The sequence below is a fragment of the Ahaetulla prasina genome, chromosome 1, assembly GCF_028640845.1.
Source record: "Ahaetulla prasina isolate Xishuangbanna chromosome 1, ASM2864084v1, whole genome shotgun sequence".
NCBI lineage: Eukaryota > Metazoa > Chordata > Lepidosauria > Squamata > Colubridae > Ahaetulla > Ahaetulla prasina.
The window spans coordinates 190587030-190731208 of record NC_080539.1 but is presented as its reverse complement, the minus strand read 5'-3'; positions in this window follow the sequence as shown (position 1 = coordinate 190731208).

Below are 144179 nucleotides of genomic sequence, written 5' to 3'. Positions count from 1 at the left end.
GCTTCATCCCTCTGGTATGCACGGACTGTTAGCTGTGAGTGTTTTCAGCCCGCCTTCTAGCCTTTGCATACACATTAAGTTTCCCCACCAATTTAGGTTTCGTTTCTACAGATAAGTTTTGTTTCAGCCCAAACTGGCCAAACTCCCCCCTCCCTCCCCTCCATTTAATGACAGCCGAAGCAGCTAGACCCCAGCAGCTAGACCCCAATCAGGAATACATTACCCACTACCATGTGCCTATCACTAAAATACAGCAATAAAACAATAAAACAATTAACTGGCAGTAGTAAAACAACAAATGTAGCATGCGGAGGCTGACACCCATGCTTCAGAGCCACTTTTGATGGGAGTTCTGAGAAGCTAGCACACTTCTTGAACTGGATCTGGTCCTACCTCAATCACTACAGAGGCCAGTACCAGTCTGACCAAGAGATGATTTCGGCCATCGCTGACAACATGAAGCGGCCAAGTGGGTGGCATGATGAGGGGGCTCCTGAGCTTGGAGACACTGATGCATTTCTGCAGCTACTGAGAACCTGATTTGAAGACATGTCCCAGGGGCAAGAGGCAGAGGCTGAGATCAGAGACCTCAAGAAAAAGGGTCATTCCACTAAGGAACTAGTGTAGGAATTCCAAACAGCAGGAAAACTGAGAGACTGGCCAGAATGCCTCCTGGTCCACAACTTCAAGGAGGTCCTAGACCAGGACCTCTGGCAGGCTTGCACCTTCCAAGGGGTCCCCAAGTGCATAAAGGAGTGGTACCAGATGGCGGTGGCCATGGACCTTGAGATTCACCCGCACCAAAAAGCCACGCCAGACAAAAAGCCTAAGTGAACCTTGGGTTGCTGAACCAGTGTGAGGCACCCAGAAAAACAAAAGCCAAACCCAACGGCACCCATAGGTGCTTCAGGTGCAGCCGACCAGGCCACTGAGCATCAGAGTGGTTGGTCTCGGCACCAGTTCACCAGGTCCGGACTCCAGTGGGACCCAAGGTGAAGAGGACCCCACGCAAGCCAGTGGACAAGGGGAGATTTGCCTGGCAAGTCATTGAGTTTCCTCCTACCTCTGCCAAAGTGGAGGAAACTCTGGCTTCAGAAGCCCCACCAGCCACCACGAGTGACAGTAGTGAGAGCAGCGAAGATGACCCAATGGTAAGTGAGGCCATCCGCCCATTCACCATAAGATCATAGATAATGATGCCCAGGATGGGAGCCCAAGGGGACATAGACACTGGGTCCACCAGATGCCTCATCAACCTCCCCACGGTCCAGAAGCTAAGTATAAGCACAACGCCCCTGGCATGCCCCTTAGGCTTTGAACAAGTCAATGGGACATTGATAGGAGGGAGCCCCTGCCACCTTAGTCACCGAGCCAGTAACACTTGAAATGGGTCACCACTGGGAGCTCCTCCGCTTTGTGGTGGCCCCAAGAATGACAGAGTCAGTCATCCTGGGCCTCACCTGGCTGGACATCTGGGGTCCGGTCATCACGTAGGAGGATGGTTATAGAAAGTTAAAGATAGGAGTGGGACCGTTGCCACCCCACAGTGGTGAAATTCAAAAATTTTCCCTACCGGTTCTATGGACTTAGTAGGCATGGCTTGGTGGGCATGTGACTGGGTGGGTATGGCTTGGTGGGCATGTGACTGGGAAAACCAACTATCACACTTTACACAAAAATAACATAAAAGCTACACAACTGACTCACACACAATGCAAAAGCAGCTGGACTTCACACAAAATGGCCCCTGCAAAAGCAGTAGTAATAGGTAGTAAAAAAATGCTTTAAAAAGTAATAAAAAGGTTCTGATGATCGCGTGGCAGAGCTGATTGTCATAGGAACTTTAAAAAAAAATTAAAGCATTTTTTTACTACTTATTGCCTGAGACATGGCATAGGGCCGGGTTACTTACGGGACCGTCTACTGCTACCGAATACCTCTCACCGGCCCGTGCGCTCTCACAGAGAGGGACTCCTCAGGGTGCCGTCAGCTAGGCAGTGTCGTCTGGCGACGCCCAGGGGAAGGGCCTTCTCTGTGGGGGCTCCCACCCTCTGGAACGAACTCCCCCCAGGACTCCGTCAACTTCCAGACCTCCGAACCTTCCGTCGCGAGCTTAAAACACACCTATTTATCTGCGCGGGACTGGACTAGTTTTTAAATTTTATAGGGGTTTTAATTGGTTTTAATATTTATACTATTTTTAATAATTTGGCTTTTTGAATAAGTTTCTTAATGGTTTTCTTAATTTGTATATATATGTTTTTTATTTGCCTGTGAACCGCCCTGAGTCCTTCGGGAGATAGGGCGGTATACAAATACGAATAATAAATAAAAATAATAAATAAGACAATCAGCTGTGCCATGCGATTGTTGGAACTTTTTTTTTTACTTTTTAAAGTATTTTTTTACTACCGATTTGGACAAACCAGTAGCATTTTTACTACTGGTTTGGGAGAACCGGCCTGAACTGGTAGCATTTCATCCCTGCTGCCCCGCCTTAGTGACACAGCCCTGGCACCTGAAAAAAGGAAGGAACACCTGGAGTGAAATAACTTAAGGAAAGGCTGTGGGGAATTAGTCTTTGCCAGGAACAAATGTTTGTTTTGGCTTACACTCCCCCAGCTTTGACTCATGCCTCTTGGCTTGGCTTGGCTTGAAGTCTGCTTTTCACTCTTTCTTGGCTTGGCTATGAGAACTGTCTTTTGTCTTGGACTTTGCTCTTGTCTTGTGGACTGCTGTTTGCCTTTTCCTTTGCTTTGCCTTTAGAACTGCCTTTTTCCTTATACCTGTCAAGGTTGAACCACTTTTTCATCATTCATTAGACAATAGGTACAGTATAAAAATAACCCTATGGTATAGAATGTTTAAAAAAACACCATTTTGCATGAATTTTTAAGCATTTTTAAACCATTATGTTTTATTAATCTAGTCTGTTTTCTTTGATCAATAGACCTAATAAATAAGTAAATGTTTGTATGAGCTTTTGTGTGGATCTATTATAATTTTACATTGTTGTTTTGTAGCACTTCTTTCTTGTCTTAGAGACAGGAGGAAATCAAGCCACCTTAAAATTTATTTTCCAGAATGGCTCTGTGGTGTTATCCATAAGTGTTAATGTGCAATGTACTAAGGGCTATGATTCAGCTGAAATTCTATCCATCATCATCTACCACATGAAAAGTCTCCTGTAGTTGGCTTGCACAATGCTCTGATTGCTCAAATGTATGTCATTTTTTCTTTTCTTTTTCTTTTTTCTATTGGCTGAATTTCTTAGTCTTTAAATTTTATTTATTTATTTATTTTATTTGTCACAACAATATATATAAGCATCACACAAAAAGATTATATAGTATATAAACATATATATGAGGGAATATTAGGAGGTATAAGCATATATATATTTATAAGAAGAAAAACGAAAAACAATAGGACAGGAACGGTAGGCATGTTTGTGCTCTTATGCACGCCTTGATTGATGAATTGATGATTGATTGATTGATGAAGGTGAAGGTTCGTTCTCTGAGCTTGTGGGTTGTTGTCTGAATATTTTGTTGCCAGGCTGGTAACATCTTCAGCTGAGTTTAGGGGATGTCAGTGTCAATATTCTTCTGTTTATAAGGGCTTCAGGTGTGGGTGTGTGAGGGTCTTGTGATAGGGAGATTACATCAAGTCAGGGTTGCTGGAAATTGAACTGCTGGTGGGGGGGGAGTTGAATGGATTGATTGAGGGTCAGTGCTGTCTGTGCTTGGCTATGCGGTTGATTTGGATTCTGAGGGGTCGTAGACTGGTTGTAGGTCAAGGTATCTGTTGATGGAATTGCTTATGGAATGCCAGGCTTTTATGAACTCACGAGCATGGTGGGTGGTAGCGGAGCTGATGATTTTTGTGTTGCTCCAATTGAACTGGTGTTGTTTGGTGTCAGTATGAGTAGAGATTAAAGATTTGGGATCATGGCATTTGACTGACAGCCTGTGTGTGTGGATCCTGGTTTTTAATTGACATGATGTTGTCCCACATAGAATTGGTTGCAATGGTTACAGTTGAGTTTGTAGATTACATTGTTCTTTCATCTTTCTGTATCTTGTTTTTAGTTCTGGATAGTTCCAGGCGGAGTGTGGCTGTGGGTTTGTGGGCTATTGCTATTGCTAGGGGTTGGGGGATTCTGGCTGTCATTTCTAATACCCCTTTTGTTTATGGTAAGGTTAGTTTTTGCATGGTGGTTGGCTGTGTGGTATGGTGTGATTTGGGTGCTGTGTGTTGGAATATTAAGTTTTTTGGATAACCATTATGGAGAAAGCAGCTGTTTATCTTCCACTTTTCTTAGTGTTGTGGTGCAGCAGTGTGTCCTGGCCCTTCTGAACAGAGTATGGACACATTTTCTTTTGTGTGCAATGGGGTGGTTTCTTGTGAAACTGAGGATCTAGTCCATGTACATGGATTTCCATTTCTCCATTGTCTAGTCTCCTTATGTCAACTTTGAGGAATGGGGGTCTGTTGTCTGTTTCCTCTTTGCATGTGAATTTGATCGCAGGGAATACAGTATGTTATTTAGTAGGTGGTGTGTTTTTTCAATTTGGGAATGTTTTTTTTTTCATAAAAAAGTTTTATTTTTACAATCATGTCGAACAACTCATTCAATGTACAGTTATATACAATTAGTCGGGCCTGCCCAGTCACCACCCCACTTTTTAACACTCTTCCCTCTTCTACCTTCTTTTACTTTCCAGACCTTCCTCTCCTTCTCTTATCTACATCCTCTCCTCCCTCCACCCTACACCTTCCTTCTCCCTCTTCTACCCCTCTTCCTTCCTCTTCTCCTCTTTCCTACCTCCTACTCTCTCTTTTCTCCCTCCCCACCATTCTAAAATGGCAACTGGGCAGACCCGACCCTACATTAATTATATTTATACATCTTCAATAATCCCTGTACATTAACCATCACTCCATCTCTAGCCTCAACCCCCCAATTCCCCTCCCCCTTACACCCCACCCCCCACCCAGACTTCCCAGAACAAAATGCAGGGTATCAAAACTAACAATCATAATCTAAAATAATTCCTAAATTATAATCTCTAGTCTCTCCACACTTAATCACACTCTCAATTCCCCTCTCCTTCAGAAATATATCTAATACAAAATATTTCCTAAATTTACTCATATGCTATTCGATATTTTTTTATCTGATACTTATTTTGAATATAATCAATCCACATTTTCCATTCTAAAATATATTTTTCTTGTGTATAGTCTTTCAAGTAAGCAGAGATTTTTGCCATTTCTGCCAGATTTGATACATTAAGTGTCCATTCTTCAATTGTAGGTAATTCTTCTTTCTTCCAATATTGAGCAATCAAAAGTCTTGCGGCTGTTATTAAGTTCAAAATCAATTTAGTCTCTATAGCTGTACAATCCATAATTATTCCTAGTAAAAAGAACTGCGGGGTAAACTTAATCTTCTTTTTCAAAATATTCTGCATGATCCACCATACTTTAATCCAAAATGCTTTAACTTTTTTACAAGTCCACCATATATGGTAATAAGTGGCATCTTCACAATCGCATCTCCAACATTTAGTCTGTACATTAGGATACATACATGACAATTTTTTGGGGTCTAAATGCCATCTATTAAAAATCTTATAAAAATTTTCTCTCATATTTTGCGCTTGTGTAAATTTAACATTCCTCACCCAAATTCTTTCCCAAGTTTCCAACATTATTGGTTGCTGAAAATTTTGTGCCCACTTAATCATACAATCCTTAACCAATTCAGTCTCTGAGTCTATTTCTACTAATACATTATACAACCTCTTAATATGCTGTTGACCTTGATCTCTCATTTGTTTTAACAAATTATCCTCAATTTGCTTAACACCTATTTTTTGATCTAATTTCCATCTAACTTGTAATTGTCCATATTGGAACCATGTATAATTTTTCCCTTCTTCCCCCATCTTAATTTGGGAATGTCTGATGATGACGAAGGTGTCTTCAATGTAGCATGTCCAGAATTTTGGTTGGGTGGTGGGTAGAGCTATGGATTCAATTGCATGACTGCTTCTGCTATCAGACTGCTTCAGCTATTAAGCTGATTCGCAAGCTTCTTGCCCCCAGCAGCATTTGGGGCTAGGTTTAGCAGAACAGCAATCTGCTGCTTGGTGTCTCTCCTTCCCACATTTGAAGCATACTGTGGATCTTGGTTTGGGTGCTGGCCTACCTTTGGCTTCTTTTAGGAAATCTTGGTAAATCTTTATGAGCAGGAGGGGAAGATTTGCTCCAGCTGCAGTTGCCATGGTGCCAGTCTCTGGCCAGGTCTATTTCTACCTCGTCTGCCAACACATACCAACAGGTCTCAAAGGGCCCTTTGGCAGATGTAGGTGTAATAGACATCATCATTAAGCCCATCCTTGAAACATTCCATCAGGATTTCTTCAGACTAGGTGGCCAGATGGCAGGCCATATTACAGAACTCCTGAATGTATTCTGCCACCGATAGCTACCCCTGAGTAATGGTCTTCATTTGGGTTCTAGCCTTGCATTTGGCTAAGGGGGCCACAAACCACCAATGGTGTCATAAACTGGTCATAGTTCCCGTAGTTGGGGGGCATTGCTGTTTTGACAAAGCTCCCCAACTATTCTGCTGCAACTCCTTCCAGGGCCATGGTAACACATCTCACTCTGGCAGTCTTAGATTCCAATTAGTCCCCATACTCCTGTATGTAATTCCATAGTTGGGCTAAGAAGAATCTCAAAGCTTTGGAATCCCCCTGTAATTTACTCCCAGTGGAGGAACTTTAGAAATTCGGCACCTTTGGGGAATGCCCCCCCGCCCTGCTGGGGGACCAGAGCCACCGCAGCGGTTGCTGGCTGAGCGGCTGCAGCCAGAACTTCCCCTTGAGGAACAATGGAGACCACCACCACAGCTGTGGAAGTGGAAGCTTCACCTGCTGCCTGGCTGGACTCTCCATGAAGTTACTGGACAGACATCTAGGCAAGCATTTCCCAGGCTCTCCAATTCTTGATTGCCTCTTAAAGCAAATACAATGCATGGCTCAGCATGAAGTCTTGGTCAGGTTCAGGCAGGGGGGATGTCACCACACTCGCTTTCTCACCCCTCTGCTCTATGGGATACTTGATGCTCTCTGGTGAAAGTCACCTCCGGTGGGTGCCCCACAGTGTCCTCCAGCCATCCTATGCTTACCAACCATCTGGTTCAGGCCGGTTCCTCTTCAAGTTTCAGATACTCCAACCACTCCACTTCATCTTGACCCTGGCACGGCTGAGAGGGGTTGGTCCCATGGCTCTGGACTCCTCCTGGTCGCTCCATGGGTAAACATTGGGTGCTCAGCCCCAACTGTAGACTAGGGTCTCTGGTTTGGCTGATAAAGTAGATCTTGCTTAATGTCTGCCTCCATTCAAAACCTAAGAAAGAAAACCCCCAATTCCATTGGTTTAGAGAAGAGTTTGAATTGATAGCAGTGAAAGCAAAGCAAGATCTGAACCAAAGCATGTGAAAGTTACACATTGAAAGTCAATCCAAATCCCACCCACCATGGTCCAGTACTGAGAGTCCAATCAATGTCCAATATGATGTTATGGGAAAGCTACTCTGCAGGTATTTCTTGCATCTGGAGTATAAGGACATTGGCCTTGAAGAAGTATAAACAACTCCACTTGGCAGTGCCATAATTCATGAGTGAAAAATTCCCTTCCAATTCTCATGGGACTACTTTACACCAGCTTGCTTCCCCAACCCAAATGCCTAAGTCCTCCTCTTTCTATGGCAGACAAGAGCAAGTAAACTTCAGAAAACCATGCTGGAGATCTGGCTGACAGAACTCCTAGAACAGTTTGATTCCCAAAAGTAATATTTTATTGAATACACTAATTGAAAGAGAAGAAGTGAAACCTGCTCTGGATTTCCCATGCAAAATCCTGCGTTGTTAAACTTTTTCTTCCCTTGGCCATCCCCGTCAGTTCATTTTGTTGTCCAATTAAATCTGCTTCTTTTATTATGGGAACAGTCTGGATCATGCAAGCACCTGCATTGTATGATCTTGGGCTGGCAGCAGAGTCTTACTATCTGCAGATGGAGTCTTGGAGTTCCTTTCCCTCCCCAGCATTCCAACCACCCCCCTCCTGATTGTTGTCAAGCTGACAGCAAAAAAGCAACTACTTCATGAAAGAACGAATTGTGCTTGACAGTGGGTTGAATAGTTGACCTGGTGTCTGAGTTTCCTCTGCAGGATTTTAGCTAGTTTATATGTTGGTTTTCCAGATTGGATATAAAGGGATGCCATTCTTGTGTATTTTGGGGAGTCCATAGAACCTGGGTGGGGAGGTGTCTTGTGGTTGCATGTAACTCTAGTGGTGTTAGCTGTTTTTCTTTTTCCATTTTTCTTAGGGTGTCTTTTATTTTGTTTTCTAGCTGTTGTGTTGGATCATTGTCATTGTGGCTTATTTGGTAGGTGTTGGGTCGATGAGACTCTGTCGATTTTAGGGGAATTAATGCCATATGTGTGGAGAAGAATGTATTCCTCATGAAAGACATGCTGGCACACCTAGCCAAGGGGAAGATGTTCACCAAGCTAGATCTACGAAAGGCATACTATGGGGCGTGAATCAAGGAACGAGATGAGTGGAAAACTGCCTTCAATTATCCCTTAAGGAGCTTCCAATTCAAAGTAGCGCCCTTCAGTTTACAATGAGTCCCTGCAGTCTTTATGCAACTGATAAATGAGGTGCTACATGAGCACCCATATAAAGGAGTCCTTGTGTATCTGATTGACATTCTTATTTTCATTGACACCCTAAAGGAGCATGTTAAATTGGTGTGCCAGGTGTTGAAAAAACTCCTCACGACCAAACTATATGCCAAACTATCAAAGTGCACATTCCATAAGACTAGCTTGTGGTATCTGGGCTAACGAGTGTCAAGCGAGGGTGTAGAAATGGACCCAACTAAAGTTAAAGCATTCTTAGACTGGCAACCCCCTCACACATGAAAACAGCTTCAGAGCTTCTTGGGATTTACTAACTTCTATAGGCAATTCATTCCCTCCTTTGTTGAAATTGCCCTGTTCATCACCAAGCTGTTAATGACTGGGGGAGGTCCTCAGCAACCACGGTTGAGCCAACCCGTAAATTGGACTCTAGAATGCCAGTGGGCATTTGAGGAGCTGAAAAAGCTATTTGCCAAAGAGCCAATCCTCAGACACCCTAATCCAGAACAGCCCTTCATAGTCCAAGACGAAGCCAGTGATGTGGCCATCACAGCAGTTCTCCTTCAGAGGAACACTGACGCATATACGTCCAAAAAATTGACAGAGACTGAAAGAAGATGGGCAGTGTGGAAGAAAGAAGCCTATGTGATCTGATGGGCCCTACTGACCTGGAAACATTTTCCTGAGGGCAGCTACATGCCATTCGAAGTGTTGACTGATCATAAGAACCTAGAGGCACTCAAGACCCCTGAAAACCCTGCCCAAAGCAAGTTCATTGAGTGCAGTATTTCAAACAGTTCAATTTCAAGCTAAAATACATCCCTGGTGGAAAAAAAATCTCATGACAGATGCCCTGTCATATAAACCACAGTACAATAGTAAATGTGAAGAAATGGTCCATGCTATGATCCCCCCTCCCAACCTGACTCGCAAGTCACAATCAGGGACAGGCTAAATGATGAAGAACTGCAGACCAGGGGGGATGACTAAGGGATGAACTGCCAGCCGACCTGTGATATAGAGACAACAAAGTAGCACTGACCCTGAAAGATGGACTCGTCTGAAAAGGTTCCAAATTGTATGTGCTCAATAACCTGTGACTCCAAGTACTCCAGAGGAGTCATTATTCCAAGCAGGCAGGGCTATTTGAAAACACTGCATCTGGCCAGAAAGCAATTTTGGTGGTCAAAATTGCCACCTCTGCAGTCATGAAGAAGAGGCCAGGGAAACCCCCAGGGTTGCTTCATCAAATGGCAGATCTGTCCCAACCCTGGGAAGAAATTGCCATGGACTTCATTGTCAAGCTCCCTGAGAGTGGGGGGAATATGGTCATTTGGACCATAATAGATTTATTCTCCAAGCAAACCCATTTCATAGGTTGCTCAGGGCTCCCTTCAGCAAAAAAGCTGGCCAAACTGTTCATAAGGCAGATGTATAGGTTGCATAGTGTTCCTGCAGGATCATCTCTGATAGAGAGGTCCAATTCACCACTGAGTTCTGAAGGGAGTTCATTAGGTCCATTGGGACTTCGCAGGGGTTCAGCCCAGTGTTTCATCTGAGTACCAATTTATGGGATAAAGAAGATCCTGGATTCTAAATTGCATAGGGGCCGGTTGCAGTACCTTGTGCAATGGAAGGGGTACCCACTCTTTGAAGCTACCCTGGTCAAGAGCTGGGATGTGAAGGCAGATAGGTTGGTCAAGCAATTTCAGGACAAGTACGCCTAGAAACCTAATGGGCCTCCAGGGGGAGGAAGAGGAGGTTAGACTGAACCTTAAGTAACCTTTTCTTTGCAGGAAGTCCTTTTCAATTAAGGGGAGCTGCCTGTCAACCCTGAAGCTGACCTGACCGAGGCCATTTTGAGGCTTCAGTGTTGCCACACTGGAGTTGAGGGATAGGGAGGGGGAATAGAGATAGCTGGGGTTTATAGCCAAAACAAAATACTTTCTCCTGGGAACCAAGGACATTCCCACAGGTGGTTTGAGAGAGGAGGATTGAAGCTATCAGGCAACCGATCGACACCTTGATTGGACCAAGTGACTGATTGTTGGGGAACGGGGAAAACATTTACTTTTAATTAATAAAACTGTTATTTGAAGCATTTGCCTGCCTTGGAATTCTATTTGCTATGGGTGCATTACTTGGAACCCTGACAAACAATGTAATTTACAACATTTACTAACCATTACAACCAATTCTATGTGGAACAAACATCATGTCAATTAAAAACCAGGATCCATGAATACCAGCTGTCAAATGCCATGATCCCAAATAGCACTTAGACTTATATACTTCATAGTGCTTTACAGCCCTCTCTAAGTGGTTTACAGAATCAGCATATCGTCCCCAACAATCTGGGTCCTCATTTTACCAACCTTGGAAGGATAGAAGGCTGAGTCAACCTTGAGCCTGGTGAGATTTGATCTGCCAAACTCTGGCAGCCAGTGATCAGCAGAAGTAGCCTGCAGTACTGCACTCTAACCACTGTGCCACTGCTGCTCATTATCCTTAATCCCTACCCATATTGATACCAAATAACACCAGTTCAATTGGAGCAACACAAAAACCATCAGCATGCTACCACCCACCATGCTCATGATTTTATCAAAGCCTGGCACTCCATAAGCAATTCCAGCAACAGGCATGTTGACCTACAACCAGTCTATGGTTGAATTCAAAACAACTGCATAGACAACCAGAGACAGCACTGACCCTCAACCAACCCATGCAAATCCCCCAACAGCAATTCATCTCGCAATGAACCTGACCTAATGTAACCTCCTTATCACATGACCCAGACAAGACTCACTGATGACTCACACCTGACCCATCACAAGACCCTCACTTGACACACCCACACTTGAAGCCCTTATCAACAGAACACTGACATCCCCATACTCTGCTGAAGATGCTAGCTAGCCTAGTAACAAAATGTTCGGAAACCAACCCACAAGTTCAGAGAACATACCTTACCCTTGAAGGGAATGGCAATGTAAGGGAATAGATATAGTGAAATATTAGAACAATGTAAGGGAATAGATATAGTGAAATATTAGAACAATGTAAGGGAATAGATATAGTGAATATTAGAACAATGTAAGGGAATAGATATACTGAAATATTAGAATTAGTAGAAACTTGCTAATGATATTTGATATCTTGTATACCTGCATGCTGTAAATATCTGTTTCCTATAACACTGACATATATATTATGCCCTTTTGTAGTTAGAACACAAATATGCCACATGGACTAACTTCCTGGATTGTTATTGAGGTCACACTGACTAAATTCCTGGATTGTTATCATCCTGAAAATATATGGCATCTTAAGAGTATCTGGAATGTATCAGAGCAATCTACATGCCTTTTGTGCTGTTGCCTTTGTGCTATTAATAGGGGACCAATTGACTAATTAAGAAGACAAAAGGAAAAGATAACACTACAGAAAGATGTAAATCTCGGAGTTAGATTACATGCATTGACTTTTACTATTTAGTGTCTAGATGTAAATTCAGAGTTAGATTACATTCACTGACTTTTACTATGTTTTACAATGTAGTAATTAAAATACCACGAAGACCTTTCTTGGGTATAAGAAAGGACACTGCTTTGTCTTATGCCTTGTAGAATTTTCCTCTCATGTCCTTTGTACATGTGTTTGGAACTTCTTACCCAGAACTTTAAATTTGATCAAAGAATAAAAGTCTGTTCTTTTGGTTTTCAAGCCTCCATTTAAGTCATTATTTTGGTTCATTTTTGGCTTAAGTGTATTGCCCAAACCTTACACCCTCATCGTACACCGGAGCTACAGATACTTGCCACTATTATGAGTTGAATAATTTGGTCCAATGATCACTACTGACAGCAAAAGATTGATATTTTCAGATTGCTTCATCCTGTACCTCAATCCTCTCAACACTGCCCTCATGAAGTGTCTGGAGGCAGAGAGATGCTGCCACTTCCAGAGTGAAGCACTTAAAGCTGTCTTCAGGCTGCCCCTGCTGCAGTTATATGATGAGATGCAGGCAATGGCAGGTGGACAGGTCCTCTGGAAACATGGCTGTTGCTGTGTTAGGGCCAGGGGATTGTGTGGAATTGCACTTCATATTGATATTAACTTGCCTCCAGCTGTCTTTCCACAACAATGTAGTCCTGCTGAGGGAAAAAGAAAAGTAAATTCAATTGATGTTTTGCTGTTTTTCAAGGCGATGACACATATCCGACATTCCACAAACGTACCAGCAATGAACACGATGACTTAACTCATATAGACTTCACAGAAGAAAATGTTGGAAAAGCTCTTCATAACATAAAACCATTGCTATCTATTGGACCTGATGGACTATGTGCCTACTTCTTAAAAAAACTTTCCACTAATATAGCAGAACCCCTAAGCATAATCTTTGATAAAGCTTTCACTACCAGTTCCCTTCCCAAACTTTGGTCACTGGCCACAGTCATCCCTATCTTCAAAAAAGGAGACCCCAGCTTAGTCGAAAATTACAGACTAATCTCTCTATGCTGCGTCACCTGCAAAGTCATGGAATCAATCATCAACCAATCCATTACCTCACACTTAGAAGCAAACAACCTACTCTTCAATAAACAATTTGGTTTCAGGAAAAAATTATCATGCAACTTACAACTTCTCCACTGTAAAAACATATGGACTACAAATCTCGATCAAGGCAAAACAATAGATGCAATCTACATAGACTTCTGCAAAGCTTTTGACTCAGTAGTACACGATAAACTTCTCCTAAAACTAAAATCCTACGGCATTTCAGGACCCCTTCACAAATGGATATCTGCTTTTCTGTCTAACAGACAACAAGTGGTCAAAATTGGCAATGCTCTATCAAGACTCATTTATTCATCTGCGCAGGACTGGCTTAGATTTTTTAAATTTAGAGGGGTTTTAAATCGATTTTAATATTTATATTTCTATTTTTAACAATTGGTATTATTAACTATTGGCATTAGAATAAGTCTTTTAATGATTATTTTAATTTGTATATTGATGTTTTTTATATGCCTGTAAACCGCCCTGAGTCCTTTGGGAGATAGGGCGGTATATAAGTTTAAATAATAAATAAATAATAAATAAATAAAATCCTGTTCCTGTCAAGAGTGGTGTTCCTCAAGGCAGCGTCCTTGGACCAACACTCTTCATACTATACATTAATGGTCTTTGTGACCATATCTCAAGTAATTGTGTTCTCTTTGCTGACGATGTCAAACTATTTAACACCACTGATAATACATCTATCATTCAAAAAGACCTTGATCATCTAACCGCTTGGTCTAAAACTTGGCAACTCCAAATCTCAACCAGCAAATGCTCAGTCTTACATATAGGAAAAAAGAACCCAAACACTAAGTACTCGCTTGATGGACATTACCTCACAGATGACCCCCATCCCGTTAAAGACCTTGGAGTTTTCATGTCAAACGATCTCAGTGCCAAAGCCCACTGCAAATACATAGCAAAAAAAGCTCTAAGAGTTGTAAACCTAATCTTGCGTAGCTTCTTTTCCAAAAACACTACACTACTAACCAGAGCATATAAAACATTTGCTAGACCAATTCTAGAATACAGCTCACCTGTTTGGAACCCTCACCATATCTCTGACATCAATACAATTGAACGTGTCCAGAAATATTTTACAAGAAGAGTTCTCCATTCCTCTGTAAACAACAAAATACCTTATCCCACTAGACTTGAAATCCTGGGCTTAGAAAACTTGGAACTCCGTCGCCTTCGACAAGACCTAAGTTTAACTCATAGAATCATCTATTGTAATGTCCTTCCTGTCAAAGACTACTTCAGCTTTAATTGCAATAATACAAGAGCAACCAATAGATTTAAACTTAATGTCAACCGCTTTAATCTAGATTGCAGAAAATATGACTTCTGTAACAGAATCATCAGTGCTTGGAATACTTTACCTGACTCTGTGGTCTCTTCTCATAATCCTAAAAGCTTTAACCAAAAACTTTCTACTATTGACCTCACCCCATTCCTAAGAGGACCATAAGGGGCGTGCATAAGCGCACAAACGTGCCTACCGTTCCTGTCCTATTGTTTTTCTTTTCTTCTTCCTATATATATATATATATATATGCTTATACCTTTATATACTATATAACCTTTCTGTATGATAGTTACATATATTGTTGTGACAAAATAAATAAATAAATAAAAATAAAAAAAATAAAAATAAAAAGTCTCCTGCATTTTTGGCATTTAATAAGTGGCTTGCCAGTCTGCCTAGTTTTAGCTGTTATTGTTTCATGACTTTCTAATGAAGTGTTCCCTTTCTCACTTTGTTGTATTTCCTTAGAATTTCTGAGGAGAGTTGCAACATTCTGTATTTCAATCCGCCAACTATGCTGTTTTGTTTCCTCTTCCCTGTGACCTTTACATGATTCCTCTTTATAAACCAGCCAGCATAACATTCCTTACTGACTGAGCATAGTCTTCACCGAGCCATAAGAGTTAGTTCAATTAACTGATTTGCCAAATAGAGAAAGACAACATGAATTGGATCACAAATCAACTAAGGTCCATTTGGGACAATAGTATGCCAAAGGCAGCAAATAATGTTTAATTCTCTGCCTCCACTGCCTCTATACAGAAAAGCTTTTGGTTTTGCACACTATACAGTTTATCCTCCAGCAGGCTGTTTTGGGGAAGGGGAAACCTCAACAATCTGTGGGGAGGGGTAAACCTCAGCAATCTGTGGCTCACTGTGAGCAGTTTGCAACATTCTTTGTAGCTAAAGTCACACCGATCTATCTATGTAGATTTATCTATGTAGACTGGAACTCATGGCAGAGTGCAGTGATATAACTTTGGCAATTATTGGTCCTGCTGCTTTGGATTCCTTTCAACATGTGGGTCTTCAAGAGATGAACGAGATATCTGGAGCTGTTTACACAGCTTTTGCCCCACTTGGCAAAAGTCATACCAATCTATCTTGATGTAAACTGGTACTCATGGCAGAATGCAGTGATGTAACTTTGGCAATTATTGGTCCTGCTGCTTTGGATTCGTTTCAACATGTGTATTCTGATCTAGGCTTCCTGAGTCAGTAAAACACACGAGTAGTCCCAAAAACCTCTTTTATTTCAACAGCTATGAATTCTGTTCATTCACAGATGAGTCCCAAATAGTTGTAAAGAATCCTTCAAGATAAGGCTGATAATCTCCCTTGACCTTTATCTCCCTTGACACACTGCCAAATACCTAATTGGCAAAGCCATACGGAGTCCAGAAGCAAACAGAGCTTCAGACTTTAAACTGAACAGAATTAACAACGTTGCTTCCTGCAAAGGCCCACGTGCCTTTGCTCCTCTTTTAAGTCTTATGGGAGGGGCCAATCATCTCCAAGCCCTACTCCCAAGTCATCCCTTTTGTTTTAACTGTTCTTGCCTTCTGGCAGCTCTGTTCCTATGCCTCACTGAAGTACGACTCTGGAGGCTCCAGAGGCAGCATGTACTTCCCAGGTGGTCCTTTCTCTGCCTCCGATGCAGAGCCCTTGTCTGAGCCTTCCCCAGAATCCAGGACTGGCCCATGTTCCTCCACAACCTCCTCAATGTCTGACTCTCCTGCCAGCTCCGCAAGCTGCCAGTGGACCACAACAGTGTGGATCTTCAAGAGATGAATGAGATATCTGGAGCTGTTTACACAGCTTTTGACCACTTGGCTGACTTATTTGGCCTAGGAACTATTGGCCTATTGTTGGAGGAAAAAAATAATATTTTCTTGGAAAGAAGAGTACTGTATTTTTCAAACTATAAGACGCTCCTGATGCACCTAGCTTTTGGGGAGGAAAACAAGAAAAAAATCTACTTCTGCCTCCCAGCAATTCACCTCCTTGCAGCAAACAGCAATCAGCCTGGTAAGCTTTAGCACAGTCTGATTTAGCAAAAGCAGATGATTGGCGGTTGGATCTGCTGCCGGAATACCACCTATCAGCTGTTCCAGGCTGTGGGGATCACCATCACCCATTGCTGCCATTGCTGCCCATGGCCGCTTTGCCTATCACCGCCTCTGCACAGCCCATTTTTTAAATTTGAATTTATATCCCGCCCTTCTCTGAAGACTCAGGGCGGCTTACACTGTGTTAAGCAATAGTCTTCATCCATTTGTATATTATATACAAAGTCAATTTATTGCCCCCAACAATCTGGGTCCTCATTTTACCTACCTTATAAAGGATGAGTTGACCTTAGGCCTGGTGGGACCTCGGGCCTGGTGGGACTTGAACTTTTTTGGCCTCTGCATGCCCCGTTTTCGGGCTCAGCATGTCCCATTTTTGGCCCATTCCAGGCAGCGGGGATAGGAGGCAGCAGTGATCCCCACTGCCTGGAATGGGGTGAAAATGAGATGCACAGAGGCCAAAAATGGGGCACACAGGCCAAAAATGGGGTGCACGGAGGCTGAAATGGGATGCGCGGAGGCTGAAAATAGGGCACATGGAGGTGGCAATAGATGGTAGTGGCAATGTGTGGTGATGGTGGCAATGGGCGGTGGCGATCCCTGCAGCCTGGAACAGCTGATAGGCGGTATTCTGGGAGGCCGATCCAACCACCAGTCAGCTGCTTGTGCTAAATCAGGCAATGCTGAAGCTGACCAGACTGTTTGCTATTTGCTGCAAGGAGGCAAATTGCTGGGAGGCAGAGGCCGAAGGGGGGGGGTCAGCAAGTAGGCGGGGCTTCGGCAACATTCACTGTATAAGATCCACAGATATTTCCACACACTTTGTGGGGGGGGGGAGAAGTGCATCTTATACACTGAAAAATAGGGTATATTCTGCTTAATATTTCTTTTTTCCAAGGAAATATTTTTTTACTACAATAAAATGGTCAACTTCATCTTGACCTAGAATTGCTTGTCTCTGGTATATGATTTTGAGATAAGAATAGAATAGAATAGAATGGAATGGAATTCCCATCCAGCTGCCAGGGGCTTGGAGCCTGCCAATTCCGCAGCAGCTGCCCAGGATGGGGGTCCCACCTGTGAGCCAAATCCCTCTCATATGGGCTTACTCTGCAGGCCAGGGATGGATGCATTGTCAATGGATGCCAGCCTCAATGTCGCCACCTATGCAGTTTCCGCAGCAAGCGGTCCAGCCGCAACTCCAAGCCACAATCCCACAGCAAGTGCCAGTGATCCCGCTGCAATGCCACCCCCCCCGATTCCAGCCAAGCTTCAATGGGACCCAGGGAAACTGGCATACTTCCTGAACCGTGTCTGGGCCCACATTGATCAGTATGGGAACCAATATCCCTCCAATTGAGAGTTAATCTCAGCCATTGCCGAAGGCATGAATGAGGGAGAAGCATCGGAGTGGATAGCCAAGCTTCGTGATGAGGGGGCCCTGGAGTAGAGGACATGGATGAGTTCGTCCAATTGATGAGAGTGAGGTTCAGCAACGTCGCCCAACAAGTGGAAGCAAAGTCCCAAATCACCACATTGAGGCAAGCTGGGAGGCCTGCCGGTTAGCTCAGGCTGGTAATAGCCTGTTATTAAGAACACCGAAGCCTGCAATTATTGCAGGTTCGAGCCCGGCCCAAGGTTGACTCAGCCTTCCATCCTTTATAAGGTAGGTAAAATGAGGACCCAGATTGTTGGGGGGGCAATAAGTTGACTTTGTAAAAAATATACAAATAGAATGAGACTATTGCCTTATACACTGTAAGCCGCCCTGAGTCTTCGGAGAAGGGCGGGGTATAAATGTAAACAAAAAAAAAAAAGAACTGGTGGAATTCTGGAGACTGGCTGGGAAGCTACGAGACTGGCCAAAATGACTGATTATTCACACCTTCAAGGAAGCCCTGGATCCAGACCTGAGGCAGTCCTGTAACATAAGGGGGACACTGACCTGAATACAAGCATGGTATGAAAATGCTGTGGCCCTGGATCTGGACCTCTACTCTCCCAAGAAGCCAGCTGCTAAAAAGCTGGCCAAGCGGCCCCTCGGGCACCAATTGCAGCCAAAGAAGCCCATGGAACTGCCACCCACGAAGCCCGGGACTATCAAGTGCTACTGGGGTGGTCAACAGGGCCATCGGGCATTAGAATGCTTGGCTCCCAGGGAGGGGGGAGGGGGGAGAGGCTGAGGGAGGGGTGGGAGAACTTGGAAAAACTTTGTAAAACTTTTTAATAAAAAAAAAAGAATGCTTGGCTCCAGCGCCCCTGCCCCAGACAAAGTCTCCTGCTCAGGGTGGACCTAAGAAAACCCCACAGAGACTGCCGAACAAGGAGCAGAGAACCCCATCCAGCCTGCGGGAGCGGAAGGGAGCCCAACCGGGGGTCTCCCCCCCTCTCTGGGGGAAAGCAGCAGTGAGGATTACCCAATGGTGAGTGGAACCATCCGCCCCTTTGCCCTCAAGATTACCTTAATGGCCCCAGAGACCAGAGACCAGAGCGAAGTGGAGGCAGTCATAGACACCAGCTGCACGCGATGCCTAATTAGTCCCCACATAGTCGAGCAGTTAGGCATATGCACTCACCCCCTACTACAGCCCATTTGCTTCAAACAGATAGACGGTTTGTTAATTGGCGGGGCCACCAGCAAGGTGTTTACCAAGCTGGATTTGAGGGAAGCCTACTACCATATAAGGATTAGGGAAGAGGATGAGTGGAAGACTGCATTCAACTGCTCACTTGGCAGCTTCCAGTTCAAGGTCATGCCATTTGGACTTTAAGGGCCCCCCGCAGTCTTCATGCAGTTTATTAACAAGATTCTGTATGAGCACCTATATAAGGGGGTTCTGGTCTACTTGAACGACATTCTCATATTCAGTGAAATTTTAGAAGAGCACATAAAGCTCGTCCATCAAGTGCTGAAGAAACTACTCACCTCCAAGCTCTATGCAAAGCTGTCAAAGTGTGAGTTTCACAAGACTTTGCTAGACTACTTAGGCTACCAAATTTCTAATGAAGGCATAGAGATGTACCCAGGCATCCATTTTGGATTGGCAACCCCCACGCACCCGAAGACAACTCCAAAGCTTCCTGGGGTTTGCCAACTTCTATAGGCAGTTCATTCCAGCTTTTGCGGAGATGATGCTACCCCTAACTGAACTGTTAGAAATGGGGTCCCCGCCAACAAAGCCAAAGCCGACACAGCCCATCGCCTGGATGATGGAGTGCCAGAAGGCTTCTGAAAATCTAAAGAGATTGTTCGCCCAAGAACCGATCCTGCAGCATCAAGACCCAGAATAGCAATTCATTATCCAAGCCGATGCCAGCGATGTGGCCGTGGCTGCTGTACTCCTGCTAAGGGACACCGAGTGTTCTGTTTCCCTTCCCCCAATACTCCCAGCAAAGAGTCCGTCAGAGGCCTTCCTTTTTTTTCCCTTTTATTTACATAGATACATGTCCTGGCCACGTCTACCCACGGGCCTGCCAAGTTTCTGGAGATAACGAGGAAATTATAGATAAGGCCAGAATTACTCACGAATATATTCTTCCCTCCATTGAAATAGTTAGCTCGCGCCAATTCATTAGCTCGCGCCAACTCATTACTTTGTCCAAGACAAAAAACCAGGAAGTCCCGCCTCCTATTTATAGTCTCTGCAGATGTCACTGCATGACAATTATGACTTGGCTTTGTCCCAACTCTTCCGCTGCTGCGCACGGCGATTACGTCTACGTGACCTTGCATCGCTCCAAAACTGTTCTTGGGGCGTTGCCAAATCAGAAGGAGGCTCCATGGAATCAGGCTGTGCCGGCCCCTCCCCCTCCCTTTGAGTGGGTGCCAGGGAGGGAAAGGGCTCAAGAGAAGCAGGGCTGGCCAGGTCTTCTCCCTCACTTTCTGAATCATCCGAGTCCAGGAGTCCGGGTCCAGGAACCTGGGTCACAACACCGAGGGACAATTGTTGCCCTGTGCCTACATATCCAAAAAACTACAGAGAGGTGATGGGCGATCTGGGAAAAGGAGGCTTATGTTGTTTGATGGGCGCTACTCTCTTGGAGACACTTCCTGGAAGGTGGCAAGGTGCCTTTCGAGGCCTGGACTGACCACAAAAACCTAGAGGCCCTAAAGACCCTCAGCAAGTCCACTGGGCTCAATACTTCAGGCACTACAAATTCGAGCTGAAATACATACTGGCAGGGAAAACCATATTGGCGGATGCGCTCTTGAGTAAACCTCAGTTTGATAGCCACTGAGAGGAGGTGGTCCTCACCATAATCCCCCCCCTCACAGTCGGCCTCCCAAGTCACCACCAGGAGCCGAACCAGGTGACCACCTGACCCCAGCTGAGATAGATGGACGGCCAAACTAAAGGCAGTGCTGCCCGCAGACTCCTGGATCAAAGACAACCAAGGCGCCCTCACCATGAGGAAGGGACTGGCATGGAAAGGATCCAAATTGTATGTATCAGCCAGCCTAAGACTTGAGGTACTCCAACGTAGCCACGACTCCAAACAGGCCAGCCATTTCGGATTCCTAAAAATTCTACACCTCACCAGGGGACAATTTTGGTGGCAAAAAATGAAAGCGGAGGTGGAAGACTATGTTAGGAGTTGTGCCATGTGCACAGCCATGAAAAACATACCCGGCCGGACTTCCGGTTGGCTCCGCTGGCAATGGCGGTGATCTTTTTGATCACCAACCTCTGGATCGTGTTGAATCGCTAGGACAGCGACAATCGGCTGCCCAGTGGTTTGTAATTCCCCCTCTTTGGGCGAAGAAGAGGAGGTGAGTGGCAGGGGCAGAGGTAGAGCTTCCCCAGAACCCCTGGATGATGCCAGTGGGTTCAAAGGGTTAAGCCCCCTCAGAACTCTGAAGCGCTCCAGATCCGAGGCTTTTTTCCTGCTTCGGCGGATATAATTGCCGCGACCAACGCTGGGACCGACTTTAGTTTATAGAAGAAAATAGATTTTGGCAGTTCGCCCAGCAGATGTGGCTTTTCAAATTGATAAAATTTATCGTGTGAATTCCAGGATAGCAAGACAAAGAAACCTTCCGAGAGACATTGTTATTTATTTCACTACTAGAACAGTGAGAAATGAGATTTTACAGCTTCTTTTAAAGGAGAAAAGATTCAAGCGGCTGGTCAAGAAATTTTAATACTAAAGGAAATTCCTCCAAAAATGCTGAGAGGCAGGAAGGAATTTGCTTTCTTGGTGAATGAACTTAAAAAATGTCAGATTGAGTACAGATGGGATATTCCAACTGGTATAATAGTTTATTATGAAGGAAAAGCACATCGTCTTAATACAGTTGGCAAACCATATACATGGTTTAGATCGAATAAAAGGAATTAGAATTAAAAATCAAGATTATAAATTAAGAGCGTTTGCAGATGACCTGGTTGTTACTTTATCTCAACCAATACATTCAGCTGTATATCTAAAGGAGACAATTGATCAGTATAGTAAGGGTTTAAAGTGAATCAACAGAAGACAAAAATGATAATTAAAAATATGAATATACACCAGAAAGAAGAACTAGAAAGAATAACTGGATATGAAGTAGTTAAAAAGGTTAAATACCTAGAAGCATATATTACAGCATCGAATGTAAAATTATATAAAAATAACTATGAGGTATTGTGGGGAAAAGTAATTAAAGAAATGGAGAATTGGAAGAAGTTACAATTATCACTGGTGGGAAGAGTGGCAGCTATAAAAATGAATGTTTTGCCTAGATTTTTATTTTTGTTTCAAATGATTCCAATATTGAAGAAAGATGCAAACTTACAGGGATGGCAAAAAGGGATTAGTAATTTTGTATGGAAGGGTAAAAAACCGAGAATAAAGTTAAAAATAATGCAAGACGTTAGGGAAAGAGGGGGTTTAAAAATGCCTAACTTGAAATTATATTATGATGCAGTTGCCTTATCTTTAATTTCTGATTGGATTAATTTAACAGAGGAAAGGGTTTTGAATATAGAAGGTTATGGTTTGTTATATGGCTGGCATGCATATGTATTATATTATAAGAAAATTGATAAGATATTTAAGAATAATATGGTTAGAAGTGCTTTGTTGAGAGTTTGGAAAAATATCAATATAAGTTAGATGGTAAGATACCAATATGGGCTATCCCCAGACATATGATAGAGAATATAAATATACTCCAAAAAGTGGACGTTATAAAGAGCTTTTGATTATGGAAAAGGGGGAATTACAATTAAAATCTAGAGAGAAATTGAGGGATGAAGGGAGAAATTATACATGATTTCAGTATGGACAATTGCAAACTAGATGGAAAATAGATCAGAAAATTGGTATTAGGCAAAGTGATGATAACTTGGTAAAACAAATAAAAGATCAAGGTCAACAGCATATAAAGAGATTATATAACGTATTGGTAGAAATTGATTCAGAAACGGAGTTGGTTAAAGACTGTATGGTAAGATGGGCACAAAATTTTCAACAACCTATAATGTTAGAAACGGGGAAAAATTTGGGTGAGGAATGTTAATTTTATGCAAGCACAAAATTTAAGAGAAAACTTTTATAAAATGTTTTATAGATAGTATTTAGATCCGAAAAAACTGTCGTTTATGTATCCAAATGTGAAAGCAAAATGTTGGAGATGTGATTGTGAGGATGCTACTTATTATCATATATGGTGGACTTGCAAAAAAGTTAAAGCTTTTTGGATTAAAATATGGTGGATTATGCAGAACATTTTGAAAAAAAAGATCAAGTTTGTTCCACAGTTCTTTTTATTAGGAGTAATTCCAGATTGCACTGTTATAGAGACAAAACTGATTTTGAACTTAATAACTGCTGCGAGACTATTGATTGCACAATATTGGAAGAAAGAAGACCTACCCACAATTGGAGAATGGACTAGTAAAGTATCAAATTTAACAGAAATGGCAAAAATTTCTGCCTATCTGAAAGACTATACACAAGAAAAATATATTTTGGAATGGAGAAAGTGGATTGATTATATTCAAAATAAGTATCAGATTAAAAAATACCAATTAGTTTTTGAGTGAAGTTAGGATTTGTTTTGTATTAGTATGTTTAAGAATGAAGGGAATTGATAGTGTGAAGGTGTGAAAGGATTGAGGATTATGTTTTATATTTTATTTTAGATTATGTTTGTTAGTTATTATACCCTGTATTCTGTTCTGGGAAGTCTCGGGGGGAGGGAAATGTGGGGGGATTATAAATTGATTGAATGCCATTGTACAGGAATAATTGTAGAATTGAATAAGTTGGAATGGTGTAAAGTTGGGGCTGCTCAGCAACCACTCCAGAAGGGAAAGGGCAGGGAGAGAGGAGTAGAAAGAAAGAAAGTAGGTAGGTAGGTACGTAGGAAAGAAGGGAAGGGGAAGAAAGGATAGGAGGAAAAGAAGGAAGAGAAGAGGGAGGGTTAGAAAGGATGGAAGTGAGAAGTGGGAAGGAGGAGAGGAAGTAGGGAAGCGAGGAGGAGGAAGGTTGGGGAAAGTAGAAGAAAGTAGAGAAGGGCGGAAAGGAAGGGAGTGGTGGCTGAGCAGGCCCGACAGAAGCATAATTAGAGTATAGGATCGATTGTTGGATAAGTGATTGTACTGTACACTGGTTAAATTGTTGGAATTATTATGGAAAATAAAAACTTTTTTTAAAAAAAAGAAAGAAAGAAAAACATACCTGGCAAGCCACCAGGGCTCCTGCAACAGGTGGCAGACCCTAGCAGACCCTGGGAGGAAATTGCGATTGACTTCATAGTTGAGCTCCCAGAAAGTGGGAGTAACACTGTTATTTGGACCATTATTGATCTGTTTTCAAAGCAAGCCCATTTCACTGCTTGCTCTGGACTACCATCTGCAAAAAAATTAGGAAAACTATTAATCAAGCACATCTATTTACGGATGTGACCTACTATCTCCAACCGTCTCGCCGTGACACCAAACCAAAAGTCCTCCACTTTCACTTTTCTGACTGCAGACAGGAGGCTTGTTGTCACTGTTCCCACTAAACCCTGTTGGTCTCACATGGTTATTTGCACCCACCACTGGGTTTCATCCCAATCTATTGACAGGCTCCACTTTTCCCACCATGCCAACCCTAGGACCATGGGCTCAGCCATCCCTGGGACCATGGTAAATCAGACAGTCTCTAGGCGGGCCCAGAGGTGGGCTTCAGCTGGTTTGGACTGGTTCAGGCAAACCGGTTGTTAAGATTCTGCACAGTTCAGTGAACTGGCAAATCCCATCACTGGCTGGCCCCACCCCACCTAGTCACTCCTCATCTTCTGCACTCACCCGGCATAGCTGCTGCTGCTCTCTGTCTGGCTCCCTCGCTTGCCTCGACCACATGGTCTCTGTGGGCCAACCAGCTTGCCTGCTTTTGCCACTGTGGCTGCATCCCTCACAGAGTTCTCCCTGTAGCCCAGCTGAGCGGCCCCGATCTGCCTGGGTAAGCCTGCGAGCAAGGCCCAAATCCTGGCCTAACTGCCTCCCATGTGGCCCAGCCAACTTGCCTGCCTTCCACCACAGCTGCATCAGAAGCCTCGAGGCAGAGGTAAGCTTGGCCAGGTGCCTTAGGGAAGCAGGGCTGGGAAGGGTGCTCATCTCCAAAGCCTTCTATTTCTGTTGCCCTCTGCCTCCTACCACTTCTCTCCGCCTTAATCCATTTCTCTGCCTCCTACTGCTTCTTGAGGCCTGAGACAAAGCACCTGGTCTGGGCACACAGCCTTCTATGACGGAGCCCTTTCTGGGCAGCAAAGCCTTGGACAACCTGTTCTGTCCCAAAGGCCTTGAGGAGCTCCAAAATTTCCATGTACCCCAGGCCGATGCCTGACTGCCCTACCCTTCAGATTCCAATGGGGCCAGAACCCAGTGGTGGAGGCACTCCAGGAGGGCAGGAGGAGGTCCTGGGGCTGAACGCAACACTGCAGTGGAGTAGCAGTCTTGGACCCAGTATGGTGTCTCCCCCGAGGGCTGCCCGCCATCAACTTTACCTCTGCGTGCTGGCCCTCTTGGGATCTGAAGGGCAGGGCATTCAGATCAATGGAGGCACATGGAAGCTCTGGAAAGAAAGGTTGATGCCGATGGTGGGGAAGGGAGACCCGCTGCATTCAGCCAAAAAGCTGCCGTGGGTAGACACAATGAGACTTGCTCGCCTCTTGGTTTCTGCAGAGCCTCCCGGCAACTGCTGCCTGTTCACCTTCCCCTCTGCCTTGCGTAGTGCATCCAGCCCGTGACAGGGGGATGCACTGCTTCTGGAACAGGCTGGCCAGCAGGTGGGTGAGTGGCCCTCGGGGGAGATGGCCAGAGGTGGTATTCATCTGGTTCTCACTGATTCGGGTAAACCGTTAGTGGAAATTTGGCGAGGTTTGCTGAACTGGTAGCGACCTCTGGCTGGCCATGCCCCCGAACTGGTCGCTCAGTCCCCACTTGCTCACCTCTTTCTCCCGCTCAACTCTCACCCTGCCTGCCCGCCCACCCCACCCAGCCAGTACTTGCAGAATCTAGCCATGTATTTCTGCTCACCGCTGCTGGCAAAGGAAAGGCTGAAGGGCATGGGCCGACAGGTGGACAAGGGAAGGAGAGCTGGCGGAGGGGTGATACCAGTGGCAGATGGACCGACGCACACAGGAAGGGAGGGCAGTGTGCAGGAGATCGTGGCACCCGAGCCCTTCCCATGTATTTCCCCCAGGTGGCCTGGCTTACAAGGGAAACACGTGGGAGACCCTAGCTGCAGTTTACTCGTGAGCAACATTAGCCAGGAGAGGCAGGGAGAAAGGCCAATGGAGCTCATGAGTAAACTGAGGCTCCTAAGGGGTGTCGAGCCTCCCCACTCACAACATCTTCACCTAAGGTCATTGCCTGCAGCCGCTTCCTGCGTCAGGAGGTCCATGCTGTTCTCGCTGCTGCTCGGCCTCCTCAATGTGCGGAGCTGCAGGCAGCAAGCAGCAGAGCGAGTAAATCAGTGATCTGATGGCTGCCTCTAATCTGAAGTTTACTTGTGACCACGTTTACTCGTGAGCACGGTACTCACAAGTAAACTGTAGATTAGAGGCAGCCAGCAGATTGCTGGCTTACTTGCTGCTTGCCACACGCAGCTCACAGGAAGCAAAAGAAACTGCCGCCTCCTGTCTCCATGCATCGAGGAGGCTGAGCAGCAGCAAGAAGAGCACAGACCTCTTGATGCAGGAAGCAGCTACCAGAGATGCCCTCAGGTGAAGATGTTGTGAGCGGGGAGGCCCAACACCCCTTAGGAGCTGCGAAGCACTTGCCATCCCTCTGACACCTGCTGTTGTGCCTCGTCCTCCCTCCTCTCCTCAGCCAGGCCCCTCCCATCTCCTCCCGGGCCTGCTATCAGACTCCGAGTCTGATAATGAAGATGAACGGCCTGTCATGCCTCCAGCCCCCAGCCCTGGCCCCATGCCCGGACAGGATGTCAGGAATGAACAAACAAACCTCACTCATACGGCGTGTGTTCCTTTGGCTCAGCCATCAGAGGAAGTCAGCCACAGATTGGAATTACTCAGGCCTACTCCTTCTGACCCCTCCCTTTCTGAAACAGCAGAAGATAATTCAAAGTGGGAGGATCCTCGCTTCTGGAGATCTGAGAGGCGACGCCAGCAGAAGGAAGGGAGGGGCAGGCCTGGATAAATGCTGAGTCATGGAGCCACACTCCACAGCCTATATAAAGGACCTGCTTGTGGCATTCCAACTTTGAGTCAAGCAAAGTCTCATCTACCTTGCTGAAGTCACAACTTGGACTCCTGCCTGCCCTGAGAAACCTGGAAGGAATTTGGCAAAGCTGCAGAGGCTTCATTGCCACGCTTGATACGGACTTCCTAGACCCGGTCATCAGAGGGGGAGTGGGACACGACATCTTGCTTGACTCCAGTACACATCACCATCTACACCACAAGATGGATCAGCAGCAGCTGGAGCAGATTGTGCAGCAGCTACGAGCAGACAACCAACTGCTGCAACAGCAAGTCGCCCAGCTCACTGCTCAACTGGCTGCTGGGAATGCCCCAGCAGTCCAACCTCCTCTTCCTCTTCCTCCTCCTCCTCCTCCTCAGGGCCACAGCCTGGTACCAGTGCCGAAGAAGTTCTCTGGGCGGATGGAGATGTTCCCAGCCTTCATGGCCCAGTCCAGACCTACATGGCGATGCGGCCGGGGGACTTTCCTGATGACCGGGCCAGGGTGGCCTTCGTCATGAACCTGTTGTCTGGCCAGGCCGCTCAGTGGGCCACGCCCTTAGTGCTCCGGGACAGCCCCTTGCTGGCGGACTACCAGGGGTTCTGGGGGCAACTGCGCCTCATGTATGAGGACCCCGTGCGGGCCCTGACAGCAGCCTGGCACATAGCGGTGATCCAACAAGGGCCGCACCCCCTCCGGGAGTACATCATCGAATTCCAGTTGCTGTGCCACGATTCGGACTGGAACGACACAGCATGTCAGGCCTGGAAACCATACTAGACTTTAGGGTTCCAGACGCTGCCACATTTTTCCCCTGAGGGGAAGAAGGGGGGCTGAGGGGTATGGTAACATTCTTCAAGCGGTCAAGGTCGGATGGTGTTCACATCTGCAGGAAGAGTGGCAAGAAGATATTCGAATGAACTGGAAGAACGTGGGACCATGTGACCATCAAAGGGGTCAGGGGGGTGGGACTCTTGGGGTTTGTATAACTGGGAAAAGAATCCGGAAATTCAGTTTTGGAATTTCACTCATCGTGTGCCAGTTTCCTCATGCTAGTAAAGAACTCTGAAAAACAATGGCTTCTGAGTTTTTTTATGCAGAAGAGGTTTTTCTGGAATCTTGACATTATTCCAAAACTCCTAATTTTCTTTTGCTAACGGTACCCTCTCCTCCGCTCAGAGGGGGCCCGTTAGGGGGGTGCTGGGCCCCAGCCTCCGCAACCTCCACAGCGATGCAAAGACCCAGTGAAGATGGAAGAGCAGCAAGCTGAAAGCGTGGATGTAGCACAGAAGCTTGAATCTGACGATTTAGTTGAAATCACCTACTTCCCATCGGAAGATATGACTCAAAAACCCGAAGTGGTAGAGCCTGCTTGTCAGCTTGGAGCACGGCCCAAAGACTCCGATTCATGGGTAAGCTGTCGTTCGGGAGAAAACATTTCCCCGGGGCGGAATGGAGAGCCCCCCAAATCCCTCTTCAACCGCAAGCAGGCCAGCTAAACTCCCTGTGCAACCCCCCACTTCCGTTTCCCTAACGGACTGGATGAATTCGTTGAAAAAAGGTTGGGAAAATACAAAAAAGGCCTTAGCTGTGACAGCTCGGAATTACAAAGCCCAAGCTGACAAACACCGTTCCCTTCAACCCCCTTTTCGCATTGGAGATAAAGTCTTTTTATCTACTAAGTATCTGAGGTTGAGAATACCCAGCAGAAAATTTGGTCCAAAATTTTTGGGTCCTTTCCCCATTGTAAAAATTATTAATCCCGTTACCGTCCAACTCAAGCTCCCTCGAATGTTGGGGAAAATACACCCGGTATTCCATACCAGCTTATTAAAACCTGCTAGACAGTCTGGTCTGAGACCTCAACCTGCCGCTCCCCCACCACCCTTGATAATCCAAGGTGAAACCCACTATGAAATCAAGAAAATCCTTGACTCTAGACTATACAGAGGTCAATTACAATATTTAGTCCACTGGAAGGAATATCCATTATCTGAATCTACTTGGGTCAAAAGTTGGAAAGTAAAGGCGGACAATTTGATTAAACAATTTCACGACACTTTCCCTGATAAACCTAGAAAACCTCTTGAAGAGGGGAGTGGGGGGTAGAAGGGAAGTGTGGACCACTGACACTCTTCTTTATCAACTCTTTGTTTTCTTTCCTAGGATATAGCTTCTTTTCCAAGGGGGGACGCCTGTCAGGCCAGGAAACCATACTAGACTTTAGGGTTCCAGACGCTGCCACATTTTTCCCTGAGGAAGAAGGGGCTGAGGGGTATGGTAACATTCTTCAAGCGGTCAAGGTCGGATGGTGTTCACATCTGCAGGAAGAGTGGCAAGAAGATATTCGAATGAACTGGGAGAACGTGGGACCATGTGACCATCAAAGGGGTCAGGGGGGTGGGACTCTTGGGGTTTGTATAACTAGGAAAAGAATCCGGAAATTCAGTTTTGGAATTTCACTCATCGTGTGCCAGTTTCCTCATGCTAGTAAAGAACTCTGAAAAACAATGGCTTCTGAGTTTATTTATGCAGAAGAGGTTTTTCTGGAACCTTGACACAGCACTGGCGGATGCGTTCCAGAGGGGCCTTTCAGAGGAGCTCCAGGACGAGCTGGCCTGGGTGGAGGCACCATGGACCCTCGTCGACCTGGTACCCCTCTGCCTGCATCTCGACACCCGTCTCCAACAACGGCCATCCCGTCGCCGCCAGCAACCGTCAACGATAGCCACACTCCCCCGACCCGTGCCGACTCCGTCCTGGGCCGCCCCATGCTTCGTGGCTGCCACAGAGGAGCCCATGGAGTTAGGAGCGGCCAGGCCTCGCCTGACGGCCCAGGAGCGGAGCCGGAGTCGCCAAGGGGGATTGTGTTTGTACTGCGGGGAGCCCAGGCATTTCGTTGCCGCATGCCCCAGGAAGTGCGGCGGAGCACGCGTGCCCGTCCCCGAAATCCGGCCTGGCCAGTCGGAAAATGGGGCAGGCCTGGCCTCGGGGAAACCCTAGGCCGGGCACGGACCAAGCCCCCGCCTGACGTTGCCGACGTGGACCCCGGGCCCCCTCGGCACCTGATTTTGGACACCCAGGTGTGGTTGGGTGACCGGTCGGAGGGGATCCCGGCGCACGCGCTGGTGGACTCAGGGGCCACCACGAACTTTATGGACTGGGCCTTCATGGACCATTTCGGGGTCCCCTTGGTACTGGTGGACCCTCCGATGAGCGTCAAGACCATCGACGGGAGGGAGCTGGTGGCTGGACCCATTAACTTCGCCACACAGTCCTTGCGCCTCGCCATTGGGGACCACGAGGAGGCGATTCGATTCTACGTGACAGCGGACCTCCACTTCCCGGTGATCCTCGGACTGGCCTGGCTGGGGGCCCACGACCCTCAGGTGGCCTGGTCGCGGAACGCCATCTTGTTCCCGAGCCTGCAGTGCATCAACCACATCCGCCACACCTGTGCCGGCCAGGACGTCTTCACCCTGGCCATCGCCATGCCTCCTGAGCTGCAGGACTTCGCCGATGTCTTCAGCGAGAAGGAGGCAAACCGCTTGTCCCTGAATTGGCCCTATGACTGCCCCGTGGACCTGCAGCCCGGCGCCCTGCTGCCGATGGGACGCCTGTACTCCATGTCCGAGCCCGAGTTAGCCGCCCTCAGGGGCGATTTCCATGGACTTCCTGACAGACCTGCCGCCGTCCTCGGGGTTCACCACGGTGCTGGTGGTGGTGGACATGCTCAACAAGATGGCGCACTTCATCCCGTGCTGCGGGCTGCGCACCGCCGCCAAGATGGCTTGTCTCTTCCTGCAGCACGTCTTCCGCCTCCACGGTCTGCCGGACAGGGTGGTGTCGGGTGCAGTTCACGGCTCATTTTTGGAAGAGCCTGTTGGAGGTGCAGGTGTGCTGTCTTCGGGCACCATCCGGAGACCGACGGCGGGACGGAGAAGGTCATCGGCATCCTGGAGCAGTACCTCCGGTGCTTCGTGAACCAGCAGCAGGACAACTGGGCCGAGTACCTGTCCCTGGCGGAGTTCGCCTTCAACAACTCCCAGCACACCTCCACCCAGACAACCCCGTTCCTGGCCAACATGGGGTACCATCCGTGGCTCTTCCCTCTGGCTCCCCCAGACTCCCCCATTCCTGAGATGCAGACCTTCTTCTCCGAGTTGCATGCGATCCAGCAGATGGTGCATCAGCAGCTGAATCGGGCAAAGGAGGACTACAAGCGGGTTGCTGACCGCTCCCAACGGGCAACGTCCCCGCTGGTGGTTGGAGACTGCGTGTGGCTCTCCACGAAGCATCTCCCATCTGACCGGCCGGCAAAGAAGCTGGACCACCGGTTCATTGGTCCATTCCCCGTCGAGGCGGTCATCAATCCGGTCGCCTACCGGCTGACCCTGCCACGATCCATGCGGATCCATCCCATCTTCCACCGGTCCCTGCTGGTCCCTGAGGCCCCGCCATGTCCCCTCCGGTGCCCAGCACCGCCCGGCGCCATCGACGAGGACGGGGCGGAGAAGTACGAGGTGCACAGTGTCCGCAACTCCCGCTGGCTGAAGGGGTGCTTCCAATACCTGATTGCGTGGAAGGGGTACGGGACCAAGTTCACCTGGGTCAATGCCTCCGACGTCCATGCCCCGGACCTGGTGCGGGCCTTCCATGAGCAGAACCCGGCCCGACCACATCCCGATCGTCAGCCCCAGGGGAAGGGCCTTGCGGTGAGGGATAGTGTTGTGCCTCGTCCTCCCTCCTCTCCTCAGCCGGGCCCCTCCTGTCTCTTCCCGGGCCTGCTATCAGACTCTGAGTCTGAAAATGAAGATGAACGGCCTGTCATGCCTCCAGCCCCCCGGCCCTGGCCCCGTGACCGGACAGGATGTCAGGAATGAACAAACAAACCTCACTCATACGGCGTGTGTTCCTTTGGCTCAGCCATCAGAGGAAGTCTGATGGCTGAGCAAAGTAATGCAAAGTAATGCAAAGTAATGGAATCTGTCATAAACCAATCCATTACACTCCACCCTGAAACAAACAACCTTCTCTCTAATAAACAATTTGGTTTCAGAAAAAAATTGTCTTGTAACTTATAACTTCTTCACTGCAAAAACATATGGACTACCAACCTTGATCAAGATAAAGCAATAGATGCAATCTACATAGACTTCTGCAAAGCTTTTGATTCAGTAGTACATGATAAACTACTCCTCAAACTAAAATCCTACGGCATTTCAGGACCTCTTCACAATTGGATAAACGCCTTCCTGTCAAACAGACAACAAGTGGTCAAAATTGGCAACGCTATATCAAATCCTGTTCCTGTCAAAAGTGGCGTTCCCCAAGGTAGTGTTCTTGGTCCAACACTCTTCATACTATACATAAATGATCTCTGTGACCTCATCTCAAGTTATTGTGTTCTCTTTGCTGACGATGTCAAACTATTTAATACCACTAACAATACTTCTACCCTTCAAGAAGACCTCGACTTAGTTTCCGATTGGTCTAAAACTTGGCAACTCCAAATCTCTACCAGCAAATGCTCAGTCTTACATATTGGAAAAAAGAATCCTATCAACAAGTACAAACTCGATGGTCATTACCTTACTGACGACCATCACCCTGTCAAAGATCTTGGAGTTTTCATATCAAATGACCTAAATGCCAAAGCCCACTGCAACTACATAGCAAAAAAGGCTCTAAAAGTAGTAAACCTAATTTTACGCAGCTTCTTTTCCAAAAACTCTACAATACTAACTACAGCATACAAAACATTTGCCAGACCTATTCTCGAATACAGCTCATCAGTCTGGAACCCATACCACATCTCTGACATAAATACAATAGAACACGTCCAGAAATATTTTACTAGAAGAGTTCTTCGCTCCTCCGAAAACAACAAAATACCTTATACCATCAGGCTTGAAATCCTGGGATTAGAAAACTTACAACTCCGTCGACTTCAACATGACCTGTGTTTAACACACAAAATCATCTATTGCAATATCCTTCCTGTAAATGACTACTTCAGCTTCAATCGCAATATTACAAGAGCAAAAAATAGATTCAAGCTTAATGTCAACCGCTTCAAACTTGATTGCAGAAAATATGACTTCTGCAAGAGTTGTTAATGCTTGGAACTCATTACCTGACTCCATAGTCTCTACTCAAAATCCCAAAATCTTCAACCAAAAACTGTCTACTATTGACCTCACCCCATTCCTAAGAGGACTATAAGGGGCGTGCATAAGAGCACAAAAGTGCCTACCGTTCCTGTCCTATTGTTCCCTTTATTATATCAAATTAATATAGCTGATGCATATTCTTTACATATATATATATATATTTTCTTCATGATATGTTTTTTTTACTTATGACAATGTTTCTTTATGTTGTTGTGACAAAATGAAATTAAAAAAAAAGTCAGCCACAGATTGGAATTACTCAGGCCTACTCCTTCTGACCCCTCCCTTTCTGAAACAGCAGAAGATAATTCAAAGTGGGAGGATCCTCGCTTCTGGAGATCTGAGAGGCGATGCCAGCAGAAGGAAGGAAGGGGCAGGCCTGGATAAATGCTGAGTCATGGAGCCACAGCCCACAGCCTATATAAAGGACCTGCTTGAGTCAAGCAACCTTGAGTAAAGCAAAGTCTCATCTAGTTTGCTGAAGTCACAACTTGGACTCCTGCCTGCCCTGAGAAACCTTGGAGGAATTTGGCAAAGCTGCAGAGGCTTCGTTGCCACGCCTGATACGGACTTCCTAGACCCGGTCGTCGGAGGGGGAGGGGGACACGACACCCGCCAAGCCTCCTCCCACCGTGCTTCTCTTCTTCCTCACAAAAAGCGCTCACAAGCAACAAGACATTTATTATTTTTGCGGAGACTGCAGGATTGCCCCCATCTGGTCTTTAGTACCTGGCTTGTCGGTCTCCGGACATCAGATTCCCACCATCCAGCACCAGTTCAGAGGTTCCTTCCCCCCTCCATGGACAGAGAGAGAAGGAGGGAGGGAGGGAGGGAGGGAAAGACAGAGAGAAGAGTGGGGGAAGGGAAAGAAAGACAGACACAGAGAAAGGGGGAGGGAAAGAGAGAGAGAAGAGGGAGAAGGAAAGAGGAGACAAGAGACACAGAGAGAGGGGAGGAGAGAGAGAGAAGAGAGGGAGAAGGGAAAGAGGGAGACAAGAGACACAGAGAGAGGGGGAAAGAGAGAGACAACACACACACACACACACACACACACAGAAAGAGATGAGAGTGAGATGTGAGAGGATATGAGAGAGAGAGAGAAAGAGAGAGAAAAGGAGAGATGAGTAACAGAGAGAGGGAGAAAGAAAGAAAGACATGAGAGAGAAATGAGAGAAAAAGAGAGAGGAGATGACAGAGAGAGAGGGAGAAAAAGAGGAGAGAGGGAGGGAGAAAGAGAGGAGAGGGAGAAAGGGAGAAAAGAGAGACACACACAGAGAGATAACTGTTTAAAAGAAAAGAGAAAAATGGCTCTTTGAGTGTTTAAGGTTGCAGACCCCTGAGTAAGGCAAACACAATGGTCATTAAATGAACCTTGTGATAATTAAGTGAACACTGTGGTTGTTAAACAAGTTCATTTTCCCCAATGGGCATTTTTAAACTGAAACCAGAAGGAATTGTTGGAAACTGGCAAAAAACATAGAAAACCTCAGTCACTGTGTGGGATGTTGTAACTGGTCATAAATATGTCTGTGTGTGTGTGTGTGTGTGTTGTGTGTGTGTGTGTTGTGTGTGTGTGTTGTGTGTGTGTGTACGAGGACCACTTGTATTTGGTTTGCCTTAAAGGTTCAGAGCTGTATGGAATCTGGTTTCCTTTGACCCTTTGGGGGATTGTAAAAGGACTGGATGTAGGAAACCTTGTAGAGGAGACTAGGATCGTGACCACTTAGCCACGCCCACCCACTCACATGATTATCTAGCCATGCCACCCAGTCACATGACCACCAAGCCACACCCACCAAACAAGCCATGCCCACAGAACTAGTAGTAAAAAAATTTGAATATCACCACTGGAGACGGCCTACTGGGGCCAAGACTGCTGCTCCGCTGCAGTGTGCACATGCAGCCCTAGGACATCCATCCACCCTTCCGAAGTGCAGCCACCACTCTGGAGCTCACCTTCTTCCTTTTGCCACTTCTGCCACTCTGAAGCTTGACTTCTGCTACTGCTCTGGAGCTCGTCTTCAGGATGGATCAGTTCATCCAAGCCTTGCTTTGCTCCCTGGGAATGGCTCCATCATGTGTGCCCAGACTAGGCACTTTCTCTCAGGCCTCCTGCCTCACATGGGGCAGCAGGAGGAGGAAGCATGTGGCCGGGGTGTCTGCAAACCCACAAGTATGCATGTCTTCTGCCTTGAGCAGAAGGTTGAACTGAAGATACTTCCAAGTTACCGTCTTCTAACCTATGATTCTAAAGTCTCAAAGACAAGGGAATTTGCTTAAATTGAGTGTGTGTGTGTGTGTGTGTGTGTGTGTGAGAGAGAGAGAGAGAGAGAGGGAGGGAGGGAGGGAGGGAGGGAGAGAGAGAGAGAGAGAGAGAGATGTGGCTTCTTGGGGTGCATTTTGGAGAAGTATAAAGAGAAATGCCAAAAGGGCAATCAGTTTGGGATTAAATTCCAAATAAAATTGAATACCCTTCAGGGTAAGGAGACGTGAAGAATGTTCAACTGCAGGTTTCTAAAAACATTATTAAAATGAATCTCTAGAGGCAGGTCTTTAACTCATTAGTCCAGAGGGAATAAAAGAGATAGGATCCCAATGATGGTCTTAACTATTTAGCTCAGGAATATCAGAATAACAGAGTTGAAAGGGACTTTGGAGATCTTCTAGTCCAACCCCCTGCTCAGGCAGGAAAACTGAAGATGCCACAATCTGAGTGGAGGGCCTGGGAAAAGTGTCAGAATAACAGAATAACACTTAGAAGGGACCCTATACCATTTCAGAGAAATGGCTGTCCAGTCTTTTCTTTAAAACTTCCAGTGATTGAGCACTCAGAGCTTCTGGAGACAAGCAGTTCCACTGATTAATTGTTCTTACTGTCAGGAAGTTTCTCCTTAGTTTTAGGTTGCTTCTCTCTTTGTTCAATTTCCATTCATTGCTTCTTGTTTTGCCTCTGGTGCTTTGGAAAATACATTGCCCCCCCCTTCTTTCTGGCAGCCCTTCAAAAGCCTGTTTTGTGACCAGCCTATCACACTCTTGGGCAAAGCATGTGAACCATTTCCTCCTTTCAGTGGTCCATGAAAGTACATTTATAGTATATCGGTGCAGATAATAAAGTCGAAAAAAGGTGAACAACATTTTTACAGAATTATAGATACATTGAGGCTGGGTGTGACAATGAATGGCTGGGAGGGAAGAGGCTGGGTGAGGCACCCTTTGACGTGAGTGATGTTCAGTTGGCCATGCCCACCCAGTCACATGACCACCCGGCCATGCTCACCCACCCAGTCATTAGGGCAGAGAACCAGTTGTTAAAAAAATTTGAATCCCACCACTGGGTGGGCCCCAACCTGGATCTTTACTGGCTCAGTGAAGCAAGTCACTGGCACTTTGCCTGTTATCGAGCCATCTAGTTGGGAAAAGATAACGGGCCACTTCAGTTTCCTCAGCGTCACCCTTTATCTTTCTACCACTTGGGGGCTGATCAGATCATCACATCTCCTGTGCGGTGTGCTCATGATACTCCATCAGATTGACTTCTATGTCTATGGCCACTCGATACCATGCCTGCAGGTTATGCAGCACACCTTGAGGTAGGCAGTTGTGATATAACTCCTTACTCAGTCTCTCTCAAAACTGATAGACCAGCATGCACTCATGCCAATCCCTCAGGTGGCTAGCTAGACTGAAGAAATCTTGAATATACTCCAACACTGATCGCTTGTCTTGCTTCAGGTTTCACATGTGGGTTTCTGTATGCTGAGTGGTCATAGGGTCTTCCACAGGGTCTGCATGAAGGCATCCAGCCATCCAGGCTGACCAGCTCTGTAGTCTCATCATTATGGAGGGATACCAGCCATCCTGAAACTCTTTCTTCCAGGTTGGCTGCAATGACATGGACCCAGGCTACTTCATCTGGGTACATCTACCCCATAGCATTCCATGTGCCAGGAAGATTATCTGGGTGCCCATTGAAGGGGACCACCAGGGCAGGTGGTGGCTGCTGTTCCTGCATTAGGCATATCTCAGTGGCAACCCGGCTGTGGCCACTGGTGCCTGTGTAGGGTGCCTGCTGCTGCCAAAGCCACTGAGATTGCTTGCTGCCATGTCAGGAGTGGGATGGCAGCTTCCCATCATCGCTGACCCTTGGGCCAGCATCCCAGTCACATTTGCTAGGTTGGGGTTAGCTGCTGGAGAGGGGGAGGCGGTGCTGCAAGTGACTTTGCCTATCCCGATTTCCAACGCTGTAGTCCCTGGCGATGTGGCCAATTTCCAAACCACCCTCAGCTGCTCCATCAATGGACTGCAATTGGGAACTTCCACTCTGCAGGCTCATCCCACTTGACTGCCTCATCTTCTACTTGGTCCTTTAGACCACATTGATGCCCAAGGGCACTAAGGGGTCTTCATCCTCTGCCACATTTGTTGCCAATTAGGTCTTTGGCCCCTGGTAAGGGGCATATCTTACTCTCTCTCACATACCAGCTGGCAGCTGCTCCAACCTCTCAGCTTTCTGTGTGGGGCACATGCCAGCCTGCTGTGCTGTGGTTCCAGTCTGCCGTGTCATTGGAAGCTTTTGGGCCAGGACCTCTCCCGGCTTCTTACCCACCTCCAGTTCTTTGTTGATTGCCGACATTCTCAGGTTGCTGTTGGGCTCCTGGTGGGATCTAGGTAGGCTACTACTTAAAAAACTGGCTTAATGTCAGCTGTCCCATTGGCAAATACAGCTAAAGAAACTACTGGAGCATTTTTTATTTTACCAAGAGTATAACTTTACTGACAGATCCATATAGGTACAGAAGAAGCAAAGTCAGTTCTAAGGTTTTGGAGCGAAGCACAGCATAGTAAAAAACCCTTTTTCCTTCCTTTGGCCCACTGTCCATCAATCCAGGTTAAACATTTTATTTTGAGAAAACAATCTGCACCTTTCAAAAGTCTTAAGCATCTGACCTTGGGGTTGCAAGGTTTTCTCAGGCTGCTGAATTTACTCATGTAAATTCCTTTTCTTCCTCCCAGCTCCCCACAAATTCCAATCATACCCATCTGCCTCCCTTAGCTTCTTTGTCAGGTTGTGAGCAGAAAGAAGCACCTTGCAAGTCAACCTTGACAACATCTTAATAAATCAAAGACCTAGTAGCCCAAGAAGAAAATAACGGAGTAATCTAGGATTTACAGCATAAGGACTGTAATAGCCACTATTTAGGACAGAAAGACAGAAGACTAGCAGAGGACATCCTTAAGCACCAACTAACAGATAGTCTCTACTCTACTCAAAATCCCAAAATCTTCAACCAAAAACTGTCTACTATTGACCTCACCCCATTCCTAAGAGGACAATAAGGGGCGTGCATAAGAGCACAAATGTGCCTACCGTTCCTGTCCTATTGTTCCCTTTCATTATAACAAATTAACATGGTTGTTGCATACTTTTGCTTATATATATATATTTCTTTTATAATGTGTTGATTTTCTTATGTTGATGTTTGTGTATACTGTTGTGACAAAATGAAATAAAAAAAAAAGATATGATGAAAACTCCTTCAACTAACAATATATGACCAGACTCAACTGTTTCAATCAACAGGAGACACTTAGAGACACACAGAGAAAAACCACATTTACACACCATTCAAAAGAATCATAGAATCATAGGGCTGGAATGGATTTTAGATGTCTTCTAGTCCAATCCTCAGCTCAAGGCAAGAGTCATTATGCCCAAACAAATAGTTATCCAATCTTTTCTTGAAAATCTCCAGGATGGAGTGTAACAACACCAGAAAACAAGCTATTCCATTGATTCATTTTTTTCACTGTCAAATAATACCTCTGTATTTGCAGGTTGGATCTCTCTTTAATGAGATTGCACCCATTGCTTCTTGTTCTATTCTTAGATGCTATCAAGAATAAATAGACACCATCTTCCCTATGACAGCCCTTCAAGTATTGGGAGACTGCTTTCATGTCTCCCCAAGCCTTCTCTTCAGTAGGCTAAATATATCTAGTTCCCATTCATCATACTATTTAGCCTCCAGACCTTTATCGTCTTTGTTGCTCTTCTCTGCATATTTTCTGGACTCTTGGAATCTTTTTGCATTGTGGTGACCAAAATTGGTTGCAATATTCCAAATGTGGCCTCAGTACCATATGTGTATAAAGAGGTACTATCACGTCTTGTGATTTTGATATCGTGTTTCCCCTGTTTGAACCCTGAAATAAGGGCTTGGCCTTATTACTGGGATGTCTTATTATTTCAGGGGTGCAGGAGACCCCGGGCAGCCTGTGCACTCATAGCCGGGAGTCCAGCAGAGAGAGGCCCCCTTCACACACCGCCATCAAGCTCTTCCATTCCTGCGGAATGTGTGTATAGAACGTGAGTGGCCCAAAGGCACCAAGGCACATGAGTACCTGCCCCATCCCCCACTCGTGCACCTCCCAGGCCTTACCATGTTGATGTGGAAGAAGCCAATGAATACCAGGTCCTTGAGGAGCTCGTAGTCAATGCCACCGGCACCCACCACCAACACTCATGTGGAAGCCACATCCTGGGCCACCTCTCCCTGCAGGATCCATCTCTAGCTATCACCATAGAGTGGGAAGCACACTCCCAGAGCAGCCGCTGCCCTTGGCTGGGGTTTGGTAGCTGCAGAAGCAGAGTTTGAGGGAGAGAAAGAAAGACTTCTGCTGCTTTCCTTGCATGCAGCCAAAAGCAGAAGCAGCAGAAGTCTTTCTTTCTCTCCCCCAAACTGTGCCTCTGTGGCTTCCAAACCCCAGCCAGTGCAGCAGCCACTCTAGGAGTGTGCTTCCCATTCTATGGTGACAGTCGCTGGAGGCCTTCCCCTATGCTTCTCTCCGCTCCGATCATCTAGTGGTCCCCCCACCTAAGCGCTGACCAACCAGAGCACCCGCCAGCGAGCCCAAGAAGCCCCTCCACCTCAGGAGTCACTGGACTGGATGGCGATCAGGCCAGACTCTTCCTGGGGAAGGGAGCCTGGTGGGACCCTTGCCCAGCCTCCCTTCCTCCTGCAGGTCCAGTTTAGTCTTTCCAGGTGCCGGGCAGCAAGACGCCAGGCAGCCAAGCCAAGGGCAGCCCAACAGACACAGTTCGGCCAGGCCAGCCACACCCAATACTCCTCGCCTGTGGCTGAGTTTGGCCACAGGGGGCTGCCAAGCCTCTGCAGATGGTGGCAGTGGTAGCAATAACATCTGCAGCACCTCAGCCATCCCCACCGAGATCCGCACCCAGCTGCAGGGCACTCCAGGCCTGCAGTTGTAGCCCTGCACGACTGCCTGCCACGCATGGAGGCCTCTCTGCTGCCGGTGGCAGCCCTGACAAGGAAGGCCCAGGCAGGCAATGCTTGTGCTGGGGCTGCTGTGGTGGGCGCTCGGTCATGTGGGCTATGCGGATACGGCACCTGGGCACGGAGGCGAGAGCAGGCAGGCCGCCAGCATGGTGCAAGAGCAGGTGCAGGCGCTCAAAGTCTACGGTCAGTGCCATGGGTGGCAAAAGGGGCAGGGGCACAGGAGTTCTCAGGGATGTGGCTGCCTTGGGAGGTTGGGGGGTGAGGGACCTGTGTGTGCGTGTGTGTGAGAGAAGGGGGGCTTATTTTTGGAGGACAACGTATATTTAGGCCCACCCCAAAATTCAGGGTTGGCCTTATTTTCAGGACATGTCCTTTTTTCGGGGAAACACAGTATTATCAGGCATTACTGTTGAGACAGGTATTGCCTATCCTATACTTGCACATTTGGTTTTTCCTGCCTAAGTACAAGACCTTACTTGTCTTACTCAGTAAGAGACAACAACAAAATTAAAAAGAAAAAAAAGACCAGAATACAACCTCTGCAGCAGCCAACACAGATAGTCAGGCAAACAACCAAACAAAAAATGATTATCCTAATCAAGAAACTACCAAAGGAAAAGTACCACACCTCCACCAACACTGGTAGGGCAAACTATGAAAAGGAACAGGAAACAAATACCGAACTCAGTAGCACTGATGACATTACCTCGTTAAGTAATGAAACTTCTGCAAGCAAACAACCAAGCTCAAAAAGCATCAAGGGCTCCACAGTTCAACCCTGAGTTACACATATTCTATTCTACCAGTACTATTATTTTACCAGGAAATTATGAAGAATAGGGTGAAGGAGGGTTAACAATAAGGTTAAGGATAATAGAAATATGGTAAGGGGATGACCATTATTTCTGAGAAATCCTGAAGAAATGGCAAAGTGTCAAATGACCGAAGGAGAATATATGTTGTCTCTGTTTTCAAAACAGGAAAAAGGAGGATCTGAGGAACTGCAAATGAATCACTCCATAGTTGAACCTTGAATCACAGTTCCCAGTCTCAGGGAAGAGTCTAAAGTAGATCATGAACAAATCAAACTGAATATGTTGAAAATAATGTGGTAATTCACAGAAATCACCACAGACTTGTCAAACTAACCTCATCTAAATGTTTTTGTGTTGTGGAAATGTTGTATATGTGTGTTATTTGATTTATTCTCATATTTTTGTTAGGCAAAACAAAAAAAAATTGTAGAATAAGCATAAGCCTAAATAAGCCAAAACAAAACAAAGTCCTTATCAGTTGTATAACAATGCCCAATCATCTCTAATTATGAGCTGTTTCTCCAAAAGTATCTTGGCTACTAGCAGTTTGCCCACTGTAGTGCCTTCCTTTAAATTCTGCTGACTACTATAAAGATGGTAGGTTAGCAGGAAGATGGTGAATTAAGGTTCTCAATTTAATGCAAAATGCTCTGCAATTAATTTCATATAATAAGCATATGATAATTAATACTAATACTAATGGTGTCAAGAAATCATAATTAGGCCATGATATTCCATTTATGTTCTTTTGCTGGCAACTGATGACCCTTCAAAAATGCTGATCAAGAAAACTTATCCTCCTACTTTTGAACAGCCCCCTTATGCTTTTGCAAGACAGCATGACTATAGCCAAAATAGAAGCCAGTTCTTTAATAAATAAACAAAATTGTCTGCAGTAGTCACCATCAAGACAGCATTGAAAAGGAATGCAGACAGATGACTCATTAGAAGACTTGAGGCAGTGAGACTGGAAGTCATCTACAAAATGTCCAGATCTGTATGTACAGCAAAGCAAAAGACACATCATTGATAGCACACTACTCTTCTGGACTCTGTTTTGTGCTGTTAGGGTCCCGGCTAATAATTCCTCTCCCACTATCTTTCATCATTCCCGGATCTTCATTGCTCTTCTCTTCTTAAGGCTGAATGGGTGGATGTAGTCATTTAGCTTCAAACATCTTCATTGGTAAAGAGACTCATACACTAATAGTATCTTTCTATACACATTTATTTTAAAATAAGGCTCACTGCACTCACTATGGTTTGAGAATGGACCACCTAGCAGTTTAGGAGACCAAAAAGGGCTGGTGACAATCCCAGCAATCTTTGCCTGCTGGGAAGGTGACCTACATCTAAACTTTTCCTTGCTTCACTTCCATCTAGCATGTTCTTCCCTGTGGACTCACATTGGGCAGGTCAGTCTGCTGCTCTTTCTTTCATAAATGTTGCCTTTCCAAATGGCCAATGTGTCCTCAGACAATCTCTCTCCCCTCTATGTCCCCACATTCTATCCATGATATCATTTTATACAGAGCTACTAAATTGCTAGGCCATTGTTGTTGTTTTTCCTGGTCTAATAGTGACAAAGTGGTACGTAAAATGCAGACCATTTCTTTCTTCTTTTCAAAAAGACATCTTGCAAATGTCTCATTGTAGGCTAGGAGACTGGAGAGCCACAGAATCATGTCATGAAATTTCAGCGGAGAAAGATTTTTTATGTGAATTTTTAACTAGGTAAAAATGGTTCTGCCATGTTTTCCCTTCCACCTGTGATAGGAAGAACTGTAAAACTCTTGTTTTTCCACCAGTCCTCCAAAGACATGTGCACAGAAGGAAAAGAATTTGGTATGTGTTTTGCTGGCATGAGTGGGAGGGAAAAAGAAGTAGGGAAATCCACTATCTTAACCACAGTCCAGACAGAATATCCAGCCATTACTGTGGCTAAAGGGGAGGAAGGGATTGATACCCAGAATAAGATTTCTCACACTGGCTTTAAACCCAAGAGAGAACCAGCTGAAGCCTGTATGCAGAAAAGCCTACAATTCAAGGGATTATGAGAATTGAGGGATTAGCAACTGAATGTTGCTCATCTGCTAGTTAATTCTCCTATCCATGCTTTTGGAAGATTGATGTATCATAAGCCTAATAAGGGCCATTGTCTGTTCTGAAAACATGTGCAATTAAAACTTGTTTGATCAAACTGAAGATAAAAATAATGAAAATTATTCATTATTTGCATTCAATATGCAAATAATGAAAATAATGGCAGAATTACATACAAAAAACAATAGTATTAGTATGATGATGATGATGATGATACATAAAGCAAATGATATAATTCCAACCTTCCCTCACAGAAAATAAAAAATGGAGAACTGTAGGACTACAGCCACAGCCAAACTGAAGTTTTACAATAATTGTGGACTTTAGGTTTTCTCAGAATTCTTATACAGATAAAGTAGTTAAACCAGGAAAAGGGGAGACTTGTGGGATTGGTGTTCAAGGCTTTCTGGTACCAATGCCAATTTTCCACTAGCAAGAGAAACTTGACTTGCTGAGTAGCCCTTATCTGTCCCAGTTAAAACAATGGCATTCTAGGCTCCCTGGGCAGGGTGGTTGGGAAGGAACCAATAAATCTTTCACTTTTGAAAAAGCAACGACAGCTGATAAAATGCACCCTGTGCAAAAATACAAGAGAAAATTGAATTTCTAGCCATGGAGCAGCCTTTGTCTGGGGGGCTCTTCTCTAACTCATGAATGAAGGCAAATATATGTGTCCCAGGATAATTTTGCAGAATCCAATCTGGGTCAGTCACTGGGACCAAAGGCTTTTCTAATTTCCCAGTCCCTGTTTGGCTCCTTCAGGCAAAGTTGAGCCTGCTCTGGGGCCAATATTCTTTCATCAGGAAATTTCTGTTATGTATTGAATGTACTGTATATAGCTGTGTTAAGCCCTGCTAAAGTGAAACTAATCTTTAGATGACCCTCACTGTTAGCTCCAACTGTTTTGGAGGGAAACTTGGAGGGAAACTTGTGGGAAAGTAAGCATGCAATATTAGAATTCAACATTATGCAAGCACAAGTAATAGAACAAAGTCAAACTAGACTAGAGTCTTGGACTTTAAGAGAGCTAATTTCAATAAACTTAGAGAGAGCTTGGGAAGGATTCCATGGATGAGAATCCTCAAGGGAAAAAAATTCAAGAAGCTTGGGAAATTTTGAAAAGTGAGATTATAAGAGCACAATCGAGCACAAAAATGATCAGGGCAAAGCAATAGATGCAATCTACATAGACTTCTGTAAAACTTTTGACTCAGTAATACATGATAAACTTCTCCTAAAACTAAAATCCTACGGCATCTCAGGACCCCTCCAAAATTGGATAACAGCTTTCCTGTCAAACAGACAACAATGGTCAAAATTGGCAGTGTTCTATCAAATCCTGTTCCTGTCAAAAGTGGCGTTCCCCAAGGCAGTGTTCTTGGACCAACACTCTTCATATTATACATTAATGATCTCTGTGACCATATTACAAGTAATTGTGTTCTCTTTGCTGACGATGTCAAACTATTTAACACTACCAACAATACAGCTACCCTTCAAAAAGACCTTGACTTTGTATCTGAATGATCTAAAACTTGGAAACTCCAAATCTCTACCAGCAAATGCTCAGTCTTACATATTGGAAAAAAGAACCTAAACACTAAGTACAAGCTTGATGGACATTACCTTACAGATGACCCCCACCCTGTTAAAGACCTTGGAGTTTTCATATCAAATGATCTAAGTGCCAAACCCCACTGCAATTACATCGCAAAAAAGGCTTAAAGAGTTGTAAACCTAATCTTGCGTAGTTTCTTCTCCAAAATCATTACACTACTAACCAGAGCATATAAAACATTTGCTAGACCAATTCTTGAATACAGCTCGACTGTCTGGAACCCATACCACATTTCTGACATCAATACAATTGAACCTGTCCAGAAATATTTTATAAGAAGAGTTCTCCATTCCTCTGAATACAACAAAATACCTTATGCCACCAGACTTGAAATCCTGAGTTTAGAAAATTTAGAACTACGCCGCCTTCGACATGACCTGAGTTTAACTCATAGAATCATCTATTAGAATGTCCTTCCTGTCGAAGACTACTTCAGCTTCAATTGCAAGCACAAGCACAAGCACACGATAGATTTAAGCTTAATGTTAACCGCTCCAATCTTGATTGCAGAAAATATGACTTCAGTAACAGAGTTGTTAATGCTTGGAATACACTACCTGATTCTGTGGTCTCTTCCCAAAATCCCCAAAGCTTCAACCAAAAACTGTCTACTATTGACCTCACCCCATTCCTAAGAGGTCTGTAAGGGGTGTGCATAAAAGATAAGCGTGCCTACTGTTCCTGTCCTATTGTTTCCTTTCATTATATCCAATTAATATAGTCATTACATACTCATATATATGTTTATATATTGTATAGTTATTTCATGCTTATGCTTATATATACTGTGTGGCTAAATAAATAAATAAAATAAACAATACCAATGAAGAAGAAAAATAACAGCTCTCAAAAGAAACCAGTATGGCTACATAAAGAACAATGACAAATTGAAAGACAAAAAGGAAAAGTATAAAAAGTGGAAAGAGGGGCAAATAACTAAGGCAGAATATTAGCAAATAGCCTGAGCCTGTAAAGATGAAGTGAGGAAAGCTAAAGCTCACAATGATCAAAGGATTGTGACAAAAATAAAAAATAACAAAAAAAGCTTTTTCCAATATGTTAAAAACAAGAAACAAGGAAACAATTGGTCCATTGCTGGGAGAAAGTGGCAAGAAGGTGCAAGCAACAGGGAGAAAGCAGAACTACTTAACTCATTTTTTGCATCTGTCTTTAAAGGGAAAAAACAGTCCAACCTATCAAAAACAGCACAAAAAAAAACTACAAAAAACAGAGTAGGAACACAAGTTAAAATAGGGAAGAAAATGTTAAGTGAACACCTGTCTACCCTAGACGAGTTCAAATCACCAGGAGGGGATGGATTACACTCAAAGGTTCTGAAGGAACTGGCAGACCAGGATCTCAGAACCACTAAACTATATCTTTCAAAGATCCTGGAGCACTGGGGAACTGCCAGAGTTCTGGAAAAGAGCTGATGTAATTCCCATCTTCAAAAAAGGGAAAAAAATAGACCTATCAGCCTGACTTCAATACCAGGGAAGATTCTGGAAAAGATAAACAAGCAACAAATCAGAACACCTAGAAGCAAACAAAGTAATAACCAAAAGCCAACATGGGTTTGTCAAAAAACAGACTAATCATATTGCAGACCACAGACCAGTTGCTCTAATATCTGTAGTCATGAAAAACTTTGAAAGGCTAGTGCTGTCCCACTTGAAAACCACCATGGATCCGCTGTTAGACCCCCTTGCAATTTGCATACCGAGCAAATAGATCAACAGATGATGCTGTTAATATGGCTCTGCACTACATCCTACAAAATCTTGAATCTCCAAAGACCTATGCAAGGGTCCTCTTTGTAGACTTTAGCTCAGCATTCAATACCATCATTCCAGACACTCTTCTAACTAAGCTAAACCAGCTACAAGTACCTGAACAGACTTGTACATGAATCACAAGCTTCCTAACAAACAGGAAGCAGCAGGTGAAGCTGAGCATAATCACATCAGATACCTGTACAATTAGCACAGAGGGCCCCCAAGCTGTGTGCTCTTCCCACTTCTCTTCTCTCTGTATACCAATGATTGCATCTCCAACAATCCATCTCTCAAACTACTGAAGTTCTCATATGATACAACAGGGCCTCTGGTGGCTCAGCAGACTAAGTCTGTCTGTTATTAACACAGCTGCTTGCAATTACTGCAAGTTCAAGTCCCACCAGGCCCAAGGTCGACTCAGCCTTCCATCCTTTATAAGGTAGGTAAAATGAGGACCCAGATTGTTGGGGGAAATAAAAGTTGACTGTATATAATATACAAATGGATGAAGACTATTGCTTAACACAGTGTAAGCCGCCCTGGGTCTTCGGAGAAGGGCGGGATATAAATTTAAATTAAAAAAAAACAACAGTGATCGGTCTCATTCGAAACAATGATGAATCCGTATACAGACTAGCTGAATGACTAGCCTCGTGGTGTGACCAGAACAATCTGGAACTGAACACACTCAAAACCATAGAAATGGTGGTAGACTTTAGGAGAAACCCCTCCATACTTCCACCTCTCACAATACTAGACAACACAGTATCAACAGTAGAAACCATCAAATTTCTAGGTTCTACCATTTTACATGATCTAAAATTTATTTATTTTATTTATTTATTTGTCAAATACAATAGTATATATAAGTATAAGCATGAAATAACCATACGAATTGGATATAATCAAAGGGAACATTAAGACAAGAACAGTAGGCACACTGGTGCTCTTATGCACGCCCCTTACAGACCTCTTAGAATGGGGTGAGGTCAATAGTAGATAGTCTTTGGTTAAAGCTTTGGGGATTTTGGGAAGAGACCACAGAGTCAGGTAGTGCATTTCAGGCATTAACAACTCTTTTACTGAAGTCATATTTTCTACAATTAAGATTGGCGCAGTTCACATTAAGTTTAAATCTATTGTGTGCTCGTGTATTGTTGCGATTGAAGCTGAAGTAGTCTTCGACAGGAAGGACATTGTAGCAGATGATTTTATGAGTTATACTCAGGTCATGTCGAAGGCAGCTGTCACGATGCCTCCAATCAATACCCAAGAAAGGGAAACCCTGACTCCATTTGATTATAGAGAAAGGTACTTTTACTGAGTACGTCTGAAAGCAATCGAAGAAAAGCTAGAACTGGAAATAGGTGTGGCTTACAGATACATTTCTCCTCATTCATCCCTCCTCCCTTCAAAGGCCAGACAGATCTAGGCCAATGCCTTTCCTCTCATGGGTCACGTGATGTTCTTCTTCCGATGTTATCCCTCTGTCTGGTATGCAAAGTTCATTGATAGTTGCGCGCCTCTGACAATTTGAATGTTTTGAATCCCTCTTCGCAAATGGCAGCCAAAGCTCTTAAAGGCCCACAACCCCATTAATCATGCATAACAGCAAAGTAGCAATTAAACATTGAAATAGGACATAAACACTATACGAAGTAATAAAACAGCTAAGTTTTATTAACAGCTAAAACTCTACTAAATAATAAAACACTTAGAATAACAGTGAAGATTGATGAGCGGAGGCTGACATTCAGCCCTCCTACAACAAGGATGTTAGTCTTAGAAAAGAATAAAAGACATGTTAAGGTTTATCAGGATATTTCTCATAGAATTGAGCTAGCTTTTTGGAAGCGCGAACGTCTTCCTTGTTCACCCATTCAGCTTGGGACAAGGGAAAATGTTTCCAAGCAACTAGATATTGGATTTTATTTCTATGTTTTCTAGAATCTAGGATTTCTTTTACTTCAAAATGTTGTTCTCCTTCTATAAGAATTGGTACTGGGGGGGAAGTAGACATGGCTCTAATAGGGGATGTGTATTCAGGTTTCACTAAGCTAACATGGAAAACAGGGTGAATTCTTCTCAGTGTTTTGGGTAGTTCCAGTTGGACCGTTACTGGATTGAAAATGTTCACAATGGGGAAAGGTCTAACATATTTAGGTCCAAGTTTCTTTGATTTTTGAGTTGTCTGCAAATATTTTGTGGACAGATAAACTTTATCCCCTACTTGGTACTTCTTTTCAGGGGCCCTTTTTTATCAGCTTGTTTCTTGTGTGAGCGATGCGTGTCATCAATAGCTTTGCGAGTTATCTTCCAGGTACTTTGTATTTGCTCTATCCATTCAGCCAGGGATGGGATAGAAGGCCTCTCTTCCGGAAGTTCTGGGGACAAACTCTTGACCAGAGGCCACCTTGAAAGGAGTGAAGCCCATGCTACTATGAACTGAGTTATTGTATGCCACTTCGGCAAAAGGTAGTAGGTCTGCCCAATTATCTTGTTGATAATTAATGTAACATCTGAGATATTGTTCCAGTACCGAGTTCGATCTCTCACAAGATCCATTAGTTTGAGGATGGTGGGAGGAACTTAATCCCTGGGCGGAGCCTAGGAGTCGTAGAAACTCTTTCCAGAACTGGGAAGTGAATTGCACTCCCCAGTCTGAGATAATTTGTTCTGGGACTCCATGAAACCTGTAGATGTGTTGTACAAACAACTTTGCTAAGGTTTTTGCTGAGGGTATTTTAGAACATGGGATGAAGTGCACCTGTTTGGAAAACAAGTCCGTCACTACCCAGATTACTGTATTGCCCCCACTCTCAGGCAATTCCACTATGAAGTCCATGGATATTTCTTTCCACGGGGCCCCTGGGCAAGCAACTGTTTGCAGTAGACCTAGTGGTTTTCCTGGTGGTCTTTTTGCTGCTGCGCACACAGTACAACTTGCTATGTAAGACTCAATGTCCTTTTTAAGTCCTGGCCACCAGAATTGCCTTTTCAGAAGGTGCAAGGTTTTCACAAACCCAAAATGTCCAGCCATTTTAGCATCATGGCAGCGCTGAAATATGGTCTCCCGTGTGGATGCAGGGACATACAGTTTCGCCCCCACCCAGGCCAGTCCATCACGGAGAGTACATTTGTGCAAATGGGCTAAGAAACAATCATCTGTGTCCAAGGCTTCCTTTAGTAACTTGGTGAGATCATCTGGTAGTGCTGCATCGGTTTTGGCTTGGGTTCAGGTAATGGATGGGGCTGCTAGTTGCTGGACCGGGAGTATAGGGTGCGCCACTTCTGTGCGAGCGCTATTGTATTGAGGCAAGCGGGAAAGAGCATCTGCCAGGAAGTTCTTGCCCCCCAGAATGTAACGCAAGGAGAAGTTAAAATGGTTAAAGTATTGGGCCCATCGAGCTTGCTTTGGCGCCAGTTTTCTGGGTGTTTTCAGGGCCTCTAAGTTTTTATGATCAGTCCAAACCTCAAAAGGGTGTTTAGCTCCCTCTAAGAATTGTCTCCATGTTTGGAGAGCCCAGTGAACCACAAACGCTTCTTTCTCCCAGATGGCCCATCTCCTCTCTGTTTCAGTCAGTTTCCAAGATGTGTACGCACAAGGTTGTAGTTCCCCTTCAGCATTGTTTTGGGGTAGAACGACCACCACTGCTACATCGCTAGCATCCGCTTGAACCACGAATGGGGACTCCATATCAGGGTGCTTGAGGATAGGTTCAGCCTCAAATAGTCTTTTCAACTTTTCAAAAGCTGCTTGACACTCCATCGACCATTCTAGTGGTAAGGATGGTTTGGGTTTTGTGTTTCCTTTCGTTTTCAGGAGATTGGTGATTGGCAGGGCAATGTTTGCAAACGAGGGAATGAACTGGCGATAGAAGTTGGCAAAACCCAAGAAACTGCAACTGTTTGCTTGGTAGTACTGCTACCAAGTTTGGTAGTACTGCTACCAAGTTTGCTCGGTAGTACTGCTTGGTAGTACTGCTTGGACCTTTGTAGGATCCATTTCCAAACCCTCAGGGGATATGCGGTATCCCAAATAGTTGATCTTCATTTGATGAAATTCACATTTAGACAGTTTTGCATAAAGCTCTGCGGCTAATAATTTTTTGAGTACTGCTTTTTCTAGTTTCACATGCTCGTCCATTGTCTCTGTGTAGATAAGGATGTCATTAAGATAAACCAAAACCCCGTTAAACAGATGTTCATGGAGCACTTCATTTATCAACTGCATAAACACCTCAGGGGCCCCTTGCAGTCCAAAAGGAAGCACTCGAAATTGGAAAAAGCCAAGGGGACAATTGAAAGCAGTTTTCCACTCATCTCCTTCCTTTATACGCACTCTGTAGTAGGCTTTTCGTAAATCCAATTTGGTGAAAAACTTCCCCTTTGCCAAATGCGCCAGCATGTCCTTCATAAGTGGCATAGGATATACATTTTCCATGCACACTGCATTCAAATTCCTATAATCCACTATGAGATGAAAGGTGCCATCTTTCTTTTCCCGGAACATCACCAGAGCCGCTACTCAAGGTTGGGCTGGTTGAATGAATCCTCGCTCCAAATTTTTGTCTATAAAGTTCCGCAACTCTCCTAATTCCTTTCGTGTCATGGGGTAGGATTTTGGTTTCGGGATCCTTACCCCCGGAAGGATTTCAATGGCACAGTTCATAGGCCTATGGGGGGGCAGCACATCTGAGGCCTTCTCGCTAAAAACCTCACACAGGTCCCAGTACTCCTTAGGAATCTTCTCCTCCCCCTCTAGCCGCTACATCATTGACCCCAGTATTCAGTGGATGCAGGCTTTTCTACTTTGGCAACTCTTTTTTCCACCCTTTGCAACTTGGAGAGGAAGCGCAGAACCCCCGTCTTCCAGTTTATTCGCAGGTTCCACTTCAGGAGCCAAGACAGTCCCAGCAAAACAGGCTGGTCCATCCCCGGTGTCACGATAAAGTTCAGGGTCTCTCGGTGGTCTCCTATGATCATCTCTATTGGTTCCATTATAAAATGGACAGGGCCTCCCCCCGCCACTAACCCATCTAACTGGCAAAAGGCTATGGGCCTACTCAAGGTTTTTAATTTTAGTTCCATCTTCTCTACCACTTCAGGGCTGATGACACATCTGGTACATCCTGAGTCTAATAGGGCTAGCATTTTCCCCTGTATTCCGGAGGATGGGACATGTAATTTGACTGGGATCGTCAGTGGGCCCCCTTTCCAACTCACCAGAAGATCTTCATTGGATTTGGAAGTAGATTCGCTGTCATCGGAAGTGGTCGGAGTCCCCAACTCCTCCTCGGTGAGAGGAGCACTCTTGATGATATCCGCTCCCCTTTTTGTGGTCTCTCTCATCTTGGTAGCTGGCTTCACTGCTCCTTTTCCGCCACTAGGGGTCATCTTAGGCATCAACTTGACCCGACAGTCGGCTGCTTTGTGGCCTTCCTTACTACATCTGAAACATGCCGTGGATCTCTGCCTTCCGCCTTCAACTGCAGCAGGGCCTTTCTGGAACTGGGTTGGGGTCTGCTTCCAGGTGCGGTCACTCTGGCTTCGATCCTTAGCCAACTCGATCTACATCTCCGCTGCCAGGGTAAACCAGCCATATAGGGTCGTAGGGGATGCTCACGCCCTGCACAGCTCATATAGATCCTCGTTTAGGCCATCCTTATATATGTCCAAAAGAGCTACCTCCGACCACCCTCTCATGAGGGGCACCAGATTGCAAAACTGTTAGGTATAATCAGCCACTGGTCTCCTCCCGTTTGATGGATCTCATCCAGATCTTGGCTTTCTGCTCTGCCAGAGGGTCCTCAAATCTCATTCTTAAGGCGGCCATGAAATGGTTGTAGTTTTTCAGGAGGGGAGAGTCCTCATTATGCAGGAACACAAACCAGGCAGCTGCCCTTCCACCCAAGACCTGGGTCATGCTCCTCACTGGAGCTGCCTCAGACCAGTAGTCCTCACCCCAATCCTGCATGTGTTTGCTCACCAAAGCCAGGAATAGACCCAGTTCCTTAGGATTGCCATCAAATTTCCCAGGAATCTGGGGAATTTTTGGTTTTTTTCTTTCTGTGTAGCAATGCCTGACCAGCAGGGGGCCTCCATCGGAATCTGCGGGCCCAGGAAAACGTATTTCTTGCTCTCGTTCCTCCAGAACCTCTCCGCTATAGGCCGCCCCTTCGGTAGCTTCTAATGCTGTTCATTCTTCTTCCCCCTCCCCCCAGGAGATCTGAGTGGGGAATTAATACCTCTCACGAGCCTCTTGTCTCTCAATTACATTTCAGTACAGTCTTATCGCCTCAGCAATTTGAAGCTCGTCTTTGATTCTCTGTTCCTGCTGCCAGCCGGAGAGTCTCTCCTTTTTCTTCCATCTTGTAACTCCAGCTGGGAGCTCCCCTGGCTCTGGAAAGCTGCCAACCCCCATCGACCATTTGGCCTTATCTCGCTTCTCCTCTATTTGTAATTTCTCCAGCCATGCGTAGAAATGCTCTTCAAGCTTTGAAGGGAGCGACGCTGCAACCGTCCCTTCCTCCTCCTCCACTTCGCATTCAAGGGTTGGCCTCTTTCCTAATGTAAACTTTTTATCAGCCCCCTCAGTGGGTTCCTGGTTGGCTGACATTGTTTGTGAGTTCTAGCTTAATGTCACGATGCCTCTGATCAATACCCAAGAAAGGAAAACCCTGACTCCATTTGATTATAGAGAAAGGTACTTTTACTGAGTATGTATTTATGATGCCTTGCTAAGGCCACACTTGGAATAATGCATTCAGTTTTGGTCGCCACGATGTAAAAAAGATGTTGAGACTCTAGAAAGAGTGCAGAGAAGAGTAACAAAGATGATTAGGGGGCTGGAGGCTAAAACATATGAAGAACGGTTGCAGGAACTCGGTATGTCTAGTTTAATGAAAAGAAGGATTAGGGGAGACATGATAGCAGTGTTCCAATATCTCAGGGGTTGCCACAAAGAAGAGAGAGTCAAACTATTCTCCAAAGCACCTGAGAGTAGAACAAGAAGCAATCGGTGGAAACTAATCAAGGAGAGAAGCAACTTAGAACTAAGGAGAAATTTCCTGACAGAACAATCAATAAGTGGAACAACTTGCCTGCAGAAGTTGTGAATGCTCCAACACTGGAAATTTTTAAGTTTTTAAGATGTTGGATAACCATTTGTCTGTTGTAGGGTTTCCTGCCTAAGCAGGAGGTTGGAGTAGAAGACCTCCAGGGTCCCTTCCATCTCTGTTATTCTATTCTATTCTATTCTATTCTATTCTATTCTATTCTATTCTATTCTATTCTATTCTATTCTATTCTATTCTATTCTATAACTTTGAACATTCATATTTGGGCGGGTTTTTCAAGCATTATGTTTGGTTAAGACCCTGTGGGCCCAGAGTATAAATTACAGGCATTTGCCTGCTGTTCCTCAGTTCCAGTTTTGAGTCTGCTGTAGCTATCGTGTCCTGGTTCTTGCCTACTGAAGCCCACTATACAATAGGGACGATGAAGTTGAGATGCTGCAGGGGAGAGAGCTGCTGCTAACCAAAAGACTGAAGTCACTGGGTAACAAAGCCCTGGCAGGACTAGTCTTCACCCCCACCTGCCAGTAAGCCACACTGAAGGCACGCTGAAATCACTGGGTATCAGACCGGGTAAAGAGCCCTGGTGAGACCATGCTCTCCACCCTGCCTGCCAGTAAGACACACTAGAAGCAAAGACGCACCTGAGGGATCTATCCCCAGGACTCTTAAGTGCAGCCCAGCTCCACCCGCAGTGGGACAGGCATTAACTAGCACCACAGGGGCCTTCTCAAAATGGCTAAACTGGAAAGGCTCAATGAGTTCGATATTACTCACCAGGAACAGTGGAGCTCATATGTCTCCCAAGTAGACAACTATCTCCAGCTAACCAGGTCACAGACGATGGCCTGAAGGCAGCAACCTTGTTATGTGTGTGTGGACAAGTCACGTTTGATATTGCTGAAAACTTGGTAGTACTGGCAAGCATAGAGACAGTGACCTACGCAGACCTCAAGAAAAAACTAAAGGAACATTTTGAGCCTAGACTCTTGGTCATCGTCCAGCGCCATGCATTCAAGCAACAAGAAAAGAGATCCGGGGAATCTGCAGCAGAGTTTGTGGCAGCCCTTCGCCAAGCTTCGCACCAATGTGAGTTCCCTGATCTGGAAGACCATCTCAGAGACAGGCTCGTTTGCGGCCTGTGTAATAGTGAATTACAGCAGCGTCTATTCACCATGGAGAAACTGACTTTCCAAGATGCATTGAAGGAAGTCATGGCACATGAGGCTGCCAGAGGGGCCATGAAGGCTCTCCAGCCACCAAAAACACACACTATCCCCCTTGCGATCCACCAAAAGACCACAGAAGGCTCGGGAAAGGTCAGTGAGAGCGACAAAATCAATCACTTGTGGAGAGAGCCACCGAGATGGCCAAGCTCCACAGAAAAAGCAACTCCCCCACAGAGCTGCGCAAGCTGCAGGGGACAATATGAAAGAGCAGAGTGCAGATTCTGCACAGCTATATGCCGTGCCTGTGGAAAGCAAGGGCACATTGCCAGAGTTTGCAGAGGTCATCAGTGGGAAATGAAACCTACGACACAGCAGCACAAGTGGAAAAGGCCCCCAGAACAGACAAGAGTTAAATACTGCTCAGAAAGGCATTGCCAGCATTCCAGAAAAACCCACCTCCAATTAAAAACTCCAAGCCAGGCATTTTCTCAAAGTTCCATTTATTAGAGTAGGTATACTGGCACATCTGGGAAAACCCGAATCTGAGAGTTCTGGGTTTTCCCTCAGTAAATCAAAAACCCCAAAACCATCCCCTCACTCATCAGTCTATCACATGGTCCAATCACCATCCATCCCATCTCGAGACATCACTCCAACCACTCCTTCTCCAGGTGCAGGATTGTCCTAACCTAGACCAAAAAGAATGCTATTTTGTCTAACTACATTCCCTCTACTAAATCCCCCCTCCTACTTTCCCACACACAAGAAGGTGGCAGCATGGAAGCTTCCATTGCTAATATGGCTTCCAAAGCTGACAGGTGTAGCATCCAATGCACAGGGGCCCAATGCCCCATCAAAGAAAAGATAAGACTCCAATTAAAACTTCAAGAAGTCCCATGCTCCATGGAGCTTGATCAGCCCTGTCCATTATATCGTCCACGTCTTTTGGCCACATTTGCAAACATAGCCGACAGCAAGTCCCCCTCAAATCATCGAATTTAGTGCTAACGGATTTCCAGAGTTGCCGTGTTCCTGTAAGGGGCGAAGCTACCATTAGGGTACACTTTAGAGAATTTGAGGGTCCCCTAAGCATAGTGGTCATAGAAGGGCTGCGCACCAGCCTCATAGGACTGGACTGGTTCGAGGCCCTGGGCATCAGGGTAACAGGCATTCATCAAACCCAAATAGCTGATCTAGAAGTGGTACGCCAACAATACCCTGACCAGAGGTGGTATTCAGCAGGTTCTGACCAGTTCTGGAGAACTGGTAATGGAAATTTTGAGTAGTTCAGAGAACTGGTAAATACCACCTCTCACTGGCCCCGCCCCATCTATTCTCTGCCTCCCGAGTCCCAGCTGATCGGGAGGAAATGGGGATTTTGCAGTAACCTTCCCCTGGAATGAGGAGGGAATGGAGATTTTACAGTAGCCTTCTCCTGGAGTGGGGTGGGAATGGAGATTTTACAGTATCCTTCCCCTGCCACACCCACCACACCACATCCACCAAGCCATGCCACACCCACCAAGCCACACCCACAGAACCAGTAGTAAAAAAAGTTTTTGAATTTTTTTTTATTTTTAAAACAAACATACATAAAAATATAACATCATCTTCAATTAAAATTACAGACAGTGTGTGACAGTTGGTTACAAGTCTTTTGCGCATTTTCACCATATTCATAGTTTATAGTTTATCTAATTTCACATTTTATCAATCTAGTATACATCCAAATATTTTTGTCCTCATTAATAATTTATTTAACTATGGGTATTTCTTCCCTCACTTCATCATCCTGAATAAAATCAATAATAATACATCTTTATTTTATATTTTATATATTTCTACAATTCTTGTATTATAAAGATCTCTATCAAACTTCATTACCATATTTTTTTTCTAACCATTGGTAAAATAAATCCCATATCTTGTAATGTTGTTTATCTTCCTGTTCTCTAATTTCAAATGTCAATTTACTGAAACAGTAGTAAAAATTTTTGAATTCTACCACTGACACTGATATATTCAGACTGAGCTGGGACAATACAAAGGGGCGCCCATTTCACTCAACCTCAATCCAGCAGTAACTCCAATATGATTAAAACTAGGCAGGGTTTCCTTTGCATTGAAGCCTTAAATTGATGCGAAACAGGGGGCAGGGTTGCGTCGTGGCAAAACAAAGGATCTTTGGGGGGCTCCTGAGGGACCATCAATAGCCAGCTGTTAGGTGGTCCTTTTGGACCTGAGTTGTCTCGTAGGGACAACAAGCAAGGGGAGAACACTTTGTGGATCTCAGGGAACTTGCAAATTCCCTGATAGATCCAGAGAAGCTCCCTAAACAGACAGCTGGAAAGGCAACCATTGCGAGTAGCTATGAAGCTGGGGAGCCACTGCAGAGCACGGAAGTGAACGGAAGGTGTGATCAGTCTGGGTAAGATATTTTGAATATTTTTTACTACCTTTTAAACTGGACTAAAGAAGAACCTCCTTGGAATAGTAGAGGAGAGTGCGACCTTAAAGGAGGAGATGGAATTGTGTGTTTTACCTATTCCACCACCCGAAGAATGGTGGCGAGGAAGGTGGATGGAGCCAAGAAAATAAAGGAGTAAGAGAAAAATTGCCCTATAAGGATTGGGCTGAAGAGTAAAGTCTGGATCCAAACTGGATACTTCAATATTTAAATTGGGGATTGTTGACTAAAGAATACGTGTTTGTATGAACTTTTTTGGAACTTTTTATTAAGATTGGACTTTAACTTGCTGTGATGGTACTGTAGAAAGGGGAAGAAGGAGAGAGAAATAAAGCAATAGTGCCACCTACAGGCAAAGGTTAACATTGGAAGACATATTAATAAAAATGAAATGTAACCTTGGGAGTTAAGAAAACCTGTGAACTAAATTGATAAGCAGATGTTTTGACTAAACAATTCAAGATATAGAATGAAACACTAGAGACTTCGTTTTTTCTCTCTGTGAACAGTGTAGCTCTTGGAATCTAAAAAGCAAAAGATAAAACAACAGAGACTAAGGAAATCTACACCGGCATTTTGGAATAAGGTTTTTGTTCTTTTTTTCTTTTTTTGTCATTGTTCCTGTGGTGAAAATTGGCTGGATTTTCTTGAATTTCTTTTTGTTTTTCATTTTTGTTTTGGATTGAATTGTGAACTTACTTACTGGAATATATATGCTGGATAATGATGTTTTTGGGGTTTGGTGAGCCAAATTGGATTACAAAATTTTATTCTACAAACCCTCTTCCAGAGGTTTAAGGTTAGTTTAAGGATTAAGGTTAGAAGAACCTGAAGTAAAGAAGAAAAAATTCTGAGAAGTACATTAAAGATTGGATTTTGGACTTGGATTGGACTTGGATTATTCTTTTTTCTTTTTTTTCCTTTTTTCTCTCTTTTCTTTCTTTTTGTTTTTCTCCTCTCCTCTCTGTCTTCTTGCTGGAGGACTTATATTTGGATCATCAATTGAATATGAACTATATTTTTCACACTGGGTGGATTACAAGATATAAGGCACTACAAAATGAAGAAAACACAATCAGCGCCAGCTTCAGTAAGCTCGTCTGCAACCTCTAGCCCAGCGGGTCAGAAAACATTGGCGGCCATGATACAACAAGAAAAACTAGAAAAATCTAATGCCATGCAATTAGAATTGAAAACCATGATACAAGCTCTTCGCGAGGACTTGAAGGAAAGAATAAGCAAAATAGATGAGAAAATGGAGAAAGTAGAAGGCAAATTAGAAAATGTTCAAGAGATTATGGAAAAACATGAACAAAGAGTACAAAAAGTAGAAGAAAAAGCTGAAGCAACAAAAAAAAGAGTGGGAGAGCTGGCTTATAGATTAACAGGTGCAGATAGAAATAAGGATAAAACAATTATTTCTTTAGAAATGGACAGGGCAGATTATTATTTCTTTTCATGGCAAAAGATATCTTTTTTATTGAAAAAGTTTTACAACAACAATTTTTCCCTCCCCTCCCCCCTCCCCCTCCTTCCTCCCCCTCCAAAAAACCCCTCCCCCCGACTTCCCAGAGCAAACACAAGGTATAGTTCAATAAACAAACAGTCATACATTAAATTTGTATAATTTAACACAGTTATAATCCTTCTCTCTCACATAACCTGACTTCTTCCATTAAAATCAAAAACAACATCCTTCATTCAAAGGCAATCTGAAATTTCTTAATCTGATATCTATTTTGAATATAATCAATCCAATTCTTCCATTCATTTAGATATTTTTCTTGAGTACTGTCTTTCAAGAAGGCTGAGATTTTAGCCATCTCAGCCAAATTGGAAACTTTCAATATCCATTCTTCTATTGTGGGTAATTCTTTTTTCTTCCAATATTGTCCAATCAACAGGGCAGATTATTATTTCAGATTCTAGAACATTGAAGAAGAGAAAGGAGAAAATTTAGTAGATAATGGCTGATTTGCTGGGGGAAATGATGGAAGGGAATAAGGAAAAAATATTGAATGAGATTGATGAGATATTTAGAGTGCATTCTAGATATGCAATGAGAAATAAGTTATCTAGAGAGGTACATACTAGATTCACCAAGAAAGCAATAAAGGACTTCCAGTGGCGCCGCTTTCTTCGCTGGATGCCTGTAAAGGCGCCCCATGCTGAGGTATCATAAAAGCCAGCGAAAACAGCTAAAATCAGCTGCTCGCCAGCTTGAAGTACCCTCCCTGGGAAAAAGGGAAGGGAAAGAGCAGCGGAAAAGCGGTAGAACTCCCCAGAGGCTTTGCTTTGTGAAAGTGAAGCCTCAGAGAGTTGAGTCCCACATAACTCCATTGAGCTCCGAATCCAGCATGCTCCTGCAGTAGCAGGAAAAGAAGAAAGCGTCCACCTCTGCTCAAGTGATTTTTCTTTGGATTTCTGGATGCAGACAGAACAAACACAAGTAATTGATCATTGGGATTGCAAGTAATGAACCTGACTTCTACCCTTTAAGAAAAGAAACTTTCTATTGTTTCAATTAAGATTGCTGAAAATGGTGTCTGAGAGAAAGTGAAAGTTGGAAGTTGTTTGTGTAATCAAGTGGAGAGTGTATTTGTGGACTGTTAAAGTGGTAGCTCTCCTATATTGAAAGGAAGATAGAAGATAGAAAAAGTTTTTATTTTATTTTATATCCTTGATTCTGACTTTATTGCTGAACTTTAATTTGGAATTTGAAATGGCTTCTAAACCACCTAAGCCTACAACAAGAAGGGGATCTGAAGTGGATATGGAAGATATGGTTAAAGAACAGACAAAAATATTTAAAGAAAGTTTTAAAAAATTAAACTAGACCTTGCTAGACCTATTCTTGAATACAGCTCACCTGTCTGGAACCCATACCACATCTCAGACATTAATACAATAGAACGTGTCCAGAAATATTTTACAAGAAGAGTTCTCCGCTCCTCTGAAAGCAACAAAATACCTTATAACACCAGACTTGAAATCCTGGGATTAGAAAATTTAGAACTCCGCCGACTCCGACATGACCTGTGTTTAACACACAAAATCATTTATTGCAATATCCTTCTTGCGATTGTTTCAATCGCAATAATACAAGAGCAAACAATAGATTCAAACTTAATGTCAACCGCTTCAAACTTGATTCCAGAAAATATGACAGAGTTGTTAACGCTTGGAACTCACTACCTGACCTATAGTCTCAACTCAAAATCCCAAAAACTTCAATCAAAAACTATCTACTATTGACTTCACCCCATTCCTAAGAGGACAAAAGTGCTTACCATTCCTGTCCTATTGTTCCCTTTCATTATATCTAATTAATATAATTGATAAATACTTTTGCTCATATATATGTTCTTTTCTTTTATGATGTGTTGTTTTATGTCGATGTTTATGTATACTGTTGTGACAAAAATAAATAAATAAATAAAAAGTTATGAATCATATTGAACTGACTAGAGAGGAAATGAAAAAAATAATAAAAAATAAGAGATGATATTTTGATGACTTTTCAAGGTTTGGAAAAGAATTTGGAGGTTTTGGAAGAGAAAGTGGAAGAAATTAATCAATCTAATCAGCATTTGGAAAATAAAATGGAACAATTGCAAATAAAAGTGGATAAAAATGAAGATCAGGTGGTGGTGTTACAATACAGGGTGATGGAAAGGGCTTTGAGAATCAGAGGCTTGCAGGAAGTAAAAGATGAGGACCTTAAGAAAATTTTATCAGAGGCTTTGGCTGAAAGGTTAGGACTTGATCCATAAGAGGTTGCTTTTCAAAGTGACAAGGTATATATGGATTGCTAGACAAAAAAAAATTGCCAAGAGACATTGTGGTTTATTTCTTGACAAGAACAATGAGGAATCAAATTCTGCAAGCCACGTATCAGAAAAAAATGCAAATAGCAGAACAAGAGGTAATGGTTCTGAAAGAGATTCCCCCTAAGATGTTAGGGGAGGCAGATAGGGAATAATGTTAGACAGATTGTAAATTTATTGGAATATTTAGAAAAGAACAATCAGATTTCTGCAACATTTATTTTTTTGGATGCAGAGAAGGCCTTTGATTGCCTGCATTGGGAATTTTATTTAAATTAATAGATAAAATGCAATTTGGAGATTGTTTTATGAGAATAATTAGAACAATTTATGGAGAGCAAACAGCCCAGATAATAGTTAATGGTAGTTTGACAGAAGTTTTAAGATTGTGAAAGGAACAAGACAGGGGTGCCCCCTATCACCATTGTTGTTTATTTTAACTCTGGAGCCATTACTGGATAATTATTACATTATTACCTTGATTTATTATTTATTATCTATTATTTATTACTTATTTATTATTATTCATCATTACCTTGATGAACGTATCTTTTCTTTTATGTACACTGAGAGCATATGCACCAAGACAAATTCCTTGTGTGTCCAATCACACTTGGCCAATAAAAATTCTATTCTATTCTATTCTATTCTATTCTATTCTAAAAAAGAGAGGTAAAGGAGATAGAGGGAATTAAAATTAGGCAACATGAGTATAAAGTGAGAGCATTTCCTGATGATTTGGTGATTATTTTGTCAAATCCTATAAACTCAAGTGTATGTTTGTTGGAAATAATTGATCAATATGGAAAAGTTTCAGGGTTTAAAGTAAATCAGAATAAAACAAAAGTGATAACAAAAAATATGACTAGACAACAGAAAGAAAACTTAGAGGAAACAACAGGATTTGAAATTGTAAAAAAGATCAAATACCTAGGGGTTTATATTATTTCTTCAAATGTGAAATTGTATAAGAATAACTTTGAAGTATTATGGCAAAAAGTTCAGAAGGAAATGCTCGGTTGGAAAAAATTACAATTATCATTATTGGGGAGAATAACAGCCATTAAAAAGAATGTTTTACCTAGATTTTTATTTTTGTTTCAGATGATACCAATAATTAAGAAAGATAAAAATTTGGAAGAATGGCAGATTGGAATTAATAAATTTATATGGGAAGGTAAAAAAGCGAGAGTTAAAATGAAAATAATTTAAGACATACGGGAAAGTGGAGGTTTAAAAATGCCCAATTTTAAATTATATTATGAAGCAGCTGCTCTTTCGTAATAAGTGATTGGTTTAACTTAATGGAGGAAAGGATTTTTTTTTAATTGAAAAAGTTTTACAACAACAATTAAATTTTTTCCCTCCCATCTCCCCTCCCCCTCCTTCCCCCCTCCCTCCAAACCCCCCTCCCCCCTGACTTCCCAGAGCAAACACAAGGCATAGTTCAATAAACAAACAGTCATACATTAAATTTTTAAAATCTAACACAATTATAATCCTTTTCTCTCACATAACCTGACTTCTTCCATTAAAATCAAAAACAACATCCTTCATTCAAAGGCAATCTGAAATTTCTTAATCTGATATCTATTTTGAATATAATCAATCCAATTCTTCCATTCGTTTAGATATTTTTCTTGAGTACTGTCTTTCAAGAAGGCTGAGATTTTAGCCATCTCAGCCAAATTGGAAACTTTCAATATCCATTCTTCTATTGTGGGTAATTCTTTTTTCTTCCAATATTGTCCAATCAACAGTCTTGCTGCTGTTATTAAGTTCAAAATCAATTTAGTCTCAATCACTGTACAGTCTGTTGTTATTCCCAAAAGGAAAAATTGTGGTAGGAACTTTATCTTCTTCTTCAGAACATTCTGCATAATCCACCAAATTCTTATCCAGAAAGACTTAATTTTCTTACAAGTCCACCATACATGAAAATATGTAGCATCATCAGAATTACATCTCCAACATTTCGCTTGCATATCTGGATACATACATGATAATTTCTTAGGATCTAAAATGCCATCTATAAAACATCTTATAAAAATTTTCCCTTAAATTCTGTGCTTGCGTAAATTTAATATTTCTAACCCAAATTTTTTCCCATGTTTCCAACATTATTGGTTCCTGAATATTCTGTGCCCATTTTATCATACAATCCTTTATTAAATCTCTTTCAGAATCTATTTCTATCAACACATTATACAATCTCTTTATATGCCCCTGGGTTTGATTTCTAATTTGTTTAACCAAATTTTCTTCATTTTGAATAATACCAATTTTCTGATCTTCTTTCCATCTAGGCTTTAACTGTCCATATTGAAACCAAGTATAATTCCTCCCTTCTTCTTTTAATGTATCAAAAGATTTTAGTTGTAAATTTCCCCTCTCATTATATAAAAGATCTTTATAAGTAATCATTTCTTGTTCCTGTTCTATATTTATATTCTCTACTGCATGCCGAGGACTTGCCCATATAGGAATTTTATAATTTAACTTATAATAATATTTTTTCCAGACACGCAGAAGAGAAATTCTCAACACATGATTCTTAAAAGCTTTATCTACTTTCTTATCATACAATAAATATGCATGCCAACCATATAATATATCATAACCTTCTATATTCAAAATTCTTTCCTCCGTCAAATTAAACCAATCACTTATTACCGAAAGAACAACTGCTTCATAATACAGTTTTAAATTAGGCATTTTTAATCCTCCTCTTTCCCGTGTATCTTGGATTATTTTCATTTTGACTCTCGCTTTTTTCCCTTCCCATATAAATTTATTAATTCCAATCTGCCATTCTTCCAAATTTTTGTCTTTCTTAATTATTGGTATCATCTGAAACAAGAACAAGAATTTAGGCAAAACATTCATTTTTGTAGCTGCTATTCTCCCCAACAAAGATAATTGTAATTTTTTCCAAGTATTCATTTCCTTCTGAATTTTTTTCCAGCAGGCAGGTGCTCCAGAAGGTGCATATAAACTTGGGGACTCAGGACCAGACTGCTACTCACCCTTAGGACAGCCGGCTTTGGTATGTTCTATTTCTTGGATTCTCTACTCAACACACTGGAGAAGGGACATTGGTCTTACCTGATATGTTCCTTCTCAGTGTGTTGAGACAGAATCCAACCCCACACTGGCAACCCTCTGGTCGAGAGTCCAGGAGTGGCCAGAATCAGCACTGGACATATATTGCTATGCCTTCATCAAAACTGGGGCACACAAAGGCAAAGGAGGCATGAAAAGATTGACGACTCAGTCTCTGAGCAGAAAGGCAGAGTTAACCCATTTCTTGGATTCTCTCTTAGCCCACCGAGGAGGAGCGTATCAGGTAACACCAACCCCCCTTTTATAGTAGTCCCTGGAATGACTGAAAATATTATTTTAGCATTTGCTTGGCTGAAGAAACAGAATCCTCAGATGATGAGGCACCAGCTGGTTGCTACATGCCTGAGGTTGAGAAAGCAAATGTGTTGTCTGCGAATATAGAAGAAGCAGACAGGCAGTTAGTGCAGTGCCTGCACAATACAGAGATTTAATGGAAGTATTTAGTGAAAAGAATGTAGATCCATCTCATCGGCCATTAGACTGCACCATCAAGATAATCCCAGGAGCTAATTTTCCTAAATCGAAGATGTATGCTATAACGCCTCAAGAAATAGAAGAGCTTAGAGGGTTCTTAGATAAATACCTGGCTCGGCTATTCATTCAACCTACAAAATTGAAAATGGCTATCCCTATATTGTTTAGAGATAAGAAGGAGTGGGGGCTTAGAATATGTGTTGATTATAAAAATCTCAATGCTGTATCAGTGGAAAATATGTACCCTCTCCCCCTTGTGAAAGACATGGTAGGATACCTGCGTAAAGGGAATTTTTTTACAAAATTAGACCTGAGAGAAGCTTATTATCGAATAAGGATTAAAGAAGGGGATGAATAGAAAACTTCCTTTAATAGCCCTTTAGGATATTATCAATTCAGAATGATGCCTTTCTGCCTATAAGGAGCACCTGCAGTATTCATGTAGTCCATAAATGAGGTGCTATATGAGTACCTGTATAAGGAGGTGTTAGTGTATGATACCTTGATTTATACTGAAATGATGGAAGAACATAAAATTTGTAAAAGCAGTGTTTAAAAAGTTATTAGACAACCGAGGCTTCCGGGTGGCGCCATCTTTCTCGCTGGGTGCCAATTTATGGCACTCCGCATTGAATACCGTAAAAGCCGGATTTAACAACTGATCCCGGCTTCATTTCTCTCTCTGGTTGAAAGAGAGAGACAGAGCAAGGGGGAGGAATTGGGTAGATTCCCCTAGGGGCTTTGTTTTTGTAATACAAAGTCCTGAACGGTGAATCCCCTTATTTACCCCTCCCCCACCTCCAGTATTCTCTGCGCTCCTGAAAAAGCAGGAAAAGAGGAAGATGTCCACTTCTGCTAGCAATTGATTTTTTTTGTGGATACGAAAAGCAGGCGGAACAAATGTGAGGAGCAATTATTGGTTTGCAAGTATTTTTGATTTTCTGACTTCCTCCCCCCCTGCAGTTTCGTTTTAGAGAAACTGAAAGCAGAGCGATACATCAAAGGGAGCTTTGCTGTTGAATCGAAACTGAATGGAGATTTTATCTTATTGTGTTTGACTGTGGACTGTTGGATTATATTACGCTGTTTAAGTACGTTACAAGGATTCTCAGCAGGAATTTTGTTATGGAGGTTCTTTCAGAAGAATGGGTTCGGACGTTATACAGGACTACACAGAAAGAATGTATTTAATTATTCAAAAATACAAATTGATAAAAAATGGGGACGTTTTGGATGAGAGTTTGGAGCAAATTAACCAGTGCAATTATTCGGAAAATGGAATGGAGGATATACAAATAAAAGTGGATAAATATGAAGATTTGATCGTGAAGAAACAAGGTGATCTAAAGAAGTTTTCTTTAAATAGTTTGGATGAGCTGCCTGAATTTGTGCTACAGGAGATTGTCCCTCAAATGGAAAAGACTCACAAGCTTAATGTTTCCCAAGAGTTCTCTTTTTGGACTGATGGAATATACGGCAGTAATTTTTGGATTTCTGGACATAAGGAATTACTAGGAAATATTGTGATTGACTTTTTAAAAGGAGCAACGAAGGAAAGACAGAGATTAATGCACCAAAAAAAATGGCAAGAGACAATAGTATTATTTTTGAAACAAGGTTTTTTTAAAATATTAATAGACAAAAATATTTGTGTCCCCGAAAGAATTATATGGTTATATGGTTATAGAAGCTATAAGGGAGATATTCTCTGAATTGGATTGGATTTTTACGTTTTAGCTGGTTTTAAATATTTTAGGATTAATTTGTTCTACTGATTTATATATTTTATTATTGTTTATTGTTAATTTTTTGAAGGATTTGGTTATGTAAGGAGGAAGTCAGAGCTAGAGAGGGAGAATTGGTATAATAGTTTTGAGGAAAAAAAATTTTTTTTTAGCATATGTTTGTTTTATTTTTAACTATACCTTGTGTTTGTTCCGGGAAGCCAGGGGGGGAGGGGGAGGGGGTTTGTGAAGGGAAAGGGGTTGGGGGGAAAGGGGGAAAAAATTTTTTGTAAAACTTTTTGAATAAAAAAAAAAAAAAGTTATTAGACAACCAACTGTATGAAAAATTGTCAAAATGTGATTTTCACAAAACCAGTTTAGATTACTTGGGGTATTATGTTTCTGCAGGAGGTATAGAAAAGGATGCAGGGAAATTAAAGGCAATGTTAGACTGGGAAGAGCCTTGAACTCGAAGGCAGTTGCAAAGTTTTCTGGGAATTGCAAACTTCTATAGACAATTTACTCCTATCTTTGTGCAGATTGCTTTACCCATAACAAATTTGTTAAAAATGGGAAAAGGGATTAAGCCTAGGCCCAGTCAACCATTAGGTTGGACCCTTGAATGTCAAGTGGCCTTTGAAAAACTAAAAAAGTTTTTTTTGTCGCAGAACCATTGTTATGACACCCAAATCCAGAGAAGCCATTTGTCATGCAGGCAGATGCTAATGATATGGCAATGTGAGCAGTATTTCTGCAAAAAAAAATGAGAAGGTTGAATTACATCCATGAGTGTATACTTCTTGAAAGCTATCAGATATTGAGAGGAGGTGGGCTGTATGGAAAAGGAAGCCTTTGCTGTCTGCTGGTCTCTCCTAATGTGGCGACAATTCTTAGAGGGTAGTAAAAGTGTTCCTGCTTCAAGTGTGGATGGATCATAAAAATGTAGAGGCTTTAAAGACCCCAAGGAAATTGTCCTTTAAACAAGTTGGGGGGCCTCAATATTTTAATCAATTTAATTTTAGTCTGTTACATACCAGGAAGAAATAATTTTTTGACTGATGCTCTTTTATGTATGCCTCAATACAAAAGTACCAAGGAAAAAGTCGTAAATTCCATAATCCCTTCTAGCCAGCTTGCAGCTCAAGGGGTTCCATGCAGGTAAAAACCAACTAGGTTGGTGTTAGATCCCCTGAGGCAGAAGTTTAAGGAGGCTTTGGAACAAGATAATTGGTTTCAGAACCATTAAGAGGAACTAATGATAAAACAAAGTATGGCATGGAAAGGGACCAGATTGTATAGCAATAGCAATAGCAATAGCAATAGCAATAGCAATAGCAATAGCAATAGCAATAGCAATAGCAATAGCAATAGCAATAGCAATAGCAATAGCAATAGCAATAGCAATAGCACTTAGACTTGTATACCACTTCACAGTGCTTTACAGTGCTCTCTAAGCAGTTTACAGAGTCAGCATATTGCTACCAACAATCTGGATTCTCATTTTACTGATCTCGAAAGGATGGAAGGCTGAGTCAACCTTGAGCCTGGTGAGATTCGATTTGCCAAATTGCTGGCAGCTGGTGAACAGCAGAAGTAGCCTGCAATACTGCACTGTAACCACTGCACCAGCACGACTCTTATGTCCCGGATAGTCTAAGGACCTTAATGTTAAGCAGAGCACATGATGCAAAATCAGACAGCCATTTTGGGTTTGTAAAAATCCTTCATCTTGTGAAAAGACAATTTTGGTGGCCAAAAATGAAAAGAAATATAAAAGAATATGTGCCTAGCTGACCCTAAAAGACCCTGGAGAGAAAGAGCAATAGATTTCATAGTGGAATTGCCAGAAAGTGCTGGAAATAATGCACAGTATTATGAACAGTAATTGACTCATTCGCTCTCTCTCTTTTTTTAACACTTACGTTTTATTGAGAAGATAAAATGATAAGATAAGAAGATAAAAAGACAAGACAAGATAAAAATACAAAAGTAAATAGGAAAACGGTGGTGGGACGGGGAGAGAAATTTTTTCCTGATATTCATAGTTTTTAATTGTTGGATAAGAAACTGCCAATTTAAATTGTTGAATGCTTTTTGCGTATCTAAGAATATCAAAGCTGCTTGCTTCTCGGGATGTACTTCATAGAATTCCAAAACATTCATTACCATTCTCGTATTATTTCTAATTTGCCTTTTTGGTAGGAAACTGTTTTGATCTATGTGAATAATTTCATTTAATCATTTTTTGACTCTTTCTGCGATTATGGGAGCAAATATTTTATAGTTGACATTTAGAAGTGAAATAGGCCTATAGTTTTTAATCAGTTGATGGTCTGTATCAGGAGTGAAATGCTCCCAGTTCGGACCGGATTAGGCGATCTGGTAGTGATGGGGGCAGGTAGTTCAGAAAACCGGTAGCAAAAATCCCTCCCCCCTCCCCGCCCAATCGCCCGGTCCCCACTTGCCTACTTGGCAGCTTCCTGCTTCTTTCAGGCTCGCTCGCTATTCCTGCCTTGCTTCTGCTGCTGCAATCAATTGCATTAGCTAGCAACTCAATCTGCCTATCTGCAATCCATCTCATTGGTGAGCAACTCAATCTGCCTACCTTGTCCCTTCATTGGGTAAGTACTTGGGTAAGTAACGGATTTTTTTTAAAAAAAATAGTTAATTGGGGTTTTTTTAAGGAGTTTTTTTTTTAGACATAGCAATTTAAAGTTAAGGAAGTTTTAAATTTAACTGCTTTTATCTAAACATATAAATAAAATAATAAAATAAAATATTTGTGCAGCTTTCTGAGATTTGGTTTGTTTCTGTAATGTTTCACTCTAACTACACAAACATACAAAATCTCAAAAAGCTGTATGTGGCATTTTATGTGTGTGTGTGTGTGTGTGTGTGTGTATGTGTCAGTTGTGTTGTGTTGTATGTGTGTGTAAAGTGTGAAAGTTGGTTTTTGAGCTTTTTGTGGCTATGTGAGGTTCCTGCTTGTTGCAGGGCCATTTTGGCTGAGGTGCAGCTGCTTTTACATTGTGTGTGTCAGTTGTGTTGTGTTGTGTTGTGTTGTGTGTGTGTAAAGTGTGAAAGTTGGTTTTTGGTACTTTATTGTTTTGTGTACATTGTTTATTATTTTTATTATTTATTTTTATTGGCCATGCCCATCCAGTCACCTAACCACCAAGCCACACCCACCAATTAGGCCACGCCCACAGAACCGGGAAGGGAACATTTTTAGATTTCGCCCCTGGCTTGTATCCTCCTTTAATATTAACGTAATATATGCCTTGGACCATGATGTTGGTAATTTAGCTTCCACGAGCACTTCATTATATAATTCCAACATTATCATCTCCAATGGTTTTGTACATTTTTGTATAATTTCGCAGGGAGTCCATCAGGTCCTGGTGTTTTATTAGTTTTTTGTTTCTTAACTGCCATTTTTAATTCTATCAATGTTATTTTTCATTCAGCATTTCCCTTTTAGTTTCCCATACTGTAGTTAATCCTTTCTCCCTTAGGTACTGTTTTATACTATCTTCTGGTATATCTTCTTGCCTATACAAATACTCAAAAAAAAATTGTTTGATTTTTTTTTTCTTTTCCATCCGATAAGGTAAATTCTCATTCTCATCTAATAGTTGTTGTATTAGTTTCTTCTCTTTCTCTTTTTTAAATTTATATGCCAGCCATCCCCCTGGTTTATTTACATGTTTAAAAATTTGTTTTATCATTTTTAGATTTTGTGCCCTTTCTTCCTCTGTGACAAGTTTATTTTATGTTTAACTAGAGCCCTTTCTTCTTTAATTTTGTCATTCTGTGGTTCTTTTTGTAGTAGTATTAATTCCACTTTTTAAAGATCTTCCTCGAGTATGTTTTGTTGTTTCCTTGTTTCTTCGAGCTACATACGCCATCATTAATCCTCGAATGTATGCTTTAGTGGTATCCCACAAATTTTGTAAATATGTTTGTTCTTTCTTATTTTCTTGGAAGAATAGTTTCAATTCTTTTTCCACCATTTGGACAGAATAGAATAGAATAGAATAGAATAGAATAGAATAGAATAGAATAGAATAGAATAGAATAGATTTTTTTAATTGGCCAAATGTGATTGGACACACAAGGAATTTGTCTTGGTGCATATGCTCTCAGTGTACATAAAAGAAAAGATACCTTCATCAAGGTACAACACTTAACAACACTTAATAATAGTCATAGGGTATAAATTTAACACTTAATGATTCAATACTGAATTCAATGCTACAATTAAGCAATCAGGAAGCAATCAATATCAATATAAATCATAAGGATACCAGCAACAAAATTACAGTCATACAGTCATAAGTGGAAAGAGATAGGTGATGGGAATGATGAGAGGATAAGAAGATTAATAGTAGTGCAGACTTAGTAAATAGTTTGACACTGTTGAGGGAATTATTTGTTTAGCAGAGTGATGGCGTTTGGGAAAAAACTGTTCTTGTGTCTAGTTGTTCTGATGTGCAGTGCTCTATAGCATCATTTTGAGGGTAGGAGTTGAAACAGTTTATGTCCAGGATGTGAGGGAGTTAGGGTTAGGGTCAGAAGAACTTTAAAAAACATGTTTTCTGTAGAAAACATGTAGAAAAACTCCTTTTAAGAGAGTCTAAGACACTTACCTGATTACTGATCGACCTCATGGCTTTTTTCCCAGCCGGAAAGCCCCAGTTTCATTTTCAGCACCAGGCAGAACTAATCTAATTTAGCTAATCTATTTCATCACTGAGTGATTAATGCTGGCTGGCTTTGCTGACTGAGGAACTGTGGGAAATGAAGTCTACAAACCTTAATAATAAAATAAAATATTTGTGCAGCTTTCTGAGATTTGGTGTGTTTCTGTAGTGTTTCACTCTAATTACACAAACACACAAAATCTCAGAAAGCTGTATGTGGTATTTTGTGTGTGTGTGTGTGTGTGTGTGTGTGTGTGTGTGAGCTGTGTTGTGTTGTGTGTGTGTAAAGGGTGAAAGTTGGTTTTTGAGCTTTTTGTGGCTGTGTGAAACGTGAAGTGCAGCTGCTTTTACATTGTGTGTGAGTCAGTTGAGTTGTGTTGTGTTGTGTATGTGTAAAGTGTGAAAGTTGGTTTTTGAGCTTTTTGTGGCTATGTGAAGTGTGAAGTGCAGCTACTCTTACATTGTGTGTGAATCATTTGTGTTGTGTTGTGTGTGTGTAAAGTGTAAAAGTTGATTTTTAGTACCTCTTATTGTTTTTTTATACTTTGTTTATTATTTTTATTATTTATTGTTATTGGCCACGCCCACCCAGCCATCTGACCACCAAGCCACGCCCACCAATTAAGCCATGCCCACAGAACCGGTAGGGAAAATTTTTAGATTTCACCCCTGAGGTGCAGGTGACAGACTCAATAATTCCTCTATAGAACTGAATCAGCAGCTCTTTGGGCAGTTTGAGCTTTCTGAGTTGGCGCAGAAAGAACATTCTTTGTTGTCCTTTTTTGATGATGTTTTTGATGTTAGTTGTCCAATTTAGATCTTGCAATATGGTAGAACCTAGAAATTTGAAGGTTTCTGCTGTTGATACTGTGTTGTCTAGAATAGAATAGAATAGAATAGAATAGAATAGAATAGAATAGAATAGAATAGAATAGAATAGAATAGAATAGAATAGAATAGAATTTTTTATTGGCCAAGTGTGATTGGACGCACAAGGAATTTGTTTTGGTGCATATGCTCTCAGTGTACATAAAAGAAAAAGAAAAAAGAAAAAAATACATCAGAGGTACAACATTTACAACACAAATGATGGTCATAGGTTGTAGTTTAACCCTTAATGATAGCAACAAAAAGTTAGTCATACAGTCATAAGTGGAAAGAGATTGGTGATGAAAACTATGAGAAGATTAATAGTAGTGTAGATTTAGTAAATAGTTTGATAGTGTTGAGGGAATTATTTGTTTAGCAGAGTGATGGAAGTATGGAAGTGTTTCTCCTAAAGTCTACCACCATTTCTACGGTTTTGAATGTGTTCATTTCCAGATTGTTCCGGTCGCACCACGAGGCTAGTTGTTCAACCTCCCGTCTCTATGCGGATTCATCATTGTCTCGAATGACACTGATCACTGTTGTGTCATATGTGAACTTCAGTAGTTTAACAGATGGATTGTTAGATATGCAGTCATTGGTATACAGAGAGAAGAGAAGTGGGAAGAGCACACAGCCTTGGGGGCCCCTGTGCTATTGTACAGGTATCTGATGTGATTCTGCTCAGCTTCACCTGCTGCTTCCTGTTTGTTAGGAAGCTTGTGATCCACGTACAAGTCTGTTCAGGTACCTGTAGCTGGTTTAGCTTAGTTAGAAGAGTGTCTGGAATGATGGTATTGAATGCTGAGCTAAAGTCTACAAAGAAGACCCTGGCATAGGTCTTTGGAGATTCAAGATGTTGTAGGATGTAGTGCAGAGCATCATCTGTTGATCTATTTGCTCGGTATAAAGATTGCAAGGGGTCTAACAGCAGATCCGTGATGGTTTTCAAGTGGGACAGCACTAGCCTTTCAAAGGTTTTCATGACTACAAATGTTAGAGCAACTGGTCTGTAGTCATTCAGTTCCTTGATGGTGGGCTTCTTTGGCATTGGGATGATAGTAGAGCATTTGAAACAAGAAGGAACATAGCACATTTCTAGTGATTTATTGAAGATATGGGTGAAGATGGGGGCCAATTGGTCAACACAGATATTTAAGGAAGAAGGAGTTGTCTTGGCCTGGAGCTTTTCCTGGCTTTTGTCTGTGAAATAAGTCTTGCACTTCCTTTTCGGTGGTCACTAGGGGTTGTGAACCCAATGGGATGGGTCAGTTTATTTATTTATTTATTTATTTATGTATTGTTGATTTCCTTCAGCCTGGGAAGGAGGTTTGCCGTAGCTGGTGATATTTTTAAGAGTTTTCCACATGTTTGCTGGTTCATTTGTTGAGAACTGATTCTTTAGCTTTTCAGAGTAGCTTCTTTTTGCTGCTCTGATCTCCCTTGTTAATACATTTCTGGCCTGATTTTACAGCATTTTATCACCTTTTCTATAGGCTTCCTCTTTGGAACGACGTAGCTGCTTCAGTTTAGCTGTGAACCAAGGTTTGTTGTTACTGTATATTTGCAAGTTCCTTGTCAGTACATGTAGGCCTTCACAGAAGCTGATATATGATGTTACAGTATCAGTGAGTTCATTCAGGTCTGCAGAGGTATCTTCAAAAATATTCCAATCAGTGCAGTCAAAGCAAGCCTATAGCTTTAATTTTGCCTCCTCCGTCCAGGTCTTCATTGATTTAATTGTTGGTTTTGTGGTTTTAAGTCTTTACCTATAAGCAGGTACAAGGTAAATCATGCAATGATCAGAGTGTCCTACAGCTGCTTGTGGTAAAGACCAAAAGCATCTTTTAGTGTTGTGTAGCTATGGTCTAAAGTATTCTTGCCTCTAGTGGGACAATTGACATGCTGAAAGTATTTTGGTAGCTCTTTCCTTAAGTTTGCCTTGTTTAGATCACCCAAAATAATGGCCAGTGAATCGGGGTATTTGGCTTCAGCCTCCATAATTTGGTCAGCGAGAGTTCGTAATGCCTTTTTTACACAGGCTTGTGGTGGGACATAAACAGCAATTAGAAGAAATGAGGAAAATTCACGAGGCGAATAGTATGGTTTGCAGTTGATAGTTAATGTCTCTAGGTTTTCGTCACAGAATTTGTATATTCTAGTTAAATCCAGACACTAGCTATTGTTGATATTTAAGCATAAGCCCCCTCCCTTCTCTTTACCAGATGTTTCTGTAATTCTGTCTGATCGTTTAATCTGAAACCCTGGGATATGTAGGCTGCTATCTTCAATTGATTCATTTAACCAGGTTCCAGAGAAGCATAGGACTGCTGAATTGTAAAAATCAGAATTGTATCTGTTTAGAATAGAATAGAATAGAATAGAATTTTTATTGGCCAAGTGTGATTGGACACACAAGGAATTTGTCTTGGTGCATATGCTCTCAGTGTACATAAAAGAAAAGATACGTTCATCAAGGTACAACATTTACAACACAATTGATGGTCAATATATCAATATAAATCATAAGGATTGCCAGCAACAAGTTATAGTCATACAGTCATAAGTGGAAAGAGATTGGTGATGGGAACTATGAAACGATTAATAGTAGTGCAGATTCAGTAAATAGTCTGACAGTGTTGAGGGAATTATTTGTTTAGCAGAGTGATGGCCTTTGGGAAAAAACTGTTCTTGTGTCTAGTTGTTCTGGTGTGCAGTGCTCTATAGCGTCGTTTTGAGGGTAGGAGTTGAAACAGTTTATGTCCAGGATGCGAGGGATCTGCAAATATTTTTTGAGGAATATTTCATCCATCTTATTAGCAAGTGAACATACATTGGTTAGGAAAATTGAAGGCAGAGGAATTTTATTTCTTAACTTGATTAGAATTCCCATCTGTTTACCTCTCTTTCTCTGCTTCCGCCATTTGGTTTTTTTGGTAATCCATGGTTCTGGGGAAATTGATTCTTCCTGTGTTAGAATCTCCTCTGCATTTCTAAAGACAAGTGGGTGGGTGTGAAAGCTGCTCCTTAAAGAAATGTTGCTTAATTTTTCTTACTCATAAGAAATACGTAGTGAGTTACAGAGAATAATTAAAAATAAAGAAACCATTAGAGAGCATTTCACTGAGGCAGCCTTTGGCAGTGCCATCTTGGAAAATATTTCTCTTTCAAAACTTTTGGTTCAACATCCATCTCCTTCTTTTCAATCCTTTCCATCTCACTTTCAGCAGGTTATGGTCTGCCCAAGTATTTGTCATGAATTCTATTTCCTATAGGTCCTTTTCCAATTCCAGGTTCATCCATATCATGTTGATCTTCGACCATGAGTTTTGAGGATTTGAATAAAAGGTGTATTGATTCTTTTTCAAATTTAAGTGTCTCCATATATCTTGCAAGTTTAGTTCTTGTACCATGTCAAGAAATGTAAGTGTTCTCCTCTTCTTATTTTTTTTATTACTTCTGTAATCTTTCTCAGTATCCACCACTGTGTTAAAATCACCTGGTAAACATATGTTTTCATACCTTGTCTTATTTTCCCATGCAATTTACGATAGAATTCTTTCTGATTATTGTTTGGCATGTATTTCTTTCTGATTATTATTTCGACCATTAGTATTCTTCCATTCTTGTCAGAATAGATTTGTTTTGGTTTTAACCACTCTTTAATATATACCGCTATTCCTCTCTTCTTTTGGTGGACGAAAGATAGATGGAGTTTCCCTATTTTGGGATATTCTAAGCAGTGGTGGGATTCTGCCGGTTATACCCGGTTTGGGAAAACCAGTAGCTGCAGCTGCGGGAGGCTCTGCACATTCCCCCGGATGTTATCACGTTCTTTTTTTATGCTCTGTGCATGCGCATAAGTGGAGGTGGCATGTGCAGAGGTGGTTGCTCATATCTGCGAATTGGTAGCTAAGATAAGTCATTACCACCCCTGGCTGCAAGCCCCAGTCAAGTCGATTCCCAGGGCGGCCCACCCAGCCTACCTGTTGCTGCGGAAAGCCCTGGTCGAATGCTGACTCCTGGGCTGGCCTAGCTGCCACCACTGCACTGCCGCTCTTCCGTCCCCGGCCTTGCCTGGCTAGCTCTGCTGCCACCACATGTCCATCACACATGGCGCTCGCAGCCTAGCTAGCTATCTGACCCCTGTCCCTGGCCTTGCCTGTCTTGCTTCAACGCCAGCACCATGGCTCCATTTCTGCGCTTTTTCTGAACATGCTTCCCGGAGCTTCCCGCTTGCTTCTTATTTATTTATTTATTTATTTTATTAGATTTTTCTACCGCCCTTCTCCCGAAGGACTCAGGGCAGTGTACAGCCAAAAGATAAAAACCCAATATATATACAATTAAAACAAAAAATTTAAAACAAAGCATATTACAAAATGGCCAACATTAAAATTTAAAATTTAAAACCCTAGAATAATAAAACCCCAATTAAAATTTAATAAAACTGTTAAGCCAGTCCCGCTTGAATAAATAAGTGTGTTTTTAGCTCACGGCGAAAGGTCCGAAGGTCGGGCACTTGGCGTAAGCCAGGGGGAAGTTCGTTCCAGAGCGTAGGAGCTCCAACAGAGAAGGCCCTGCCCCTGGGGGCCGCCAGCCGACATTGTTTGGTGGACGGCACCCTGAGAAGACCCTCTCTGTGAGAGCGTACGGGTCGGTGGGAGGCATAAGGTAACAGCAGGCGGTCCCGTAAGTACCCAGGTCCTAAGCCATGGAGTGCTTTAAAGGTGGTAACCAAAATCTTAAAGCGCACCCGAAAGACCACAGGAAGCCAGTGCAGACTACGTAGCAGTGGTGTTACGTGGGAGCAATGAGTGGCTCCCGTTACTACTCGCGCAGCTGCATTCTGAACTAACTGCAGCCTCCGGGTGCACTTCAAGGGCAGCCCCATGTAGAGAGCATTGCAATAATCCAAACGAGAAGTGACCAGAGCGTGAGTGACCGTGCATAAGGCATCCCGGTCAAGGAAGGGACGCAACTGGCGAAACAAGCGTACTTGGTAAAAGGCCCTCCTGGAGACGGCCGCCAGGTGATCATCAAAAGACAGCTGTCCATCCAGGAGGACGCCCAAGTTGTGTACCCCCTCCCTTAGGGCCAATAACTCGCCCCCAACAGTCAGCCGCGGTTGCAGCTGACTGTACCGGGGTGCCGGCATCCACAGCCACTCCGTCTTGGAGGGATTGAGCTTGAGTCTGTTTCTCCCCATCCAGACCCGTACGGCTTCCAGGCACCGGGACAGCACTTCGATAGCTTCTTTGGGATGGTCCGGGGTGGAAAAGTACAGCTGAGTATCATCAGCGTACAGATGGTAACTCACCCCGAAACCACTGATGACCTCACCCAGTGGCTTCATATAGATATTGAACAGGAGAGGCGAGAGAATCGACCCCTGAGGCACCCCACAAGTAAGGTGCCTCGCGGACGACCTCTGCCCCCCTGTCAACACCGTCTGCGACCGGTCAGAGAGATAGGAGGAGAACCACCGATAAACGGTGCCTCCCACTCCCAAACTCTCCAACCGGTGCAGCAGGATACCATGGTCGATGGTATCAAAAGCCGCTGAGAGATCTAATAGGACCAAGGCAGAGGAACAACCCCTATCCCTGGCCCTCCAGAGGTCATTCACCAACGCGACCAAAGCCGTCTCCGTACTATAACCGGGTCGGAAGCCGGACTGGAACAGGTCTAGATAGACGGCTTCATCCAGGTACCGGGGAAGCTGCCATGCAACTACACTCTCTACAACCTTCGCCACAAAGCGAAGGTTGGAGACTGGACGATAATTTCCCAAAATAGCTGGGTCCAGGGAAGGCTTCTTGAGGAGGGGTCTCACCACCGCCTCTTTCAAGGCTGCGGGGAAAACCCCTTCCACCAAAGAAGCATTTATAATCCCCCGGAGCCAGCCTCGTGTCACTTCCTGAGTAGCCAGTACTAACCAGGAGGGACACGGGTCCAGTAAACATGTAGTTGCATGCAACCTCCCCAGCAACCTGTCCACGTCCTCAAGAGCCACAGAATCAAACTCATCCCAAACAACCTCAACAAGATGCGTCTCCGTCTTCATTTTGACTCTCGCTTTTTTCCCTTCCCATATAAATTTATTAATTCCAATCTGCCATTCATCCAAATTTTTATCTTTCTTAATTATTGGTATCATCTGAAACAAGAACAAGAATTTAGGCAAAACATTCATTTTTATAGCTGCTATTCTCCCTAACAAAGATAATTGTAATTTTTTCCAAGTATTCATTTCCTTCTGAATTTTTTTCCATAACACATCATAATTATTCTTATACAATTTTCCATTTGATGAAGTAAGAAAGACTCCTAAATATTTAACCTTTTTTACAATTTCAAATCCTGTTATTTCCTCTAGTTTTTCTTTCTGGTTCTTAATCATATTTTTGGTTAACACTTTTGTTTTATTTTGATTCACTTTAAACCCTGAGACCCTTCCATATTGATTAATTACATCCAACAAATATACACTCGAATTTATAGGCTGAGTCAACATAACAACCAAATCATCTGTAAATGCTCTGACTTTATATTCATATCTTCTAATTCTAATACCCTCTATCTCCCTTAACTCTCTTATCTTATCCAATAAAGGTTCCAAAGATAAAATAAACAATAAAGGTGATAAAGGACACCCCTGCCTTGTTCCTTTCGCAATTTTAAAACTATCTGTCAAACTACCATTAATTATTATCTGAGCTGTTTGCTCTCCATAAATTACCCTAAGTATTCGTATAAAACCATTTCCAAATTGCATTTTGTCTGTTAATTTAAATAAAAATTCCCAATGCAAACGATCAAAAGCTTTCTCTGCATCCAAGAATATAAACGCTGCCGGAATCTGATTTTTCTTTTCCAAATATTCCAATAAATTCACTATCTGCCTAACGTTATTCCTCATTTGTCTCCCTTTTATAAAACCAGACTGGTCAGTGTGAATCCTTTGTTGTACAATTTCCATTAACCTATTTGCCATTATTTTTGCAAAACTCTTATAATCATTATTCAAGAGTGAAATCGGTCTATAATTCCCAGGCTTAGTACAATCCTGATCCTCTTTTGGTATCAATGAAATAAAAGTAGTCCTCCATGATGGTGGTACTCCTCCTCCCATCAGTATCTGATTAAATAACTCCATAAGTGGACCAACTATCTCATCCTGTAACTTTTTATAATATATTGCTGTAAGTCCATCTGTGCCCGGGGATTTCCCTATTTTTAATTGCTTTATTACCCAAATAATTTCCTCAGAAGTTATAGGCCGATTCAACTCTTCCCTTTGTTCAGTAGTTAAACCTTTAACCTTATATTCTTTCAAATATTTATCAATATCCATATTCAATATTGTATCTCTGGCATATAAATTTGTATAATATTCCAAGAAAGCTTTTTTAATTTTATCCTGTTGAAATCGCACTTTACCCTTGTATTCAATTCCTTCAATAGTACGTGCTTTCTGTCTTTTCCTTAACATATAAGCCAACCACCTCCCTGATTTATTGGCATTACAAAAAGTATTATGTTTAGCATATTGTATATTGGTTGCCACCTGATCTGCCATTAACATATTAAATTGACTCTGTAGTATCTTTATCGCCTCAGTAGTTTTTAAATCATGTGGATTATATACCAATAAGGTGGAAGAAGATCATGGAGAATAAATGAAAATTTGTTTAGATATGAGGATAATGTAAACCAATGTAAAAAACAAATGAAAGAATTTTTGATTATAATTTGGGAAAGGGAACTTCGATAGAAATGGTGTGGGACGCGAGCAAGGCCTTTATGAGAGGAAATTTGATATATATTAATAGTAGACAGAGGAGAAAACTACAAAAACAGCGTAGGGATTTAGAAGAGGAAATTCAGAGGAAACAACAATTATTGGTATATAATGGAGGACTACTTTTATTTCATTGATACCAAAAGAGGATCAGGATTGTACTAAGCCTGGGAATTATAGACCGATTTCACTCTTGAATAATGATTATAAGATTTTTGCAAAAATAATGGCAAATAGGTTAATGGAAATTGTACAACAAAGGATTCACACTGACCAGTCTGGTTTTATAAAAGGGAGACAAATGAGGAATAACGTTAGGCAGATAGTGAATTTATTGGAATATTTGGAAAAGAAAAATCAGATTCCGGCAGCGTTTATATTCTTGGATGCAGAGAAAGCTTTTGATCGTTTGCATTGGGAATTTTTATTTAAATTAACAGACAAAATGCAATTTGGAAATGGTTTTATACGAATACTTAGGGCAATTTATGGAGAGCAAATAATTAATGGTAGTTTGACAGATAGTTTTAAAATTGCGAAGGGAACGAGGCAGGGGTCCTTTATCACCTTTATTGTTTATTTTATCTTTGGAACCTTTATTGGATAAGATAAGAGAGTTAAGGAGATAGAGGTATTAGAATTAGAAGATATGAATATAAAGTTAGAGCATTTGCAGATGATTTGGTTGTTATGTTGACTCAGCCTATAAATTCGAGTGTATATTTGTTGGAAATAATTAATCAATATGGAAGGGTCTCAGGGTTTAAAGTGAATCAAAATAAAACAAAAGTGTTAACCAAAAATATGATTAAGAACCAGAAAGAAAAACTAGAGGAAATAACAGGATTTGAAATTGTAAAAAAGGTTAAATATTTAGGAGTCTTTCTTACTTCATCAAATGGAAATTGTATAAGAATAATTATGATGTGTTATGGGAAAAAATTCAGAAGGAAATGAATACTTGGAAAAAATTACAATTATCTTTGTTAGGGAGAATAGCAGCTATAAAAATGAATGTTTTGCCTAAATTCTTGTTCTTGTTTCAGATGATACCAATAATTAAGAAAGATAAAAATTTGGATGAATGGCAGATTGGAATTAATAAATTTATATGGGAAGGGAAAAAAGCGAGAGTCAAAATGAAAATAATGCAAGATACATGGGAAAGAGGAGGATTAAAAATGCCTAATTTAAAACTGTATTATGAAGCAGTTGTTCTTTCGGTAATAAGTGATTGGTTTAATTTGACGGAGGAAAGGATTTTGAATATAGAAGGTTATGATTTATTATATGGTTGGCATGCATATTTATTGTATGATAAGAAAGTAGATAAAGCTTTTAAGAATCATGTGTTGAGAATTTCTCTTCTGCGTGTCTGGAAAAAATATTATTATAAGTTAAATTACAAAATTCCTATATGGGTATGTCCTCGGCACGCAGTAGAGAATATAAATATAGAACAGGAACAAGAAATGATTACTTATAAAGATCTTTTATACAATGAGAGGGGAAATTTACAACTAAAATCTTTGGATACATTAAAAGAAGAAGGGAGGAATTATACTTGGTTTCAATATGGACAGTTAAAGGCTAGATGGAAAGAAGATCAGAAAATTGGTATCATTCAAAATGAAGAAAATCTGGTTAAACAAATTAGAAATCAAACTCAGGGGCATATAAAGAGATTGTATACTGTGTTGATAGAAATAGATTCTGAAAGAGATTTAATAAAGGATTGTATGATAAAATGGGCACAGAATATTCAAGAACCAATAATGTTGGAAACATGGGAGAAAATTTGGGTTAGAAATGTTAAGTTTACACAAGCACAGAATTTAAGGGAAAAATTTTATAAGATGTTTTATAGATGGCATTTAGATCCTAAGAAATTATCATGTATGTATCCAGATATGCAAGCGAAATGTTGGAGATGTAATTGTGATGATGCTACATATTTTCATGTATGGTGGACTTGTAAGAAAATTAAGTCTTTCTGGATAAGAATCTGGTGGATTATGCAGAATGTTCTGAAGAAGAAGATAAAGTTCCTACCGCAATTTTTCCTTTTGGGAATAACAACGGACTGTACAGTGATTGAGACTAAGTTGATTTTGAACTTAATAACAGCAGCACAACTGTTGATTGGACAATATTGGAAGAAAAAAGAATTACCCACAATAGAAGAATGGATATTGAAAGTTTCCAATTTGGCTGAGATGGCTAAAATCTCAGCCTTCTTGAAAGACAGTACTCAAGAAAAATATTTAAATGAATGGAAGAACTGGATTGATTATATTCAAAATAGATATCAGATTAAGAAATTTCGGATTGCTTTTGAATGAAGGATGTTATTTTTGATTTTAATGGAAGAAGTCAGGTTATGTGAGAGAGAAAGATTATAATTGTGTTAGATTTTAAAAATTTAATGTATGACTGTTTTGTTTAAGGAACTATACCTTGTGTTTGCTCCGGGAAGTCCGGGGAAGGGGTTTAGGAGGGAGGGGGGGAGGGGGAAAAATTTAATTGTTGTAAAACCTTTTCAATAAAAAAAAAATAGATATCAGATTAAGAAATTTTGGATTGCTTTTGAATGAAGGATGTTATTTTTGATTTTAATGGAAGAAGTCAGGTTATGTGAGAGAGAAAGATTATAATTGTTTTAGATTTTAAAAATTTAATGTATGACTGTTTTGTTTAAGGAACTATACCTTGTGTTTGCTCCGGGAAGTCCGGGGGGGAGGGGGAAAAATTTAATTGTTGTTGTAAAACTTTTTCAATTAAAAAAAAAAAAAAGATGCGTCTCCGTCATCTCGGCTGGATCATCGCAATTTTGGTCCAAACTATCCTGAAGCTGAACGATTTTATGTATAGATAACTGTTAAACTCCTCAGCACATCCCTGTAGAGGGTCATCCCGTCCCTCCTGATGAAGGAGGGAACGGGTCACCCGAAACAGGGCGGCTGGGCGGTTATCTGCCGATGCAATGAGGGTTGAAACGTAGGAACGTTTCGCCTCCCTCATTGCCACCAGGTAGGTCTTAGTAAAAGACCTCACTAGTGTCCGATCAGCCTCGGAACGGCTAGACCTCCAGGTGCTCTCTAGGCGTCTTCTCCGGCATTTCATCTCCCTCAGCTCCTCGGAAAACCAGGGAGCCAATTGAGATCTACGCGGGGTCAGAGGCCGCAAAGGCACGACATGATCCAAAGCCCCAGCCGCGGCCTGTTCCCAGGCCGCAACTAGTTCTTCAGTCGTGCCGTGGGCAAGATCCTCAGGAAACGGCCCAAGCTCCGTCCGGAACCTCTCCGGGTCCATCAGGCGCCTGGGACAGAACCAACGCATTGGCTCCGTCTCCCTGCGGTGGTGGGCAGCGGTCCAAAAGTCTAGGCGGAGGAGAAAATGATCTGACCATGACACCGGTTCCATCACTAAATCTCCTAATTCCAGATCATTAACCCACTGTCCAGACATAAAAATCAAGTCTAGTGCGCCTCCCCCAATGTGTGTAGGGCCATCAGTTACTTGAATCAGGTCCAAGGCCGTCATGGAGGCCTGGAACTCCTGAACCACCGTTGATGACAAGCCGGCTGATGGCAAGTTGAAATCCCCCAAGACCAGAAGTCTGGGAATCTCAACCGCCATCCCGGCAAGCACCTCTAGTAGCTCAGGTAGGGCTGTAGTCACGCAGCAAGGAGCCAGGTACGTGATCAACAGACCCATCTGATTCCGATGGCCCCACTTCACAAGGAGGGATTCACAACCAGCTATCTGAGGTACAGTGGACTCCCTCGGCTCCAGACTCTCTTTAATCACAACCGCCACCCCCCCACCCCTACCTTGGGCCCTCGGCTGATGGAATGCGCGGAAACCTGGAGGACACAATTCAACCAGGGGTACACCCCCCTCTGTGCCCAACCAGGTCTCCGTAATGCCCATAAAGTCCGCGGACTCCCTCTGAATAAGATCACAAATCAGGGGAGCCTTATTAACCACGGACCGGGCATTGCAAAGCATCAGCCGAAGACCCAAGCTCTGAGGGTCCTGACCATCCGGGGAACGAGTAAGGACTGAGGGGCCGGAGCACGTGATCGCTTTTAAACATCGAACACGTGCTCCCGAAGAACGATACGGCCCCTTGCCTCCGCCATATCTGCCTCTCCCACTTACCGTACAGATGGAATGACATTCTCTGCTCTGAACACTCCCCTCCCCCCTGTCTTCGGACCAACTAAAGTAATGCCGTGAGCGCGCACTGGGACTGGACATACCCCCCCCGACGGGTTTCCCCCAACACCCGCCCTAACCCTCCCTCCCCTTAAAAATTCCCTATTTAAAAATCCCCAAAGGCTCTTTCTCGACGCATGCCACCTCTGTGGGTCCCAAGACCCGTCATTGAGGCCGGCCCTAGGTAATGAAGCGGGCCACTCCTGCGAGGCGGGGGCACCTTGCAGGCGCAAGAGTTCATGTGCAGAGTATCGCATGAAGGAATAAGAGTCGGCGAAAGATGGTCATATCCTCAGATAGGCAAAGCATATTAAATGATGGTCTGTCCAGTGGAAGCCCATTTGTCCGATGGTAAGTCAAATGGGGGCTAACAAATGATGGAAAGATGATATAACGAAGTAGGCATATAACATTTATGGCAATCAGCCATAAGCAAGTCCTCGTAGCAGATCTTACAACCAGGAAAATAATGCCCATCCGTTTATAATCTGGTCCAAACACTCCCATTGGAGACAAGGTGAATGGCATTATCGTCCCCGCCATCGATGTCCACCGTTGATTCCCGGATAAGTCCCCCGGTCGATCTCAAACCAGTTTAAGGCGTCTTCCACAGTAGTCCCAGGGACTACACATGGCCTAAGAGTCTCAAAAGGCCATGCAAGTGCAGATGACATTGCACTAGGTGGGAAGAGGCAAGCCATAGTAGGCTAGGACTCCTCCGACGTCTGCCCGATCAGCTGTTCTCCACCTAAACGCTCTGAGGCAAACTGCTCCAGGCCAAAAGCCTGTCCACAGAAGCCACTCACTTGAGAGGGCCGGACCCTGCCCAAGGCCTGACCACTCCACCAAGCCAGGCCAGTCCATGGGCCAGGTCAGGCCAAATGTCCCCACAAGGGGCCAGCAAGTTGTAGAGTGCTGTAGAAGTCGCAGGTCACAACGCGGCAGGGAGCGGTATCGAAGCATCGTGATGGAAGTTAAAAAGGCAGGGAAAGTATCTGCAGAGCCGGGTAACAGCCCCTCACCCCTTCCTCTTCCAAAAGGCATGGGGGAGGGCCAAAATGCCGTAGGAGGCAACGATGGATCAGCGATGGAAGAAAATAAGCGAGACGATAATAAAAACGCTGGTATCAAAGCTCACCACGCCACGGCCTCGTCACCCGCCGTGGCCTCGCCTTAATCCAAACGGCGATGATAAGGGGTGGACGCCAATGGTAGAGAAGCGGACCAGACGCCGATGGTCAAATATGGGCTTGGGCCATGGCTTTCCATGTGGCCTCCCAACCGCCCGAACAATGGCCGCTGTTCGCCGCCTCCCCTCCGATCCGTTCTCAGTGGCCACAAACCTCAGCAGTGGTCACAAACCTCAGCAGCCCCAAAACCTCCAAAAACCACTCCTGGGCTGCTGGGACGATGGTAGGCAGTCAGATGGCAAAAGACGCCAAAGAACGCCGGAGGCCGAAGGCAAAAAGCGGACCAGGCGCCGATGAAAATGGCCGTCGCTCGCCGCATCGCCGCATCGCCGCCTTCCCCCTGCCCGTTCTCAGCAGCCGCTGACCCAAGAAGGTCCAAAGACCTCTCCTGTGGCTGCTGCAACGATAGTCCACCAGGCCAGGGGGTATAGGCAGCCCAGCAGGTCGTCAGGATAGTACCATCATCTGAAAACCCTCCATCGCTGACTCCTGTTTCAACTGCGAGCCTCCATTCTCGCGCATGCGCAAGAGCCAAGCCTAAGAAACCACATGGTGATGCTAGCTGCTAGCTGCTAGCTGGGAGAATGCTCTCTTCCCCCTGGCTGGGAATCGCATGGCCAGCAGGAAGAGTGGGCTCTCCCAGCTAGCATGGCCCAGCTGGGAGGACACTTGCCCCACTGGTCAGGAGGCTGCTCACCTGCCTGGCCAGTGTCAGAAGAGAGGGAGGCAGAAAAGTTCAGTCAAGTCTTCTCCTTCTTGGCCTCAATCAAACAGGCACATGCACCTCATGGTGCCGGGATCATCTGCGAGGAGACTGTGCGTGCCCATGCACCATCTCCTCCCAGAAGGTCCTGGTGCTGTGAGATGTCTGCATGCTCTCAGTGTGTTTCAGGCCGAGCTTTTCCAGCCAGCGTGAAGAACAGGATGGAACTTCCAGCGTCCGCACACCCCATTGCCTGCCGGTGCCAGTGCCGCTCGTGGCCAGACCCAGCTAGGAGGATGGCCTGCTGATGAGCTTCAGGCTGGTGCTGTCCTGACATGTCCTGCCATTCTCCTGGCCCATTGCCACCATCATCACCCTGTTCTTCGGGCCGCCCGAAGCTGCTTGGAAGGCAGCTGTCAAAGCCTGTCCTTGCTACTTAAAAGCAGCTTCCAAGGCAGGAAAAGTTCAGCCTGAAACAGACAGAGAACATACACACATCTCACAGCACCAGGACCTTCTGTGAGGAGATGGTGGATGGGCATGCACTGTCTCCTTGCAAAAAATCCCGGTGCCATGAGGTGCATGTGCCTGTTTGCTTGAGACCGAGAAGGAGAAGACTTGGCTGAACTTTTCTGCCTCCCTCTCTTCTGATACTGACCAGACAGGTGAGCAGCCTCCTGACCAATGGGGCAAGTGTCCTCCCAGTGGGGCTGTGCTAGCTTCAGGCCAGCACTGTCCTGATGTGACCCACCACAACCGCAGCCACAGCCTTGCTCGCTGTTGGACTCGCCAGCTCCGATGGTTGTAGCTCTGTGCCACCCCCAGGTATGGCAAGCCCCAGATTTGGATTTGACAGCATGCTTTTCACTCTAAGCAGCCCGGACTTAAAAATGCATGGCTGGGGTGGAGGAGCAGTCCTTCTTAACAAGCTCAAAACTGAGTTGCAAGTCTCGGTTCCCTGCACAAGAGCTGGAAGTCTGGTACTCCGGCGCACTCATCTCTGTTTCCCTCTATGACCAGCCTTGTAAAAAGCCTGCCCTCACAATCGCATGACTGAAGCCAGAGCTGGGCTTGCAGTTCTCGTGCGGGGAACTCAGGCTTGAGCTTGTTAAGAAGGACCGCTCCTCCACTCCAGCCATGTGTTTTCCAGTCCGGTGTCAGGCCTGGAAACCATATTAGACTTTAGGGTTCCAGACGCTGCCACATTTTTTCCCCTGAGGGGAGGAGGGGGGTTGAGGGGTATGGTAACATTCTTCAAGCGGTCAAGGTTGGATGGTGTTCACATCTGCAGGAAGAGTGGCAAGAAGATATTCAAATGAACTGGAAGAACGTGGGACCATGTGACCATCAAAGGGGTCAGGGGGGGTGGGACTCTTGGGGTTTGTATAACTGGGAAAAGAATCCGGAACTTCAGTTTTGGAATTGCACTCATCGTGTGCCAGTCTCCTCATGCTAGTAAAGAACTCTGGAAAAGAAATGCCTCCGAGTTTCTTTTACACAGAAGAGGTATTTCTGGAACCTTGACATTATTCCAAAACTCATAACTTTCTTTTGCTAACGGTACCCTCTCCTCCTCTCAGAGGGGGCCCGTTAGAGGGGTGCAGGGCCCCAGTCTCCGCAACCTCCACAGCGGTGCAAAGACCCAGTGAAGATGGAAGAGCAGCAAGTTGAAAGCGTAGAAGGGGCACCGAAACATGAATCTGACGATTTAGTTGAAGTCACCTATTTCCCATCGGAGGAGAGGACTCGAAGCCCCGAAGTGGTAGAGCCTGCTTGTCAGCTTGGAGCACGGCCCAAGGACTCTGATTCATGGGTAAGCTGCCAGTCGGGAGAAAACATTTCCCCGGGGCGGAATGGAGAGCCCCCTCCCTCTTCTCAACCTCACTGGAGGACAGTAAAACCTGGAGAATCGGGAGAGTCACTGGATTGGGACCTGAGAAACCCCCTGAAATCCCAGTCCCTATTAGACCTCCCTGAAACTTTTGAGCGTCTGGAAGTGAGGCCTCGCATAAGCTCAGCCCACCCACCTCGAGAGCCTTTAGCTCAGCCTAAATTCACCTTCCCTCCCACCAGAGAGAGAGAAATTACTGAAGCTCGAAGCCATTCCGATGAACGCAGAAGGACCTCCCTTCCCTCTTTCAGATGGCAGGGAGTTCAGGCAGCACCAGGGGCTTGGGGGGAATCGCAACTCCCCCCTCCAATCGACCTTTCCCGCCAACCGAGGCCTACGCTGCCTCCAGCAGCTTCTATTCCTCCTGGCTGGGCGTTTTATCCTGGACAAGGGTGGATCCAATACCAATGGCAACCAGCCAGTTCAGCACCTTTCTTTCCTGGGGGCCCCACGCCGATGTTTGTTTCATCAGCTGAAGCATTTCAAGGACTTCCTTCTCAGCAGCTAGGGGGAATTCCACCCCCCTTTACAGCTCAACAACCAGCCACAACAGCAACGGCCCCGCCCCCGCAAATCCCTCCTCAGCCGCAAGCAGGCCAGCTAAACCCCCCTGCACCCCCTCCCCCAACCCTCCCCCTTTCAAACCAACCTTTGATGGGAATCCACACCACCTGGCTTACTTTCTCAGCAGAATTGAGGCTTACGTTGAACAATATAGACATCAATACCCATCAGAAAGAAGCCTAATCAACGCCATCTCGGATGGTATGAATGTGGGGCTAGCCTCAGAGTGGATAGCTCAGCTATACAATGAACATGCACCAGAACTAAACAATGTTCACGGATTTATGGCACTGCTTTGCAACCGGTTTCAAGATGATGACCTAATTGCAGAATGTGAAACCACCTTAAAAACAATGAAACAAGGTAACAAGCCGCTAAAACAATTCGTATGGGATTTCAGAAGAGTTGCTGGCAATCTTAGACATTGGCCAGAACAGATTATTCTCCACTACTTCAAAGACGCAATTGATCAAAACATCAGAAAAGCCTGCTCCACCAGAGGAATCCCAGAACAACTTAATGCCTGGTACAACGTGTCCATCGCTCTGGACAGAGAATTCAACCCCCTCCAAAGCCAATCACCAACTACAACTCCACAACGACCACCTACAAGATCCTCTCTCTCAAGACCAACCACACCCTCCACCTTTCACCCTTCAACAATAATCAAATGCTACCGTTGTGGAAAACTAGGACATCGGGCGTCAGTTTGCCTAGCCCCAACACCCCTGCCACAGTATCGGCCACTAACTGCTACCCGACCACGCAACCCCCCTCGAAAGAATCCTAATACCAGTCGCTTTGCGAGACAAGCCATAAACCTCCCTACTGACCTTCCGTCATCTGATTCGCCTCCCGACGACTCAAACCAAGCAGAAAACGACCCAATGGTGAGTGCACCTATTCCTCCTTTTGCCATCAAAGTTAATAATTCCAGGGGGGGGGCAAAAAAGTTTTAGACGCTATTGTGGACACAGGATGCACCAGATGCCTAATTTCAACCTCCACAGTCGCCCAACTCCGTATAAAAACATTTCCCTTGAAACACCCAATTAAATTCCACCAAGTAGATGGAACCTTGATTGGTGGCATTCCAGCAACCCAAATCACACAACTGGTTCGCTTAGAAATTGGTGCCCATCATGAACTTATAAGATTCATAGTAAACCCAAAATGTACTCAATGACACCAGCAGAAATGTCTGAACTAAGAAAATACATTGACACTAACCTAGCCAGAGGGTTCATTGAACCAGCAAAATCACCTGTAGCTGCGCCTGTGCTATTTAAACAAAAGAAAGATGGTTCGCTTAGATTATGTATTGACTTCAAAAATATCAATGCGATTTGCATACAAAACACATACCCTTTACCACTTATGCACGATTTGTTGAACCACCTATCAAAAGGCAAAATTTTCACCAGATTGGATTTAAGGGAAGCCTATTACTGGGTCCGCATCAAGGAGGGTGATGAATGGAAAACGGCTTTCAACTGCCCCTTGGGTAGTTTCCAATACCGTGTCATGCCCTTTGGCCTCCAAGGGGCTCCAGCTGTTTTTATGCAACTAATTAATGAAACCCTGCACCCCCATCTCTACAATGGGGTTCTTGTCTACTTAGATGATATTCTTATCTACACAGACAATATGGAACAACACATCAAATTGGTCAGACAAGTTCTTAAAAAGCTCCTAGCCGCCAAGCTATATGTCAAACTTTCCAAATGCGAATTCCATGAGGAATCCCTGGACTACCTAGGTTACCGGATATCAAACAAAGGTATCGAAATGGACCCAGGCAAAGTAAAAGCAGTGTTGGATTGGCAACCGCATACTGTAGCAACTTCAAAGTTTCTTGGGATTCGCAAATTTTTACCGCAAATTCATTCCTTGTTTCGCAGAAGTAGCTCTACCATTAACAGAATTACTAAAAACTGGGCCATTACCCGCCAAACCCAAACCTAACCAACCCCTACCTTGGACAATGGACTGCCAACGTTCCTTTGAACACCTGAAACGCCTCTTCTCGATGGAACCAATTCTTCAACACCCGGATCCAAATAAACCTTTTGTGGTCCAAGCTGATGCAAGTGATGTAGCAGTAGCCGCTGTCTTATTACAACGGAATGCCAAGAACAACCTTATGCCCTGCGCGTACGTGTCTAAAAAACTGACGGACACTGAACGCAGATGGGCAGTTTGGGAAAAGGAAGCCTTTGCGGTACGTTGGGCACTCCTCTCCTGGAGACACTTCCTTGAAGGGGGCCGGATAGCTCACACTGGTAAAAGCCTGTTATTAAGAACACAAAGCCTGCAATTACTGCAGGTTCAAGCCCGGCCCAAGGTTGACTCAGCCTTCCATCCTTTATAAGGTAGGTAAAATGAGGACCCAGATTGTTGGGGGGGCAATAAGTTGACTTTGTAAAAATATACAAATAGAATGAGACTATTGCCTTATACACTGTAAGCCGCCCTGAGTCTTCGGAGAAGGGCGGGGTATAAATGTAAACAAAAAAAAACAAAAAAAAAGAACCGTTCGAGGTGTGGACGGACCACAAAAACCTCAAATACTTAAAAAAAACCCGAAAGCTTTCTCCCAAACAAGTTCGATGGGCTCAGTTTTTCAAGCGCTTCCATTTCACCCTCAAATACATCCCAGGCGACCAAAATCTACTGGCTGACGCCCTATCTAGGAAACCACAATTTGACAGCCAACGCGAAGAGGTGATACATGCGATGATCCCCGATAGCGAACCGGCCAGCCAAGCACTTACTTGACCGTGATCACGCCGCAGTACTAACATCCCACCAAATGAACTGCTAGCAGACTTAAAATCAGCACTCACTGACGATGCTTGGTTTAAAGCAAACTTGCCAGACCTCACCTTAAGGGATGGGATACCCTGGAAGGGCACCAAAATTTATGTACCCGTCGCTATGCGGTTACCAATACTACAGAGAAGCCACGACTCTCGCCTAGGAGGTCACTTTGGATTTTTTAAAACTCTCCACTTGGCTAGAAGACAATTCTGGTGGCCGAAAATGAAATCAGATATCGAAGACTATGTCAGGAGCTGTGCTACCTGTGCCACCATGAAGTCCAGACCAGGTAAACCCCCTGGACTCCTACAACCCGTAGCCGAACCCACCAGACCCTGGGAAGAGATTGCCATGGATTTTATTGTTGAACTCCCACCTAGTGGGGGAAATACAGTGATATGGACCGTAGTGGACTTGTTCTCTAAACAGGCCCACTTCACTGCGTGCAGCGGATTGCCCTCAGCTAGAAAATTAGCAAAGCTCTTCCTCAAACACATCTACAGACTTCATGGAGTCCCTAAAAGGATAATATCCGACAGTGGTGTTCAATTCACAGCCAAGTTCTGGAGAGAGTTCCTACGGTCCATTGGGTCGTCTCAAGGACTTAGTTCTGGTTTCCATCCGGAGACTAACGGAGCGGCTGAAAAATTAAATTCGATGGTGGAACAATACATACGATGTTATGTAAATTACCAACAAGAAAACTGGTCCGACTTGTTACCATTTGCAGAGGTTGCATATAATAATGCGGTACACAGCAGCACGGGGTTAACCCCTTTTCAAGTAACCAGCGGCATGGACTTCATTCCAATGCCTGAACTCCCCGTGCAACCCCCCACTTCAGTTTCCCTAACGGACTGGATGAATTCGTTGAAGAAAGGTTGGGAAAACACAAAAAAGGCCTTAGCTGTGACAGCTTGGAATTACAAAGCCCAAGCTGACAAACACCGTTCCCTTCAACCCCCTTTCCGCATTGGAGATAAAGTCTTTTTGTCTACTAAGTATCTAAGATTAAGAATACCCAGCAGAAAATTCGGTCCAAAATTTTTGGGTCCTTTCCCCATTGTAAAAATTATTAATCCCGTTACCGTCCAACTCAAACTCCCTCGAATGTTGGGGAAAATACACCCGGTATTCCATACCAGCTTATTAAAACCTGCTAAATATTCTGATCTGAGACCTCACCCTACCGCTCCCCCACCCCCCTTGATAATCCAAGGACTACTGGAAGGGATACCCATTATCGGAATCTACTTGGGTCAAAAGTTGGAAAGTAAATGCGGACAATTTAATTAAACAATTTCACAACACTTTCCCTGACAAACCTAAGAAACCTCTTGGAGAGGGGAGGGGGGGGGTAGAAGGGAATTGTGGACCACTGACACTCTTCTTTATCGACTCTTTGTTTTCTTTCCTAGGATATAGCTTCTTTTCCAAGGGGGGACGCCTGTCAGGCCTGGAAACCATATTAGACTTTAGGGTTCCAGACGCTGCCACATTTTTTCCCCTGAGGGGAGGAGGGGGGTTGAGGGGTATGGTAACATTCTTCAAGCGGTCAAGGTCGGATGGTGTTCACATCTGCAGGAAGAGTGGCAAGAAGATATTCGAATGAACTGGAAGAACGTGGGACCATGTGACCATCAAAGGGGTCAGGGGGGTGGGACTCTTGGGGTTTGTATAACTGGGAAAAGAATCCGGAACTTCAGTTTTGGAATTGCACTCATCGTGTGCCAGTCTCCTCATGCTAGTAAAGAACTCTGGAAAAGAAATGCCTCCGAGTTTCTTTTACGCAGAAGAGGTATTTCTGGAACCTTGACATCCGGGCTGCTTGGAATGAAAAGCATGCAATATACTGCCGCTCCCGAGATTCCCTGCACGAGCACTGGAAGAAAATTGGCCAAGCTCCCATTGCCTGAACCAACAAGCTGGAAGAGAGATTTGTTGTTGTGCTGGTGAATACGTATAGACTGAGTAGGCTTTTTGTTCCCCTCCACCACCTCCTCATCCTGATCCAGCGTGGCACGGAAAACAGGGCATTTTCATGAGTCCTTCTTTCCCCCCCCCCGCCTCCTTTTTCAAGTATTCGGCAGGTAATACTCTTTAGGTGGGCTTTTATTTTGCCAGCCCAAGGGCGGGGGGGCAGGGGGGCGGGGGGGCGGGCGGGCAGGGGGGAGGTAGGAAATTGCCCTGTCTCTGAAGCATCGGTCATGTGACTGAGTGGGCATGGCCAACAATGTCATTCACAGCAAGGTGCCGCCCCACCTTGCCATGAGTGATGTCAAGTTGGTCACGCCCATCCAGTCACAAGACCACCTAGCCACGCCCACCTAGTCACACCCACAGAACCAGTTGTTAAATTATTTGAATCCCACCAGGGATTCTAAGATACTGCCATATTGCTTCTTAATATGTACTTCTTGTAAGCATACAATGTCCATATTCTGTTTCTGTAGTTTTGCTAATGTTTGTTTCCTTTTTGCTGGCGAGTTCATTCCATTGATTTTAACTGATATCATCTTAATCTCCTCCTCCATCTTATTACTTGTTTGTGGGTCTTCTGTTTATCCTGATTTCTCTCTGTGCTCTTATTCCTACACCTTCTCTTTCTATACGTTCCGTTTCCGCTCATCCTCGTTCACCTTGATCTATTTCTTTCTCTTCTTCTTGCTGTTCCTCTTGGCTTTTGCTCTCTATCTCTTCTCTACTATCTTGATCTTCATCCATCACTAAATAGTGATCACAGAACTCCTGTGCTTTGTCCAAAGTATTGATTTTAAATTTCTTATCCTGCCATGAGATCAACATTCCTTTTGGTATAAGCCATCTAAATAGCACCTTATATTAAACCAATTGCGAATGTGTATGCACATGGTTGTAATTTGCCTTCTTATTATCTTGGAATAAAACCGCACCAACTGCCACATCATTGGCATCAGCCTGGATTACAAATGGTTTCTCTGGGTCTAGGTGTTTTAACACAGGTTCGGCCGAAAAGAGTCTTTTCAGTTTCTCAAATGCCACTTGGCATTCCATAGTCTACTTCAGCGGTTGTGTCAGAGTATTTACAGCCTTGGCTAGGTTTAGTTTTTAACAGATTTGTAATCAGCAATGCTACTTGGGCAAAAGAGGGGATAAACTGCGGATAAAAGTTAGTGAACCCCAGGAAGCTCTGCAATTGCTTGCCAGTGCAGGGAGGTTTCCCATTTGAGGACTGCTCTGACCTTTGCGGGGTCATTTCCAACCCCTGGTGAGAGATTTGGTATCCTAGATAATCTATTTTATTTGGTGAAATTCACATTTGGAGAGTTTGGCAAACAACTTAGCTGCCCTTTGTTTTTAACATGTTGAGTCTTAGTTTCAGAATAAATCAATATATCATTAAGTTAAACCAAAATTCCCTTATACAAATGCTCATTAATCGGCTGCATGAAAACGGCAGGAGCCCCTTGGAGCCCAATTGGCAAAACCTTGAACTGAAAATATCCCAACGGACAATTAAACACTGTTTTCCATTCATCTCAATAGCACAGTCGGGAAGTTAATCTGAGGCTGCTTTGCTGAAAGCATCCATCAAATCTCGGTACTCCCTGGGGACTCCTGGTCCACTCACTGCAGTTGCAGCTACCTCCTCACTCTGTGGTATTCCAGCCTGGTGGGGTTCCTCACTCTGGATTAATTCATTATTAGGGAATCGGACAGTCCCTTCCATCCAGTCCACCCTTGGGTTCCACTTCTTTAACCAGATTAGTCACAGAACTAGAGGCCAGTCCATCCCTGTTGTCACAATGAAAGCAATGGTTTTGGAGAGATTTGCCATCATTAGCTTGAATGGTTCAGTAGCAAACGTGGCTGGGGCACCCCCCACAATGGACCCATCAAGTTGGCAAAATGAGACTGGGGTTTTTAGTGGCCTTAGTTGAATGCCCAGTTCCCTGACTAGAGTTAAGTTTATTAGGCTTCTCGTGCATCCCAAATCCAGCAATGTTTTAAGTCTCAGTTTTCTCCCCATTAATGGAATTAACAGTTCTATAGGGGTTGTAAGGGGCTCGACACTCCCATTTACCAAAGGGTCTTCGTAGTCGCTCTCTGACTGATCAGGTTCCTCCACCTGAGGAGTTCTTCACACATTCTTCAGACCTGGATGAACTCACAGATACTGTAACATCATATGTCAGCTTCTGTGAAGACCTATGTGTACCTACAAGGAACTTGCGAATACACAGTAATAACAAACCTTGGTTTACACCTAAACTTAAGCAGCTATGACATTCCAAAGAGGAAGCCTACAGAAAAGGTGATAAAATGCTGTACAATCAGGCCAGAAATGCACTAACAAGGGAGATAAGAGCAGCAAAAAGAAGCTACTCTGAAAAGCTAAAGAATCAATTTTCAGCAAATGAACCAGCAAACATGTGGAAAACTCTTAAAAATATCACCGGCTATGGCAAACCTCCCTCCCAGGCTGAAGGTAATCAACAACTGGCAGATGACCTGAATGAGTTTTACTGCAGGTTTGAAAGGAAACTACAGCCACTTATCTCCACAACCCCCATCTCAGACACACCAACAACAGCCAAGCCTCCTACAACTGACCCCATTTCATTGGGTTCACAACCCCTAGTGATCACAGAAAAGGAAGTGCAGGACCCATTTCACAGACAAAAGCCAGGAAAAGCTCCAGGCCCAGACAAGATAACTCCTTCTTGCTTAAAAGTCTGTGCTGACCAATTGGCCCCCATCTTCACCCATATTTTCAATAAATCACTAGAGATGTGCTATGTTCCTTCTTGCTTCAAACGCTCTACCATCATCCCAGTGCCGAAGAAGCCCACCATCAAGAAACTGAATGACTACAGACCAGTTGCTCTAACATCTGTAGTCATGAAAACCTTTGAAAGGCTAGTGCTTTCCTACCTGAAAACCATCACGAATCCGCTCTTAGACCGCTTGCAATTTGCATACCGAGCAAATAGATCAACAGATGATGCTGTTAATATGGCTCTGCACTACATCCTACAACATCTTGAGTCTCCAAAGACCTATGCAAGGGTCCTTTTTGTAGACTTTAGTTCAGCATTCAATACCATCATTCCAGACATTCTTCTAACTAAGCTAAACCAGCTACAGGTACCGGAACAGACTTGTAAGTGGATCACAAGCTTCCTAACAAACAGGAAGCAGCAGGTGAAGCTAAGCAAGATCACATCAAATACCTGTACAATTAGCACAGGGGCTCCCCAAGGCTGTGTGCTCTCCCCACTTCTCTTCTCTCTGTATATCAATGACTGCATCTCCAATGATCCATTTCTACAGAGGAATTATTGAGTCTGTCATTTGCACCTCTATAACTGTCTGGTTCGGTTCTGCAACCCAACAAGAAAAACACAGACTTCAGAGGATAATTAGAACTGCAGAAAAAATAATTACTACCAACTTGCCTTCCATTGAGGACCTGTATACTGCACGAATCAAGAAGAGGGCCGTGAAAATATTTGCAGATCCCTCACATCCTGGACATAAACTGTTTCAACTCCTACCCTCAAAACGACACTATAGAGCACTGCACACCAGAACAACTAGACAAAAGAACAGTTTTTTCCCGAAGGCCATCACTCTGCTAAACAAATAATTCCCTCAACACTGTCAGACTATTTACTGAATCTGCACTACTATTAATCGTTTCATAGTTCCCATCACCAATCTCTTTCCACTTATGACTGTATGACTATAACTTGTTGCTGGCAATCCTTATGATTTATATTGATATATTGATCATCAATTGTGTTGTAAATGTTGTACCTTGATGAACGTATCTTTTCTTTTATGTACACTGAGAGCATATGCACCAAGACAAATTCCTTGTGTGTCCAATCACACTTGGCCAATAAATTCTATTCTATTCTATTCTATTCTATAATTAATTCAGGTGGGAACTCCACAACCGCATGGGTCTTTAGGGCAGTGTCTCTGGAATGCGGTGGTGGCTTTGAGGGTTTCCCTCCAACCTGCTTCTCTCCCTTCCGGGTGGGCATTCGGCTTGCAGTAAGCTAAGGGGTCCTTCTAGGCAGCAGTGAATGGGCAGACGCAAAAGGGTGGCAGCGAATGGTCGGCTATAGGTGGCAGTGGTGGTCGTGATCTCCACCACCTTGAACTGCTGATTGGTGGTATTCTGGGAGGCCAGTCCAACCACCAATCAGTTGCTCGGCAGTGAAGGCTCCAGTGTTCCCCACTGGCGGCAGCAATGAATGCTACTGCGTACCAACCCCCCTGCCCCCACTGTAATATTCGCTCTATAAGACACACAGAAATTTCCACCAACCACAGTAATGATAAGTACTGAAGTACCAGTGTAGTTGGAATTACAATTACTGTCTTTGTCTCACTGTCTGGTTTGTTTTAATCTCTTAAAAAAACTTTGCAAACTGGTGTCAGGTTTTTTTCTTTTTTTTTAATTGAAAAAGTTTTACAAAATTTTGCCCCCTTTCCCCTCTCCCCCCCTTTCTCCCCTCCCTTCACAAACCCCCCTCCCCCCTTCCCCCCCAACTTCCCGGAACAAACACAAGGTATAGTAAAAATAAAACAAACATATACTAAAAAACTTTCCTTCCTAACTAAATTATAATCCTACAATTCTCATCAATTCCTAACCTCCCCCAAAACAATCAAAAATAATACATCCTAATCATTCAAAGGCAGTCTGATAACTCTTAGTCTGATATCTGTTTTGAATATAGTCAATCCATTTTTTCCATTCACTTAAATATCTTTCTTGAGTATTGTCTTTCAAAAAGGCTGAGGTTATTGCCATCTCAGCCAAATTGGCAACTTTCAATATCCATTCTCCTATTGTAGGTACTTCTTTTTTCTTCCAATACTGTCCTATTAGTAATCTTGCTGCTGTTATTAAATTTAAAATCAACTTAGTCTCAATTACTGTACAGTCTGTGATAATTCCCAGCAAAAAAACTTGAGGCAGGAACTTTATCTTCTTTTTCAAAACATTTTGTAGAATCCACCAAATTCTTATCCAAAAAGCCTTAATATTTTTGCAAGTCCACCAAATATGAAAATATGTAGCGTCATCACAATTACATCTCCAACATTTTGCTTGCATATCTGGATACATACACGATAATTTCTTAGGATCTAAATGCCATCTGTAAAACATTTTATAAAAATTTTCCCTTAAATTCTGTGCCTGCGTAAATTTAACATTTCTAACTCAAATTTTTTCCCAAGTTTCCAATAATATTGGCTCCTGAAAATTTTGTGCCCATTTTATCATACAGTCCTTTACCAAATCCCTTTCAGAGTCTATTTCAAGTAACACATTATACAATCTCTTTATATGCTCCTGAGATTGATTTCTAATTTGCTTTACCAAATTTTCCTCATTCTGGACTATACCAATTTTCTGATCTTCCTTCCATCTAGCACGTAATTGCCTGTATTGGAACCAAGTATAATTTTCCCCTTCTTCTTTTAATATGTGCAAAGATTTTAATTGCAAACTACCGCTCTCAATATACAAAAGATCTTTATATGTAGTCATTTCCTGAGTCTGTTCTAAATTTACGTTTTCTATTGTATGTCTAGGACTTGCCCACATGGGAACCTTATAATTTAATTTACAAAAATATTTCTTCCAAACACGCAAGAGAGCAATTCTTAACACATGGTTTTTAAAAGCCTTATCCACTTTTTTATCATAAATTAAATATGCATGCCATCCATATAATAAATCATAACCTTCTATATTCAAAATTCTCTCTTCCGTTAGATTAAACCAATCACGTATCGCAGAGAGAACAGCTGCTTCATAATATAATTTAAAATTAGGCATTTTTAAGCCTCCCCTTTCTCGTGAATCTTGAATTATTTTCATTTTAACCCTGGCCTTTTTACCTTCCCACATAAATTTGTTAATTCCAGTCTGCCATTCCTCCAAGTTTTTGTCTTTCTTAATTATTGGTATCATCTGAAAGAGGAATAAAAATCTAGGTAAAACATTCATTTTAATAGCAGCTATTTTCTCCAACAACGATAACTGCAATTTTTTCCAAACCATCAAGTCCTATTCCAAGTCAAAATTTTATTTGCCATTACTGGCCTGCTGAAGCCTCTGAGCGATCAGCTGAAGATCATCCTCCCGTATCTTCGGCCTTGCTCCTCCCACCGCTTCTGTAGCAGAATCCTGAGCTTTACTTTGAGTTTGTTGCTCCTTTTCTTTACGGTTGAGGGCTCCCCTCATCACTCTTTGTTCTTGTGGTTGGTCCTCAGATGTTAACATCACTGGGATCACCTCAGCTTCTACACCAATTTGAGTCTCTTGAATTCTTTTTTTAATTACTTCTAATTTAATTCTAATTTAATTATTTAAAAAAGGACAACAAAGAATGTTCTTTCTGCGCCAACTCAGTAAGCTCAAACTGCCCAAGGAGCTGCTGATCCAGTTCTTCAGAGGAATTATTGAGTCTGTCATTTGCACCTCTATAACTGTCTGGTTCGGTTCTGCAACCCAACAAGAAAAACACAGACTTCAGAGGATAATTAGAACTGCAGAAAAAATAATTGCTACCAACCTGCCTCCCATTGAGGACCTGTATACTGCACGAATCAAGAAGAAGGCCGTGAAAATATTTACAGACCCTTCGCATCCTGGACATAAACTGTTTCAACTCCTACCCTCAAAACGACGCTATAGAGCACTGCACACCAGAACAACTAGACACAAGAACAGTTTTTTCCCGAAGGCCATCACTCTGCTAAACAAATAATTCCATCAACACTGTCAAACTATTTACTGAATCTGCACAACTATTAATCTTCTCATAGTTCCCATCACCAATCTCGTTCCATTTATGACTGTATGACTATAACTTGTTGCTGGCAATCCTTATGATTTATATTGATATATTGACCATCAATTGTGTTGTAAATGTTGTATTTTGATGAACGTATCTTTTCTTTTATGTACACTGAGAGCATATGCACCAAGACAAATCCCTTGTGTGTCCAATCACACTTGGCCAATAAAAATTCTATTCTATTCTATTCTATTCTATTTCAACTTTCAGCACAGTAGAAAGAAAATCTTTGGCCTTAAGCACTGTTTCAATACGATATCTTCTTCCTTGATAATACACTGTCAAACCAACTGGAACTTCCCATCTAAATTGAATCTGGTACTTCTTAAGTTCTTGTGTAAAAAATATAAAGTCTTTCCTATCCCTTAACATCTTGGGAGGAATCTCTTTCAAAACCTTCAGCGCCTGTTCTCCTATTTTCAGGTTTTTCTGATATGCAACTTGTAAAATCTGATTTCTCACTGTCCGTTTCAAAAAATAAATCACAATGTCTTTAGGAAGTTTCTTCTGCCTGGCAATCCAAGAATTAACTCTGTAAATTTTATCAATTTGATAAGCAACTTCTTGTGGATCAAGTTCAATAAATTCAGCCAGGGCTTCTGATAAATTTTTTTTTTAGATCTTCCCCCTTTTCTTCTTTTAACCCCCTAATTCTCAGAGCTCCTTCCATCATTCTATACTGCATCACCACCACTTGATCTTCATTTTTGTCCAATTTTATTTGCATTCCTCCCATTCGATTATCTAATTGCTGGTTTGACTGAACAATTTCTTGCACCTCCTCCTCCACCCCCTCCAGTCTTTTTGCCAAACCTTGAAAAGTGATCAAAATATCTTCTGTTATCTTTTTATTATCTTCTTTTATTTCTTTTATGTCCTCCATCATCTCCTTAAACCCCTCTTCAAACACTTTCCCTTGTTCTTTAATCAAATCGGAACGCGCATGTCCAAGATGGTGGCCGCACCGCTGAACAGCTGATGCGGCGACGGGCCTATTTCGGGCCAGACCGGGTGGGGGGGGGTCCTTTTGACAGCTTGGACCCCCCGCCCGGGTAGGTGAGAGTCTGGGGAGTCAGAGGCTGGGCTAACCGAGGCGGGGCGTCTCCGGGTTCCCTTGGGAGGAGTCCCGGAGCGCTCTCCCTCCGGCGGCGCGGCCGACGATGGCGGCGGCGGTGACGGCGGCGGCGGCCCGGCCTTTTCCAGCGGCCGGGCCTTTTCCAGCAGCGGCAGCGGTCCGGCAGAGGTCCGGCAGCGGTCCGGCCCTCTCCAGGCCGGGCGGCAGCGGCCTGGCTGGGCGGCAGTGGCCGGGCTTTTCCAGCGGCGGCGGCGGCGGTGGCGGCCGGGTTTTTCGGCGGCGGTGGTCGGCAGCCTGGCTTCGCCCTGCTTTGGGAGGGGCCTAGAGCCTCTCTCCCCTTTGTCCCCCCTCGTCTGCGGTGCCGGTGTGGGAGCAGCCTGGCCCTTATCCAACAGTGGCGGCGGCGGCCGAGTCCTTCGGTGGCGGCGGCGGCCTGGCCTGGAGGCTCTTTCCCCCCGGCAGCGGTAGTGTCGGTGTCGGTGTCGGTGTCGGTGACGGCGGTGGCGGCGGCCTGGCTGGACCGGCTTGGCCAGGGCCTAGCCTGTTGGTGGTTGACTGGGTCCGGCGAACTGTGGCATGACCCAGCAAACCTGGCGGGTGAGTGGCCTATTCCAGTTGGAGGCCTGGCTTAGCGGCCACAAAGAGGCCCGACGGTCGCCTTCTTTGTCATCTTGAAGGCTGTCCACGGGTCCAGGGGACGCCCTCGCCACCACCTGGAGGACGTCTATAGACCGTCAGTGGGGGCTTTTTGAGTCCTTTGCCCCCCCCCCGGACTTTTTGGAGAGAGATGCCTCGTCGGTGGAGCAGCTTGGCCCACTAGGCGCGTGTTTCGTCCTCTGTGTCAACTTGAAGGACGATCACGGGCCATGTAGGCACCTTTTTACCATCTTTGAGGATGCCCATGGGCTGGCTGCAAGGGGATCGTTTGAAGACCTTTGGTCCCCAGTGGGGGAATTGAGGATGGTCCTGGACAATCCTAGCTTGACTATTGTAGGACTATATCCTCTCCCCCCCCCCTTTGTGCCCCTAGACCACCCTCGGGACTGGAGAAGAGGTTGGAGCTCTGACTTAATCATGGCGGTTTGTTCATCTACCGCCCAAGACCTATATCCCGCCTGTCTTCTACTCGGAACTCCTGGTGCGTCAATTTCCATCTTGACAGGTCCAGGATGGGTCCGTTTGCCGGACTTTTACCATGCGGACATTTACAGCGGCTGACCTTCTTGCCCTGCGAGATTCCCCTCTCTCGCGGGTCTGGCCCTCCACATTATCGAGGGTCCATCTTGAGGACGGGTTTTGGAACCCCGAGAGATGGCATGCCAAAATAGGAGACTCAGGGATTTTAATTAATTATTTTAATAGGGTTTTAAAGGAATTTTAATGGGAATTTTAAGGGAGGTAGAAACTGACGGGTCTGGGTTGGAGGGGAGGTAGCGTTGGGTGGGGTGGAGGGTTAGGGCGGGTGAGGGGTAGCCCGTCGAGGGAAACCAGTTCCAACGCATGCTCGTGGCGACTATCAAATGGGTTCGGAGGTTATGGGGGAATGTGTTCCTTTGTGTGAGGGTGAGTCTATTTGCACGGTAAGTGGGAGGGGCAGATATGGCGGAAGGGGAGGATCGTATCGACATAGGGGGTCACGCGTTCGATGTTTACAGGCGATCGCGTGCCCCGATCCCCCTGACTTCTCCCGTTCCCCGGATGGTCAAGACCCTCAGAGGCTGGGCCTCGTCTGATGTTATGCAACGCACGGTCCGTGTAATAAGGCCCCCTAATACATGATCTGATTCAGGGGTGCCGCGGATATTATAGGCGCACGGAGACCTGGTTGGGCACTGAAGGGTGTGCCCTGGTCGAGATGTGCCCACCGGGTTTCCGTGCATTCCATCAGCCGAGGCCCAGGGTAGGGGTGGAGGGTGGCGGTTGCTATTAAAGAGAGTCTAGAGCCGAGGGAGACCACTGTACCTCAGATCGCGGTGTGAATCCTCTTGTGAGGTGGGGTCATAGATGTCAGATGGGCTTGCTGGTCGCGTACCTGGCTCCTTGCTGCGTGACAGCTGCCCTGCCCGAGCTCCTGGAGGTGCTTGCCGGGTGGCAGTGGAGACCCCAGACTGTTAGTCATGGGGACTTTAACTGCCATCTGCCGGCTCGTCATCGATGGTAGCTCGGGAGTTCTTGGCCTCCATGACGGCCTTGGACCTGACTCAAGTAGTGGATGGCCCCACTCACATCGGGGAGGCACACTGGACCTGATTTTGTCTCTGGTCAGTGGTCGAGAGATCTGGACTTAAAGGAAATAGTCATTGAACCTTTGTCATGGTCAGATCACTCTCCTTCGCCTGGACTTTCTGACCGCTACCCAACACCGCAGGGAGGCGGAACCACTACGATGGTACCGTCCCAGGCGCCTGATGGACCCAGAGAGGTTTCGGACGGAGCTTGGGCCACTTCCTGAGGTCTGGCTCACGGCACGGCAGAGGAACTAGCTGCAGCCTGGGAACGGGCTGCGGCTGGGGCTTTAGACCGTGTCGTGCCTTTGCGACCTCTGACCCGGCGCAGATCCCAACCGGCTCCTTGGTTCTCCGAGGAGCTGAGGGGATGAAACGCCGGAGAAGGCGCCTAGAGAGTTCCTGGAGGTCCAGCCGTTCAGAGGCTGATCGGACACTAGTTAGATCCTATACTAGGACCTACCTAGTGGCACTGAGGAAGCGAGGCGTTCTCGCCTCCTCCTCATTGCGCCGGCAGATAACCGCCCAGCTGCCCTGTTCTGGTGACCCGCTCCTCCTTCACCAGGGGAGCGGGATGACCCGAGGACATGCTGAGGAGTTTAACGGTTATCTATACGATAAAATCGTTCAGCTTAGGGACGGTCTGGACCAAAATTGTGGTGATTCAGGCGGGGTATCTGAGGGCGGTCTTGGTGATGTTGTTTGGGATGAGTTTGACCCTGTGACTCCCGAGGACATGGACAGGTTGCTGGGTAGATTGAATGCCACCACATGTTTACTGGACCCGTGCCCTCCTGGGGGGTCCTGGCCGCTCAGAAGGTCACACGACGCTGGCTCCAGGGGCTTACGAGTGCTTCCTTGTTGGAGGGAGTCTTTCCGGCCGCCTTGAAAGAGGCGGTGGTGAGGCCCCTCCTCAAGAAGCCTTCCCTGGACCCGGCTGTTTTAGGTAACTATCGTCCGGTCTCCAACCTTCGCTTCGCGGCGGAGGTTGTAGAGAGGATGGTGGGATATCAGTTTCCCCTGCACCTGGAGGAAACTGTCTATCTGGACCCGTTCCAGTCCGGCTTCCGACCCGGTTACAGCACTGAGACGGCTTTGGTCGCGTTGGTGGATGATCTCTGGAGGGCCAGGGATAGGGGTTATTCCTCTGCCCTGGTCCTATTAGACCTCTCAGCGGCTTTTGATACCATCGACCATGGTATCCTGCTGCGCCGGTTGGAGGGATTGGGAGTGGGAGGCACCGTTTATCGGTGGTTCTCCTCCTATCTCTCCGACCGGTCGCAGACGGTGTTGACGGGCAGAGGTCACCCCGCGGCGCCCCACTTGTGGGGTGCCGCGGGGTTCGATTCTCTCGCCCCTTCTGTTCAACATCTATATGAAGCCGCTGGGTGAGATCATCAGTGGCTTCGGTGTGAGGTACCAGCTGTACGCTGATGACACCCAGCTGTACTTTTCCACACCGGGCCACCCCAATGAAGCTATCGAAGTGCTGTCCCGGTGTTTGGAAGCCGTACGGGTCTGGATGGGGAGAAACAGGCTCAAGCTCAATCCCTCCAAGATGGAGTGGCTGTGGATGCCGGCATCCCGGTACAGTCAGCTGAGTCCGCGGCTGACTGTCGGGAGCGAGTCATTGGCCTCGATGGAGAGGGTGCGCAATCTGGGCGTTCTCCTGGATGCACGGCTGTCTTTTGAAGATCATTTGACGGCCGTCTCCAGGAGAGCTTTCCACCAGGTTCGCCTGGTGCGCCAGTTGCGCCCCTTTCTAGACCGGGATGCCTTGTGCACAGTCACTCACGCCCTTGTGACGTCTCGTCTGGACTACTGCAATTCTCTACATGGGGCTCCCTTGAAGGGCATCCGGAGGCTGCAGTTGGTCCAGAATGCAGCTGCCGGGGTGATAGAGGGAGCCCCTTGTGGCTCCCGAGTGACACCTATCCTGCGCAGGCTGCACTGGCTACCTGTGGCCTTCCGGGTGCGCTTCAAGGTGTTGGTGAACGTCTTTAAAGCGCTCCATGGCATAGGGCCGGGTTACTTATGGGACCGCCTGCTGCTACCGAATACCTCTCACCGACCCGTGCGCTCTCACAGAGAGGGACTCCTTGGGGTGCCGTCGGCGCGACAGTGGCGTCTGGGGACACCCAGGGGAAGGGCCTTCTCTGTGGGGGCTCCGCCCTCTGGAACGAACTCCCCCCAGGACTTCGTCAACTTCGGACCTCCAGACCTTTCGCCATGAGCTCAAAACTCACTTATTTATTTGCGCTGGACTGGGTTAGTTTTTATGGGTTTTAATGGGTTTTATTGATGGGTTTTAATGGGTTTTAATGGGTTTTATTATTTGCTAAATTTTAATTGCGGCCAAATTGAATAAGTTTTTTAGTGGTATTTTAATAGTATTTATTTTGTAATAGGACTGTTTATTTTATCTGGCTGTAAACCGCCCTGAGTCCTTCGGGAGAAGGGCGGTATAAAAATTTAAATAATAAATAAATAAATAAATAAATAAATAAAATCTTCCAAAGCTACTTCAGAACCCCTTCTACCAGCAGTCTTAGGTGGTTTAGTAGCTATTTCAATTTTTAAAAGTCAGAGAATTTAAGTTTAAAAACTTCTTTCTCCTTTAAATATAGGAGAGCTCAATTCGTTACAATCCACAAATAACATTTCCTAGCTTGTTAATTATGCAGCCTGCTCATTTTTTACTTTACTTTCACTTCCCCTCAGACGCCATTTTAAACAGTCAGTTAAAGCAAGGGAAAAAAAGTTTCTCTTTTTAAAAGGTAGAAGTCAGGAAATCAAAAATACTTGCAATCCAATAATTGTTCACTCGTGCTTGTTCCGTCTGCATGTAGAAATCCACAAAAAGAAATCAATTGAGCAGAGGTGGACACCTTCCTCTTTTCCTGCTTTTGCAGGAGCACACTGAAGATCGGAGCTTAGCAGGATTCAATGGGATTCAACCCTTCGGGGCTTTGCATAACAAAAACAAAGCCCCTGGGGAAATCTACCACTCCCCCACTGCTCTATTCTCTCTCTTTCTCCCAGAGAGGGAAATTGAAGCCAGGAACAGCTGTTCTTCGCTATTTTCACTGGCTTTTACGATATCCAGTGCGGAGCGCCTTAATTAGGCACCCAGCGAGGAAGGCGGTGCCAACCAGAAGTCCAGGTTTTTTTGAACAGAAATGTTGAAGGAAAAATATTTCCAACCTCCCAAACCCTCTTCATAGATAAATACTCCTGAAATGAAAGCAAGATACATGGTTACTTTCAAAGACATATTAGGAATGTACTATTGTTAGAAATGGGAGAAAATCAGAGAGCAACATTACTTGAGGACACCAGTTTGGCTTTCAACGATAGAAGCATTGCTTCACCCAAATATTATTAACATGGGAAATATTGTTAGAGATAAAGATACCTTGAATGAAAAGGGGGAGCTCAAAACTAAACAAGAATTGAGTGATCAAGGGATCGACATGGTATGGTACTCACAAATATAGATATATTCTAGATATGAGAAAGATGCTAAATTATATGGTTTCTATAAAGAACTAACAGAATTAGACAAGATATTAACAGGGACAGAAGAAAGATTGATAAAGAAAACATATAGCTATTTACTGGGCATCAAATTGGAAGAGGAACAAGTAAAGGAGACAATGGTAGCATGGGCAAAGAACTTTGGTTATATAATAGAATTAAATAAATGGCAAATATTATGGGACAGGAACTATAAATTAACAATGTAACTGCATATAACGAAAATTTGTATAAGATGTTTTATAGATGGCATTTTGTGCCAGCGAGGTTCGCAAAGATGTTCAAAGCTTCAGGATGGTCTGGACCAAAATTGTGGCGATTCGGACGGGGCGTCTGAGGGCGGTCTTGGTGATATTGTCTGGGATGAGTTTGACCCTGTGGCTCCCGAGGACATGGACAGGTTGCTGGGTAGATTGAATGCCACCACGTGTTTACTGGACCCGTGCCCCTCCTGGCTGGTGCTGGCCACTCAGGAGGTGACACGAGGCTGGCTCCAGGCGATTACAAGCGCTTCCTTGTTGGAGGGAGTCTTTCCTGCCGCCTTGAAAGAGGTGGTGGTGAGGCCCCTCCTCAAGAAGCCTTCCCTGGACCCGGCTGTTTTAGGTAATTATCGTCCGGTCTCCAACCTTCGCTTCGCGGCGAAGGTTGTAGAGAGTATGGTGGCATATCAGTTTCCCCTCCACCTGGAGGAAACTGTCTATCTAGACCCGTTCCAGTCCGGCTTCCGGCCCGGATACAGCACTGAGACGGCTTTGGTCGCGTTGGTGGATGATCTCTGGAAAGCCAGGGATAGGGGTTGTTCCTCTGCCCTGGTCCTATTAGACCTCTCAGCGGCTTTTGATACCATCGACCATGGTATCCTGCTGCGCCGGTTGGAGGGATTGGGAGTGAGAGGCACCGTTTATCGGTGGTTCTCCTCCTATCTCTCCGACCGGCCGCAGACGGTGTTGACGGGGGGGGGCAGGGGTCGATTCTCTCGCCCCTTCTGTTCAACATCTATATGAAGCCGCTGGGTGAGATCATCAGTGGCTTCGGTGTGAGGTACCAGCTGTACGCTGATGACACCCAGCTGTACTTTTCCACACCGGGCCACCCCAATGAAGCTATCGAAGTGCTGTCCCGGTGTTTGGAAGCCGTACGGGTCTGGATGGGGAGAAACAGGCTCAAGCTCAATCCCTCCAAGACGGAGTGGCTGTGGATGCCGGCATCCCGGTACAGTCAGCTGAGTCCACGGCTGACTGTTGGGAGCGAGTCATTGGCCCCGATGGAGAGGGTGCGCAACTTGGGCGTTCTCCTGGATGAACGGCTGTCTTTTGAAGACCACCTGACGGCCGTCTCCAGGAGAGCTTTCCACCAGGTTCGCCTGGTGCGCCAGTTGCGCCCCTTTCTAGACCGGGATGCCTTGTGCACAGTCACTCACGCCCTCGTGACGTCTCGTCTGGATTACTGCAATGCTCTCTACATGGGGCTCCCCTTGAGGGGCATCTGGAGGCTTCAGTTAGTCCAGAATGCGGCTGCGCGTGTGATAGAGGGAGCCCCTCGTGGCTCCCGCGTGACACCTATCCTGCGCAGACTGCACTGGCTACCTGTGGCCTTCCGGGTGCGCTTCAAGGTTTTGGTGAACGTCTTCAAAGCGCTCCATGGCATAGGGCCGGGCTATTTACGGGACCGCCTACTGCTACCGAATACCTCTCACCGACCCGTGCGCTCTCACAGAGAGGGACTCCTCAGGGTGCCGTCGGCGCGACAGTGTCGTCTGGCGACGCCCAGGGGAAGGGCCTTCTCTGTGGGGGCTCCCGCCCTCTGGAACGAACTCCCCCCAGGACTCCGTCAACTTCCAGACCTCCGAACCTTTCGCCGCGAGCTTAAAACTCACTTATTTATTTGCGCAGGACTGGGTTAGTTTTTTTAATTTATGGGTTTTTAATGGATTTTTTATTATTTATCCTAAATTTTTAATCTCGGCCAATTGAATACGTTTTTTAATAGTATTTTAATTGTATTTATATTGTAATATTATTGTGTATTTTTTCTGGCTGTGAACCGCCCTGAGTCCTTCGGGAGAAGGGCGGTATAGAAATTTAAATAATAAATAAATAAATAAATAAAAGGTAAGTCAGCTAAATGTTGGAAGTGCCACCAGATACCTGGGTCTTATTATCACATGTGGTGGAATGTGCAGAAACAAAAAGATACTGGACAAAAATACATAGGTGGCTGGAAAAGCTGATAAAACAACACATTGATTTAAAACCATTGATTTATTTTTGTTGGGGATTTTACCTGAAACCTAAAGTAAAGAGAATGCATATCTAATTATTCACGTATTAACTGAAGCTAGAATTGTATTTGCACAAAACTGGAAAAGTGAAGAGATCCCTACTGATGAGAACATGATCAGGAAAATATTAGAATGTGCAGAAAAGAATAGATTAACACTTGCTATTAAGGAGAAATAACAAACTGAATATTATATGACATGGAAACTATTTTATTGATGGTTAGAGAATAAAAACAGAAGTTAAAAATAGGGAAACAAAAGAAGATTAGCAAAATATAGAAAATATGTTAAGTGAGAAATGTAAACACTATGATTATTATTATTTTTATGATGATGATGATGATGATGATGATGATGATGATGATGATGATGATGATGATTATTATTATTATTATTATTATTATTATTATTATTATTATTATTATTATTATTATTATTATTATATTCTTATTAGAAGATATGTCAAGAGGGAGAAGTGAAAATGTTTAAAACATTCAATATTAGTATTGTAAAATTAGAGAAGTATGCAGCCATGCTGGTTTCTTTTGAGAGCTGTTCTTTTCTTCTTCCTGAGTATCGTGTTAGACTAGAGGTTTTATAATCCCACTTTTATTTGGTCTGCTTCTTTTAAATAGTTTAAATCCCTCTAGCTGTTTATTCTATTTATGGGTTTCATTCCACCAAGTTTCCATAATAGCAATAATATCATATTTGCCCTCATTTACTTGAATTTCTAAATCACCTGTTTATTCCTTATACTTATGCATTGGTGTTGTCAGCCTCCACTCCACTCTTCATTTACTTTTAAATGATTATATCAGTAGATAGAATGTAAAATGTTTATTTCTGTATTATAAACTTTTAGGATCATGAGATGAATCATACTACCGTCCGGGACAAGGGAAAGGAGCTTATTATTAGTGTCGGCTGACATAACTGGGAGGAGGGGTGATTAATGATTGAATGTTATCAGCGCGCGCGTTCCTAACCGACACTGCATTCCTGAGTTGACTGACATCCAGAGACCTGTGGAAGAAGATTACCACGAGGGGCCGTGAAGGAGTTGGCATTGGACCAGACCAGCCTGACCTCCTGGAGGAGGAGGGACAATTGGGGGGATATGATATGTTTGCCATATTTTGTCTCAGTTCCAGCTTTGCTTGGCTGCTAACCAGACTGTAAAAGTAAAAGTACTTGTTTCCATACCAAATGGAGTCAAGGTGAATTCTTTCCTATTTGCCGTCGGGGGTAGCCTGACATTAAGCTGGAACTCACATCATGTCTACCAACCAGGATTGCAATCGCAATACCGGGGGGGAAGAAAACCCAAAGGTGATAGAAGGCCTGCTGCCGGCTGAACTGGGGGAGGCGTCCGGAGGTATTTCTTCTGTCAGTTTTAACCCTGAGCTGGAGATAATGCAGTTGGAAGAAGAGAGGAGGCAACCCGATTTCAAGGAACCTCCCTCTGGAGTAACTACAAGGAGAAAGGAGAAACAGCGCACTTTGTCCGAGTGGGCTGAGGAGCAGAAAGTCAGAGACAGCCTCCAATTGGACGAAGCACTACGCCTATTTCGTGAAGTGAAAGTAAGGCAAGCTGCTCGCCAAAGGTATGAATCCCCTGTTCAGTCCTCCAAGGGGGGAGGGGAAGAAGAAATTACAAAGAGGCCCGTTAGAGGTGATTTCCAGGGTGATGAGATTCCTGAAGAGACAGAAACTCTCTCCCCAGAGGAAGCTGAATTGGATGGGGGCTGGGCGCCACCTGCTGACCAAGCAAGGCCGCGCAGGGGAAGGAAAAAGCCAAAAATTCCCCCCATATTAGAAAAATTTGATGGAGATGCGAAGGAGCTGGAATTGTTCCTGGCGATAGTGAATGACCACATGTTAGACTGGGGGGGAGATTATTGGTCACAGGCAGCACAAGTTAGAGCTGTGACCCATAATTTGACCGGAAGAGCAGCTGCATGGTTTGTGTCGCTGTATAAAAACCACTCCCCCCTACTGCAAAATTACGAGCATTTTATTACGGCACTAAGGAGGAGGTTTGAGGACCCCCTGGCGGAGCAGAAAGCCAAAGGTCGAATGAAAACCATCAGGCAAGGGAGGAGACCGGTGGCTGATTATACCCAGGAATTCAGTGATCTAGTCCCTTGATGAGAGGGTGGAGGGAGGTGATCCTGGTCGACTTTTACAAAGAGGGCCTGAATGGAGATCTCTATGAACTGTGCCGGGCACGAGCGTCTCCAACCACATTGTATGGCTGGTATACCCTGGCAGCGGAGATGGAAATTGAACTAGCGAAGGACCGTAGCAGAAGGCAGCGCACTGGAAGACCTTACCCGGCCCATTCTCCTGGGTGGCCCTCAAGGGACACGCCCAGACCAGAGGGAGGGGGACAACGATCGACTGCGTGCTACAGATGCGGAAAAGAGGGCCATCGGGCAGCCGACTGTCGAGTGAAGTTGGTTCCAAGCACGACCCCTGGTGGTGGGAAGGCAGCAGTGAAACCAACTGCGAAGGCACGAAAACCGGCAAAAATGGAGGACGGCATTGCCAAGAAGGGCACGCCCATCCAGGAGGACCGCGAAGCGTCGACCGACACTGATGACAGCAAAACCACATCGGAGTCCGACGAAGACTTTCTGGTGAGTTGGGCACGGGGGCCCTTGGACATTCCAGTCAACCTGCATGTTCCCTCCTCGGGCAACAAGGGGGAAATGTTAGCATTATTAGATTCGGGATGTACTAGGTGCATGATCAGTCCCGAACTAGTAGAAAAAATGGAACTAAGGTTGAGAACCCTAAGCAGGCCCATAGCATTTGCCCAGTTGGATGGCAGTGTGGCAGGGGGAGGACCCGCCCATTTTGTAACAGAGCCCATAGAAATGGAAATTGGAGACCATCGCGAGATTTTAAACTTCATAGTAGCCCCTGGAATGGACCAACCTTTGGTACTAGGACTGTCGTGGTTGCGGAAATGGAACCCCCATATTAACTGGAGAACGGGAGTCTTACGGTTCCGCTCAAAAGCGTTAAAAGGAGGAAAAGGGGTTCAAGAAGAGTCAGACTATGGCCATGCTCCAAGATAAATAGGGGCAATGGTTGAGCGGATAGATGGGGAGGAAAGGATACCTAAGGAGTACTGGGACCTGCGAAGTCTTTAGTGAGAAAGCATCAGACGTGCTACCTCCCCATAGGCCTATTGATTGTGCCATCGACATCCTACCGGGGGTAAAACTTCCAAAACCAAAAGCTTACCCCATGACCCAAAAAGAATTGGGAGAGCTGCGAAAGTTCATAGACAAAAACCTAGAGCGGGGCTTTATCCAACCAGCTAGGCCTCGCGTGGCCGCACCTGTGATGTTCCGAAAAGAAAGATGGCTCATTTCGTCTTATAGTTGACTATAGAAATTTGAGCTGTGTGCCGAAAACATATACCCATGCCGCTCATGAAAGATATGTTAGCACACTTAGCGAAGGGGAAGTTCTTCACCAAATTGGACCTGCGAGAAGCTTATTACAGAGTCCGTATAAAGGAGGGGGATGAATGGAAAACCGCTTTCAACTGTCCACTAGGGTGTTTCCAGTTTCGAGTACTGCCTTTTGGTCTGCAGGGGGCGCCTGCAGTTTTTATGCAGCTGATAAATGAAATACTCCATCAGCATTTGTTCAAAGGAGTTCTTGTCTACCTTGACGACATACTCATCTATACAGAAACTATGGAAGAACACATTAAACTAGTAAGAGCAGTTCTCAAAAAGTTATTATCTGCTGAACTGTATTGCAAGCTATCCAAATGTGATTTCCATCAAACCAAAATAGACTACCTAGGATATCGCATCTCGGCTGACGGGTTAGAAATGGATCCAGGAAAAGTGAAAGCTGTCTTGGAATGGGCCCCCCCACGCACACGAAAACAGCTCCAAAGTTTTTTGGGATTTGCAAATTTCTATCGTCAATTCATCCCCTCCTTTGCTCAAATTGCTTTACCAATCACTAACCTCTTAAAAACTAAAGGAGACACGAAACCCAAACCATCATTACCCCTCGAATGGACAATGGAATGTCAAGCAGCATTTGAAAAATTGAAACGACTCTTTGCCGCCGAACCTATTTTAAAGCACCCTGACATGGATGTTCCTTTTGTAATACAAGCTGATGCAAGTGATGTAGCGGTCGGAGCCGTCTTGCTCCAAAACAATGCTGATGGTAATTTACAACCCTGTGCTTTCACTTCTCGAAAATTGACTGAAACCGAAAGACGATGGGCTATTTCGGGAAAAGAAGCGTTTGCAGTTCATTGGGCTCTGGACATGGAGACAATTCTTAGAAGGTTCAAATCATCCTTTTGAAGTTTGGACTGATCACAAAAATCTGGAAGCGCTAAAGACTCCTAGAAAACTTTCGCCTAAACAAGCCCGTTGGACTCAATATTTTAACCGCTTTAATTTTACTTTACAGTATATTCCTGGAGGGAAAAACTTCTTAGCAGATGCTCTTTCACGTTTACCCCAATACAATTGCACTCGCTCCGAAGTGGTTCAACCAATACTTCCCGTGCAACAGTTGGCGGCCCCAGCAATAACTAGAAGCCACTCGAAAGCTGACCCCTCACTCCCAGATGAACTAACCAAATCGTTTAAAGAAGCTTTAAACACCGATGACTGGTACTTAACGCATTCCCATGAATGCACACTCCGTGATGGACTAGCTTGGATTGGAACAAAACTATATGTTCCTCTATCACTCAGAGAAACCATCCTACAACGATGCCATGATGCCAAGATGGCAGGACATTTTGGATTTGTGAAAACTTTGCATCTTCTTAAAAGACAATTTTGGTGGCCAAGTCTTAAAAAAGACATTCAAGCATATGTGGCAAGTTGCCCGGTCTGTGCATCATCCAAAAGACCTCCAGGAAAACCTCCTGGACTACTACAACGGTAGCCAGACCAGGAACCCCATGGAAAGAAATATCCATGGATTTCATAGTGGAATTACCTGAAAGTTCAGGCAATACTGTTATATGGGTAGTGACTGACCTTTTCTCCAAACAAGTCCATTTTATTCCATGTTCAAAATACCTCCTCAAAGACTCTAGCAAAGTTGTTTGTACAACACATTTATAGACTTCACGGAGTGCCTGATCGCATCATTTCAGATCGAGGAGTTCAATTCACTTCTAAATTTTGGAAAGAATTTTACGACTCATTGGTTCCTAAGGATTAAGCTCCTCCCATCATCCTCAAACTAATGGAAGCTGTGAACGTTCAACTCTGTACTAGAACAATATCTCCGATGTTATGTTAACTACCAGCAAGATAATTGGGCTGATCTCTTACCTTTTGCTGAAGTTGCCTACAACAACTCAATTCATAGTAGCACGGATTTACTCCTTTAAAATAGCTTCAGGCCAAGATTTTGTTCCTATCTCGAACTCCCACAGGAAGAAACTACTGTTTCCTCTTTATCAGAATGGATAGATCAAATACAAAGCACATGGAAAATGACTGCAAGGCGATCGACGACGCTCACCGTGCGCATAAAAAACAAGCAGACAAAAAAAGGTCCCCTGAAAACAAATATCAAGTGGGCGATAAAGTTTATCTTTCCACCAAATATCTTCAAACCACTCAGAAATCTAAAAAACTTGGACCCAAATATGTGGGACCTTTCCCAATAGTAAAAATCATCAACCCCGTGACGGTACAACTAGATTTACCAAAAACACTTAGGAGAATCCACCCCGTTTTCCATGTGAGTTTGCTGAAACCTGAACACACATCTACTTTCCGTCCTAACCATACACCCCCTCCTATACCAATTCTCATAGAGGGAGAACAACACTTTGAAATAAAAGAAATTTTAGATTCAAGAAAACATAGAAATAAAATTCAATATCTTATTTCTTGGAAACACTTCCCGTTATCCCAAGCTGAATGGGTGAACAAAGAAGATGTTCATGCCTCGGAAAAAATAGCACAATTCTATAAAAAATATCCTGACAAACCCTAACTTCTCTTTTTTCTTTCTAGGACTGACGTCCTTGTTGCAGGAGGGCCGAATGTCAGCCTCCACTCCACTCTTCATTTACTTTTAAATGATTATATCAGTAGATAGAATGTAAAATGTTTATTTCTGTATTATAAACTTTTAGGATCATGAGATGAATCATACTACCGTCCGGGACAAGGGAAAGGAGCTTATTATTAGTGTCGGCTGACATAACTGGGAGGAGGGGTGATTAATGATTGAATGTTATCAGCGCGCGCGTTCCTAACCGACACTGCATTCCTGAGTTGACTGACATCCAGAGACCTGTGGAAGAAGATTACCACGAGGGGCCGTGAAGGAGTTGGCATTGGACCAGACCAGCCTGACCTCCTGGAGGAGGAGGGACAATTGGGGGGATATGATATGTTTGCCATATTTTGTCTCAGTTCCAGCTTTGCTTGGCTGCTAACCAGACTGTAAAAGTAAAAGTACTTGTTTCCATACCAAATGGAGTCAAGGTGAATTCTTTCCTATTTGCCGTCGGGGGTAGCCTGACAGGTGTATAGACATTTGAGTCCTTTTCGACTGACTCTGTTTACTTTCTACATAACCTGTTTTATATCTGAATTCCCCTATTTCTTTACCATCTATTTGATTAGATGGTGTACAAGGTATGGTGCACACTATTAAAAGATTGATTGTTCTTTACAGCAAGGTTAATATTGTTACCCACACAAACATCAATGTTACAAGTATTGATAACCCTATTAGTTTTAGATTGTTGGGGACAGAAATGTTCCGTATCAATTAATTCTGCCCCCTTTGTTTAACTTAAATGTTTCTCTAGAAAATCCATGAATTTAATGCCAAGTAACTCAGTCCCTTTCTTAATTGGATGCAAACCATTTCTTTTGTACAGCTTTTCTTTTTTTTTTTTGTGTGCACCATTTCTGGAGGTAGTGCAATATCAGGCTGATGTACAGCTTTTCATCAGACCAGTTCCAGACATCATAACTAATATAACAAAAACCTTCCGTTTTACATCACTCCTTTAGCCACACATTGAACTCCGCTATATGCTGGCCTTTTCCTTTTTGCTCCTTATATACAGGTGAAACCTGTGAAAAGTAAGATTACAATCTATCTTGCTACGTTCTTCTCCCAAGCTCTGGAAGTCTTTCCACAGAGAGAGTACATCAGGGGTGGGTTTCACTTACCTTTGCTACCAATTCGCTCGCCCCATCTGCACATGTGCAGAAGCTTCTGTGCATGCACATATCGTATTTGATGACATCCGGGTGGGTGGGTGGAGCCTCCCACTGCCGCTACCGGTTCATCTGAACTAGGGCAAACCGGTAGCAACCCACCACTGGAGTACATCTTTTTCAGTCATTGGTGCCAAGGTATACAACAACATCAACATCACAGACCTTACTAGCTTTCTTGAGTATTTTAATCTGTTTTTTCTGCTGGCAGTAGCACCAGGCAGACACCTCACCCATTTCAAAATTTCTACATCCTTTCCTAATGTGACATCTCTTACAATTGAATTGCCAACCAGAAGACGGCTTTTCCTTTTAGATATCTTGCTCTTCTCACATGGTTGACGTATAACACCTGATTCATACCTTTTCCTATCCAGTTTGTAAAGACCCTTTTGAAGCACCAATTCTGGTGGCTGCACATGAAAAAAGACAGAGAAATATGTGCCCAGCTGCCTAATATGTACCTCAGCACTCTGGATTTACTACAATCTATGGCCAATCACACCATTCTATGGAAATAGCCATGAGCTTCATTGTAGAACTGCCAGAAAGTTCAGTGAACACAGTGGTTTGGGTCATAACCATATTCTCCAAAAGAGCACACTTTGTGGCTTGTCCCAAGATACCTTTTGCATGGACTCTGGCAAAACTCTTTGTACAACACATGTATAGGCTCCATGGGGCCCCAGACAGAATAATTTCTGATTGGGGTGTACAATTTACATCTAAGTTTTGGCAGGAGTTCCTAAAGCTCTTGGGGACCTTCCAGGGGCTCAGTTCCTCACACCAACCCAAATTAACAGAACTTGAAAACATTTGAATATATGCTAGAGCAGTATCTCAATTGCTATAAATTACCAACTGTCAGCCAGATCTCCAGCATGGGATTCTCCTTTGATGCATGATGCATGCTTGTTATCGGCTGCCATAGTAATGGAAGGGGAGGCATGGCATTTAGGTTGGGGAAGTTAGCTGGTAAGGTGAAGTCCCATGTGAACTAAAAGGGAGGTTTGTTCTTAAGAATTATTGCGCTGCTGAGTGGAGTGACAAGGTTCCAGAAAAACCTCTTCTGCATAAAAAAAACTCTGAAGGCATTGTCTTTCAAAGTTCTTTACTAGCATAAGGAAACTGGCACACGATGAGTGAAATTCCAAAACTGAAACTTCCGGATTCTTTTCCCAGTTATACAAACCCCAAGAGTCCCACCCCCCTAACCCCTTTGCCGGTCACATGGTCCAATGTTCTTCCACTTTATTCGAAACCTCTTCTTGCCACTCCTTCTGCAGATGTGAACACAATCTGACCTTGACCGCTTGAAGAATGTTACCATACCCCTCAACCCCCCTTCTTCCCCGCAGGGGAGAAATGTGGCAGCATCTGGAAACCTACAGCCTAGTATGGTTTCCAGGCCTGACAGGCATCCGCCCTTGCAAAAGAAGCTATATCCTAGGAAAGAAAACAAAGAATTAATAAAGAGGAGCGTTGGTGGTCCGCACTTCCCTTCTACCCCCCCTCTCCCCCCCCAAGAGGTTTTTTAGGTTTGTCAGGGAAAGTGTGAAATTGTTTAATCAAATTGTCAGCATTTACTTTCCAACTTTTGACCCAAGTAGATTCTGATAAAGGATATCCCTTCCAGTGGACTAAATATTGTAATTGACCTCTGTATAGTCTAGAATCAAGGATTTTCTTGATCTCATAGTGGGTTTCACCTTGGATTATCAAGGGGGGGGGGTAGAGGTCTCAGTCCAGATTGTCTAGCAGGTTTTAATAAGCTGCTATGGAATACGGGGTGTATTTTCCCCAACATTCGAGGGAGTTTGAGTTGGACGGTAACGGGATTAATAATCTTTACAATGGGAAAAGGGCCAAAAATTTTGGACCAAATTTTTTGCTTGGTATTCTCAACCTCAGATACTTAGTAGATAAAAAGACTTTATCCCCAATGCGAAAAGGGGGTTGAAGGGAACAGTGTTTGTCAGCTTGGGCTTTATATTTTTGAGCTGTTACAGCTAAGGCCTTTTTTGTATTTTCCCACCCTTTTTTCAACGAATTCATCCAGTCCGTTAGGGAAACGGAAGTGGGGGGGTTGCACGGGGAGTTCAGGCATTGGAACGAAGTCCATGCCGGTGGTTATTTGAAAGGGAGTTAACCCCGTGCTGCTATGTACAGCATTATTATATGCGACCTCTGCAAATGCCAAAAAATCCGACCAGTTCTCTTGTTGGTAATTTACATAACACCGTATGTATTGTTCCACCATTGAGTTCAATTTCTCAGCCACACCATTGGTCTCAGGATGGAACCCAGAACTAAGTCCTTGAGACGACCCAATGGACCGTAGGAACTCTCTCCAGAACTTGGCCGTGAATTGAACACTCCTGTCAGATATTATCCTTTTAGGAACCCCATGTAGTCTGTAGATGTGTCTCACGAAGACCTTTGCTAATTTTCTCGCCAATGGCAATCCGCTGCACACAGTGAAGTGGGCCTGTTTAGAGAACAAATCCACTATGGTCCATATCACCATATTTCCCCCACTAGGTGGGAATTCAACAATGAAATCCATGGCAATCTCCTCCCAGGGTCTCGTGGGTTCGGCCATGGTTTGTAGGAGTCCAGGGGGTTTCCCTGGTCTGGATTTCATGGTGGCGCAGGTGGCACAGCTCCGTACATAGTCTTCGACATCTGATTTCATTTTTGGCCACCAGAATTGTCTTCTAGCCAAGTGGAGAGTTTTCAAAAACCCGAAGTGACCTCCTAGGCGAGAGTCATGGCTTCTCTGTAGTATAGCCAGCCGTATAACAACGGGTACATAAATCTTGGTTCCCTTCCAGGATAGTCCATCTCTTAAGGTGAGGTCCGGCAAGTTTTCTTTAAACCAAGCATAGTCAGCGAGTGCTGATTTTAATTCCGCTAGTAGTTTATTTGGTTGGGTGTTAGCACCACGGCGTGATCGCGGTCGAGTAAGTGCTTGGCTGGCTGGTTTACTATCGGGAATCATCGCACGTACTACCTCTTCGCGTTGGCTGTCAAATTGCGGTTTCCTAGATAGGGCGTCAGCCAGTAGATTTTGGTCGCCAGGGATGTATTTGAGGGTGAAATGGAACCGTTTGAAAAACTGAGCCCATCGAACTTGTTTGGGAGAAAGTTTTTGAGGGGTTTTTAAGTATTCGAGGTTTTTGTGGTCCGTCCACACCTTGAATGGTTTCTTCCCCGCTTCAGGGAAGTGTCTCCAGGAGAAGAGTGCCTGCAAAGGCTTCCTTTTCCCAAACTGCCCATCTGCGTTCAGTGTCTGTCAGTTTTTTAGAAACATACGCGCAGGGCATAAGATTGTTGTCAGTATTCCGTTGTAATAAGACAGCCGCTACCGCTACATCACTTGCGTCAGCTTGGACCACAAAAGGTTTATTTGGATCCGGGTGTTGAAGAATTGGTTCCATCGAGAATAGGCGTTTTAGGTGTTCAAAGGACCATTGGCAGTCCATTGTCCAAGGTAGGGGTTGGTTAGTTTTGGGTTTGGCGGGTGATGGCCCAGTTTTTAGCAATTCTATTAATGGTAGAGCTACTTCTGTGAAAGAAGGAATGAATTTGTGGTAAAAATTTGCGAATCCCAGGAAACTTTGAAGCTGTTTATGTGTGCGTGGCGGTTGCCAATCCAATACCGCTTTCACTTTTCCTGGGTCCATTTCGATACCTTTGTTTGATATCCGGTAACCTAGGTAGTCTAGGGATTCCTTATGGAATTCACATTTGGAAAGTTTCACATATAGCTTGGCTGCTAGGAATTTTTTTTTTTTTTTTTTTTTATTCAAAAAGTTTTACAAAAAATTTTTTTCCCCCTTTCCCACCAACCCCTCTCCCTTCACAAACTCCCTCCCCCCTGGCTTCCCGGAAGAAACACAAGGTATAGTTAAAAATAAAACAAACATATGCTAAAAAAAAATTTTTCCCCAAAACTATTATACCAATTCTCCCTCTCTAACTCTGACTTCCTCCTTACATAACCAAATCCTTGAAAAAATTAACAATAAACAGTAATAAAATATATAAATCAGTAAAACAAATTATTCCTAAAATATTTAAAACCAGCTAAAGCATAAAAATCCAATCCAGTTCAAAGAATATCTCCCTTATAACTTCTATAACCATATAACCATATAATTCCCCCCCCCAAGTCCTTCTTACATAAAATCTTTCAAGAATATTCTATTTAAAATTCAATACAACAGATTATAAAATTTATAAAATTTCAATAGAGAAAATTACAATATTATTTAATTAATTACAATATCTATTCAACTTTAGTCCTTCCTCGTCAAAGTCCAGTATATCCAAATATCTAGTCTTTTATAATCACAAATTGCCTTTCGGGGACACAAATATTTTTGTCTATTAATATTTTAAAAAAACCTTGTTTCAAAAATAATACTTTGGTCTCTTGCCATTTTTTTTGGTGCATTAATCTCTGTCTTTCCTTCGTTGCTCCTTTTAAAAAGTCAATCACAATATTTCCTAGTAATTCCTTATGTCCAGAAATCCAAAAATTACTGCCGTATATTCCATCAGTCCAAAAAGAGAACTCTTGGGAAACATTAAGCTTATGAATCTTTTCCATTTGAGGAACAATCTCCTGTAGCACAAATTCAGGCAACTCATCCAAACTGTTTAAAGAAAACTTCTTTAGATCACCTTGTTTCTTCACGATCAAATCTTCATATTTATCCACTTTTATTTGTATATCCTCCATTCCATTTTCCGAATAATTGCACTGGTTAATTTGCTCCAAACTCTCATCCAAAACGTCCCCATTTTTTATCAATTTGTATTTTTGAATAATTAAATACATTCTTTCTGTGTAGTCCTGTATAACGTCCGAACCCATTCTTCTGAAAGAACCTCCATAACAAAATTCCTGCTGAGAATCCCTTGTAACGCATTTAAACAGCGTAATATAATCCAACAGTCCACAGTCAAACACAATAAGATAAAATCTCCATTCAGTTTCGATTCAACAGCAAAGCTCCCTTTGATGTATCGCTCTGCTTTCAGTTTCTCTAAACGAAACTGAAGGGGGGGAGGAAGTCAGAAAATCAAAAATACTTGCAAACCAATAATTGTTCCTCACACTCTTCCGCCTGCTTTTCGTATCCACAAAAAGAAATCAATTGTTAGCAGAAGTGGACACCCTCCTCTTTTCCTGCTTTTTCAGGAGCGCAGAGAATACTGGAGGTGGGGGAGGGGTAAATAAGGGGATTCGACCGTTCAGGGCTTTGTATTACAAAAACAAAGCCCCTAGGAGAATCTACCCAAATCCTCCCCCTTGCTCTGTCTCTCTCTTTCAACCAGAGAGAGAAATGAAGCCGGGATCAGTTGTTAAATCCGGCTTCTACCATATTCAATGCGGAGTGCCATAAATTAGCACCCAACGAGGAGGGTGGCGCCACCCGGAAGCCCCTGCTAGGAATTTTTTAAGGACTTGTCTGACTAATTTGATGTGTTGTTTGATATTGTCCGTGTAGATAAGAATGTCATCTAAGTAGACAAGAACCCCATTGTAGAGATGGGGGTGCAGGGTTTCATTAATTAGTTGCATGAAAACCGCTGGAGCCCCCTGGAGTCCAAAAGGCATGACACAGTATGTGTCATGCCTTTTGGACTCCAGGGGTTTCAACTGCCAAGGGGCAGTTGAAAGCCGCTTTCCATTCATCACCTTCTTTGATGTGGACCCGGTAATAGGCTTCCCTTAAATCCAATCTAGTGAAAATTTTGCCTTTTGCTAAGTGGTTCAACAAATCGTGCATTAGTGGTAATGGGTATGTGTTTTGTATGCAAATCGCATTGATATTTTTGAAATCAATACACAATCTAAGCAAACCATCTTTCTTTTGTTTAAATAGCACGGGCGCAGCTACAGGTGATTTTGCTGGTTCAATGAACCCCCTGGCTAGGTTAATGTCAATGTATTTCCTTAGTTCAGACATTTCGGCTGGCGTCATTGAGTACATTTTGGGTTTAGGTAATTTTCCCCCCGGGTGCAATTCAATTGCACAATCAGTTTGTCGGTGGCGGAGTAGGAGGTTACATTCATCCTCACTAAAAACGTCTGCTAAATCCATGTATGCTTTAGGGATGCGGTTCATTACGAGGTGGATTGGATATTGTGGCTATTGGTTCCCTCTGGTGGTCATTCTGGATAAGGTTTTTTTCGGTAGGGGGAACTGGGTCTATGGGTCCGAAAGTCCATATAATTTTCCTGAATCCATCCTCCCATTTGATTGTGGGTTCCCATTTGTCCAACCAAGCTAAACCCAGGATGATGGATTCTGACATCTTTGGAATTACTATGAATCTTATAAGTTCATGATGGTCTTCAATTTCTAAGCGAACCAGTTGCATGATTTGGGTCACTGAAACGCCGCCAATTAAGGTTCCATCTACTTGGTGGAATTTAATTGGGTGTTTCAAGGGAAATGTTTTTATACACAGTTGGGCGACCGTAGAGGTTGAAATTAGGCATCTGGTGCATCCTGTGTCCACAATAGCCTCTAAGTCTTTTTTGCCCTTCCCTCTGAAATTATTAAGTTTACTTTGATAGCAAAAGGACGAATGGGTGCACTCACCATTGGTCGTTTTCTGCTTCGTTTGAGTCGTCAGGAGGTGAATCAGCTGACGGAAGGTCAGTGGATACTTCAGTAGGGAGAGGGGTGTCTACGGCTTGTCTTGCAAAGCGACTGGTATTCGGATTCTTTCGAGGGGGTCTGCGTGGTTGGGTAGCAGTTGGTGTGCGATACTGTGGGAGTGGTGTTGGGGCCAGGCAAGCTGAAGCCCGGTGTCCTAGTTTTCCACAACGGTAGGATTTAATTATTGTTGAAGATTGAAAGATGAAGGGTGTGGTAGGTTTTAAGAGGGAAGGTCTTATAGGTAGCCGCTGTGGAGTTGTAGTTGTTGATTGGCTTTGGCGGGGGTTGAATTCTCTGTCCAGAGCTACGGACACGTTGTATCAGTCATTTAGTTGTTCTGGGATTCCTCTGGTGGAGCAGGCTTTTCTGATTTTTTGATCGATTGCCTCTTTGAAATAGTGGAGGAAGATGCGGTCTGGCCAATGTCTAAGATTACCAGCAACCCTTCGAAAATCCCATACAAATTCTTTTAGAGGCCTGTTACCTTGTTTCATCGTTTTTAAGGTGGTTTCACATTCTGCAATTAGGTCATCATCTTGAAACCGGTTGCGAAGCAATGCAATAAATCCGTGAACATCGTTTAATTCAGGGGCACGTTCATTGTGTAGTTGAGCTATCCACTCTGAGGCTAGCCCGATGTTCATACTATCTGAGATGGCGTTGATTAGGCTTCTTTCTGATGGGTATTGATCTCTATATTGTCAAAGTAAGCCTCAATTCTGCTGAGAAAGTAAGCCAGGTGGTGTGGATTTCCATCAAAGGTTGCTTTGAAAGCAGGAGGGGCTGGGTGAGGGGGTGGAGGTGGGTTTAGCTGGCCTGCTTGCGGTTGAAGAGGAATTTGTGGGAGGGCTGTTGCTGATTGCTGTAAAAATGCTTGTTGTGGGGGGAGAGCTGAGTTGTAAAGGGGGGTGGAATCTCCCCTGGCTGCTGAGAAGAAAGTCCTTGAAATGCTTCAGCTAGCGTGGCAAAACCCGACCTGGGGCCCCCAGGAAAGAAAGGTGCTGAAACTGCTGGTTGCCATTGGTATTGGATCCATCCTTGGCCAGGATAAAATGCCCAACTGGGAGGAATAGAAGCAGCAGGAGGTAGCGTAGGCCTCAGCCGGCGGGAAAAGTCAATTGGGGGGGTTGCAGTTCCCCCCCAGTCACTGGTGCTGCCTGAACTCCCTGTTGTGTGAAGAGGGGAAGGGAGGGCCTCCTGCGTTCATCGGAATGGCTTTGAGCTTCAGCAATTTCCCCATGTCTGCTGGGAGGGAAGATGAATTTAGGCTGAGCTAAACTCAATGGGTCTCGAGGCAGGTGAGCTGAGCTTATGCGAGGTCTCACTTCCAAACGCTCAAAAGTTTCCGGGAGGTCCAATAGGGATTGGGATTTTAGGGGGTTTCTCAGGCCCCAATCCAGTGACTCTCCCGATTCTCCAGTTTTTACTGTCCTCCATTGAGATTGAGAAGAGAGAGGGGGGTCTCCATTCTGCCCTGGGGAAATGTTTTCTCCCAGTGATCTCACTTCTTACAATTGATGGGGAGGGGTTTGGCCGGAGCGACAGCTTACCCATGAATCGGAGACTTTAGGCCATGCACCAAGCTGACGAGCAGGTTACACAACTTCAGGCTTTTGAGTCATATCCTCCGATGGGAAGTAGGTGATCTCGACCAAGTCCTCAGATTCCAGCGCCCCCTCAAGGGTTTCTGTTTTCTGCCGTTCCATCTTCACTGGGTCTTTGCACCACTGTGGAGGTTGCGGAGGCTGAGGCCCAGCACCCCCCTTAACGGGCCCTCAGAGTGAAGGAGAGGGTACCGTTAAGCCAAAGAAAGGTTGCAGTTTTGGAATAATGACAAGGTTCCAGAAAAACCTCTTCTGCATAAAAAAACCTCTGAAGCCATTGTCTTTCAAAGTTCTTTACTAGCATAAGGAAACTGGCACATGATGAATGAATTCCAAAACTGAAACTTCCGGATTCTTTTCCCAGTTATACAAACCCCAAGAGTCCCACCCCCCTAATCCCTTTGCCGGTCACATGATCCAACGTTCTTCCACTTTATTCGAAACCTCTTCTTGCCATTCCTTCTGCAGATGTGAACACAATCCAACTGTCGTGTCCCCCTCCCCCTCCGACGACCGGGTCTAGGAAATCCGTATCAAGCGTGGCAACGAAGCCTCTGCAGCTTTGCCAAATTCCTTCCAGGTTTCTCAGGGCAGGCAGGAGTCCAAGTTGTGACTTCAGCAAACTAGATGAGACTTTGCTTGACTCAATGGAATGCCAAAAGCAGGTCCTTTATATAGGCTGTGGGGTGTGGCTCCATGAGTCAGCATTTATCCAGGCCTGCCCCTCCCTTCCTTCTGCTGGCGTCGCCTCTCAGATCTCCGGAAGCGAGGATCCTCCCACTTTGAATTGTCTTCTGCTGTTTCAGAAAGGGAGGGGTCAGAAGAAGTAGGCCCAAGTAATTCCAATCCGTGGTTGACTTCCTCTGATGGCTGAGCCAAAGGAACACACGCCGTATGAGTGAGGTTTGTTTGTTCATTCCTGACATCCTATCCGGGTATGGGGCCAGGGCCGGGGGCTGGAGGCATGACAGGCCATTCATCTTCATTATCAGACTCGGAGTCTGATAGCAGGCCCGGGAGGAGATGGGAGGGGCCCGGCTGAGGAGGACGAGGCACAACACCGACCTTGACCGCTTGAAGAATGTTATCATACCCCTCAACTCCCCTTCTTCCCCTCAGGGGAGAAATGTGGCAGCGTCTGGAAACCTACGGCCTAGTATGGTTTCCAGGCCTGACATGGAGGTCTCCATTTATTTAGGAATCAGAAGTGAAGTAATATAGCAATTGGTTCTAGGACAGCTGACAGCTTGGCATGGGGAGTAGAGTGATTTTTATACCCTTTTGGACCTTTGAGATTGAGGTGCCTGGTGGGGTTATTTGATTAGATAATGTGCCTTTCTATATTCTAATTGTCTCTATTTGGTTTCCTGAGTGGTGGTCAGGGTCAAGGCTAGCCTTGGGGAAAGGTGGAGAATGTAAATTCTGTGCGGCTTTGTGTTTTCTGACTTAATCCTGTCAATTCAGCCTGTTTCAGTTTTCTAACCAGGGTTACTTGAAGTCATTCTGGCTGGGAGCCAGAAATTGCTTTAGCTTCTGTGGATGGTTTTGCTTTGCCTTCTCTGTGGGCATGGAAATAAAGGGAGGTGGGGTTTTATGATTCTTCCTACAGTGATAAATCAGAATTCTCATACAAAATTAAGTCATGGATGAGGGAATCTTTGTTATTTATCAATTTATTTATTTTTTATATATAACTCAAGATGATAAACATACCTAATGCTCTTTAGTACCAAGGTCTCCTTCCCTATTTTAGAAAACATCAGAAACGTCTCATTCTATTTTTTTTTAATCTTATAGCCTTTTCCCAATTGCAGAGTTGGAATTATGTCCTTATCTCTTTCTGTAAACTTGTGGTATATAATCACAAAACTGAATATCTTATTTTGAGATGAATTGCTGCTACTGGACAATAAATTCAATAGTTTAAATGTAAAATTGGTCTTAAGCTCAAAATGGAATTGAGAAACATTGGGATATTTTATTTTTCATACAATAACTGCAACATATTTATTCAAGTAAGTTTAATATTTACTTGAGGTGGGCACTGAATTCTGTTCTCTATAGCAGGGCAAACATGTCTTACATGTGCTTTGAAAGATTTGCTCCATGCCTAAAGTATTCTCAGAATTTTTCTAAATAATTTCTTGTTTGCTTGGGCTCAAGAACACAAATGGGCAAGTTTGCCTAAAGCATCAAGATCTATTGCAAAGCAAAACAGCAAAAAAAATTATTGAAAATGATGCTTGGAGACAAAATTTGCGGAAAATACTGAGTAATTGATTTAGCAACTGAAGGGAGGCAGTTAATGTTGTTTGCGTAATTGCAGACAGTTCTAGTGTATTACTTCTAGCCTACAAAAAGTAGATCAATAATGATGCCTTCATTCGTTTATAAAAACCAACACAGCCACTTTCTAAAGTGCCACTACTGAAACACAGATAGAAGTCATTTTGTTTCATTGTTAAACTTTGCAACTTTAAAGGAACTCTGAGCAATAACAGTAACAGTATACTGCTCACTATCTCTCTCAAACTAATAATAAGAAATAATTTTCTCTCTATTATACTTGCTTTGCCTTTTGATGGAAAACAGGATATTCTAAGGATAAATCTGCAGAAACTAGTAAACAGTAAGGTGTTTTTACTGAATTGGACCAATATTTTGAACGAACTTTCTAAGAGTGTAGATGGGATCTTTTATTAACAAAAAGTTCCTTCTGGAAGCAAGAAGGGTGACATCATAAGAAGAGAAATGTTGCCAAATGTTGTGGACCCAGATCCTGGATATGGTTCCTTTAAAAACATTACAGCCCACAGACATGCTTGTTATTTGTCTGCATTACAGAGTTGGATTATACATTTAAGCATCTGGCTTGCAGTCTTATTTTTTATGAGCAGTACTGTTTGATTTTCCAGCATAATTCTTCCTTTTCTATGCTTTGGACACATCTTAAGTCTGGGTCTCACCATGTTGTGTCTGAACCAATTCATACATCTGAGAAAGAGAGAAGAGACTTAAAAGAATTATCTCTGTTTTACAGACAGTATAAAGGATGTACAGAGCAAGTGTTTTAAAATAACTTTTGTGACACTGAAAATGGAGAGCTTGTGGGAAGCCATGAAAAGTCCATTTTATAGAAAAAAAGTTACAGAATGAATATAGTTGAATAGGGGGTATCACTCTGCATTTTAATGCAAAAAAGTAAAAATTAGATGATTTAAATATTTAAATTTAAAAATGGATTTAGATATTTAGATTCTTTACAACTGATTCATAAGAAAAATAAGAAAAATATAATGCTAATGCCAAGGCTCCAACTGAAGAATACAAGCAAATCAGAACTCTGAGACTTGGCTCTTTCTCAAAGGTCTTCTTTAATGAGTACATCATGTCAGTATAGCTTCAATGGAAAACCAAATCTAAATCTTTTCTGCGATTTCAATATAATTCAACTAGGAAATAACCCCATCCCCAAGTGTCACAGGTCACGTTAGCCAATTAGGTTAATTGGTGGGTTCTTCAGGCACTCCTCCCCAACCTTATCTGTTGCCAGAATAGAATAGAATAGAATAGAATAGAAGAGAAGAGAAGAGAAGAGAAGAGAAGAGAAGAAAAGAGAAGAGAAGAGAAGAGAAGAGAATTTTTTTTTGATGACATTGATTCTCAGGAGAAAGTTCTTTGTTGTGTCTAGTAATGCATTCCAACTTCAGTGGCAACTGAAGAACAGAAAGATGGCTGTGGTCAGGTTCAGTTCGAAGTTGAAAGTCTGCTCTCCTTCCCCCTAGTTTGTGAAGAGTATCTGGAAAACACCAACTGCAGGCAGGTTAATTTTTTCTTAGCCACCCCTGCCACCACCTAGCTGTCCTTTTGGCTTCTGGAGATTTTTCTCATAGAATTTTCTGACCAGCCTGTCTGCTCTCATGTTCTGACTCTTCACCCAAGTGGCTTCTGAAAAAGGGTAGCCTTTCCACTGTACTAAATACTGTAACCTCTCCTTGTACAGTCTAAAGTCTAGCATTCTTTTTACTTCATAATGGGTCTCTGCCTGCACTGCGATAGGACCTGGGGCTTCCCAAGCTACTGGCCTTAGCTCCGAGCCTATTACCAGCTTCAATAGACTACTATGGAAAACTGGATGTATATTCTCCAACAGGCATGGGAGTTTCAGCTTTACCATGACTGGATGAATGATTTTTACTATGGGAAAAGGTCCTATAAACTTAGGACCCCGTTTTCCACGTGGCAACTTTAATGTCAGGTATTTGGTGAAGAGGTAAACTTTCTCTCCTATGTAAAACAGCTTCTGGTGGTGGTCACCTTTTATCTGCCTTCTCTTTCTGCATCTTGGTAGCTTTGGTGAATGCCTGCTTCACATTCCCCCAAACCTCCTGCAGGAAGTCTACCCATTCAGTTAGGCTTATTGAGGAAGGGGGCTCCTGCGGGAACTCAGGCATTGGGACAAAATCCAGCCCTGTGGCCACCTTGAAAGGCATGAAGCCTGTGCTGCTATGTATAGTGTTGTTGTATGCCACTTCAGCAAAAGGTAGCAGATCAACTCAACTGGTTTATTGGTAGTTTACATAGCATCTCAGGTACTGCTCTATCATTGCATTCATACCTTCTACTGTCCCATTAGTACTTGGAAGGAAAGCTGAGCTAAGACCCTGGGAAGACCCAATCAACCTTACAAACTGCCTCCAGATTTTGGCTGTAAACTGGACCCTCCAATCAGATATGATCCTCTTTGGGACTCCGTGCAGTTGGTAAATGTGCTTCAGGAACAGCTTAGCCAGTTAATGGGCTGAAGGGAGACTGGAGCAGGCGATGAAATGAGCCTGTTTGGAAAAATATCAACCACTGTCCAAATTATGCTGTTTCTGCCACTTTCTGGGAGTTCCATGATAAAGTCCATTACTATTTCCTCCCAGAGTCATGATGGTTCAGCCATTTGTTTTAACAATCTTGGGGGTTTCTCAGGGGTTTTTCCCCCCCATTGCTATGCATGTCATGCAGTTTTTTACATAACTTTCAATGTCTTTTTCATTGCTGGCCACCAAAATTGTCTTTGCACCAGATGGCACATGTTTAGGAATCCCAAGTGGCTGGCTTGCTTGGAGTCATGGCTTCTTTGCAGAACTTGGACCCAGAGGGTGTTGGGTACATACAATTTTGGGCCTTTCCATGCAAATCCATCTCAGGAGGTCAGGAGTTGTCGGTTGTCCCTGAACCGGGGTCGGTTTGCAGCTTGGCTCTGAGCTTTTGAGTTACTTCTTCCCCCGGTTCGCTAGATCGCCTCCGAGTCTGTTGCCTCATGATGACTTGTCCCCCTTCTTTATTTAGAATGTCTTTATATCAGGGGTGAAAAGCTCCTGGTTTGGACCAGATCAGGTGATCCGGTAGCGATGGAGGCGGGTAGTTCGGAGAACCGGTAGCAAAAATCCCTTTCCACCACCACCCCCGCCCATGCCCACCAATCGCCCAGTCCCCACTTGCCTATTTGCTGCTTCTTTCGAAGCAAGGCTGCTGCAATCAATTGCATCAGCTAGCAATTGAGTCTGCCTGCCTGCAATCCATCTCATCAGTGAGCAACTCAATCTGTCTGCCTCCAATTGGGTAAGTAACTGGGGAGGGGGGAAGCTTTAAAAAAATAGTTAATTGGGTTCTTTAAGGAGTTTTATTAACTATTTTTTTTAGACAGCAATTTAAAGTTAAGGAAGTTTTAAATTTAGCTGCTTTTCTCTAAAATATAAATAAAATAAAATAAAATAATAAAATAAAATAAAATATTTGTGCAGCTTTCTGAGATTTGGTGTGTTTCTGTAGTGTTTCACTCTAACTACAGAAACACGCAAAAACACTCTAACTACAGAAACTCACAAAGCTGTTTGAGGCATTTTGCGTGTGAGAGAGGGTCAGTTGTGTTGTGTGTGTGTAAAGTGTGAAAGTTGGTTTTTTAGCTTTTTGTGGCTGTGTGAAGTTCCTGCTTATTGCAGGGACCATTTTGAGTAAGGTGCAGCTGCTTTTACATTGTGTGTGAGTCAGTTGTGTTGTGTTGTGTTGTGTGTGTGTGTGTAAAGTGTGAAAGTTGGTTTTTGGTACCTCTTATTGTTTTGTGTACTTTGTTTATTATTTTTATTATTTATTGTTATTGGCCATGCCCACCCGAACTTGATGCTATCCGAAGGTGTCTCCATGGTCATGTGGCCGGCATAACTAAACCCCAGAAGTGCATGGAATGCTGTTACCTTCCCACTAAAGGTGGTCCCTATTTTTCTACTTGCATTTTTTACATGCTTTCGAACTGCTAGGTTGGCAGAAGCTGGGACAAGTAATGGGAGCGCACTCCATTACGTGGCACTAGGGATTCAAACCGCTGAACTGCCAACCTTTCAATCAACAAGCTCAGGTTTTAGCCACTGAACCACCATGTCCCTTTTGGTATCTTAGCTTCTAACAATACTTCATTGTAGACCTCTAGCATTGGCAGACTTAATGCATCTTGTAAATATTCATAAACTTCTGCCAGTAATCCATCTGGTCCTAGTGATTTGTCTTTTAATTGCCTCTATCAGTTCCATCATCGTTATTTTTTCGTTTATCATAGTTTTCACCATTTCAGACACCTTTGATAGTTCCGCTTTTTCCAGATATTGCATTATTTTTTCCTCTGACACTTTTTCTTGGTCATATAGTTTTCTATAGAACTCCTGGATTATTTTCTTTTTGCTCTCATTTTGATTTTGTAGAGTTCTCTTCTCATCTTGCAAATTATTTATCAATTTTTCCTCTTTCTCCTTTTTCAACTTGTAAGCTAACCACCTTCCTAGTTTATTGGTATTTTAAAAAAAGTTTTGGTTTTCTCTTTTAATTTGTTGCCAATTCTTCTTTCTCCGTTAAATTTAATTTGTGTTTTATTATTTCCATTTGAATTTTTAAATTTTCCTTTTGCAGTTCTTTTAGTAGATCAGATTTAAGTCTTTTGAATTATTATTCTAATATCTTTTGATATTGTTTCTTTTTCTTGTTTTTTTCTCACTATATATGTTAGTATATATTAGTTATAGCTAACATATGCTTTTGCTGTATCCCATACATTTTGTAATTAAGTCTCTTCTTTTCTATTCACTTTGAAAAAAAATCAATTTCTTTTCAATTGTTTGTATGAATTCTTTATCATTTACTACTGATTGATTCAATGCCCATCTCACCTTTTTCTTTTGTCCTTTCCAACTAATTTTTATTGGGTTATGATGAGCCCATATATTCATTTCTATCTCTATTTCTTGCACATTTGTACTCAATTCTGGGTCATCCATTTCATATCAATTCTAGACCATGATTAGTGTCTATTTGAATAAAATATATACTGATTTTTCCTGGATTTGTTTCTCTCCATGCGTCCTGTATGCATATTTCTTCTGCTATTGCATGATTCACCTTGTACCTGCTTACAGGCTTACAAGACTTAAAACCACAAAACCAACAATTAAATCAATGAAGACCTGGACTGAGGAGACAAAATTACAGCAACAACAAACTTTGGTTCACAGCTAAACTTAAGCAGCTACGTCTTTCCAAAGAGAAAGCCTACAGAAAAGGTAATAAAATGCTGTACAATCAGGCCAGAAATATATTAACAAGGGAGATCAGAGCAGCAAAAAGAAGCTACTCTGAAAAGCTAAAGAATCAGTTCTCAACAAATGAACCAGCAAACAAGTGGAAAGCTCCTAAAAATATCACCGGCTATGGCAAACCTCCTTCCCAGGCTGAAGGAAATCAACAACTGGCAGATGACCTGAATGTGTTTTACTGCAGGTTTGAAGGAAACTAACTAGAGCCACCTATCTCCACAACCCCCATTTCAGACACACCAACAACAGCCAAGCCTCCTACAACTGACCCCATCCCATTGTGTTTACAACCCCTAGTGATCACAGAAAAGGAAGCGCAAGACTTATTTCACAGACAAAAGCCAGGAAAAGCTCCAGGCCCAGACAAGATAACTCCTTCTTCCTTAAATATCTGTGTTGACCAATTGGCCCCCATCTTCACTCATATCTTCAATAAATCACTAGAAATGTGCTATGTTCCTTCTTGCTTCAAATGCTCTACTATCATCCCAGTGCCAAAGAAGCCCACCATCAAGGAACTGAATGACTACAGACCAGTTGCTTTAACATCTGTAGTCATGAAAACCTTTGAAAGGCTAGTGCTTTCCTACCTGAAAACCATCACGAATCCGCTCTTAGACCCCTTGCAATTTGCATACCGAGCAAATAGATCAACAGATGATGCTGTTAATATGGCTCTGCACTACATCCTACAACATCTTGAGTCTCCAAAGACCTATGCAAGGGTCCTTTTTGTAGACTTTAGTTCAGCATTCAATACCAGCATTCCAGACATTCTTCTAACTAAGCTAAACCAGCTACAGGTACCGGAACTATAAAAAATATTACTTGTAGAAATATATGCTCTGAATAATAAAGAAGAATTTATGCAAAATTACACAGAAAAATATTAGAATATGAATATGAAAACATTTGTATAATGGGAGATTATAATGCAATAGTGAGCAAAAAACCAAGAAAACACTTCCGAAAACATTTGACACAATGGTAGATGAATTAAGTTTACAAGATGCTTGGAGAAAGAGAAATTTAAAAGAAAGGCAGTATGTAGTTTATTCAAATAGGCACACGTCATGGTCAAGAATAGATACGATGTGGATGTCTACAGATTTAATATCTAAGATAGACAAGATTGATATAGAAGCAAGTATATGGGCAGACCACAACCCGATAACGATGGTATGGAAAGGCCAAAGAAAAAGTATGAGATGGACATTAAATCAAAGGTTATTAAATGAAAAAGACTTTATACAATACATGGAAAAAGAATTGACATTTTTCTTCAAAGAGAGGAAGGTAAGTTATGGGACAAGAGTAGGAGAGAAGGTGAGAAAGGAGGGAAAGAGAAGAGGAGAGGCTCCCTTCTAAAAAGTGCCACCAGGTTAATAGTGCCCAACAGAATGTGAAAGCCTCTATCTCCACAACCCCCATTTCAGACACACCAACAACAGCCAAGCCTCCTACAACTGACCCCATCCCATTGTGTTTACAACCCCTAGTGATCACAGAAAAGGAAGCGCAAGACTTATTTCACAGACAAAAGCCAGGAAAAGCTCCAGGCCCAGACAAGATAACTCCTTCTTCCTTAAATATCTGTGTTGACCAATTGGCCCCCATCTTCACTCATATCTTCAATAAATCACTAGAAATGTGCTATGTTCCTTCTTGCTTCAAATGCTCTACTATCATCCCAGTGCCAAAGAAGCCCACCATCAAGGAACTGAATGACTACAGACCAGTTGCTTTAACATCTGTAGTCATGAAAACCTTTGAAAGGCTAGTGCTTTCCTACCTGAAAACCATCACGAATCCGCTCTTAGACCCCTTGCAATTTGCATACCGAGCAAATAGATCAACAGATGATGCTGTTAATATGGCTCTGCACTACATCCTACAACATCTTGAGTCTCCAAAGACCTATGCAAGGGTCCTTTTTGTAGACTTTAGTTCAGCATTCAATACCAGCATTCCAGACATTCTTCTAACTAAGCTAAACCAGCTACAGGTACCGGAACTATAAAAAATATTACTTGTAGAAATATATGCTCTGAATAATAAAGAAGAATTTATGCAAAATTACACAGAAAAATATTAGAATATGAATATGAAAACATTTGTATAATGGGAGATTATAATGCAATAGTGAGCAAAAAACCAAGAAAACACTTCCGAAAACATTTGACACAATGGTAGATGAATTAAGTTTACAAGATGCTTGGAGAAAGAGAAATTTAAAAGAAAGGCAGTATGTAGTTTATTCAAATAGGCACACGTCATGGTCAAGAATAGATACGATGTGGATGTCTACAGATTTAATATCTAAGATAGACAAGATTGATATAGAAGCAAGTATATGGGCAGACCACAACCCGATAACGATGGTATGGAAAGGCCAAAGAAAAAGTATGAGATGGACATTAAATCAAAGGTTATTAAATGAAAAAGACTTTATACAATACATGGAAAAAGAATTGACATTTTTCTTCAAAGAGAGGAAGGTAAGTTATGGGACAAGAGTAGGAGAGAAGGTGAGAAAGGAGGGAAAGAGAAGAGGAGAGGCTCCCTTCTAAAAAGTGCCACCAGGTTAATAGTGCCCAACAGAATGTGAAAGCCTCTATCTCCCACACTGCCCACCTTCATTCAGTGTCAATGTTTTCTGGAGGTGAAGGTGCATGCTTGGAGGTTCCCCTCTTTGTTATTTTAGAGGAGGACTGCCCCTATGGCTACATCGTTGGCGTCTGCCTGAGTGATGAATGGCTCCTCAGAGTTAAGGTGCTTTAGGACCAGTTCCTCTGCAAATAGCTGTTTGAGTTTCTCAAATGCTTCATGGCACTCCAAAGTCCATTCTAGCAGCTGGCTAGGTTGTGGTGTGCCCCCGCTTCCCGGTTTTTAGAAGTTCGGTGATGGGCAGGGCTGTTTTGGTGAAAGGGGATGAACTGCCAGTAGAAGTTTGTGAACCCCAAAAGCTTTGCAGTTGCTTGTGGGTTCGAGGGGGTTGCCACTCCAGGATAGCTTTGACTTTTCCTGAGTCCATTTCTACCCCCTCATTCGATAGCCTAGGTAGTCGAGGTGGGTCTTATGGAACTCACATTTGGATAGCTTGGCATATAGATTCACAGCTAGGACTTTCTTTAGTATCTGGCAGACCAGTTTGATGTACTCCTCCATTGTTTTGGTAAAAATGAGAATGTCTTCTAAGGGGGTCTACACTAGGACCCCCTTGTACAGATGCTCATGCAACATTTTGTTTATGAGCTGCATGAAGACCGCAGGGGCCCCTTGGAGTCTGAATGGCATTACTTTGAATTGGAAACTGCCAGTGGGCAGTTAAAAGCAGTCTTCCACTCATTCCCTCTTTGATCTTCATTCTGTAATATGTCTTCCTCAGGTCTAGCTTGGTGAAAATCTTCCCTTTTGCTAGATGGGACAGTATGTCTGTCAGCCGGATCTCCAGCATGGGTTTTCCCTTTGATAATTGCTTGCTATCAGCTGCCATAGTAACGGGGGGGGGGATGGCATTGGGATGGGACACCATGGCCCTGGAAGGGACCACAGCAGATTGGATGGTCACCCTTCACAATGATGATGCCCCCCAACTGAGGGATTACAAACAGTTTATGGTAGCACTCCACGCACAGTTCAAGGACTCCCTAGCCGAACGCAAGGCTAGGACCAGGATGAAGACTATAAACCAGGGGTGTAGGTCAGTAGCAGAATACACCCAGTTTCGCGAGTTGGCCTGCCACATGCATGGCTGGTCCCCGAGGCTTTGATGGAGTGCTATAAAGTGTCAGCTTTGAAAGCCATACTAGGTCAGAGGCTTCCGTGCTGCCACTTTCCCATGTGTGGGAAAGTAGGAGGGGGGAGTTGGTAGAAGGGGCCATTAGACATAATAACATTCTTCCTGCTGGTCAAGGCCAGGCCGAGCCTGCATCTGGAGAAGGAGTGATGTCTTGAGATGGGACAGTTGGCGACTGGAGCATGTGATCGGCAGAGGGGTCAAAGGGGGTGGGGATTTTGGAGTTTGTCTTACTGAGGAAAAACCCTGATCCCCAGATTCGGATTTTATCCAGTTGTGCCAGTTTATCTATGCTAGTAAAGGAACTTTGAAAGATGTTTGCTTCGGAGTCTTTTCTGCAGGAGGGGGTTTTCTGGAACGCTGACACAAAGACGGGCTTAATGGCGATATCTATCACAGCTGTGTCTCCCAGAGAGCCCCCCAATCCCTTTAGCGCTGGTATATGTTGGCAGCCGAAGTGGAAAATGATCTGGCCAGAGACCACTACAGTGGAAGCCACAGCTGGATCAAGCCTTCCCCCTTTGCCCCAAAACAGGCCCTGAAGGCTGCCAAAGTCAGCAGCCAAACCGAGGTCCATGGCGTGCTTCAGGTATGGGAAGGAGGGGAACTGAGCAGCTGATTGCTTCACCAAGCTAGGCTCCAAACCAACAACTGCTCGGGGCAGGAAGCCCGAAAAACAGCCAAGAAAGCACTGTAAAACAGCACTGAAAGGGGTGGAAATTGTTGAGTTCACCCCTCCTGGCCAGGAGGAGCTGGAAACTCCGACCACTCTGGAGGAGAGTGAGACCGACTAAGATGACAACCTGTGGTAAGTCAACTTGTGGCCCCCATGACCATCCCAGTGGTGCTGCAGATGCCTTCATCTGGCGCCCAGGGGAAGATGCTAGCCCTTTTGGACTCAGGGTGCACAAGATGTGTGATTAGCCCCAAGATGGTAGAGAAATGGATTGAGACTGAGAACACTGAGAGTGCCCATAGCATTTTGCCAGCTGGATGGGTCAGTAGGTGATGGGGGCCCAGGTCACTTTGTAACTGAACCAGTGGAGATGTGGATGGGGGATCATCAAGAGATACTGAGTTTCATTGTAGCCCCTGGAATGGAGTGACCTCTCTTGCTCAGATTATTCTGGCTCCAAAAACATGAGTGGAAACTGCTTTCAATTGCCCTTTGGGTTGCTTCCAGTTTGGATTACAAGGGGCACCTGCTGTGTTCCTGCAATTGATCAACGAGGTGCTGTATGAACATTTGTACAAGAGCATCCTGGTTTACCTAGATGACATTCTTATCCACACCAAAACTATGGAGGAACATGTGAAATGCTCAGTCCTGAAAAAACTCAGGGCTGCTGAACTGTACGCAAAATTGTCAAAGTGCAAATTTCACCAGGATAAAATTGATTACTTGGGTTACCGCATATCACATGAGGGGATAGAAATGGACCCCAAGAAGGTGTGGGTGGTTATGGAGTGGGTGCCCCCCCCACCAGAAAGCAGTTACAAAGCTTTCTGAGTTTTTGCGAACTTTTATCGACAATTCATCCCTGCCTTTGCTAAAATTGCGTTACCCATTACCAACCTCCTAGAGACAAAGGGAGAGGTTAAGCCAGTGATGATGAGCCTTTTTGCCATCGCGTGCCAAAAGTAGGGAGGGGAATGGGGCGTGCACGTGCTCACACCCATAATTCTATGCACCCCGCCCCACACATGCGACTCCCCCTCGTGCTTCCCTCCGCTTTTGGCCCAGTGGGCCTGGTAGGCCTGTTTTTTGCTCTCACCAGGTTTCAGAGCCTTTCTAAGAGCCTGGAGGGACAAAAACGGCTTTCCCCACCCCCCTGGAGGCCCTCCGGAGGCCGAGGTATCAGAAGTTGGCAAATGGGCCATTTCTGGCCTCCGGAGGGCCTCCAGGGGGGTGGGGAAGGCCCATGTGAACTAAAGGAAGTTTGCTGTCAATAATTACTGGGCTGCTGAATGGAGTTGTTTACACCTAGTCAAGGCCAACCGTCCTAGAACTCCAAATGGACGAAAACACCTGAAGATGTGCCCCACATGGCACTATGTGGGATGTGGATTTGGCATTCAGCCTGGGACGCTGGGGGGAGGGATTTGGGGAAACTTTCAACCTGTAACTTTTGCACTTTTTGAATCAGATCTTGCCTTGCTTTAGCTATTATCATTTCAAACTCAGTAAAAGTACCTCTTCTCTCCTTCAATGGAGTTGGGGGTTTTCTTTCTTGGGTTTTGAACAGAGGCAGGCCTGACATCTATTCTCCTTCTCAAATTCTCATCTTCCCTATTACCTATTTCTTAGCTTCTTATAACTATAACTTCGTTGTTTGTATCTCATGATTTATGTTGATTGCCTTTATTTTAGTATCCTATTATGATCTATATTGTTTGCTTATTTAGTATCCTTTTTGTTGTGTCTCGCTCGCTTTCCCCGCAGCCGGGTCCCTCTTATCTCCTGCCGAACGCTGAGGAATGTCCTGGCATGCCTCCAGGCCCCAGCCCTGGCACCATGCCCAGACAGGCCGAACAAGACGAAGGGCCTGACGTGCCTCCAGCCCCCAGCCCTGGCTCCATGCCCAGGCAAACGGAGCAACTAGACCCCTCCCCCTCCCCCACAGCATGTGAGCCTGAGGAATGTGAATTGCCAACAGCTGGAGCCTGGAGAGATCCTCGCTTCACGAGAATTGATAGGCGGCGTCAGCAAAAGGCCACGGTGTGGCTCAGGCTGTAAGATAGCCTGTTATTAAAACACAGCAGCCTGCAATTACTGCAGGCTCGAATCCCACCAGGCCCAAGGTTGACTCAGCCTTCCATCCTTTATAAGATAGGTAAAATGAGGACCCAGATTGTTGGGGGGGCAATAAGTTGACTTTGTAAATATACAAATAGAATGAGACTATTGCCTTACACACTGTAAGCCGCCCTGAGTCTTCGGAGAAGGGAGGGATATAAATGTACATTTAAAAAAAAAAGGAAGGGAGGGGCAGGCCTGGATAAGTGCTGAGTCATGGAGCCACACCCCATGGCCTATATAAAGGATCTGCTTTCTGGCATTCTCTGAGTCAGGCAAAGTCTACCTTGGATTGCTGAAGTCACTTCCTGGTCTCCTGCCTGCCTTGAGAACTTTGCTAGGACTTTGGCAGAGCTGCAGAGGCACACCTGATACGGACTTCCCCAACCCGGCCGTCAGCGGAGGAGTGGGACACGACACTTTTACTATCACTGAGTTTGTACTTATGATTCATGATTATTGTATGTTATGATTATGATCATGATTTATCACTTGTTGCTTGTATATACACTAAGAACTTATGCACCGGAGAGAAATTACTTATGTGTCCAATCATATTTGGACAATAAAGAATTCTATTCCATTCCACTCCAATCTACTCTAACCAGATGGCCACAGATCAAGGCAAATGTGATTGACTATAGCCACAAGCCAATACAGGTGTGCATAACCATACAGTACTGTATTTATTTCTTCATTCAATTTATATGATGGCCCATATCAATAAGTGATTTGGGGGGGAATTTAAATCAAAAACATTTCAAATATCTGTTGGAAGAAATATCCATGTGGGTTATAACAAAGAATTCATAGTAATCAATCTGGTTTTATAAAAGGGAGGCAGATGAGGAATAATGTTAGACAGATTATTAATATATTGGAATATTTGGAAAAGAAGAATACTTCAGCAGCACTTATTTTTTTGGATGCAGAGAAAGCTTTTGATCGATTGCATTGGGATTTTTTATTTAAATTAATAGAGAAAATGCAATTTGGAGATTGTTTTCTTAGAGTAATTAAAGCGATTTATGGAGAGCAAACAGCTCAGATTATAATAAATGGTAGTTTGACAGAAGTTATTAAGATTGCGAAAGGAACGAGGCAGGGATGTCCCTTATCACCACTATTGTTTGTTTTGACTCTGGAACCATTATTAGATAAAATATGAGAATTAACGAAAATAGAGGGAATTAAGATTAGACAATATGAGTACAAAGTTAGAGCTTTTGCAGATGATGTAGTGGTTACCTTAACAAATCCTATAAATTCAAGTAGATTTTTGTTAGAAGTAATTGATAAATATGGAAAGGTATCAGGATTTAAAATAAATCAGAATAAAACAAAAGTGATAATTAAAAATATGTCTATACAACAGGAACAAAAACTAGAGGAAATGACAGGATTTGAGGTGGTAAAAAAGGTTAAATACTTAGGGGTTTATATTAGCTCATCGAACAAGAAACTTTATAAGAATAATTATGACTTGCTATGGCAAAAAGTTCAGAATGATATGAGTGTCTGGAAAAAATTGCAGTTGTCACTATTGGGAAGGATTGCGGCTATTAAAATGAATGTGTTACCTAGATTTTTGTTTCTGTTCCAGATGATACCAATAATTAAAAAGGATAAAAATTTGGAAGATTGGCAGATTGGGATTAATAAATTTATATGGCAGGGTAAAAAGGCGAGGGTTAAAATGAAAATAATACAGGACTCACGGGAAAGAGGTGGCTTAAAAATGCCTAACTTTAAACTATATTATGAAGCAGTAGCCCTTTCAGTAATAAGTGACTGGTTTAATTTAACGGAGGAAAGAATTTTGAATATAGAAGGTTATGACTTGTTATATGGATGGCATGCGTATTTATTTTATGAAAAAAAAGTGGATAGGGCTTTTAAGAATCATGTGTTGAGAAGTGCTCTTTTGCGGGTCTGGAAAAAATATTCTTATAAATTAGATTACAAGATTCCCAAATGGGCGAGCCCTAGACATGCAATAGAGAATATAAATATAGAACAGAAACAGGAAATGATTACTTATAAAGAACTTTTGTATGCTGAAGGAGGTAGATTGCAATTAAAATCATTACAGGTATTAAATGAAGAAGGGAGGAATTATACTTGGTTTCAATATGGGCAAATAAGTGCTAGATGGAAAGAAGATCAAAAAATTGGTATAATGCAAAGGGAGGAAAATTTAATAAAGCAAATTAGAAATCAGACCCAGGAGCATATAAAGAGATTGTATAATGTGTTGCTTGAAATAGATTCGGAAAAGGATTTGGTAAAGGACTGTATGATAAAATGGGCACAGAATATTCAGGAACAATATTCAGGAATATTGGAAACATGGGAGAAAATCTGGGTTAGAAATGTTAAGTTTACACAAGCACAGAATTTTAGGGAAAATTTTTATAAGATGTTTTATAGATGGCACTTAGATCCCAAAAAATTATCACGTATGTATCCTAATATCCAAGCGAAATGTTGGAGGTGTGATTGTGATGACGCTACATATTTTCATATTTGGTGGACTTGCAAGAAAATTAAGGCCTTTTGGATAAGAATTTGGTGGATTATTCAAAATGTATTTATTTATTTTATTTATTTATTTTTCAAATTTATATACCGCCCTATCTCCCTAAGGACTCAGGGCGGTTCACAGGCAGTTAAAATACATATAAATACAGATTAAAAACGACAATTAAAAAACTTATTCTATTGCCCAAATTTAAAAATAGTATAAATAATAAAAACCCCTTAAAACCCATAACTTTAAAATCTAATCCAGTCCCGCGCAGATGAATAAGTGTGTTTTAAGCTCGCGACGAAAGGTTCGGAGGTCCGGAAGTTGACGAAGTCCTGGAGGGAGTTCGTTCCAGAGGGTGGGAGCCCCCACAGAGAAGGCCCTTCCCCTGGGTGTCGCCAGACTGCACTGCCTAGCTGACGGCACCCTGAGGAGTCCCTCTCTGTGAGAGCGCACAGGTCGGTGAGAGGTATTTGGTAGCAGTAGGCGGTCCCGTAAATAGCCCGGCCCTATGCCATGGAGCGCTTTAAAGATTGTCACCGACACCTTGAAGCGCACCCGGAAGGCCACAGGTAGCCAGTGCAGTCTGCGCAGGATAGGTGTAACACGGGAACCACGAGGGGCTCCCTCTATCACCCGCGCAGCCGCATTCTGGACTAACTGAAGCCTCCGGATGCCCCTCAAGGGGAGCCCCATGTAGAGAGCATTGCAGTAATCCAGGCAAGACGTCACGAGGGCGTGAGTGACCGTGCATAAGGCATTGAAGAAGATAAAGTTCCTGCCACAATTTTTCCTTTTGGGAATTATAACGGATTGTACAGGGATTGAGACTAAACTGAATATGAATTTAATAACAGCAGCAAGACTGTTGATTGGACAATATTGGAAGAAAGAAGAGGTACCTACAATAGAAGAATGGATACTGAAAGTCATTAATTTGGCTGAGATGGCTAAAATCTCAGCGTTTTTAAAAGACAATACGCAGGAAAGATATTTAATTGAATGGAAAAAATGGATTGATTATCTACAAAACAGATATCAGATTAAGAAATATCAGATCGCCTTTGAATAATTAGAAAGTTATTTTATCTAATGGGGAGGGGGTTGGGAGATGAAAAGCTTTGGATGAGGTTAATTGGATTGGAAGGGAAAATTTTATTCTATGTTTGGTTTATGTATAACAATACCTTGTGATTGACCCGGGAAGCCGGGGAAGGGAGGGGAAGGGGTTTTCTGGGAGGGAGGGGGGGAAAAAGGGGGGAAAATGTCTTTGTTTTTTTTTTAAACTTTTTCAATTAAAAAAAAAAAAGAAATATCCATCTGGGTTCAGTTCCAAGTGGGGACAAAGACACTGGAAACATGGAGACTGCTTGGAAAGATGGTTTAATGGTGGTCAGGATCACATGGCTTGAATTCCTGAACAGAAAAGTTGCTGAGATCCTGTGTGCTCCCTGGCTTTATGCTTTTTCTGAGCTTTGAACTTTCTGGGGCACAGGAAGAGTATCCAGATTGGTTGTCAAACTCCCAGGTGGTCTAGGGGTCTTAGTTAACATTGTAGGTTGTCCCTCAAGCTTGCCTGAGCCTTGCCATGTGGTGAGTTTCTGTTGCTAGATGGGTTCTATTATGTTGCAGATGATGGCCCATTGACAAAGGTGGGGAGAATGAGTTTCTACCCTCTGACCCATTGACAAAGGTGGGGGGAAATGAGTGAGCTTGGTTGAGGCTTTAATGGCCCATTGACAAAGGTGGGGGGTGGCAGGCAGTTGCAGGGAGCTGCTTTGTCTTTAAAACATGTTTCTCCATTTCTCATCCAGGGAAATATATTCTGCCTTTTTAAATATTTTCTAAAATATTTCATTCTTCTAGGAGGGGTGTGTGTGCTAAATTCCTACATATCAAAATTAAAATATCTAAAAGCCTAAGAAGATACCACAATCAGCAGTTATTAGCACAGCCAAAAGAGGGGACCTTTTACACTTAAAATCTTTAAAATGTTCGAAAACATTTATCCAATGGCAAATGAATTCACACAGGATGGTTCTGCAAACTTTTATAAATCTTTTATTAATAATTCAGTTTCCTGAATATCTTGCAGATATATCATGTCAAATGCATTCTAAAATAATACTATATTGCCCACAAGCATTA